Source organism: Sciurus vulgaris (assembly GCF_902686455.1).
Source record: "Sciurus vulgaris genome assembly, chromosome: 6".
Classification (NCBI taxonomy): Eukaryota; Metazoa; Chordata; class Mammalia; order Rodentia; family Sciuridae; genus Sciurus; species Sciurus vulgaris.
This window is the reverse complement of record NC_136466.1, coordinates 28,351,164-28,494,293: the sequence shown is the minus strand read 5'-3', so window position 1 is coordinate 28,494,293 and position 143,130 is coordinate 28,351,164. Positions and strand designations below refer to the sequence as shown.

General features: G+C 43.2%; 4 protein-coding genes and 2 long non-coding RNA genes across 14 annotated transcripts; 4 read left to right on the top strand and 2 right to left on the bottom strand.

Moving 5' to 3' along the window:
- Positions 1–10,137: 10,137 nt before the first annotated feature.
- SPARC (secreted protein acidic and cysteine rich) lies at positions 10,138–22,915 on the bottom strand. Of its 2 annotated transcripts, none has more exons than XM_079145455.1 (9): positions 22,786–22,915; positions 21,328–21,390; positions 19,917–20,004; positions 18,369–18,490; positions 16,540–16,660; positions 14,810–14,943; positions 14,049–14,197; positions 11,760–11,908; positions 10,138–11,315 (listed from the first exon to the last, which is right to left on the bottom strand). In XM_079145455.1, the coding sequence occupies exons 1-9, from the start codon at positions 22,840–22,842 to the stop codon at positions 11,287–11,289; spliced, it is 912 nt and encodes a 303-aa protein (XP_079001581.1). In that variant the 5' UTR covers positions 22,843–22,915; the 3' UTR covers positions 10,138–11,286. The 2 variants fall into 2 exon arrangements, with proteins under 2 accessions (XP_079001581.1, XP_079001582.1); XM_079145456.1 differs by having other exon boundaries at positions 21,328–21,387; positions 22,786–22,875.
- Positions 22,916–37,446: 14,531 nt separating this feature from the next.
- On the top strand, positions 37,447–37,926 carry LOC306664615 (small ribosomal subunit protein uS11-like). Its single transcript, XM_079145592.1, is given in 2 exon segments — positions 37,447–37,862; positions 37,865–37,926. Coding segments are annotated over 2 exon segments (453 nt in total). The 5' UTR covers positions 37,447–37,456; the 3' UTR covers positions 37,912–37,926.
- A 45,390-nt stretch (positions 37,927–83,316) lies between these two features.
- Positions 83,317–97,737, bottom strand: ATOX1 (antioxidant 1 copper chaperone). Of its 2 annotated transcripts, none has more exons than XM_079145002.1 (4): positions 97,540–97,737; positions 90,576–90,651; positions 86,652–86,808; positions 83,317–83,461 (listed from the first exon to the last, which is right to left on the bottom strand). In XM_079145002.1, exons 1-3 carry the CDS (start codon positions 97,543–97,545, stop codon positions 86,684–86,686), a joined length of 207 nt encoding a protein of 68 aa, XP_079001128.1. In that variant the 5' UTR covers positions 97,546–97,737; the 3' UTR covers positions 83,317–83,461; positions 86,652–86,683. The 2 variants fall into 2 exon arrangements, with proteins under 2 accessions (XP_079001128.1, XP_079001127.1); XM_079145001.1 differs by having other exon boundaries at positions 83,317–83,452.
- Positions 97,738–97,869: 132 nt separating this feature from the next.
- LOC306664635 lies at positions 97,870–104,731 on the top strand. Its single transcript, XR_013764766.1, has 3 exons — positions 97,870–97,921; positions 99,845–99,896; positions 102,790–104,731. It is a non-coding gene; the product is annotated as an uncharacterized lncRNA (long non-coding RNA).
- Positions 104,732–110,188: 5,457 nt separating this feature from the next.
- G3BP1 (G3BP stress granule assembly factor 1) lies at positions 110,189–142,456 on the top strand. Of its 7 annotated transcripts, XM_079145615.1 has the most exons (14): positions 110,219–110,343; positions 110,824–110,958; positions 123,058–123,128; positions 128,195–128,307; positions 130,715–130,796; positions 131,262–131,435; positions 134,062–134,152; positions 135,064–135,157; positions 136,638–136,839; positions 137,575–137,676; positions 137,928–138,039; positions 138,236–138,364; positions 139,411–139,520; positions 140,430–142,456. In XM_079145615.1, the coding sequence occupies exons 4-14, from the start codon at positions 128,213–128,215 to the stop codon at positions 140,634–140,636; spliced, it is 1,398 nt and encodes a 465-aa protein (XP_079001741.1). In that variant the 5' UTR covers positions 110,219–110,343; positions 110,824–110,958; positions 123,058–123,128; positions 128,195–128,212; the 3' UTR covers positions 140,637–142,456. The 7 variants fall into 7 exon arrangements, with proteins under 7 accessions (XP_079001740.1, XP_079001741.1, XP_079001742.1 ...); XM_079145616.1 differs by lacking the exon at positions 123,058–123,128; XM_079145618.1 differs by lacking the exon at positions 110,824–110,958 and having other exon boundaries at positions 110,234–110,343.
- Positions 121,405–122,339, top strand: LOC306664633. The gene is made up of 2 exons (XR_013764764.1): positions 121,405–121,522; positions 121,694–122,339. It is a non-coding gene; the product is annotated as an uncharacterized lncRNA (long non-coding RNA).
- Positions 142,457–143,130: the final 674 nt, after the last annotated feature.

Below are 143,130 nucleotides of genomic sequence, written 5' to 3'. Positions count from 1 at the left end.
AGTTGCTGGGGACTGGAAAGGCCTTAGTGAACTTTCCAGAAGAGAGAGGCTTGAAACAGGGAGAGAGGAAGGAAAAATTATATACCCTTTGAAGTCCTCTCAGCCACCCTCAAACGAAGCTCCAGAGGTGGTTCCTGGCTTCATCTCCCTCCCTACAGGGCCAGAGGATGAATGTGACAAAACAGACCTTACTGACAGGGGAGGGTGTCAGCTCTGCTGGGGACGTTCTTTGTTCCACTGAGTTCCTTGTAAGAGCTTTCACTTTTTTTCCTTTTCTTCTTTTTCTTACGGTGCTTGAACCCAGGGCCACATGCAGGCTGGACAAGCACTCCACCACTGAGCTACATCCTCAGCCCTTTTTTTTTTTCTTGAGAAGGGTGGCACTCAGTTGCCAAGGCAGGTCTGGAACTTGCAATCCTCCTGCCTCGGCCTCCCCAGTAGCTGGGATTACAGGCGCGTGTGCTGGCGTTTGTGGTTAGTGACTGCAGGGAGCAGGGTGTGGACAGCTCCGAGGTCTCAGCTGGAATATCAGAGCCAGCTGAACTTGCTGGGGTTCTACCAGTTCCAGGTGTCCAAGCCGTCTAGGCAGCCCCGAGGTCCTCCCCACCCCACCCTGCAGTGGGGCAAGATGAACGGACAGGGGCTCAGATTGGTCCATCCAGGCTCTCAGTCTGCCTCTGACTCGGACGGTGCCTGTGACCAACTGGCCCCTCGCCACAGGGGTGGTGGGCAGGGGAGTATGAGGAGGTGGGGGTTGGTCCTCTCTCCCCTCTGCTTTCTAACTGCCAAAAACCTGAGCACTGCTTTCCGCTACACCCAAACCACCCGCGGGATGGGTTATCCCAGCACACACGGCTCTTTGTTAGCTGCTTGTATTTGTTTATTGGCATTTGAACAGTTCTCTGTAGTTCAGGTTGGAGGCCAGCCTGAGGCACAATGAAATTGGCAGAGGGTGGCGTGGATGCCACAGCTCCCTCCTACTCCTGCCTCAAGCCTAGACCCCCAGCCCTCCACCTTCGGAACAAGCACCACCTTCCCCTCCTGAAATTTCCTCCTTCTACCAGGGTCCCATTCTTTGCTTTTCCAGATTGGTTTACATAATAAGCGAATCTCTTCTAAGGCATAAGATTCTGATAAAGTTCTTCAGCCTTAACAGGAGTCCTCTGGAAACACAAGAATAGTGATTGGAAATAACAGGCAATAGTTGGCACAGCGGGTGCATGCATGCTTGTACTTCCCCCTACTCAGGAGGCTGGGGAAGGAGGATCTCAGACTGGAGGTCAGCCTTAGGAATTCGGTGAGACCCTGCCTCAAAATTTCAAAAACTATTTGAGGGAAAGGAGATATAAGTAGCTCAGTGGTAGAAAGCCCCTGGGTTTAGTTCCTAGTAACTGTAAGAGAGACAGGGAGAGAGAGAACAGAGAATGTCAGGCATTGTGACAGGTTCGTAGGGGCAAATTAGAAGTATGTGACCTGCTCTGTCCTTATCAGAATTATTTAGCTATTCTATAGCATATTGTCCCTTAAAGGCTGATGTCCTGTCTATTCATATTCTGTACAATCCACACTGCAGTTTGCTGGCCTCATAGGAGTGAGACCTGGGTTCTTAGTCTCAGCTCAACTATGCACATGGTCCCTTTGAAGGGGCCTCCACTTCCTGTGTGTATTGATGGCACTGGTTATTACCACCAGCCTCGCCATTTGTAAACCTCTGGAGGCAGGGATGGGGGAACAATGACTGACACGAAAGAAATTCTTGCTACTTTTTAAGAAGGACTCCTGAAACTAGAGACCCAGAGGGTCCCCTGACTCTCACGCTCTGCTTCTCTGCTATTAGGGTCGTCTCTCACAGAGGAAAAGTACTTTACAGTTTGTGAGAGACCCTCACTGCCCTAACTCAATTTGGTACTTGTTCAACAAGTAATTTTGAGCATCTATAAGGTGCAAGGCACTGTGGTTCTATGAATATGCATGAACAAGGATATGTTGGGAAAGAATGTACTAGAAAAAAGGAACAATGTGTTCCAAAGGACACACTAGTTCCTTGTGCGTGGAATTTAGAATGTAAGGTAGGAACCAATAGAAAAAGCCCAGAGGAAGAGGGGAAGATGAGGATTCTTCACTCCCACTTTTCCCAGAAACCTTGGGGACTTGATGGGGTCACAAAACTTGCTAGAAGATTAGGGCTCTAGGGCCTGAGGGAGAGGGAGATGACCATTCCATGGGTTGATTTGAAGTGCTAGGGATCAAACCCAAGGCCTTGCATGTGCAAGACTTCCCCCCCGCCCATTCTAGTCTACAAGGCCTCTTTGACCAGGCAGGTTTAGAACCATCATTCCAAGAAGCAGCCAACCTCAGGAAGGTCTACAGGCAGCTTGCGCAAAGGCCCTGTGGCAGGCGCCAAATAGGCCACTTGGGAGACACGTTTGGAGATCAAGTCCATGTCCTTGGAGTGTATTCAGGGTGATGGTAGGACATGTGATGGGAAAGGAACATAGGGTGAGTCATGAAAAGCTCTGTGGCCTTGGAGTATAACAAAAGCCATTAGAGGTTTTTATTTATTAATTTTAAAACGGTCAGAGCAGGTGCTGTATTTTTGTCACCAGCGCCACTTTGTGCCTCTCCAGGACACCAATCGCTCTGTGGTGGAAGTCAATGGAGCCCCCTGGGGTTATGCAAGGTAGATCAGCCCTGCTTGTCCTGCTAAGCCTCATGAGCCCTCAAACTCTGAGAACGTTGGGGTGGAAAGATCTTCCTCAGGGGCTTCCATAATGCCAATCCTAAGCCGTTTTTGAGACACCTGAGGGGAGCTGGGGCCCCTCCAGATGTCTGCAATAATCCCTGTAGACGCTCCCTTCTCCCAGGCTCTTTCACGGAAGAGGCCACGCCAAGTGCAGGCAGACGCTCCCTGGCTCTCTCCTCCCTCCTGGGTGACACTCCCTGAGCCTTTGAGCAGCTCACAACTCCATCCCCTCAGAGCCCAGGGAAGGGGCTGTGGCAGATGAAGTGATTCTGAATCCAGCACGAGGAATTCAGAGCCTCTCAGGTTTCTTGGCAGGAGCACCGAGTACATGCAGAGACTCTTCTTCAGAACAAGTGAAACTAATTCCTTCCAGCGGCAGCAAAAGGCATGCTTTTGGCAAAAGGCGTTGTAAGATATCATCTCCGGAGACCTGCATGGACCCTGGGAGGGAGGGCAGAAGTCGCCAAACCAGATGGGGGAATGGAGGGGCAGGCTCCCTCGGAGGTCCAAGCGTGGGGCTGGGTCTCCTGCCTCCGCTCTGCTGGGAGGTAGGAAGGAGAAGAAAGGGTGGGCAGGGGAGCAGAGGTCAGCCCCTCCCAGTCCCAAGATGGACGTCTTGAAGGTAAAGTCACCTCTGCAAAGTCAGGGCTGCAGGGAAACTTGAGTCTCGTCCAGTCCAGCCCTATCTTACTTCATGGATGGAAAGACCAAGCCCCCCAAGGATGCATACTTCCCCGTGCTAGCCAGGAGAGGAGCTGGCTCACTCCTCCACCCAAACATGGGGCTGAAATTGATGCATTTTGGAGAACAATTTGGCAGCCTCTGTGGACATGTTAGGCATACATCAATTCTCAGCAGTTCCTTTTACAGGAATTCGTCCCACAGAAAGCCTTATACCTGTGCAGGAAGACATACGCACCAGGTTGATCTCTGCAACTTTCACAGTGCAGGACCCCTGGAGACAGCACCTGGTGTGGATGGACGGCTAGCCGGAGGTGCAACATTACACTAGTGAAATTGTGCTTTGAAATACTGTGCAGGTGCTGGAAGGAAGGGGAATGTGGAAATACGGAAAATACGGCTATGGAAAGATGATGAGCTATATTCAAATTTAAAACTAAGAACACAAAGATAGAGTATGATCTCATCTGTGTAACAAGTATACAGATCAATGTAGATGCTTACATGTTATTTCATTGCTATAGTATAATGTGTAAGGAATACTAACAATTTACTTCATTTGACACCCTTCTGCACAGTTTGAAGTTTTTCATTTGGTAGCTGTTACCATGTGTAACAAAAAGGAGATAGAGGTCACTTGGCTGGCACTGTGTAGTCTTCCAGTTTTTTCCAGCCTTGGGGCCAGGACCCAGCCTCCTGGCTTCTCTTTTCCTCTTTAGCACACTCTCTTCTATTTCAAGGCCAGCAACCAGGCTTGGCGCACACGAAGGCTCTGCCGTCTGTCCTATGGCTGAGAACTGGGGATATGCAAGCGTCTCAGGGCCCCGGAATTCTAGGCAGGTTCCACTTCTGCATGTGGCCCTGTGAGTAGATATTGAGACCAACACAAATCTCCTGAGACTGTTCCTCCTTCTGTGTTCTGGTGCAGTGGCCCTGAAGACTCTCAGGTCCTGAGAGCCCTCAGTCCAGGCTGCTCCTCCAAACTGGAACCATGGTGCTGGGGGTTCCCATTCCTTAGGACAGGCTGCCCCCTGCTGGCCTCCATAGGTAGTGCTCAGTAAATCCCCAATAAAGGGATTCTCAACAGAGGTTCTACTGTCCCCGGAAGTTCCTTTGGAAACTGTGGAGAAATTTGGAGTGCGTGGAGGCACCCTTAGTATTTAGTGGCAGGACCTGGAGAAGCCCGACGTCCTGCACAGTAATTGTTTCACCTCCTGCGTGACTTTTTTTCTTTTGTTCGTTTTTATTGGTTTATTAGAGTTATATGTAATAGTTGAGTTCATTTTGACAAAATCACACATGCATGGAATTTGGTTTGCTCCATTTCTGTCCCCAGAGCCCCCTCCCTTTCCCCCCCTTTCCCTTTCCTCTACTCTACTGGTCTTCCTTTCACTCATTTATTTCTTTATTTTGATTGGTGCTATGTAGATATACATGAGAGCGGAATTGGCTGTGGTATAGTTACACATGCACATAGTGACTTTGTAAAATTCACTCTGCATTTCCTCCCCTTTCCCGTCCCTCCTCCCTCCCTCTTGATCTCCTTCTACTCCCCTGATCTTCCTTCCCTGTATCTTTGTGATATATGATTTCCCCTCCCCCACCACACACACACTTTTTTCCTCTTGTTTTGCTCTAGTTTCCACATAGGAGAGAAACCATCAACCCCTGATATTCCGACTCTGGCTTACTTCACATAATATGATGATCTCCAATTCCATTCCTTTGCCAGTAATGCTATAATTTCATTTTCTTTATGGCTGAGTAAAACTCCATTGTCTACATATATCACATTTTCTCAATCCACTCATCTATTGATGGGCATCTTAGCTGGTTTCATAATTTGACTATTCTGAATTGTGCTGCTCTAAATATTGATGTGACTGTATAACTTGGCGGGTCCATTCCAATTTTGAGGAAGTTTTGAGGAGTTTTTGCTTTCCAGCGTGGTTGCTGTGATTCTGCATGGCTTTTGAATGAACAAATGTTCTGAGCTTTGCATCTGACTCCCCTTCACACACAATAACAAAGTCGTTGAGGATTTTGCTTTGGTTTTCTTTGTTTTGTTAGGGGATTGTTTCTCACTGCCTCAGGATGTACTTGCTTACCATCTCCTAAAATCCCTGTCACAGTGCCACTTGTGTGGGGGGGTCACCTCTTCAACCCACCTGCATCCATCTGCATTTGTAGCTGTGTCCAGGGCAAATATATAACTAAAGAGTTTTAAGACTTCTTTCAACAGATGGAGAACTACATGTTGCCAAATTAGCAGAGATATATAAAATGCAGAAATTTTAATTCTTTCATATATAGAAGCTGGTTAAAATATATAACACTGACATGCTACTTGTTTTTAAAATTTTTGTGCAGGATAATAAGAAAGCTATGTTATGAAGCAATATATATCTCCCCACCATGATTCTCATACTTGGGGAAGACTAACAATTACTGATATGTGCCAGTCAAAATCCATTCCATGCAAGCAGTTTCCCATTCTTTCCTATAGCTAATCCAGCCGTCCCCATCATCACAATCCCCTGAGGAACTTTTTTTAGAACGTCAGATGCCCAGGCCCCTCCCTAATATCGTAAATTAGACTGGGTCAAGGATGTTAGGCAACTCTATTGTTAAAAGCTTGCAGGTGAAGACAGGTGCAGAGGCACATGCCTGTAAACCCAGTGACTGGGGAGGCTGAGGCAGGAGAATTGCAAGTTCGAAGCCCTAAGCAACGTAGTAAGACGCTGTCTGAAAATTAAAAAATAAAAAGAGTTGGGGAAAAAAATAGAGCTGGAAAGTAGCTCAGTGGTGAAGTGTCCCTGGGTTCAAAAAAAAAAAAATCTTGCAGTGGATTTTCCATGGATGAAGAAGTTGGGGTAGAAGAGGAACTCACTTCACTCCTGTCTGAAACAATCTTGATGATCATCAAAGTCAGAATTCAGATGTCCTTCTACCCCCTCTCTCCTAGAATGTTATCAACAAATAGTTCCTTGGCACCCACTAGGTGCCAGGCAGAAGTGCTAGCAAAATACTCTAGGGAGGAGGGATGGAGAAGCCCTGACCCATGTCTGAGTTACAGTCTGAGCTCTTACACTGCCATATCTAGCAAGGAAAAAGACAGGACTCCCAGTTAAATTTGAATTTCAGATATCCAACCAATAATTTTTTAGAAGAAATATGTCTTAAGTATTGTACAGGGCATATTTATACTTTAAAAATGATTATTTGTTTCTTACCTGAAATTCAGATTTAACTGGGAATCTTGTCTTTTATCTGGCAACCCTACCTTCCGCTTCTCTGAACCCGTTTCTCCACGTAGAAAGTAAGGGAAGTGGACTAGGTAGGCCCCTATGGCTTGGTGGTGGAGATGCAGGAGTTCTATATCCCTGGGAGCCTTTCTCTCCATTTCCACCAGGGGGCGCCAAACCCTCCTCAGTCCCTCATGGGCTGGTAACTCCCCTTGGTCCTGCTGGCTCTTCTGGATCATCTGGAAACCAGGTTGGAAGGCCTGGGAGGTTCAGGTCTTCTCATTCCCTAGGACAACCATTCAGAAGGGGAGGAGTGGAGATCTGACAGTTTCTGAAGACTGCACCATCTCATCCAGATTTGTCTACCATTATTTTAAAAAGGAGACTGAATGACCCCTTAGAGGGTGAGGCTCCCACAGCTGTCCTGGAAACTAGATTTCTAATTCCCCATCTGGTACCCTGTTGCTACTCTTATTTTTCCATTTACAGCTGGACACGTTTAACCCTTGCGGTCCTGGAGCCAAAACCAAGACATCAACAAGCTCAGTACAGCCTGGCAGAACTGAGACACTCCTGAGTCCCTCTACAAAGGGAGTGGACCTTGAAGGAGGAAACAGGACTGATGGAGGACCAGGGATCAAGGACCCATCTAGGTAGTGGGGAAGGAGCAGGCCTCTCACACTTGCTGGGAATGCTCAGTGGTGGTGATGACTGACTGGCTTAATAGGTGCAGCCACCTGTGAGGCAGGGACTATTGTAATCAGAATTTTCACAGATGAAGAAATAAGGGCAGAGTGCTGAGTTACCAGACTAAATGAGGTTCAGTCCAGTTCTGCAGCCGGGGAAAAGCAGAGCGGCTTCAATTCTCTGACTCTGTTGACCCGGGTGCCTCCTCTTTCTTTAAGGTCCAGCCTTGTCCTCCTTAACCAACGGTGTCAGGGTCCTGCATGATCTCCAAGGAGACCTTCACCTTCCCTTGAAAAAGAAAGGAGGGATTGGGGAAGTGAGGGGTGGCCACCATATAGGTGCAAATGACTTTAAGACTTATAATTAAATTCTCCTTTGGACTGTTGGATTATCAAGGGAAAGGGCTCTTAAGTTTTCTTCCTTTTGCAAGAATCAGAATGGGGTACCTGCATACCTGCACATTATTTTTTCATTGCATTTGCTACTTTTGTTGTTTTTATCTTTAAGCATATGTCTATTTATAGCAAATGAAACTGATCTTCCATTTAAGGTAATAGTGCAATTTCTTTTGAATGTTTAGGGGTTTCTTGTATTTGTCCTTTAAGTGCTTTGCTTTAAAAGGAGGGAAGGACTGACAGATGGAGGACAGGTCGTTAAGGATCCTAGATCCAAGAGTTTCACCCTCCCACAGGCAGCAGGGTGTGTAGCCCTGCCCTGCCCTCCCAGGTCCCTGGCCTGAGTCATGCTTCAGGTCTCTCCCTGGCTTTCCATGAAATTGCTGAGGAGCTCCCTACGGGGAGACATCCAGACACCGAGGAGAAAGCTCTGAGTTCCCCTTCCCCCATCACCACTGCCTTTTTATCCCCTTCCTCATGGTCAAGTCACCCAACCTCGCTGTTGTTGGCAGAGCTGTTGGGTCGTTGCTGTGCATCCCATGAATGATCAGCCTTGGGCCAACCTAGCAAAGCACAAGACAGCCTCCATCATCCACAGGACCAGTGTCACGCCTCCACCCTGCCTGCAGGAGCACCCGTCCACGCTGTTTTCCAAGAGAGCTCCTGCTTGGTTTCCTTTCCAGTAGGCACGTGCTGGTGATGTTAACTCAAGTATTATCTGCCGAGCGAGGAGGAAAACTCCGGAGAAGCAGGGCTGGTGCCCGCCTTACCCCTGAGACCACAGGATGGTAGCGCCTCACACGACGCACAGGCCTGGTCTGGAAAATGTGAGCGGTTGCACGAGCCAGCACTGAAATTTACTCTCATCCATCTCTCCGCCCAGACCCTAGAGATTATGAGACTCTCCGCGCTGGGTTTGCATTCCTCATGAGAACAGAGCCAAACCAGACAATACCTCCCTTCTCTTCCTCCCATGATGCAGACGAGAACGCCAAAATAGGGTGACTTTATGTTTTTAGGAGCTTTTATTACTTTAATAAACTTTAAATAATTTGAAATAAGGTAGGGGGAACAACTTCTAAGTTGTTCTAAGACCCAACTATGTGGCCCATCGCAGTTGAGCATGTTTTTGGTGCCTGTGTCTCCGTCTCTATGGAGAATCTTGGAACTGAAATATCACACTAGTAAGCAGTGTGATGAACACGCAAACTGTGGAAAGTGTTCTGTGGACTTCTGATGAGCTAGAACAGCGCTGTCCAATGGAACCTTCCTGGATGATGGAAGTGTTCTAGATCTTCCTTTTTGTATCGGGTAGCCACCAGTCAGGCATGGCTGTCAAGCACTGAAAATGTGGCTAGTGGACTAAGAAACTGAATTTTTATGTTTATTTTCAGTACTGGAGATGGATCCTAGAGTCTCGTACATGCTAGACAGGCACTCTACCCCTGAGCCACGTCCCAGGCCCCAGAGAAACTGAATTTTAAATTTAGATCTACTCATACATGACTAGTGCAACACTTGAATAATTGTAGAAAAGTAACAGTAGATACATCTACTATAACTAAGGTAATAACTAGTTCTAATGAATGACATAACAGATAATAGAATAATACCAGAGTAATGCTAGACTACTGCTAGGATGCTGTTCTCCTGTGAGACACGCTCATGCTCAGACTCTTCCTTCACTGTACCCATGACGTCTTGAAATTTGTATTTAGTTGGCGCAATTATTTTGTGTATCCTTCCAGGGACCATAAACTCCAAAAGAACAAAGGCTTTGTCTGCTAGGACACAACTGTATTCCTGCTGTCTGGCATGGAACCTGGTATAGAATGGACACATGGTAAATATTTGTTGAATGAATGAACAAATATATGATTAATGTAAGGAGATAATTGCTCAGCCTGGTGTTGATAATGAATTGCAATAATGAAAAAGAGTCAAACCAGATGTCATTCAACTGAAGAGTTAGTTAAATTAGTGCTCACACAGGCATGGTGGCACACACCTGTAATCCCAGCAGCTCAGGAGGCTGAGGCAGGAGGATCTCAAGTTCAAAGCCAGTCTCAGCAACTTAGTGAGACTCTAAGCAACTTAGCAAGACCCTGTCTCAAAAATAAAAAATAAAACAGACTGGAGATGTGGCTTAGTTGTTAAGCATCCTTGGGTTCAATCCCCAGTACCCCAAAAATACATAAATAAATAAGTGCTCACAGGAACCATACATTTCCTATGTATAAATAAGAGTGTGTGCAAGTGTGCATCCAAAAACATGGTGGTGTGTTTGCTTTCGTGTGGTTTTGTGTAAATACATGTGCCCACCTGTTGGTGTGTCAGGGTAATAAAGTGCATAAGATGAAGACACATTGCAAAATCACCCAGGAAGGCAGTTTCTAAGTCATTACTTTTTATTTCGAAAGATTTGTCAAACTCTTCACATCACAGTGAGAGCTTGCACGATTAATAAGAAGCAGCTTTCTCATGAAATGCTTGGAGGTGAACGAGTTCTCAGCCTGTGAGATCTTACCATCCCATTGACTTTGAAGTTTCTCTTGATTAATAGAAAATGCAAAGGGGAAAGAAAAAGGAAGAACGTGCTAGCAACTTATGACAGTCATCTAACTGTGGAAAAAAAAAAATACAACCAATTCACCCACTCCACTACTTCTGCTTTACAACTTTCTATGTCTCACTCTTGATTTTGTCTTTCCTGCCTGAAATGGCCTCCCATTCCCTGGAGCCCCCTGAAAAACAAAACAAACAAACAAAAAAGCCCAGAATCTCCGAAAGAAGTTAGGAGGGAAGAAGTCCTTTGAGGATGTGCTGATCCATTCCCTCAAAGCAACGATGGCCCAGGGCTCCCAAAAGTTCAAACAAATAGCCTGATTTGCAAAGAGATTAGACCACAGGGCGAAGAAGAAAATGGGCTTCTCTGAGAGTTCACGTATTTTTAGAACGTGGCCCCAGAATCTTTCAGTCACAGCCCCAGGCAAAAAAAGACTTGCTATCTAAGGTTCTGGTTTATGGGTCCACAGGGACCTCTCCCTCCACCCTTCCCAGAATTTCTGGCCTTGCCAACATCATGTGTCTGTTACTTCCCTTCCCCCACTTCCAGGCCACCTGGGGAAGACCCCCTGCAGCCAACTCAATACCCTGAAATAAAATTAACATAAAGTCTGACTCGGTGAGTATTAGTTTCAAGCAGAAAAAAATAGAAAATCTGAAAATGCAATGTGTGTCTAAGGTAGACTTGAGCAGGTCAGTTTCCACCACGGCCAGCAAGACCACGGCCATGGTATAAATGGCAAGAGAAGATGGGGCCACGAATGGGCAAGCCCGTTGAGTGACAAGCAAGAATGTCATGACTTGGGTTACCACTTCCATTTTTAGCACCGTTAATGTATTCATTTAGATCTATGTTAGCACCTTATCCCCAGGCAGAACAACAAACCATCCAAACATTTTAAACATTGGGGGAAACAGGACCGGGAAGATCAAAGAGAGAGAATCCGGTTCTGCAGAAGGAGGCATGGATTTAGATGACAAGATCCTTGTCGATATCCTCTGCAAAGCAAGAAAAGAGAGTTTACAATGAGGCCCTGTGTGGATGAGATGCGCTCCCTGGGGGATGGTTGGATTCCCACCCATCCCAGAAACATGGAGGCCGGGCCAAGGCCAAGGTCCCCAGGATGTTGGTAACGGAAGAACCTTGCCCCTGTCTCTGCCTGTCCCAGTCTCTTACACACTCTGCCAAGTTACACTTCCTGTTTCCTCTCCATAGCCTGCCAGTTCCCAGAATAATGCTTGGCTCACGCTTGAGGTAGGGAAAAGGAAAGAGAAAGAGACCTTCAGATGGACAGAGAAGGATCCAGAAGATGCCTGAGAGAGCAAGGCCCACCCAGGTGGGGACAGCACAGAGGTGAAATAGGCAGAGAGTAGAGGCAGCAGAGAATGGGCACACAGGCAGCCAGCAGAGAGGTGGGGGACGGCAGGTGGGGGGACACTCACGCTCCTTGATGCCGAAGCAGCCGGCCCATTCGTCCAGGGCGATGTACTTGTCATTGTCCAGGTCACAGGTCTCAAAAAAGCGGGTGGTGCAGTGCTCCATGGGGATGAGGGGCGCACGCAGGGGGGCCAGCTCCGTGTGGGACAGGTACCTGCAGGAGAGGGGCGGGGAGGACTGAGCGCTGGCAAGCCCCAGCACAGGAGGTGTCTAGGGAGTGGACCTGCCCTACAGCACAGGGAGAGAGACCTGTTGGGGCTGGATCCCAGGTTTAACCCCCGCTCTGCCATGGTTTTGTTTTGTTTTGTTTTGTTTTGTTTGTGGTGCTGGGGATTGAACCCAGGGCCTTGTGCTTGCAAGACAAGAACTCTACCAACTGAGCTATCTCCCCAGCCCTCTGCCATGGTTTTGTGGTGGTCCTCAGAGCCCAGCACTCCCCACTCCTTGACGGACGGGGAGAAGCGACCATAATTTCTAAGGGCCCTTTCATGTCTGAGGTTTCCTGGGCTCCGTAATAGAGGTGTCTTGACGCACTTAACTAATTGGCCAAGAGTTGGGGTACAGAAACAAACAAAAAAAATCAAAATATCCAGCACTTCTACTACTGATAGATCAGAAACTGGTATGAAACAGCACAGTAGCTTTTCTGTGAACACACATTTATATAGCTGCAAATGCCTAGGAAAGGGTCTAAAAAGAGCCACATCAAACCGGTGACAGTGCTGACTTCTAGGGCTGGGATGGGCAGTGAGGGTCCATGGAAACTCTGACTTGGTAAAGTTTATTTTGCATAGCATACAAAGCCTTCTGGGAAGGCTCTTCTGATTTGTCTCCCACCATCTTCCATCCCTCTTCTTCCTGCTAGCTGTGGACTCCAGAACACGTGTGATTTTTTTTCTTTTTTTAACAGAGCCCTTAATAGTTTGTCCCAAGTCACTCTTCCCCTCAAGGGACTCCAGGCAACTTTGTGTCTCCAAATATATTTTTCCCTCTAACCAGACCTCACAGCCCATGCAGCTCATGGAAGGACTCACAGGATGTTTGAAGAAACACTTTCCGATCTCACCCTGCTTCACTGCACTGGTGGGGAATCTGAAGTTAAGGGAGGGGTAGGGACATAGGCAAATCCACCCACAGCTCGAGGACAAGAAGAGAAGGAGGTGGCTCCCCTAGCTCAGGCTACAGCGCAACTCCAGATGCATGTTTCCTGCAGCCCCATCTCTCCAGTTTTAGTTGCTGTCCTGGGATCCAATGGCTCAGCCTGAGCTCCAGATGGTCCCCTATGACTTTCCCCCTCTTCACCACAGTGAGTGACTCAGTTGGATCCCCGCCATGTCAAGAGCCTGAGAGAGAAGTAGCTGGGAGCTTCCCAGAGCCAGGAGAACCCAGCCACCCAGGATGGACCACAGGGTGAGCATGATCCCCACACACGGGCCAGACAAAGGGCTAGCAGTGAGCCTCCAGAGATGAGTGTCCCAGGGTGCAGCATCCGAACAGAGTGGCCCACCTGTTCCCAGTGTATGACATCTGCTTCTCACAATCAAAGAAAAGGGTGAAAGGACTCCAAGAAGGAGGGGGAGGGTTTTTTCTTTGGGCTGAGCAGGTTGCTTGCTCTCATTTCCAATGAGAAGACTGGAGGATGGTATCAGGAGTGAGAACAGAGACTGATCTCAGCACCTAAATTCCCTGCCTGGGACGGTACTAGGTGCAGAACAGACAATGTATACCTGATAACCGCCCAGCTGCCCGCCTATTCTGCTGCATAAGTCATTTGGACAAGGGGCAGGTGACCTCAAGCCACAGACAAGCAATGTAGTCGGAACGGACTCTGAATTTTATAGGAACTTCCAGGCTCTGCTGAGACTAGGTCTCAGGATGGGGTTGCATCTCTGCTGGACAATAGTTCTGCTCCCAGGTGTTCTGTCAAAGGATGGGAACATGCACTCCTTGGAGTCTGGTACTCCTTCCTAAAGCACTCTCCCTCAGCCGGTAAGTACCCAAGTCCCAACACTCTCAGAGTTAAGGAGGTATTTTCAGTTCCTGCCCACTTGCACCTCTGCCCAAGAGTGTCTGGTAGCTTTCTTCTTCCCAAATCTGAATCCTTTCTCCAAATGGCTCTTCCTTCTGCTCCAACCCCCCAGACAAATGGTGAGGCCTGAGGCTGGGAACAGTGGAGTTTGCTGAGAGGCTTTCTGGCCATGTCTAGTGAACCCACCAGCCTTGACCCATGACTCCATCTTCTCCAGGACCAAGCCAGAGCCAGCCCCTGTGGTCCTGAGGGCCTGGGGTCTTACCCATCAATGGGGTGCTGGTCCAGCTGGCCGAACTGCCAGTGCACAGGGAAGATGTACATGTTGTAGTTCTTCTCGAAGTCCCGGGCCAGCAGCTCCACAGGGTGGTCACCGGCCTCCAGACGCTTCTCGTTCTCATGGATCTTCTTCACCTGCGGGGGCAGAGACACAGGGTGACAAAGGGTCCACCCACCAGGGCTCTTCCTACCTCTGACAGGAGGCCAGAGCAGACAGGGACCAGCCGAGACCAAAGGTTGAAGTAACAAGAAGGAAGTGGCCTTGGCAGGAACCAGCACCTCACTCACAGAAGGTCAGGCTGGGACGCTCTGAAAGTGTCTTCACAGAGCCACCCACAGAAGAGTCACCTGGAGAATGTGCTTACATGCAGCTTCCTGGGCCTTGCTTCATAGAGAAACAGATTCGCTAGGCTAAGGGGAAGCTGAGCAGTTTGCATTTCATCAACATCTTGGGGTGCTCAGTAGGCCCGTTAAAGATCCACAAACTCAGAAGGAAGAAGGACTAGCATGGTCGTCTCTTTTGTTTAATGCTGGGCTAAACAAAAGTGAGTGGATATCTTACTACAGGGCTTCTCTGATGTCTGTGAGCCTCCAAAGGCAGCAAGGAGAACAACATACCCTGGTGCCCAGGGACAATGTGCTCTCCAGGGCAGGATGCAGGCTTGAGAGAGCGCCTAGTTCTAGGGACAGGACTGGATCTCAGCCAACCCAGGGCCCGCAGGGCCAGGCAAGAAAGAGTCTACTTACTCGCAGCTTCTGCTTCTCGGTCAGAAGGTTGTTGTCTTCGTCCCTCTCATACAGGGTGACCAGGACATTCTTGAGCCAGTCACGCATGCGCAGGGGGAATTCAGTCAGCTCAGAGTCCAGGCAGGGGGGGATGTCTAGGATCCAGAACACATGGTGGTCAGCCCAGACCTGGACTCTCCCTGTCTGAAGCCAACATGCTGCCCAGGCCACCCCACACCCTGTGCCTGATTCCAACAGCCACTTCACTCTGTGACTTGACCCTATGCTCAACTCTGAGCAGCTTCTTCCCAGAAGACTGTGTGGGGAGAATGCTCTGAAAATGGGGATGTGCAAAGTCATGTCTGCTGCCTCCTTGACCTTGAACTTCTGGGGTCAATGTCACCCTGGTAGCTGCTGTACCTTCCTGGGTGAGACCTTGGGTGTGAGACTTGCAGAGGCTGAGTCTGCACTATGTCAAATGCCAGGAAGTGATTGAAGACAGGAGGCTGGGGAATAAGCTTGGCAGGAATTGGGGGCAGAGGAATCAGGAATGCTTAGCCACCAGAACTTTCTCAGAGATAATGACTCCATCCTGGCCTTTGGAACTTAGAATCTCAGAGGTCAGACCTGGAGATTTCATCCAAGTCTACCCTCTTGTTGGACTTTTTGGAGGTCAGTGTGGAGGAAGGGACTTACCCAGGCCGCATTTATCAGAGCCTCGCACAGCATCTAGGACAGTGTAGCTGTGTCTGTTTCTCCCTCCCTTTTGGACTAATGGAGAGCTCTTGATGAGTTAGATGGCTATCAGCTGGACAGTGGAGGACATGTGTGACAGAATCACTAAGAGTAGGAGTGAGAACAGCAAGAGCCACAGGGTAAAGGCTCCACACCTCACTGCCCAAGAATTTCCCAACATTTCCTCCCATTTTATACCTTCCCATTTCACACCCTGGCCCTGTAATTAGCAGCACAGAGCTAACCACAAGGAGAAACTTCTTCCCTGCCTGTCCTCTGCCTGTCTGGGTCTGGCACTTCTCCTAATGCCACCTGTACCAGAAGGCACTGGAGTTGCGATGGGGATGTCATCTTGTAGGGAACAAGTACCAAGGTGTCTCAAATGATGGGCCAGATGGACTTGCAGCTGGGAACACTAACAAAGGGCCGAGGACACCCTGGCATCCTGTCCCCCAAATGTCTCACTCCCTAGTTTCCAGAAGAGGGTGGTCATTATGTATCTTAAGAAGGCAGAAAGGAATACAATGGTGAATAGGGCCAAGGATATGACAATATGGAGGACCAGAGTTTAAAAGAAACTGACAGGTATGCTCCTAGATTAAAACACTCCGATTCAAATATTTAAAAAATACTTTGTAGGCCCAGGTCAAACGTCATTTTTGCTTTACGGTATTGAAGCAGGATAGGTTTGACTTAGCCTTCTACAAGAGCTTCCTCATCATTAGAGAAAAGAATCGCAGTTGTCCTGGGTGCTCGTGGGAGGCTCCCAACATCCTCCCTGATCTTGTGTTTTCACAATGTCTTCTTTCTTTCCTGGGATATGTCCTGAATTCAGAGCTGAGAGGACCCAACCCACAGACCATCATCTCATTTTATAAATGGGAACCCTGAGGCTCAGAAGCGAGAAGAGATTTGCTCAAGACCACACACAGCATAGGGGTGGTAGAGCCAGCATCTGCCAGGGCCAGAGTTCTCTCCCTAAGATGGAAGGCCGAAGGCCCCAAGGAAAGACTCACATTTGCAAGGCCCGATGTAGTCCAGGTGGAGCTTGTGGCCCTTCTTGGTGCCCTCCAGGGTGCACTTTGTGGCAAAGAAGTGGCAGGAAGAGTCGAAGGTCTTGTTGTCATTGCTGCACACCTGTTGGCCAAGCACAGAGCCCCTTCCTCATTCCCAAGGCCCTTTGCTAGCCCACAGTGGCTGGTTTCAGAGATGGGACACTGAGGGCCAAGCAGGGAATGTGATTAGCCCAAGATCACGCAGGGAGTTGGTGGTGGGGCTGGTACAAGAGCCTACTCTTTAGGCTCCCAGGCCAAAGTTCAGCCCATGCTGAGAGCCACTGATGGCCTCAGAGCAAAGGCACAGCTGAGCCAGGACTGAGACCTGGGAGGACTCTTGAATGACCATCTAAAGATGGGGACAGGAAAAAGACAAGAACGAACATGAGAGAACTGAGATTGCCGTCCTTAGGAAGAACTGCTTGTGCGGTTGGCCTTTGGCTAATGTCAGAGAACCTGGCTGGTGAACAGGTCCCTGCACAGTTACAAGTCTTTCCCTAACTGATAGGGTGGCTCATTCTACCTAGTCTGCTTGAACACACACTTCGCTTTATTTTGAACATCTGCTCTCCTCTGGGAGTCTGGAATTTTGGTACATGCTAGGCAGAGGATGCCTAGATGATCATCCCCCATTAAAACTTTGGGTGCTGAGTCTCTGGTGGGTTTCTTTGGGCAGAAACATCCCACATGTGTCTGCATTTTTGTAGCTGGGATAAGAGTGAGCTCTGTGTGACCCCTCCAGGGAGGAAGAGAATACACAAGCCTCCGCGTGGATCATTTAATCTGTCTGGGTGTTTTCCCCTTAGGTTCCAGCTATATCCTTAACACGTCACTGTCATAGATCATAGCTGTGGGTACACCTGCGTGTGAATCCCTTGAGTCTCCATGGTGAACCTCTGATCATAGGGGTGGCCAAGCAGAGATGCTGAGGGCTCAGCCAGATGAGAGTCAGAAAGTCACTGTGTCAGAAGGAGGGGCACCTTATGGTACAGAGGGGTATTGCTGGGCATTGGTGATCCGTGGGATGTGGAGATGGAAATTGGGAGGAGAGAAGAATTACCAATGATGCTCAAACATGGAGCCCAAGGTTATGAGGTCTTGAAGAAGAAGCTAGGGAATAATGCTGGCACCACATTTGCTGCCCTGAACTAGGTTACCACTAGCACACTGGTTGACATGAGTGGTTTTCAAAATATGTTGATTTGGATGAATGGATGGATAGATACTGGAGACTGAATGGTCGGTTTGAGAGATCATAAGTAAAAAAAATAATAAATAGCACTTATGGGATATTTATTCTGGGCATTGTCTTTCAAGGCCACACAACAGCCCTAAGAGTCAAGGACTATTCCTATCCCCTCTTTAGACATGAGAAAACTGAGATTTGTGAAAGACTCAGCAACTTGGCTAAGATCTTATAGCTAACAAGTGATGGAGATGAGGCTTGAAGTCAGCCTTTAATCTGGCTCCAGAAGCAACATTTTTAGACATGATGCTCCCCTAAGCTACACAGGACTTATTCTCATATATTGAGTCAGGCATAGCGTTTGGAATTCTGGAGTCCTAAGAGTGTGTGTGCCAGCCCAGCACAGAGCTAGGAACACCATGGTGCTCATGAAATTGTCTCTGGTAGTGGAAGAGCCTCTCCTCTGACTCAGCTCCACTTTTCTGCTGTGAGTGGAACTAACGAAGGGACTCCCGAGACTGGAGTTGCCCCGTAGAACCACCAAGCCCATGGTTTTCCGGGCGGACCCTCCGAGTGCTGAGGGACCTAGTCCCCTGGCCCTTACCTTCTCAAACTCGCCAATAGGGGCGGGGCAGCTGGTGGGGTCCTGGCACACGCACATGGGGGTGTTGTTCTCATCCAGCTCGCACACCTTGCCGTGTTTGCAGTGGTGGTTCTGGCAGGGGTCTGGTAGGCAAAAGGGCACAGAGTTAGCACCACTGGTTATCATGTTCTCCCCAGGTTGATCCTGGCGAAGCTCTGGGTCCCCATTCTGGGCTTTGAGTGTCTCCAAGTTCTCCCTGCTCTTCGACTGGCAATCAGCATTTAGGGGAGCAGATGGCTCAGTTTGAGAATGAGGACCGGTACTTTTAGGGGTCTGGAGGCTCAATTCGGGTCTCAGAAACACTGGATGCCAGATGCCTCCCCTGACACTGAAACAACCAAGAATTGTGGTCTCAATTTTCAGCTGAACCATCACAGAGAGGCATTTCTGGAATGTAGAAGAGATTTTTCCCCGAATGGCTTAGCAAGTCAGCTATAGTCATGGCGCCAGGGAGCTGCGAGTCCCACAAAACAGACTTAAGGGTCTATTAAGGAAAAGGGAGAAGGGGCTGAGACAATAGAGCCAGCTGTGTCTGTAAACACCGGATGAGGTAGGCGTGGAGAGGGAAGGAACATGACTCAGGAGACACCCTTCTGCTCCAACAACAACTCTGTGCCCAGCTCCATTCAAACACCCATTATTTATCCCCTCAGGATAAGAGCTTCATCTAGCCATTTGCTCATGACACTTAATTGTGGATATTATAATCATCCCTTATTGGATATCCACTCTATAGGCACAGGATCAAGTTCTCTAACGCTTTGGCTCATTCCCCTCCCAATGGGCCCAGGATGAGGGTCTAGCGACTTTATCATTCCCATAACAGAGATGAGCAAAGTGAGGTTCAGAGGAGCTGGCAAGCTGTCCTAGAGAAGTCTAGATTCAAACCTTGGATGGATCATTTCCAGAGTCCATGTTCTTGACTCCTGGGGTACAGATACCCCAGCCTGAGCACTGAAGCCTGAGGGCCATTGGTCCTTTCTCTCCCTAAGGCACTAACTCCATGGGTAACATTATGACTTACGTCTGTTTTCATTTCCTCAGGGCCTTATTTTCTTGGGCCGAGTGACAATCAGTTAAGGTAATAAAGTCTGACAGCTCCCAGTCTCTATCTTCAGATATGGCCCTACGCAGGGGTGTAGGCTGAGGCAGAGGCCACAGGCCATCTGGGGAACCAGACGTGACTCGTGACCCCAGTGGGAATGTGAAATCCAACTTTGGAATCAGGGCAAAGAGCTGTAAGGGGAGAAGTCCATTCCCAGCTGGGAACTTCCCTTCCTGCCATTCACAGCACAGATGGTCTGGCTATAAATAGATCTTCCCCAGATTGAAGGGAACTTCGCTCCAGAGAGTATCCCCAACCTCCAAGACCAAGCTGTCTCCACTCGGCCTTCTCCCTGGTCCACTGAGGGCCCCACCCTGCATTTTCTTGAGTAGGCTGTCCTTAGGCCCCAGGCCCAAGCAGCCAAGGGAGGACTGGACGTGCAGAGTCACAGGAGAGGGACCTACTCTCAGCCACCACCTCCTCCGCAGTTTCCTCAGCACCATCCTCAAATTCACCGACTTCCACCTGGACAGGGTTGGATCCCACGGTTACCTGAGATGGAAGAAAGAGAATCAGTCAAAGGGTCCCCACCGGCACCCCAGACCTGGAAGCGAGGGGTGAAGATGGAGGGGGCCTGCCTGAAGCTTCAGATACCCACAAGGGGATAGTGATAGATGAAGGAAGGGTGGGCTGGGCCCAGGCCACCACATATATGCCAGGGTTGGGAATTTAGATTCAATTTTTTTTTTAATGTTTTTATTAGTTGTTGATGGACCTTTATTTTATTTTCCTATTTATATGTGGTGCTGAGAATGGAACTCAGTGCCTTAGACATGGTAGGCAAACACTGTACCACTGAGCCACAACCCCAGTCCTAGATTTAATCTTATGTTTATTATTAGCTTATTAATTTATTAAACACTTCTTATTAATCTTATATTAAATGTTCTGTAGTGCTCTGGAATTCTGTTGCCATTAGGGATGCCAAGCCCTCTTGCCCTGCCAGCCACACCTGTGCAGATCCCCATTCCTCCGTTTTGTGCAAGGGGAGATGGTGGGTGATCATGGCGGAAAAACTAAAAGTTAAAAATTTCCAAATCATGCCTCCCAACTGTAGGATTCTATTGAAAATTGGGGAAGCATTCAGGAGGGCGTCAGGATTTGGGAAAAGCTAGGGTGTGTGATGGGCTGACAGACCTGACTCCATGAGAATGTTATAGGCCAGACTTTAAGGGAAATTACTAAACAGACTCCATTTTGCTCTGAGACTCCATTTTATGTAGGAGATAATCTTCTCCTATGGGAACACCCCAACTCTCTGCCCATCATCAGTTACTTGGTGTGACATGTTTAATAATACACAATGGCAACTCCTATGTAGTAAAGAATTGCTCTCTTTTGATTCCTATTGCTCCTAAACAATGTACCATGTGAACAGTGATTGTGTGGATGTTAGTAACCATTCTTTAGTTTGTTCCTAGGTAAGGGTCATTCTGACCCACTTCCCCCTCTGTCGATGATCTCATGATGTTAATGTGTAATTTTGAATCATAGCAACAGACACTTATGATTAATGTGATTTTTGGTATAAGAACCCCTACAATCCTGTGGTCAGGGTTGTTCTCCCAATAGCCATTTTTTGGGGCATTGTGTGAGATAGTCAACCGGCCGGCTTAATAAAGACTCTCAAATTTGGACTTCTCAGTGGTGATCGGTCTATTCTTAAGTTGCAGCCTATAACAGGTGTACCTCTATGCTGTGTGTGTCCCCAGGAAGGGGACAGATAGATGCTCTGTTCCAGCAAGGAGACCCACAGTACCTGTCTGGGTGGCCCAGGGAAGGCATGGGCAGAGAGGGGCAATGGGTACCACATACCTCGGTCATCTCGGCCACAGTTTCCTCCACCACCTCTGCCTCATCGGGCAGGGCTTCCTGCTGCTGATAGAAAGAGAAAGTGGGGTTCAGAGGGGTCAGGACCCAGGCCAGCTACATCAGCTGGCAGACCTTGAAGAGTAGCGCATGGAACTTTCCAAGGCTGCCTCAGGACTGTCATGGTCGTGAAAAGCACGGGAGAAGCCATGGAACGCCAGGGCAACTCCCTTTTATGTGTTTTATATCCAGGTACCTAAGCCAGCCTACTTTTTAGTTTGCAAAAGTATTTCTGCTGCTTGGAACTCCTATAAACTTCGAAAACCGCTGAATCTGGTCAACTCCCTTCATTTAACAGACGGGAAAAGTGACACCCAAAGGCGGTGAACACCTTGAGTTTTAACAGATATTTAATCTTCTCTAGAGTATGAAACTATTATTATTGGTATTATTAAGCAATTCCTTCTTGCTGTTTCAATTTAGTGTTGGAAGAGGTTTAAGATGAAATAACATTTCAAAGTGGGCCCCCCTCACTGGTTGGGGCCACTTCTAAAATTAATGCCAAATCTTTTGTCAAAATCTACCAGCCTGATCAAGATGATCAGGGTCCTCTATCACTCCCACCATCTAGAGAAGAGAGGAGGGGGGAAATCACAAGTTGAAAAGGCTTCTTTTGACCTGTCCCCACATCCCTTCTCCCTCTCCTGGTGATAGCTTCCAGGTTAGCTTTCATTAGCCACCCTGTCCTTCTACAAGGGGTTCTTGGAGTAACTGTCAATCATGATGTCACATGTTGTCTCACTCTCCCCTGGCCAAGCAGGACCAGGACCCACCTGAGCCAAACTGGGTGTCCTTGATTTTTTTTTTTTTTTTTTAACTTTCTTGGCACATTCTCCTGAGGTATAAAAATTAAAAGGCAGCGATTCATCCAGAGCCTGTCTGTTAGTTCTTACCTCCCATATCCTGGACCTGTTCTTTTCTGCTCCTTCCTAAGGCCTTTGATGTCTTAAACCACATTGTATCTCCCCTCGGCCCCATTTAATAGGATGGGAGTCTGGTTGCAACCAATCTCGCTGATTCAGAAACAGAGCCATCCCTTTCAGAGTGGATTCTCTCCTAACAGCATCCGGGTCACCCCCTCACAACTTGGCTGCTAGATTTCCTCACATGACTAAGAGGCCACTTCCGTGGCAACCTAATCCTCAGCCAGAAGCTCTAACTGCTAAAGAGTTCCATCTTCAAGTTCCATAGAACCCTCTCTTCTCTGGACCCTCCCCCGGCTGGTCCTCATCTCCATTTTTCTTCTGACCTTTTAAAAATGAAATTATTTTTTTACAAATGAGACAACAAACTGGAGATGGGGGAGTCCCTGTCCCCTCTGAATCTCCAGGGCGGGCAGGTTCCGACACCCTCGCGCTGGCCGTGGAAGCGAAGACCAAGGAGATAGGATCCTCAGATACTCACAGGAGCTGCCAAGGCCCTCCCGGCCAGGCAGAGGAGAAAGAAGATCCAGGCCCTCATGGTGCTAGGAACCCTGCAGGGAAGAGAGGGTGAGACCTCCGTGAGGCGAGGGTCCCGATGGAGTCCCTTCGAAGGTCCCGGAAGATGTGGGTTGATTTTAGATTTACGTGTTAAATGGTGGTGAAAGATGGGGGAGGAAGGTGGCTCCCTGCCATATTCTTTCAATTCTGATTTTATGAGGAGAAAGTCTAGGCTTAGGGCTGAGAGGCCCTTGGCATGTCTGACGCTCATCTCCTTCGTGACAGAGAGCAGCTCTCTGGCTCAGCGCCTCCACAGAAGCTCGAGACGGCTGGGATTGAATGCAGTCCTCTTGTTTTCCTTTTGTTCCTTTTTAACAGTTTTCTTCTATTTATGACAAAGGCACACAGTTTTCCTTTTACGGTAACGATAAATACAAATGCATTTATTTAAGTTTTTTTAAAAGCACTTCAACCAAGGTGATGGACTAATTAATTCGTCAAGTTCGGTAATGCTAAAGCAAGGGCCCTTCAATCCCCCATGTTCTAAGATTATTTTCTTTGCAATGCTCCAGTTTCTCCTTGTCCCCCCTCTTCTCTTCCTCCTCCCCCTCCTCCTCCTCTGTCTCCTTCCTACCCCCTGGGCAGTGGGAGAAGTTAATAGACAGCCACCTCTTGCCAATTTGAGACAATGAGATCAACAACAAACAACACTTGAGTGTGACCCAAGGAAACTTGAGGATGACCACGTTTTTCTCTTTCTACCCAAAAAGGACAGCCCTTCTTTGGATTCTCCAAGGAAACCATCCAAATGCTTCTCAAGTGCTGCAGAGTGGGTGTTAGTTAAGATCTAGGGAGTTCCCCTGCCTGCCCAGGTCACTGCTAAGACCTGGGTCTCTAATGCTCTAGACTCTAATACGACTGTGAGGAGATTTGGAGTAGAATCCTCTGATGATTCAATACCAAAATACCATCCCTAACAGAGGGTCTGTGATGGGGACATCTTACTTCTTGTGATAACTAAATGGGCTTTCATTTCCAATGTGCTTTAGAAAGTTCTTCCTTATTCTGATTCAAATATGCATCCCTCAAACATCTTCTGGTCTACCATTTCTCTCTCTCTGCTGTCATCCAGAACAAGCCTGCTCCATTCACCCCCACAAATAGCTTTTCAGTCAAGGGTAGCAATAGCCTGCTTTTCCCTCTCTTGTCCCCACAACTCCCACGGCACACACCATCCCCAGTTCCTTCCTCCAAGATGGCTCAACTGACCAAGCATGTGGAATTTCTTAGCTGGGAATTAAATACCAGGGGTTCTTCTTCTACCTCAATAGTGTCTTACTGTGTTGGTCAAGTCCTTTGTCCTCTCTAGACCTTGGTTTCTCCATCTGTCAACTAAGAGGATTCGATTAGGTGTACTTTGAGGTACAGGACTGGGCTTAAAATGCTCGTGCAATATCACAGGCAAGTCTGGGGGTGTAGCTCAGTGGTAGAGCGCTTACCTTAGCACGAGCAAGACCTGGTTCAATCCCCAACACACACACACACACACACACACACACACACACACACACACACATCACAGGCACAAACTGATCTTAACACATGTTCCCTCCTCTGGCATCTCCCATCCTTCCTTGGATGACAGTATTTGGGTATCAGCAATGCACAGAGGAAGAACGGACTTCATAATGGTCCTTGTCTTGGCTCAAAGAGAAATTCTCGGCCCCTATTTTATGGGGTGTGCATGAAATAAAATTAACAGAAATTCAAAGGAATTGATGTTCGAGCTTGGCATTGATTCACAATGGCCCCAACTCTCTGAGGAGTCCAGTCTTCCTTCTCCAGGACGTTTCTGGAATGTTCCTTCCCTTCACACAGTTGTTCACTTGTCTCCCCAGGCTCAAGTGGAAAAAGTCTCCTGTCTTGCTTTCCCATTTGGAAGACATAGGCTAAACAACTCCTGCATGTGGCTTTGGGCAAATGGAACAGGAGAGGAAGCATCAATGAAGGACTTGTCTGAGATGGAAGTTTTAGGATCAAAGTGAGACTGGCAGTTCAAACAACAAAAATTCACTCTGTCTAGACTACAATGACGGAAAAGTCATGTTATTGGAGCCATAGTCCACATAGGACTGGAAATGTAACAAGCTTCAAGTTAGAGAGCCAGAAAGATGTACAGTCTGAATCCCTCATCTGAGCAGGGACACAGACACAGCTGTGGCCCTCATCCATGACCAGGGAGAAGCTTTGTCGGTCAGTTCTCTGGCCACACATGCACCCTGTCTGCCTTCCTGATCTCTGGCCTAAGTCTCACTGTGCTTTATGGCTTCTCTGCACTCCCACATGCACACTGGTCCCTTGGAGCCTGGTGGCGACACTGGACAGACAGGTGTGGAAGAGTCCTGAGTCCTGCTTTCCCAGGGAACCTGAGGTGAGAGGGAGGGAGCCCCTGCCCAGAGTCACACAGCATCCAGGTGCTTGACAAAGTTGGGGAGCCTACTAGGTGTGATGCTCTTCAACTGCGGTGGGGGGGGGGGGGGAGAAATGCAGGTAGAGGTTGTTGAAAACCAAACACAGTATCTTAGAGGAGGAGTTATTTTCCACATTTCTTCCCAGTGCCCAGTGCTACATTCCCAGTCCTAGAACGCTTTTTCTCCAGATGATGGGATGAGAGGAAAGGGAAGCAGCTGGACTGGTCTGGAAGCACGGCCATTTTTTCTGCATACCCATGAGATACCTGTCTCACTGTCCAAAGAGGCTGGGGTGTACCCTGGAAAGCTAGGGGGGCATAACAGTCACCCCAGGCAGGTCAGAAGCTGGTGTCAAGACCCAGCTTTCAGGATTTACCAGCTGTTACCCTGTGCCAATCAAACCTAGGTCTAGTATGCCCGGTGACAACATAAACACCCTCCACATAAACCATGGTTAAATGAAAGCTCCCTTCTTTGTCTCTACGGTATGACAATCCAGCATTCCATGGAAGGGACTCAGAGCACATCTTCCTGTCTAATAGTTCAGATGAGAAGACTGAGACCCAGAGAGAGGACAAGATACCTGCTGAGCTATTTCCCTCAGTGTCCACTGCCTCCTGAGTGGTCACCTAAATGGGCCCCGCTGGGCTGACCTGGCCTACAGTGCCAGGAGGAGAAGCACCCTGGTCAGAGGAGGTGTATTTCCCTTGGCTTGGTGGCCACCGAGCGCAGAGCTCCTGCCCCCACCCTGCCAGGGCTGCCTCCTGTTCCGTACATCAAGTCCCTTCTTTTGCCTTTATTTGCTCTGGAGTCAGCTGAAAACCCATCCTGGGCTGCCAGCAGGACCCGAAGCTCAGGGTCACTTCTGTCTTTAGAAAGACTCTGGGCATGGAAAAGTACAGCCAGCCCCCCACCTCGCCTCCCCAAAAAACATGAATGGCCTTCTCTGGGGCTCTCCCTGGACACTGGAAAGTCACCAAGCGTCAGAACTGGAGGAAATCTCAGAATCGGAATTTTGGATTGTGTGACTCAGAATCATAGGCTCCTAGAAGAGAATCAGAGAATCTGAGCTGTAATCATCAAATCTACCTTTCCTTCCTTCCTCCCTTCTTCCTCCCTCCCTCCCTCCCTCCCTCCCTCTCTCTTTTCTTCCTTTCTTTCTTTCTTTTTGTGGTACTGGGGATTAAACACAGGGCACTCCACCACTGAATTACATCCCCAGTCCTTTTAATTTTTCATTTTGAGACAGGGTCTCGCTAACTTGCCTTGAACTTGGGATCCTCCTGTGTTGGTCTCCCAAGCATCTGGGATTATAGATGCACCACTGCACCAACCTGTGACCCCTTCAATCTTAATTCGAGTGAAAAGAGTTTACAGAGGATTGTGATCCTGAAGAACTTTCTAAGATGATGAAAATATTCTATATCTGCCTTGCCTAGTGCAGCAGCTCCTGGCCATGTATGGTCATTGAGCACTTAAATGTTGCCAGAGCAAATGAAGAGCAGAACATTCATTATAATTAATTTAAATCTAAATAGCCACCTGTGGCTAGTGACTACCATACTGGAACAGTGGCTTAGTGGCAGTCTGGCATAAAGGTAAGCTCGTGGGCACTGGAGCCAGAATGTATAGGTTCAAGTCCTGGCTTTGCCACCTAGCAACTGTGTGATCTTCAGAAATCAGCGTTGCCTCTCTGAGTCTCAACAAGTTCCTCTGTCTGTGGAATGGACAGAACAACATACCTACCTTGAAAGGCTCATGGATGATCTACACTAGAGGACACAAGGAAAGCAGTAAGCAATGTGATGTGGAAGAGCATCTCAGACCCCAAGCATCCAAACTCCCCATCCCCCTCAACAGTTCTGTGCAAGAATCCCAGCTCTGGGCTGGGGATATAGCTCAGTCGGTAGAGTGCTTGTCTTGCAAGCACAAGGCCTGGGGTTCAATCCCCAGCACCACAAAAAGAATCCCAGCTCTTTGTCTGCTTGCCCAGAGGGGGAAAGGTGTGTTGGGTTGGAGTGGAACAAAAGAGGTATTGCCCAGACTGGCCTGGGAGTCTGGGGAAAACAGCCCAGCTATCAGAGGGTGCAGTGAGGATGGCCAGGCCCCAGGCTGTCCTCTTAGTGGGCTGCTGACACAAGCCAAGCATCTCACTCCCACTGTCTGGCTTGGAAACAAGGGTTCCAAAATCACATGTTGCTTGTAAACAAGCCCAAAGGAAGGAAAACAAGTTTAGAGGCTAATAAAGGAAGCCATGTGCCAGGTGCCAGGACTCAGAGGCAGGGAGGGTCTGCTCGGCAGACCTTGGGCCCAGTCAAGTCAGAGACATGGCACTGTAGCCAAGGTGGTACACTGGCATTCCTGTTTATGCCCTGGGACCAGACACAGTCACTCAGAAGTGGCCTTGTGAAGTGGAAGTCAGGGGTCCTGAGATCCAGTTTTGGGAGCAAATTCATTGCTCCCTGATCACTGAGCAAAATTGGGGAAGACTTCTCTGCTCTCTGGATCTAAGCTACCCTGTCCTGATTGTACAACAAAGAGGTTATTTTATATATTCACCTTTTTTTTTTTTTTTTCCTTTTTTAGGTACTGAAAATTGACCCCAGGGGCACTTTGCCAGTGAGCTACATGCCCAGCCCTTTTTATTTTGTGACAGGATCTTGCTAATTTGCTTAGAGTCTCACTAACTTGCTGAGGCTTGCCTGAAACCTGTGATCCTCCTGCCTCAGCCTCCCAAGTTCCTAGGATTACCAGTGTGCACCACCATGCCTGGCTTCAGAAGGCTGTTTTAGATCAGCGATGTTCAAAATTATGTAAAGTAGAAAATACTCTTTCAACCAAGATTCCTGCAAAAGTTCAATATTTCAAACAGCTGAAAGTTTTTGCACTTGTTAAACATGTCATGTATCTGTTCAATAAATAAGCTTGAAAAACGAGGTACAAATGAAGTGAAATTGGGGGCTGGAAGTTCTACCCACTCACATGTACCCCTGGAAGATCTCTAGGTTCCCCTAGAAACAGCTGGAAACCCTTGGGCAGGGCAGTCTCAGATTTTCTTTCTTTTTGTTTTTTTTGGCACCAGGGATTTGAACCCAGGAGTGCTTTACCATTGAGCCATGTCCCCAGTCCTTTTGTGTGTGTGTGTGTGTGTGTGTGTGTGTGTGTGTGTTATTTTGAGGCAGGGTCTCAGCAAGTTGCTTAGGGACTTGCTAAATTGCTGAGGATGGCCTCAAACTTGTGATCCTCCTGGTTCAGCTTCCTGAGTCACTGAGATTACAGGTCTGTGCCATTATGCCGGGTTCAGCTCAGACTTTATGAGCCAACTCAAACAAAGCTTTTTGGAGTATCACCTCTCCCCACTTGCCCCCTAGACTCCGTGTTTCCATGTCTAATATTTCTTGCTGGAAGGGAAGAGGCTAAGGGAAACCATTAGGGTGTTGTGGATGCTAAAATCTATGGTTGGCTGGGAACAGTGGTGCGCACCTGTAATCCCAGAGACTCAGGAGTCTGAGGCAGAAGGATCACAAGTTAAAGGCCAGCCTCAGCAACATAGCAGGGCCCTGTCTCAAAAAATAGAAATAACTGGGAAGGTAGCTCTGTGGCAAATCGCCCCTGGGTTCAATACCCAGAACCAAGAACAAATAAATAAACAAATAATTTTTTTAAAAATAAACCTATGATTGGAGAGGTTTGGGGACAACTCAGAGGTGGCTCCAGATTCTGAGACTGTAACCAGCATGACTGAAATTCCATAAAATCTCCTAAAATGCCACGTTTCACTGCAGCTGGCAGAGGCTCAGGGTGGAGCCACAGGCATCCTCCTTGGCGCCCTCTAGAGGGACATTGCTACATCAGAGGTGACCACAAATGGAGGGGATAAGAAATAAGATCAAAGTCCAGGCTGTCACATCTAAAAAGGCCTACAAGATCCCAAAGATAGCAAACATGTGGCATATCTGCCTCCCGCAACCCTCCTGTGCACGTGGCAGACATTACTAATCAATCATATGTCCTTCCTCAAAAATCTAGAATGACATCATAATCCTGAGTATGGGTCTTCTGGCAGCCACAATGGATGGATTAGCATTGTCAGGCCACACGAAAGTTCCTCGCCATGTCTCTTGTTTTAGAGGTAGAAAAATTGAGGCTTGAAAAGGAAAATAAATCGCTCAGGGTCGTATAGCAAGCTGGTGTCTGTGCTCAGAAATATCTAGATTTTTTTTTTTTAACCTGATAAATCTGAAATCCTAATGCTATGACTAGCACAAGGGGACTAGAGGGATCCCTGAATGAGAGGGGTTAATATAAGTTTCTGAAAGAACCCAGCTCTGGGGAGAGTTGATGTCACTGCTCATATTTTCTCCATAGACACCAAACTCTATCACTTGATGGACCTGGGCAGGGTCGGTTTGCCATCTAAGACATCTCCTGGCTAAAGAGAGAGCTGTTTTTCTACATGATTCTGTCAGGTAGGTACTTGCTGGCCCTAGCCTTGCACAGCCCCGCTGTCTCTGGGCTAGCCATTGAGGGCAGAAGTGAGGGCAGGAAGGATCCAGGTTGCGTTGTAGGGAAAAGGAGCTTCATTATTCCCAGGCTGGCTGGAAGTTCAGCCCAGACTCCCCTTCTCTCCTTCTAAGTTGGCGGTCAGGGAGGAGCCAGTAGGAAGCAAATGAACAACCACTTATTAGCCACATTTGTTGGTCCTTTGAGCCAAATGACAAAGCCATGTGGGCTGAGACAGGCCATCATGGGCCAGCAAAAGGGAGAAAGAAAATATTGTCAATCACTTATGCCTGCAGGATTTATGGTCTGTGGAGGAAGTACATGAGCCCAACTCCAAACCAACCAGAAGTGGGTGGGAGGCAAGGCGAACATCTGGATGGTTCAAAACACCTGGAAGTTTGGCTCAGATGCCAACCTGCCCTTTGACCTCAAGTGAGATTTTTTCCCATCAATCTCTCTGTCTTTAAAATGTAGGGGTAGTCAGGTGGTGCGTGTGAGTTACAGGTCTGTCCCTTTTCATGATCAGTATTGTGTGTGTGTGTGTGTGTGTGTGTGTGTGTGTGTCAAAGTATTGATCAGGGAGAGGTATGTTGGGGTGTGACGTCATGTTGCTTACATAGGAGACATTTATTTCTAGCTGTGCCAGTGGGTGCCTGTTGGTGAGTTGGAGTTTATACTCTGCCTCCCAGTGGGTTTGTGGCTGTCCCCATTTATCTCTGCATACTTATCAACATACCTAAATAACCTCAAAAGCCAAATGTTCAACTGTTTACTTCACATCCTCAGTTCCACTCATTCCTTTCCACCATCTTTTCCTATTTATAGTTATTTTCAGCAAAGAAACCTGCTGTTCTGAAAAGCAAACCCCAGCTATGCTATTGGCTAAGGAATCTTTGCAGATGGAGAAAGATTTTAGCAAGGCCACGAGGCAGCCCCAACCCCCTGGCTCCTTCTCTCTAGTCTCCTTTGCACTGGGGAGAAGAGAAGGGCTGTAAAAATGTAGGCCAGCTGTTCCTTCGAAGGAAAGTAGTGACTGGAATTCGGTTCTCAGGCCTTCCGATCTGGAAGGGTGGCTGGAGACCATTGAACTTGGATCTCCCATGTAACAGATTGGGAAACTGAGGCCCAGAAAGGGATAGTGTCTTTCCCAACATCACACACTCTTGAGTTGGAACCATGTCTGTTCCCTCCCTGGGTCAAGGTTCTTCCTGTACTGGAGCGTCTGTCAGTACAGACAAGGTCCTCAAATCAAGGTCCTTTTTAAAAAGATGTGCCTGGTCAGTTCTTTTAGTAAAGAGAAGTTCTATACAAAGTCCGAAACGATGGAGCCACCAGAGGAAGAAAGCTGGGAATCATCTTGCCAGCGTTTTGGTTGCCATAAATCTGACACTTCTAAAAACCCAGAGTATGAAGTGCATTGTAAAGTGCATTATCCCATTTCCTTCATGCAATACTCTCTTGAGATGGTTGCTGTTATTGCTCTTTAACCCAGGAGAAAACTGGAGCTCAGAAAGGAGACCCATTAGTTCAAGGTCAGATGGCACCTTCTGGGTACAGCTTAAAAAAAAAAAAATCTTCCAACATCCAGTTCAGGGAGCTTATCACAGTCCTTGGCTTCCTGGGACACTCGGGAGGTCTGGACTGGGCCTAGAGCTTTGCAGTCATCTTGTACTGGGGGAGGAAGGAGGGTGGGGACTTTCAGAGTGAGCCTGACTCCTGAGTGTTCCCAGCGTCCCCTCCCAGCCAGCAGGCAGAGACCCTGAAAAAAAGGTTGCCGTGGTAACTCGCATTCCTCGGAGAGTGAGTCACAGCAGAGAAGAGCCTTTTGGTGGGTGGGACTTGGAGAAAGTTTCCAAAGTTGATTCCTTCTCCAGGCAACCCCTCCCCTCCCCCCGTCTTTGCTCCTGGCTTTGTCGATGTGGCAGCTGATGGCTGCAAGTTAACTCTCTCTTTACCCAACCACTCCCATTTCGGCATTTTTAATCCTCCTGCAAATATAAATTCTTTTCCCTACCCCGTTGCCCCACATTGTGCTCTCTGGCCATTTGAGGGTCAGGCACCCGGGAGAATACCTTCCGTCTGGAAACTGTAAATAATCACTCTTTTCCTCTCTGTGTCTCTGTCTCTGACTCTCTCTCTCCGGCACACACAATTTTAAGGGACTTGCAGAGAGGCCTGAACCCTCCAAAGGCAGTTCGTGGACTTCCTTGGAAGTTTCAAAGAACTCCTAGCTCCCCAAAGATCAACCCTCTTCCTTTACAGATAACAAAGCTAAATACAAAGGAGATGCTTACCTAGGACAGTCCACCAAACGTGTTCCTGAAGGCTGCCATCCTACCTTGGGTTTGTTTCTCACTAAACCGCCAGCACTGGGGTGTATGGGAACTTAGCCCTAGGGAACTACCCGTGAAGATGCTTTTCTCTAATGCCAAATGCTGCCCTCTGGGGAAAGTGCATGCCTCCCTCTGTGCTTTTGAGGAGACTCATCTCAGCACCCTTCCTTGGGTGTCTTTCAGGATAGAGGAAGTCCACTGGACACCTAGAGGAGCCAGTGAGGATGAAGAAAGTTGGGGGGACATATCTGAAGACACACTAACATATAGGCAGGTCGGACCTAGCCTGGTGTGGGGTGGTGGGGTGTGGGGTGTGGGGCCCTAGGTGTCTTGCCTGCCTCCTTCCTCCCTTGCAGTCTACCCTGCTCCCTGTGCCTTGGCGGGTTGATATCTGATGCCCGGGTTCCTCAGATCTAGATATAGTAACGGCTACTGCTGGGGAGTTTACCTGTGTTCGACCATCCCATGGAGCCCAGGAGGGACAATGGCCAGCCCAGGACTGGCAGTGCAGGTGCCAGTTCAGGCTGCCTGGCGTGGGGGTGGTGGCGAAGAATTCAAGGGATGCCAGCCTTCCCCAGAGGTGCTGATTAAAGGCGAAGCCCCCACCCCCTTGCCCTTCAGGGATCAACTTATCATTTGTGCAAAGTCCCTTTTGGAAAAGAGTCCCTAATCCAGAACAAAGTCTAGGAGGATTCTTCTGGCATAGGGAGCAGAACAGACTCTGGTGGCCTGTTGCAAGCTGTGACAGGATCAGATTCCCAGGAAAGGAGGAGGTTGCCCCATTCGCAAAACGGGCAAAGAGGACAGGCAGGGAGCCTCTGAAAGCAAGAGACAGTCGTGGAGAGAAGCACAGAGAAATCGCTACCCTAGAGATACACTGAAGTTGTTTCCTGCAAACCTAAAAGCGAGACCAAGTCACACTGTGAATCCACCTTCAGAAAAAGCAACAGGCAGACGGGCCAGGGATCCTGCCCTCAAGCTCAGCTGTGATGGAGCCCCACAGAGATGCGCATCCCCGACACAGCTTCCTGTGCCTTGCTGGAGATGTGGACTGGAGAGATGCAGGCTGATGGAGCCATAGGAGGGAACGGCCAGGCCGGTGCACGCTACTTACCCTCGGTGGTGGGCAGGCAGCAGGCGAGGCGCGCTCCGGCAGTCTGAAGGGTTTCGGGAATGTGGAGGGGTTTAGAGACAGCAACAGGAAGCCACTCAGAGCTCTGGGCTGGGTCTATCTCCCCTCCACCCGCGGTCCCTCCTCCTTCTCTGTCTCCTCCTCCTTCCCCTGGCCTACCTCCCCTTTCTCCCAGGGCCAAAGCTAGCTCTCTGTCTTTTTCTTTCTTCTTCCTCTCCATGCAGTGGGCTGACCTGACCAGACACCCCAACCCGCCTGCCTCATGTGTTCTGGGGCTGCTGCCTAAACAGACTCAGGGAGTGCCCAGGCTGAAAGGGCCCACAGAAATCACCTAGAACAGTCTCTCCTTGTTCAGAGGGGACCCAGGCTTGGAGAGTGCAAGGGATTACCCAAGGGCCCCCAGGGGCAGAGCCAGGCCTCCCCAGTATTGGGCAACGCCAGGAGGGCAAAGCCATTCCGAGGGGTGTATTTGTGACAAAGGCAAGGCCGGCCCTTTTGTCTGTGCAGACAGAACAAGCTGCTGCTGCTGGCAACATCCTTGATGATTTGGGGTGTGGTCGAAAAAGAAAAACCACTCTAATTCCAGTTGCAGAGGCGGATGGGGAGACTTCCAGCCAGCCGGAGACCTGTGTTATGAGTGCAGAGCAAATAAGGTGACTAATAACCTGGATACAATCCAAGTAGCAGCAATAGCCACAGTGCACTGGGGACTTCGCAATCCTCACAGCAACCTTTGACTTAAGGATTGTATATTCTGTCATTTTGATAATAAGGAATTTAGGAGTTAAGATCGCTTGCCTAAAATCACCTGGCCAAAGGTGGTATAAGCAAGCAAGTTGTACATTTCACTGGTTTTGTTTGTTTGTTGTTTGTTTGTTTTTTCATTTTCAGTACTGGGCATTGGACCCAAGGGCACTTTTACCACTGAGCTACATTCCCAGCCCTTTTAATTTTTTATTTTGAAACAGAGTCTCACTAAATTGCAGAGGCTGGCCTCGAACTTGTGATCCTCCTGCCTTGGTATCCCAAGTAGCTGAGATTACAGGCATGTGTTGCCATGCATGACCAATTTGGTTCACTCTTATGCTACTTGAGCTGCTGAGTAGAATAGATCCTAATTGAATATTTATTGCATACCTAGGCCTGAGGGGTACAAGAATTAATACCTTGTCCTCAAAGAGCTTTGAATATGGCTGAAAGACATGCCCTATACATATACCCACTTACACAAGGACACACTCTGATGCTTATCCCAGGAGCTCAGACTGGTGGAGGCTTCTTGGAAGAGGTGGACCTTGAAGCAGGATTGGGTTTGAATAACATGGAAAGGGAGGAAGGCAGAGAATGTTCCACATGCCATGGCCCTTCCTCCTTTTGTCCTCCTCTCTCCTGCCACTGTCCTCGTTGCCCACTCTGCTCTATCACCAACTTCCTTTCAGTTCCTCTGCAACTCCAAAGTCATTCCTATTCCTACCCCAGGATCTTTGCACTTGCTCTTTCCCTCTGCCAGAGACACATTTCCATCTAATATTCCTGTGCCTGGATCTTTCTCATTCTTTCATGTCACATTCTAATGTCCACCCCCCTCAGAAAGGCCCTCCTTGACCGTTGACTTCCCACCCCACTAAAACTGTCCCTCTTCTCTCAGGCACAGTTTTATTCCTTATATTGTCTTATTTCCTTCCCACACTATCAGAAACCATCTGCCTCTCCCACTAGACAGAAGCCCCACAGAGACAGGAGCTTCCCAGGTCTCGTTCACTGCGCTGTTCTACGCGATGTTGAGTAGTGCCCCGCACAAAGTGGGCTCTTGGTCAACAGTTTTTGGTCAGTAAATGAATGAACTTCCAATCACCTAGCTGAAGAAAGAGGGCGTTGTCTTTTCCTAGGGTTCCAACATGGAGCGGAGTCCTACGTGAGTCTTGAAGAGACCTCAGACCTACTGCAATTATCATAAATATCGGGGAATCTATGAATTTTTCTACAGAGAACTTTCATGGCTTCCCTCAGGTTTCCAAAAGGATCTGTCAGAACTCCAAAAGGAACTTCTTCTCCAGAAGACCTCCCAGGCCTCTCCCTGACAACGGTCCAGAGCTTTGGAAGTAGAATACAGGTGCTGGAGGCCCCCCAGTTTACCTATTTTGCCTTTAGACAGAGGTCTAATTTTAAGATTGGTCCGTTACAGCTCTTAGGCATCATGGGACTAAAATGAACTGAAGCTCTGTGTGTGACTTCAGAAACAAGATGATGGTTGGATGAGGGTGAACTGAAGCTTTGTGTGTGACTTCAGAAACAAGACGATGGTTGGGATGAGGTCAGTCTCAGGACTATTCCTTGTCTTGTGCAGGAGTTTCCAGGTGACCTTAGTTTAGGAATTGGGAACCCAGTTGGGGCTAAGCTGAAGCTTTGGGACAGAGATTCCATTGGGAGCCATTTAGAGGCCCCTGAAGGGACATCTTGAACCAGAATCCCTCAGAGAGGAAAACTTGGTAGGTTTTTGTTTTTGTTTTTTCCCCCTAGAATGAGAGTATGCTGGGGAATCCGGAACCTCGGGAGCAAGGATGGCTCTGACCTAGCCGGGAAACCACCAGGACTAAGGCTGGTCCTCCTGCCACCACCCCAGACTTTATAGAAGGGAGAGACTATATCCCGCGAGGGTTAGAGACCTCGGTGTGAGTGCTTAGGTGTGAGTCTCAAGTGACTTTGAACTTCTCCCTGCCCCTGTCTGAGTTACAGGTTTTCTTATTCATTTCTTTTCTTTTTTAGGAGTTACAGGTGGATTTTTATTTAAAAATCTGATCTGTCTATTTATCCTTTTCACCAACTCAGGAAACAGAAAACCTCACAGGTTCCGTGATCTTTTGCTTAGACTCTGCTTCTGGGGGAGCCTTAGTAGCAGTCATTGCTGCCTTTTTGGGTGCATGCTTAGCCCTTTTGGTTTCCTTGGCAATGCTGATACCTTGCTCTCATTGAGGCTTTTACACTTCTGGTTTCTGATTCTTCTTGGCCATTGTATCAGCAAGAGATGCACCAGCAGTGGACCCCTGGAATTTGACTACATGTTTCAGAGTACTTTTCTTTTGAATTTCTTTTCAGTGAACCTTTTTGTGCTTTCTTCTGTAGTGGAGAGTCCAGTTTCTGTTCTTGGAAAGGAACACCAACTCACATTGCACATTAAGAAATTAGAAATGCTTCCCATCAATCCTGGTGTAGCAACTTCCATGTCTGGGATAGATCCCACTGGGCTAAAACTGAACAGCTTGACCTTCATGGTGGCAACTGCTGGGGAAGAAGAAAGATGGCAAAGAGAACTGTACTACATGTGTTCATTGATAAAATAGATCAGACAGCTAAACAGTAGCAATAAAAGCCATTATTCATTAAATACCTGCATTACTTTGTGCCAAGCTGTTTGTGTAGATTTTCTGATTAATCCCTATGAAACGGGAATTATTATCCTCATTTTATATATGTAGAAAATGAAGTTCAGATTAATAGCTTGTCCACACATGTGGCAAATCAGGGATTCAAACCCAGTGTTAAGGAACACCTGAGCTCAAGTGTTTGACCATGACAGTCTACCTCCTCCTAAATTCTCTTCCAGCTCTGATATTCAAGGATTCCAGACCACACAGCCTTTTTCTCCCCACAACTTACACATACTGTACTTAATCAAGAGATTTGTTATTGTATATGAACTGTTTAAGAAGTTGATCTCAGCTAATTTGTTCTAATTTGAGGGAGTAGTTTTGGATTCCAGGCTCAAGACTGTTTGATTGCTGCTGTTGCTCTCTGATTTCACTCAAGATCAAGGTGAGTGCTTTCACAGAAAAATATCTTTTTTTTTTTTTTTTTTTTTGTTACCAGGGATACCAAACTCAGGGGCACTTAACTACTGAGCCACATCCCTAACCCTTTTTATTTTTTATTTTGAGGCAGAGTCTCACTAAGTTGCTTAGGGCCTCACTAAGTTGCTGAAGCTGGTTTTGAACTAGGGATCCTCCTGCCTCAGCCTCCCGAGTTGCTGAGATTACAGGGGTGCAGCCTCCCACCCAGCTAAAATCTTGGTCATTTTTTCCCAGCCTCTTTGTTTTGCATGAGTTTACCTACCATGGAACCAGCTTCCTAAAATCACCAATGTAAATCCTCCTGCTCAAACATCACATGATCTTCTAGCTCTGCTGGTTAAAAATGACAACAGGACGACGAGCAGAAATGGCACCTCGCAAGGGAAAGGAAAAGAAGGAAGAACAGGTCATCAGCCTTGGACCTCAGGTGGCTGAAGGAGAGAATGTATTTGGTGTCTGCCACATCTTTGTATCCTTCAATGACACCTTTGTCCACGTCACTGATCTTTCTGGCAAGGAAACCATCTGTCGTGTGACTGGTGGAATGAAGGTGAAAGCTGACAGAGATGAATCCTCTCCATATGCTGCCATGTTGGCTGCTCAGGATGCAGCCCAGAGGTGCAAGGAGCTAGGCATCACTGCCCTACATATCAAACTCCGGGCCACAGGAGGAAACAGGACCAAGACCCCTGGACCTGGGGCCCAGTCGGCTCTCAGAGCCCTTGCTCGTTCAGGAATGAAGATTGGGTGGATTGAGGATGTCACCCCCATCCCCCCGACAGCACCCGCAGGAAGGGGGGTCGCCGTGGTCGCCGTCTGTGAACAGGACCCCTCAGATTATTTTCTGTTAATAATGCCTTTGAAAACTAAAAAAAAAAACGACAACAAATCCAAGCCCTATCACAATGGATCCTAATGAACCATCTAATATTGAATCTTGAACACAGGGAGTGTTTTTTGACACCTAAAAACCCCTAGGAGCTTAAAAGGTCTCCCCTCCCTGGGCCCTGGGTCATGGCTGTGGGGATGAGGGCGTCTCAAGGTCCCCCTGCCACCCCGACGCAGCCACTTGGCTATCCTCTCCTTTGTCAAGTATGTTGCTGATCCATCACTAAATGGAACCTGCTTTTCATCTTGCAAAATGGAGTCGGTACCTTGGGGTCCCTGCTGCCTGCCCAGCACCCAGTGCTGCCCACTTTCATCTCCTCATCTGCTTCCCCTGCCCTTCCTTCCTCACTAGCACCCAGGCACAGGGTGCTCCGTGGCCCACTACCTTGGGACTGCCCAAAGCACCTGGCATCCAGCTCCCTGCACCTTCCAGAACATCAGCCACCTCACTCATGCATTCAGTCAATCCTTGCTGTATCTCGCATGGGTCACTGGGGTTGGGGCCATAAGGAGAACAGCAGACTCTACTTTCATACTGGTTACATTGCTGTAGGTAGAGGAAGTTTCAGGTTGGAGAAAATAATAAACTGAGACAGAAATGGGGGAATGACTTTGGTTATATAGGGTCATCAGGGCAGGCCTCTGGGAGGAGAGAAAATGAGAAAACGGTTGAATGATGAGTCCGTGAGAAGGGCTGGGGAAAGGGTACTCCGGGAAGAGGAGCATCAGTTCCAAGTTCCCTCCAGATGGGAGAGATTGGGTTTTTCAGGTAACTGCAAGTGTGGCTGGAATGACCCATTGGAGGAGATTCCCTCACTCCTGTTCTTCACTTGTAGCTGGTCCAAATACTTCCCCATCACTGTGCGAGCGAATGGTAGAGCAGTCCTGGGAAGGAGTTAGGGCAGGGATTGGTATCTGCAGTGCAGATAGGGGAACTGAGACCTCGATCACATGGGGGAGCCGGGGCTCAAAGCCACCTCCCCTGACTCCTGACTCAGAGTTAGATTCTCCAGCCTATCAAGAACCTGCTTGTCTTTCTGCTCAGTGACTCCAAAACCTCTCACCTCGACCACCTGAGGAACCATCTCCAGGAGCTGGAGATAGGTGGGGAAAACCCGTGCTCCCGTGTGGTGGCAGGGAGAGAGAGGTCTGGACTCTGGAAGTAGATCAAGGAGGCTCTGTTGATTAGTTTTCTGGCAAGGAAGAAAGCAACCAAGCAGAAAGCCAAGAAGCACTCCCTAAGGCCATGCGTCAGAAACAGCACCCGGACCTCAGTGGTTCAACTCTCCGGGCCATATCTCTTAAGTGGGTCTTTCAGACAAGAATCTCAATCAAGGTTACAAGTGAGAACTGAGGGCTTGGCCCGGGACGGCGGGGGATGGGGTCCTATTGGAGTAATTATGACTGAACTAAAAGAGAGCCAATTATACGCATCAGCACTGATCAGACACTGAGAAAACACTTCATGTCTATCATTTCAATCTTCACCACAACATTTAGGTAGTTTATTTGTCTCTATCATTGCAATGATAAATAATAACCACAAACGTGGTGATGTTAAAACAAACACATTTATTATCTTACAATCTGAAGGTCAGAAGTGCTAAAATCCAGGTGCGTGTCCCTTCTGGAAGCTTCCTTGCCTTTTCAGCACCCAGAGGCCATCCAAATTCCTTGGCTGGTGCCCTTCCTCCATCTTTTTAAATATTTTGTACTGGGGGTAGAACCATTGACTCAGGGGCACTTAACCAATGGATTACATCCCAGTCCTTTTAATTTTTGAGACAGGGTCTCACTAAGTTGCTGAGGGTCTCACTGAGTTGCTGAGGCTGGCCTTGAACTTGGGATCCTTCTCGCCCGTCTGCGGGCACCACTCTACCCTCTGTTTCTGCCCTTACATCTTTTTCTGGCTTTGACTCTCTGTCTCCATCTTCTAAGGGCTTCTTCTGGTTACACTGGACCCACCTGGATATTCTAGGATAATCTTCCCATTTCAAAACTCTTAATCTGCAAAGTCCCCTTGGCCAGGTGAAGTAGCAGAGTTACAGGTTCTGGGAGATCTTAAAGGGAGACATTATTCTGTTACATAGGTAGGTACAATGACCATTCCCATTTCAAAGGTGAAGAAACAGGCTGGGTGTGGTGGCGCATGCCTGTCATCCCAGCAACTCAATAGACTGAGGCAAGAAGATTACAAGTTCAAAGCCAGCCAGCCTTGGCAATTTAGCAAGGCCCTGAGCAACTTAGTGAGACTCTGTCTCACTATTTTTATTAAATAAAAATAAAAATGTCTGGGATGTAGTTCAGTGGTAAAGTAAAGTACCCATGGGGGTTTAATCCCCAAACAAACAAACAACAAAAAAAAAGATATAAAACAGAAGGTCAGAGAACTAGACTATTGCTCAATGTCCCACAGAGGCAAAGCCAGAAATTCACACAAGTGGCACATTTCGACCCGCGTTCTCCCTCTTCTCTTTTTTTGAGGGAGGAAGGGGTATTGAGGCACTTTACCACTGAACTGTGCCCCCAGTACTCCTTACTTTTTATTTTGAGGTAGGGTCTCCTTAAGTTGCTGAGGCTGACTTCAAACTTGAGATCCTTCTACTTTGGCTCCCCAAATTGTTGAGTTTACAGGTGTACACCACTGTGCCTGGCTCTCCTGTTCTTTTAAAGCTTAGGGTTGATACAGTTCTTAGGCCCTATATCGTCCCACCCTGTCCTTGGATGGCTGGGGAAGGGGAGATTTACAGAGCTCAGTGTTACAGTGTGGACAGCCAGGCCTCTTCTCCCAAGTCCAGGCCTAGGCTGAGGACAGCTGGGGCCTGCTCCAAACCTCTAGAGGCAGGGCAGGGGATTATGTGTCAAAACTCTCAAATGCACCCTTTGTGTGACTGGCTCAGAGTCAAGGCTGCCCAGCTAAGGAGGCTGGGCCTTGGAGATTGGCTCAGCCAGTTGCCTTGTTACTGTATCTTTCCCCATGCAGGCCCTCCCATTGGCTGGAGGGCACAAAGATACCATTGTCCTCCGACCCTTGGTCCCCTGGACAGAATGGCTGCTGACCAGGGCAAGGCCAAACACAAAGGAAAGTGGAATTTGACTTTAGCACCCCTCCCGTTCCTGGCATGCCCCCAAACCCCTGACGATGCTCTCCCTCTGAAGGCCTTTGATCCTCCAATTCTCCAGCAGACCATTTACTTAGTCTATCAGGTAAAGAGTTGGGCTTCGCTAAGCACATTTTGTGCTTGGGCAGGCAGAGGAACTTGCCCAAGGCCACACAGCTGGCCCATGGCTGAGCTAAAATGAAACACCCTAGTCTCAACACACAGCCCAAGACTCCACCACACCAGCTACCTCCACCCAGGGCCCCAGGGAGCGTTTGCTGAGCCACTTGCTTCTCACAGACCAGTGTGGTTGGCTATGGGTCGGCCAGACCTTCTTGCCCTGACACACCACCCAAGAACTGTCCATTTGAGTTCAGATCTGGGTTCTGCTCCTTAGTAGGACCTGTGACCGAAGACCCTAGCTCTAATCTGTACTCAGGCAGCTCACCTTTTGTCTCTCAACCAGCGTTTCCTTACCTGTAAGAAAAGTGTGATTACAACTTCACCTCCTGGGTACGAAGTCAGGGTAAAATTCCAGTGGAGCTGGGTACGGTGGCACATGCCTGCAATCCCAGAAGCTCGGGAGGCTGAAGCAGGAGGATCATGAGTTCAAAGACAGCCAGCCTCGACAATTTAGCAAGGCCCTAAGTAACTCAGCGAGACCCTGTCTCTATATGAAATATTTTAAAGAGGGGCTGAGGATGTGGCTTAGTGGTTAAGCGCCCCTGAGTTCAATCCACGGTACCAAAAAAAAAAAAAGGTTCAAGTGGACATGGGTTTTAGAGACTCAAGCAATACAAAAGAATGGTTAAGAGGTCCAGCTTTGGAGTTAGATTTCTGGGGTTGGGTTCTGGGGCAAGTCATTTAGCTCCGGAAAATTTGAGGCATGTTATTTAAACTCCAGCCTCAGTTTCCTCAAGTATAAAGTACTGGCCCCCCCACATTATGAGGCTCTCGTAATGATTAAATGAAACAATATATATAACATATTTAGTTCACCGTTGCATGCTCCAAACACTCCATAAATATTAGTGATCTTATGATTAGATCATCTAATTCAGCACGTGTGTTCCACAAAATAATAGTCCTGTAACACCCCTGGGTTCAAATGAATTTGGGAAATGAGACATTCACCACCTTCCTCATGGATATTTCTGAGGCATCTTAATATACTAAATTCTTGCCAGGCGTGGTGGTGCACACCTGTAATCCCAGTGATTTGGGAGGCTGAGACAGGAGGATCACAAGTTCAAAGCCAGCCTCAGCAACTTAGTAAGGCCCTGCCTCTAAATAAAATATTTTTAAAAGGGCTGAAGATGTGGCTCAGTAGTTAAGTACCTCTGGGTTCAATCCCTGGTATAATTAATTATATTAAAATAAAACACTAAAGTCGGGGGCTGGGGAGATAGCTCAGTCGGTAGAGTGCTTGCCTTGTAAGCACAAGGTTCGATCCCCAGCACCCAAAAAAAAAAAAAAAACACTAACTCTTTGAAAAGGTGTGCAGAAAAAAGAATCTTTTGCACTCTGTCTAACCTATCCCAGATCCTTCTTTTGAATGAATTTCTGAATTCATCCCACAGAACTTTTTGAGAAATATTTATTTGATCCGATGCCAAGAAAACTGAAGTTCAGGAGGGTGCAGTGGCCTGTCCTGGGTCATCCTGCCCAAAAACCAATAAACAGCAGAGCTGAGGCCCTACTCAAGCTAACTAATCCTTTGGCCTGTTGCACTTTCTATTAAACCACACTAAAAAATGTCCTCCTCCGTGATGTCGATAAGCACTGTCTAAATATTAAGATTTGTATTGTTGGTTTCATAGTCCTTTAGCCTTTCTCCAGGGTTCTGCATCCATGACTGATGGTGCAGGGCTCCCTGGGCAGGGTTGGAGGAACTCGGCAGTGGATTGGTTCTGTCTCCCTATGCCTGGGTCTGTAATGTTGTATGAAGCTGCTGGTCCAGATCCAGGGAACACTCACACGCAGGCACCAATTTTCTTCCGAAACCCCACAGGCCTGGAAACCCTTTCCGAAGGGAGGGTAAAAGCCCAACAGCCCAACCCTGACAGCGTGGCAGCTCTTACACGTTCCCTGACGTGGCCCGCAAACCAAACCTCTCTTGGGTTTCAGCATCTATGAGGCCAGGGACCGGAGGGCCCGCCAGCCAGAGACGTGGCAGCCTGGGCTGTGTGACTCAGCCTACAGGGCAGCCTGGAGGCTGCACCCTTGTCTGTCTTCTCTCTTCTCAGGGTCTCAGGTGCGCATAGGGGTGGGAGATGCAGATTCGGCAGCTCAGTGCCCCGCTTCTCTACCATCCATCTCTTTTCTCTTCCTGGCCTCCTGCCCCATCTTCTCTCCCCACTCCTGGTTCTTATAATTCTCCTCAGATGGGAGCTTCTTGCAAAGCTTCTTGCAAGATTCTCCATGTCAGTGGTTTTTAAGCTTTCTGTGTACCACGAGGAATTCCACTCTGAAAACTTAAGGGGGTAAAAACAAGGTCGAGGGGCAGGTCTCCAGGACTTGGTCCATCTCTGCTTCAATCCAAAGAGAACTACCTCCATCTGTTTGTCTGAAAATTTGCATATCTAAAAATTATTTTACTACTTAAAAAAAAGTTTGACCTCTATGAATTTATTTTGAACCCACTGGCTTTCCAGGTGACTAACAAAAGGCACCCTAGAAAGCAGGAGTGATCTGTCCACAGACATAGGCTATCACAAACTGTACTGGACACTGTGGAGAGGGGGAGGGCTCCGAGAGCCAACCGCAGCCACAGAAGACATCGGACCTACTTCAGGAAAGCCTAGAGTCTGGTCACTCTGGATAGGTCAGCTGGGAGCAGGAAAATGGGGCTTCATCTACTAGCTGGGTATCTCCCCGGAGGAGAACACCAGGGATACAGGAGGCCAATACAGAATCTTTGGGCATGGGCAGGAAACAGGTGAAGAGTCCATCCACTACCACATACCAAGAGAAGGGGAGCCTCTGCCAACTCAGAGTATAAAGGCCCACACGTAGGCTTGTGGATCCTTTTTCTCCCTTTTGAAAGATTTTCTCCAAGCAAAACTCATCTGCTGCCAGCAGCTGTAATCCCTGCAACTCAAGAGGCTGAGACAGGATGATCCCAAATTCAAAGCCAGCTTCTACAACTTAGTGAGACCCTGTCTCAAAATAACAAAATAAAAGGGCCGGAGATGTGGCTCAGTGGTAAAGAGCCCCTGGGTTCAATTCCCAGTACCAAATAACAAACAACAACACTAACAACGACAAAAATTCATCTGCAGGAGAAATCTTCTGTGGGGTCATCATTTCGGTACCAGGGTCCATGGGATCCAGATTCACCATTCTTTAAAGGAACAGAATGTCCTCTCTCCTATTCTTTAGGGAGGGTCAGGGGAACAATATCCCTAGCTACATACCCAGCCCTTTTTATTTTTTTATTTTGAGACAGGGTCTTGCTAAGTCACTTAGGATCTTGCTAAGTTGCTGAGGCTGGCCTGAAACTTGCAATCCTCCTGCCTCAGCCTTTTTTGGGGGAGGTGTACTGGGGATTGAACTCAGGAGTACCTGACCACTGAGCCACATCCCCAACCCTATTTTGTACTCTATCTAGAGACAGGGTATCACTGAATTGCTTAGAGCCTCACTTTTGCTGAGGCTGGCTTCGAACTTGTGATCCTCCTGCCTGCCTCCCTAGCTGCTGGGATTACAGGTGTGCTCCACCACGCCCAATCTCAGCCTTATTTTAATTTTGAGACAGGATCTTACTAAGTTTCCAAGACTGGTCTCACTTGCCAATCTTCCTGCCTCAGCCTCCCAAATTGCTGGGATTACAGATTTGCACCACCATGACTGGCTGAAAAGCCAACACGCCTAACCTCCTATGTTAGAAAATGTTAGATCCCAGCCTCTTGCTTCCTTCTCAGTCTGAATCTATTCCTCTTCTCCCTTATCTCTCTTCTCTTCCTTTTTCTGTCCTTCCAAATCTTTTTTAAAAGCACTGGACAAGAAACTGAGACACAGATCTCTCACCCCATCAGTAAATGATGTGGGCAAATCATCTCCCCTCTCTGGGTCTTGGTAAAATGAGAGTATAGGGTTAGGTCATAGTGTCCAAAGAGTGGGAGGCGAGGATCAAGAGGATGGGCTCAGATGCCCTCTCCCCTTCTACCCGGAGGTTGCTGTCATTTTGCCAACTAAATGGTAAGCAAAGGTTCTAAGGGATAATAAAACACTTGAAAAAGACTAGGCCATTCCCAGAAAGGCCTTTCAACCTTTAGAGTCCGCATTTCCCTCCTCTCTTCTCTACTACTTCTGTCCCCTCAACCCACACCCCTTGGGTTCCTCACTGAGATGCTCTGGTTTTCCAGCAGAGACTTAGGATTCTTCACGTTGCCACCCAGAGTCTATCTCACTATCTTTCTAGATGCCGGACTCTGCTCTTTCACTTGGAATATGGGAGAAGAATTCCTTCCTCCCTGAGATTCCAGAACGAGTCAGACCCAAGGGCTGTAACAAATCCCAGCCAGCCACCCCAACTGGACCAACACCGAGATCCCCGATTTCTTCCCCACCCCCAGTCAGCGGCTCCCTTCCCAGCCCCATCCCAAATTGGATTATTCTCCTGATTCAGACATTTTTGTGGTGTGAAATCATCTCCGCCCTAGCCAGCTGAAGCTGGGAGCTTGCCTCAGCCCACGGCAGCTCCTGGCCCTCCCTTCCCCTGCCACGTCCCCACACCCTCAGCTCCTCTCCTTCACACGCTCAGAATTTCCATTTGATTTCCTTCCAGTTCTGTGAAGAAATGCACACAGAGTGGCCAGCGCGAGTCAGATCCAGCTCCATCCTTTCCCCATAGTTCCTGGTCAGCCCCCAGTAAAAGGTGATTAAGGTGAATGTATTAAACCAGGACAGAGAAAAGAGCTGGAGTCAAAGGAAGAGGGGCAGAAGCTGAAAGAGGGAGGCAGAGACAGACAGGTCTAGATGAGAGGGATAGGAGACAAAGGTGAGGAGATAACAGAAACAATGGGAACAAGACCTGCTGAAACGCAGTGAGACCAAAGGGTGACAATGTGTCCTTTCAATGGTGGCTTGGAGTGTGGGCCCCAGACCCACCCCAGGATCACCTTCTCTAGGGGATTATCTTTGTTTGACTTTAGGATGGATTAAGACTGAGACTCTGAAGTTACATGTTAACTCCTAGATTTCTGTACAGCAACACAAAATAGCTCCACAGGGTACAACACCGTGGCCTCCAGGAACATTAATCAGTGTGGTATGTGACCTTTCCCAGGATTCTTCCAGCACCTATCTGTACATAATCTCTCTCTGGACCAGATTCATCATCCTGCCTATTCATCGACATGGCTTATTCTCTTGTTTGCATAAAAGTCATGCTTTTAACCATCAAAACAGTAAGTTTTGACAAGAGGCCGAATTAGAACGAGACAGAGATGAAGAAAGCAAGAGGCAGAGGCAGAAAGAGAAAGAACAGCAGACATACAGATGCTAAGAGAAAGGCTGAAGTCTTGGCTCAGTGGTAGAGTGCTCGCCTAGCATGTGTGAGACACTGGGTTCGATTCTCAACACCCCGTGTAAATAAATAAATAAAATAAAGGTCCATCAAGAACTACTAAAAAAAATCCTCAAAAAAAAAAAAAAAAAAAAAAAAAAAAAGACATAAAGAAGCTAAGAGAAGAGCCAGGCGCAGTGGCACATGCCTTTAATCCCAGGTGCTCAGAGGCTGAAGTAGTACGATCACAAGTTCAAAGCCAGCCTCAGCAACTTAGGGAGACCCTAAGCTACTTAACAAGACTCTGTTTCAATTAAAAAAGGGTTGGGGAACGTGTCTCAGCGGTTTAGCCCCCTGGGTTCAATCTCCGATACTAATAAACAAACATAAAATAAAATAGGGAATCAGACACAGAGAGAAAGGGAAAGTGAGACTGTGAGAAGAACAGAAGCCACCAGAGAAATAAGACATCAACAATGAAAGCAACAGTCTGGGGATGCCACTCAGTAGTAGAAGGGGTGCTCAGCATGCACAAGCCCTAGGTTCCATCTCCAGCACTGCACAAACAAAACAGAAAAGAAGAGCAAAAGCAGAGAAAGCCAGCTTCTGATGGATCGAATAGAGAGAAGCAAGCTGGAGCTAAACTATAGGAGGTCATTTAAAATTTGTTTTTTTGGTACTGGGAATTGAACCCAGGATGATTTACATCCTGAGCTACATCCCCTTTTTATTTTTATTTATTTATTTATTTTTTTACTTTGAGAAAAGTCTCAGTAAGTTGCTGAGGATCTTGCTAAAATACGAAGGCTGGCCTCCAACTTGCAATCCTCCTTCTTCAGCCTCCCAAGTTGCTGGGATTACAGGCATACACAACAGCTCCAGGCTGTTTTTAATTGTTAGTTCTCCAGTTACACTGGAAAGCTTTTTTTTTTTTTTTTTTTTTTTTTTTTTTTTGGCGGTTGTTGGGGATCAAACCCAGGGCCTTGTGCTTGTAAGGCCTGCACTCTACCGACTGAGCTATCTCCCTAGCCCACAGGAAAGCTCTTGAGAGCAGGAACAAGAATGGTTACATCTGAGACACTTCACCAAAGAAGATCTACAAGCAATCAACAAACATATGAAAAAATGTTCACCATCTTTAGTAATAAGAGAAATGCAAATCAAAACTACACTAAGATTCCATCTCACCCCAATTAGAATGGCGATTATTAAGAATACAAGCAACAATAGGTGTTGGAGATGATGTGGGGAAAAAGGTACACTCCTACATTGCTGGTGGGGCTGCAAATTAGTGCAGCCACTCTGGAAAGCAGTGTGGAGATTCCTTAGAAAACTTGGAATGGACCTACCATTTGACCCAGCTATCCCACACCTTGGCTTATACCCAAAGGACTTAAAAATCAGCATACTATAGAGATATAGCCACATCAATGTTCATAGCTGCTCAATTCACAATAGCCAGACTGTGGAATCAACCTAGATGCCCTTCAATTGATGAATGGATAAAGAAACTGTGGCATATATATACAATGGAATATTACTCAGCTATAAAGAATAATAAAATATGGCATTTGCTGGTAAATGGATGAAATTGGAGAATATCATGCTAAGTGAGATAAGCCAATCTAAAAAATCCAAAAGACAAATGATCTCACTGATAAGCAGATGATGACACATAATTCTTCTGCCTGGAATGCTCTAACCAGGTCTTCACAGCCAAGTTATCCCTCTCCATGGATCTCAGCTTGCTAAATCAGGAGAGAAACCTCACTGGTCAGGAGGATGCATCACCAGCCTGCGACCTCCTGTCACTCTGACACCACCCTGGGGCACTGCCTTCATCCCACCTGTCACAAATAAAGCTATCTCGCATGTTCGTCCTATGGGCTTGCCCCCCATCACCTCTCTCCAGAGTGGAGGCGCCCGAGGGCAGGGACTAGCCTGGCTTGATCACAGCTACAGCCCTGTGCCTCATATAATGCCTGCCAACGGGATGACTGATCCCTGATCAGGAACTCACCACATGGATGTTATATTTCTTTGTTTTTTAAGTATTGATGATTGAACCCAGAGGTGGTCTACCACTGAACTACATCCCCAGCCCCCCCCCCTTTTTTTTTTTTTTTTGGTTACTGGGAATTGGATTCAAGGATGCTCTACCACTGAGTCATATCCTCAGTTCTTTTTTTTTTTTTTTTTGAAGTAGTGTCTTGCTAAATTTCCCAGGCTGACCTCAAACTTACAATCCTCCTGCTTCAGCCTCCTGAGTTGCTGGGATTACTGAATGTTGTATTATATTTGTTTTACCACACAAAAAAAAAAAAAAAAATCACCCTGGGCTGGGTATATAGGCAGATGTAGAACACCTGCTTAGCATGCACAAGGTTCTGAGTTCCATCCCCAGCACTGCAATAAATAATAAATGTTAATAGGTGCCAACATTAAAAAGTTAGAGGCAAGTGCTTGAGCTACATCCCCAACCCCAGAACTTTTTACTTTTTATTTCAAGATAGAATCTTCCTAAGTTGCCCAGCCTAGCCTCAAATTTGTGATCCTCCTTGTTGTAAACCTCCTAAGTAACTGCGATTATAAATGCGAACCAGCACACCTAGCATTAACTGGTTTTTACACTACTGGTAAACTCTATGCTGCTATCTTTCTAAGAACTATATATTGGATTTTTTTTTTTTTTCTGTACTTGGGATTGAACCCAGAGATGCTTCGCCTTTTTTTATTTTTTAATGTTTTAAATTTTGAGACAGGATCTTGCTAAATTGCTGAGTCTGGCCCAGACTTGTATACTCTTCCTCAGTCTCTCTGAGTCACCAAGATTACAGGTGTATGTCATACACCCAATTTATATATTGGATTTTTAAAATTTTGTTTTTTCCCTGGGTCTGGGGGTGTGAACTCAGTGGTTAGAGCACTTGTTTAGGAAGTGTGAGGCCTGGGTTCCAACCCCAACACTGCAAACACAAAACAAAAGCAGAAATTGCTTCTTCTGCTTATTCATATTAAAAATGACTGTTTACATTAGGCCCCCCGGCAGGCCAGACACATGCTGTGACCATAAGGCAAGAATCAGGCATTCGCCGCACACACACACAAAGATAAAACACTATGGGACAGCACCTTGGGCAGCACACGCACACAAAGATAAAAACACTATGGAAAGTGGCCCACCAAACCTCAAAACATTATGCTCGGTGAACAGAGCAGTCAGGGAGGACCTCATATTCTATGATAGCCTGGCTATGGTTTGACTATATCCCACCCCCCAATCCATGTTCAGAAGCCTAATCCCAAATTCAAGTGTTGGCCTTTGGAGGTGGGGCCTTGGGGACGTGTCAGGCAGAGAGCTCTGTGCCCTTGAAATGATTAATTCATCCAGGATCAATGCATTAACAGATGTTAAAGGAGTGGTTTTGTTAGAAAAGCAAGCTCTCTGTGCGTGCTCTGTTCTGCCTCACCTGGGATGCTTCTGGCACATTCTGATGTCCACCAGATGCGAATCAAATCTTGGTACCATTCTCTTCATCTTCCTTCCCACTTCTAGAGTCATGAATCAAATAAACCTCTAATTTTCTTTTCCTTTTTGCAATGCTAGGATCAAAACCTAGTGCCTAGCAATGCTAGACAAGTATGCTCTACTACAGAGCCCAACCTCTGTTCTTTATAAATCACCTGGCTTTAAGTATTTTGTTATAGCAACAGAAAATGGAATAAGATTACCATAGATTTGAAATATTCAGAAGAGGAGGCAAAACTTATGGAGACGTAAAATAGGTTAAGTTTATCTAGGGCTGGGAGGAAGATGCGGGGAAGAAATGGGGAATTACTAATAATGGGGATAGTGTTTCTTTTGGAATGATAAATGTATCTACTCTAAGACAGAATCTCACTATGTTGCCCAGATTGAACTCAAGTTATTCTCCTGCCTCAGTCTCCCTGAGCAGATCGAGATTACAGGCATGCATCACTGCGCCTGGTGGACAAACATCCGAAAACCATCATGATGATAGTGTACCACTCTGAATATACTAAAACCACTGAACTGTATACTTTAATTGCATGGGTATTAGTTTTCTGGGGCTGCCATAACAAATTCCCACTGTCCGGAAGTTTGAATAATAGAAATTTATTTTCTCACCGTTCCAGAGACTTGAAGTCTGAGATTAAGATGTGGCAAGGTTGGTTCCTTCTGAGGCCTTTTCCTGGGCTTATAGGTGACCACCTTCTTCCCATGTCTCCTCATGGTCTCCCTTCTGCACATGTCTGTGTGTAAATTTCCTCTTACAAGCACACTAGTCCTCCCTGGAAATTTCTGGATCCTATGCAGAAATAGGAAATGCCAATGCTTTCATAAAGAGGCATACAAAAAATGTTTACAACTGTAGCTCTTAGGAAGGCAGCTTTCAGAAAATTTATGGTATTATAGTATAAATATCTACTATGTTTAAAAATGTCAATTGTAAAAATGTGAGGGGCCGAGAGGCTGGATGTATATATGTTATGGTTTAACAGTGATTATTATTCTAGGCAGATAAGATCATAGATTTTAAAAGTTTAAAAAAATCAATAAGGACACCAGTCATATTGGATTAGGGCTCACTCTAATAACCTCATTTTACTTAATTACCTCTTTAAAGCCTATCTCCAAAAGATCACATTATAAGGGACTAGAATTTAGGACTTCTATGTGAATTTTTGGAGGACACAATTCAGCCTAAAGCATATGATGTGTAGAGTACAGTCCAATATAGCTGTTGGTTTTTTTTTTTTTTTTTTTTTTTTTTAACAAGAGGCTGGGTGAGGTGGCACGTGCTTTGTAATCCCAGCTACTCAGGAGGCTGAGGATGGAGGATCACAATTGTGTTAGAAGCCAGCATCAGCGACTTTCTCGAGACTCCATCTCAAAACAAAATAGATTAAAAGGGTTAAGGGGTAGGGCAATCCTAGGCTCAATCAACAGTGTGTGGGAGAGAGGGAAAGAGGGGGAGGGAAAGAAGGAGGGAGGGTGATGGGAGGGAGGAAGAGGGACAAGGGAAAGAAAAGGAAGGAAGGCCGGCAGTACCTCCAGACTTGGGGATCCAGGAAGAACTTGCTGTTTTGAGATCCAAGGAATGAGAGGGAGGGAAGAAAATGTGGAAACGTATTTGTAAGCAGACTCTAGGGCAGTATGCCCGCTTATACCCGGTCTGATTGTGTCAGTGTCACTGCCAGAAACTCCTTCTGGCCAGGATTACCGTTCACCCTCTTAAACCAGCTTATCCTGGCCCCCACCTGCCCCTTCTGCCTCACTCCTCAACCCCCCTGGTACTCACCCCAACAGTTCCAATGATGAACCCACTTGCAATGCTCTATTGGCCCGGGGAAGCAGAAGCTGAGGCAGGAGGATTTCAAGTTCAAGTTCAGCTCAGCAACTTAGTGAAGCCCTAGCACTTAGTGAGACCTTCTCAAAATAAAAAATAAAAAGGGCTGGGGATGTGACTCAGTGGGTTAAGCGTCCTGGGTTTCAATCCCCAGACACACCCCTCACCCTGCCACAAAAGGACGCTTGTGTCATTTGAGTGGATGGGTGATATCTAGAGATGAAAATCAAGGGTAACCAGGAGGGATGCCCCCCTTAGGAGTATCGTATTTCTCCCACCCCCAGTCGCATAGCTTCCGTCCCCCTAGTCCTCCTAGTCTAAGCTTCTCTGGGTTGTCTTAGCCCCTTAGGTGACTTATGAGGGCCAGGTGTGACTTGAACTGAATCCAAGCCTAGAAACTTCTGTCCCTTGAGGTCATTCTCCAGTTTCCAGCCCAGAGTCTTGGCCCCAACAGACAGGCATTATCCAGCTTTTCACAGCTGCTGAGAGGCCACGGAGGAAGAAAGTGGGCTCACTGGGAGAACATCCAGGGCAGTGGGTCTGGGGTGGGGGCACAGCTCTGCCGAATACCCAGGACAGAAGGGATGATTTCAGATACTCTCAGACCCCTTCACCTCAGACCTGGCGCAGTGGAACATGTCTGTAATCCCGATGATGTGGGAGACTGAGACAGGAGGATCCCAAGTTTGAGGCCAGCCTCAACAACTTATTGAGGCCCTAAGCAACTTAGGGAGACCCTGTCTTGAAATTAAAAATTTAAAAAGGATTGAGGATTTAGCTCAACAGTAGAGCATCCCTGGGTTCAACACCCAGTACCAAAACATAAACCAGAAGAATGAAACACCCCTTCACCCAGTGACCTCCAAGGCTTTCTCTAGAGATTTATAATTAAAAATAACATTTCCATGGGGGCTGAGAATATAGCTCAGTGGGTAGAGTGCTCGCCTTGCAAGCACAAGGTCCTGGGTTCATATTCCCAGCACCGCAAAGTTTCCCAGAGACTCTGGTGTGTCCTGGGAGAGGAAGCCAGGGAGGACTCGGAGGAAGGGGATCTAAACTATAGACACAGTGGTGCTGGGCAGTGTGGCTGACTGCCACCCCCTAACAGATTGCTTCACCTTTTTTTGCCAGGTCCTCATCACATCTACAGAATTATTTGCTTTAAACTGGGCACTGTGGTGCAGGCCTGCAATCCCAGTTACTGCAGAGGCTGAGGCAGAAAGATGGGAAGTCTGAGGCCAGCCTGGGCAATGTGGGGAAACCTGTCTCAAGATAAAAAGGGCTGGGGGTGGCTCAGTGGTAGAGCACCCCTGGGTTCAATCCCCAGTGCTAGAAAAAAAAAATATTTGCTTTATTTCTACTAATTTTTTAAAACCTATACATTTAACTTCAGGGAAAACTTATGTCTCTCAAAGGTGAAAAAATAAAAAAGTATCCTCTGTCATGTTGGAGGTGTCCAGTGTGTCCCCACATATCCAGTCTCCACCTCTCCTTGCAGACACTGGCCTCATGGCCAGCATCATCAGCAGGCATGCCCTGTTTCCCTTTGGAGATGGCCAGTAGGGAACCTCAGAAGGAAACTGGGTAAAGAGAGAAGAGTGAAGTTAGAGTATTTATTCCCAACTTCTTTCCTGGGGGAGATGACAGCAGGCTGACTCAGTTCCTCCACCCGAGGGCCCAGCTGCTCCCGAGCAGTCCTCTCTGGTCCTAGTAACAACTCCTCTTACCTCAGTCACCTTGCAGAGGATTAGCCCTGGGACAGCCCACCAGGACTGTGGTTTCCCTCTGCAGGGCCCACATCTTTATAAATAGTCCCTTGATTAAATTCTCAGATTCCTCGTTTTGCGGGTACCATGTTTCCTGCTAGAAACCTCATGGGTATGCTTGTCATAAACAGAAGGTAGTTGACACAATAGTAATAAAATCATGCTGCTGAATTCTGATTGGATATAGAAAGGAATGAAGACTGTCTATATAATGCTATAGAATAAAATCTCCAGGACACGTTAAGTAAAAAACAATTTAAAAAAATAAAAAACCAAGATGCAGAACAATGCTTGGAGTGAAAGGAAGGAAAAACTAAAAAATAGGTCAGTATTCCCTCCTGTCCATGAAGCATACATTCCAAGACCCCCAATCAGTGGGTGCTTGACACCACAGATAGTACTGAATCCTACGAATACTGTTTTATCCTATATACATATACTTATGACATTGTTTAATTTATAAATTAGACACAGTAAAAGATTAACAGCAAAAATCAAGGAAGAAACAGCACAACTATAGGAACACACTGCAATAAAATTTCCAGCATTACTATTCTTCCCCAGCTTGTCTTGGTTTCTTCCTCTGTAAAATGGGAGAAATCTGACTAAAAGATTACTAGAAGCCAGATGCAGTGGCACATGCTTGTAATCCCAGTGGCTCGGGAGGCCGAGACAGGAGGACCATGAGTTGAAAGCCAGCCTCAGCAACTTAGTGAGGTCCTAAGCAACTCAGTGAGACCTTGTCTCTAAATAACATACAAAAAATGGACTGGGGATGTTGCTCAGTGATTAAGAGCCCCTGGGTTGAATCCCCAGTACCAAAACAAAAACAAAAACAACTCTAAGTTAATGTTTGTTTAACTAATGCAGGGATTCAACAGTCACAATGAAACATCACTATTTATTACGCTGGGGGCTGGGATGCAGCCAGACATAGTCCTTCAGGTTCATAAAGCTCATAATCTAGCTGTCATTCATCATTTTCAAGCGAAGGCTGAAAAACAAACCCTGGTCTAATGGTACCTTTTGGAAGGAAGATAGAGCTGTTTCTCCCTGGCCTCCTCCCTATTCAAATGTTGGACCCTTCCTCCACAGACCATCTGCATTTTAGAGCACCTAGGGAGCACCTACTGCTTCCCTGGGACCAGGAAATGCAATTCTCTGACTTTGGGGCAGAATCAATGTACCCCCACAAAGACATGGTCCTGCAGAGGAAAGCCCAGGTGCTGTTACTGAAGGATCAGGGGACACCGAGGGACAAAAGTCACCAGCCCCACAACGTTTTTGTTTGTTTGTTTGTTTTTTTTCTTGATACGAGGGATTGAACCCAGGGACCCTTAACCACGGACCACAGCCCTTTTTACATTTTATAATGAAACAGGGTCTCAGGGTCTCACTAATTTGCTTAGGGCCTCGCTAAATTGCTCAGGCTGCTTTGGACTTGAGCTCTTGCTGTGAAGGAACAAATAGATGAGGATGGTGGGAATACGAGATTAAAAGAATAATTCCATAAAAATGAGCCCACTGTACTGACTCCCCACGTGCTTTGTTTGCCAAAAAGCAATCTGCCTGGCCTGAGGGGACAGAATATATCTCAGTCCTCAACAAACTGAGGCGAAAGGTGAAGGCCTGTTAATCAGTGTAGGTAATGAATGATGGGGGTCAAGAAGATTAGGGCTGGGTATCAAAGAGAAGAGGATGGGTCCTAACAGCTAACCTCCCAGGAGCACTTCCCAGCATTCCGAGCTGCTGACAGTTACCCCTGTACTGCTCCTTCCTGCCCTTAGGCACATACATGGAGAGGAAAGAGAAGGTTCGGGGTTCTGGGGCCTACACAAGAGTAAGACACCCCCACTCCCATGGACACCCAGCTCTGGGCCCCCTTCTCTTCAGAGAAGACTTCTGTCCCTGTCTCTTTCTGACATGAAACTTGCCTCAGTGTTTCTCGGGTGTTTAATTTTCAACACCAGAGGAACAAGGACTCATTCCTGGTCTCCAAGACCAGTATCACTGCCTCAGCCTCCAGAGCCACTGGCCAGTCCCACTACCTTTTTAACTTCCCGCAAGTACTAGAATAAACAAAGCAAACTTTCTCATTTCCAGTTATGTTTTTTAAATAATTTAAAAAATCTGATTATAGCTAGGCGTGGTGGTACTGTAAGGCTCCCAAAAAGGAAACCCCAACTCTGTCCCATGGATGGACGGCAACCCCAATCAACCGCAGGAGGCGTCACTTGATGCAAACCGCAAGAGGTGTTTATTCCAGCGCGCTGGGACCCAACTCGAGGAGTCGAGTCCCTAGCAGAAAATCTTGTAGGTTTATAAAGGCAGATACCACACATTGGGAGGGGTCGCACATGAAAGGGGGAAAAGGGGGGAAAAAAGGAAAAATGGGGAACAAAGCTGCCGGGAAATTTCAAAGGGGGTCTGGGTTTGCTGATAACCTACAACATGTTTCACAATGTTTTACAACAGGGTGTAGATTCTGGTCAATAGTTTCTGGTAATCCTACTGTTTGAGTACTATCTAGCTATCTGGCTCAATTTACTCTTTTATTCTCTGTTTGGGGCTGTTTCCTGGAACAGCTTTAAGGGCTTTGTTCCCATTACTGGGAGGAAAATCTTAGGGAGTTGAGATAAAACAGACAGCTTAAAAAAATGTCCATTCTTTCAGTACATGCCTGTAATCTCAGCAGCACGGGAGGCTGAGGCAGGAAGATCTCAAGATCAAAACCAGTCTCAGCAATTTAGTGAGGCCCTAAGCAACTTAGCAGACCCTGTCTTAAAATAAAATATTAAAAAAAAAAAAAAAAAAAGGCCAGGGGACAGTGGCACATGCCTGTAATCCCAGAAGCTTGGGAGGCTGAGGCAGGAGGATGACGAGTTCAAAGCCAGCCTCAGTGAAAGTGAGGCGCTAAGCAACTCAATGAGACCCTGTCTCTAAAGAAAACACAAAATAGGGCTGGGGATGTGGCTCAGTGGTCAAATGCCCCTGAGTTCAATCCCCAGTACCAAAAAAAAATAAAAAATAAAAAATAAAAAGGGGGGAGGGCTGGATGTGGGAATGGGGATGTGGTTTAGTGGCTAAGCGACCCTGGGTTCCATCCCCACTACCAAAACAAAAACAAAAAACCTGATTTTACTTTATAACTCATCCTATTATCAGGTATTAGTCCAAAGAATAAATTGCTTTAACCTCTATTTCAGTTTTCTGCATAAAATGGGGATAGTGGTACCTATCCTTACAGAGGAGTAAAAAAATTCAAGAGAGAGAATGCATGTAAAATATTCAGCACCGTGCCTGACAGAAAAAACAAAAACAAAAAAACAAAAAAACACTCAAACAGCAGTTATCTCATCATTTCTTATCCACTCATTCCAGTTTTCCAGATCCAGAAAGCAACTCCCTGGCTTTCCCAGCTGTCCCTGAGTGGCCCTGCTAATTCCTAGTCTGTAGTTTTTATCTTCCCCACGGTTAGAGTGAAAATCTGGCTCTGGTCATTAGCTAATGGTCCATGGATCATTCTCTGGGTTGACTGACCCTAGTACCTTGGCCAACCAAGTCCTTGTTTCTGAGTTCTTCGGAATACAGATGGATTTAAGACACACATGCCAGATGTGAGGACACCCATTGTTCTCTCCAAGACTTTGCCAAACTCCCTTGACTGACAGCCAGCCTTACTTATATTAATACTAGCCCCAGGCTCCATATGTCTTGTTTAAACCTGCCCTAATTCTCTGAGTCTCCTCTCCAGAACAGATAGTTTCATCCTAGTTGTGGAGAGGCACTCACTAGAACCTCCCTTCGAATTCTAAGCCCTTTACCAGTCAGCATTCAGTGGTTCTCCCTCTCCACTGTGGCCCAGGCCAGAATTCTCAGTTCACCTCTAAGACTTTGCAGCATCTGACCTCAACTTCCAGCATGATCTTCTACACAATCAGCACTTTATTCATACTTTAGTTGTTATTCTTTCTAAGAACAATTATATACACCTTGATTTTCTCCAAGTTAATAAATATATACTCATTGGGGTTTTGTTTGTTTGTTTTGGTTCTGGGGATTGAACCCAGAGACACTTAACCACTGAACCACATTCCCAGCCCTTTTCTTTTCTTTGTTTCTTTCTTTTCTTTTCTTTTTTTTTTTTTTTTTTTTTTTTTTTTTTTTTTTTTTGAGGGATGCGGAAGACAGGGTCTTGCTAAATTGCTTAGGACCTCCCTAAATTGCTGAGGCTGACTTCATACTTGCAATCCTTCTGCCTCACCCTCCCAAGTTGCTGGGATTACAGGCATGCATCACTGCAGCTGACATGATTGATTTTTAGGAAGGTTCTTACCCTCTCTTTAAAGTCCAGTAGACATTACAGGTGCTTCCAGGGATCAGGTAGATATTAAGATTTGATGAAAGAGCCCCATTTAATCCAAGAGGATGCGTTAAAGATCTTGGTGGACTGGGAAGTAATTGTCTTCATCCGAAATTTTTCCTTCAAATGCACAAGACTTAATAACTAAGTGACAACCACGTAGGTCTGGGACCTGCAGAAGGTGATAGCCTTCAAACTCTTCGATAATGCAACCCAATTCCAAATGAAATTAAAACAGAATTTTATTATAAAAATAAATAAAAGGGGGTAAGGGGGTTAGAAGGAGATTGGTTAACAGATATGAAAACACAGTTCTATAGCACAGTAGGGCAACTGTGATTCAAAATAACCTATTATGAAGAAACAATTCAATAATTGACAAAACAAAAAGTTGGTTCTTTGAAAAATAAACAAAATAGACAAACCCTTAGCTACACTAACAAAGAGAAGGAGAGAGAGAACTCAAATTACTAAAATTTGTGATGAAAAAGGAAATATCACGACAGACACCACTGAAATCCATAACCTAATGAGAAACTACTTTGAAAATCTATACTCCAACAAAATAGAAAACACCAAAATAACCTATTATGTATTTTATGAAGAAGTAGAGAGAGGAGCTTGAAGCTTCCAAACATAAGGAAATGATAAGGAGGGAAAAACCTAAATAAACTCTCTAGCTTTGCTTGCTTTCAGTTACTTACTTTTAGTGGACTTTAAAAATCATGAAGTTTAAGGCTGAAGCAGGAGGATCTCAAGTTCAAAGTCAGTCTCAGCAAGAGTGAGGTGCTAAGCAACTCAGTGAGACCCTGTCTCTAAATAAAATACAAAATAGGGCTGGGGATGTGGTCAGTGATAGAGTGTCCTTGAGTTCAATGCCTGGTAGCCCCCCAAAAAAGAAATCATGAAGTGTAGAGGTCACTCAGCTGAAAAATATGTTATTAATCTCCCACGAGCTTTGCTGTAGATGGCACCTGTGGAGTGTGGGTTAGGATGCTAACAGTTGCCTAGGTTACTCTTCAAGGACTTTAAGACTGCTTTTATCAAAAGCACTGACTCTTCACTTGGGCCTGAAGATATCTGATGAGTTATGTTTGGACATCAGGAGGCTGAAAACTCCACCTCAGATCATGCTATTGGAGCCACTTTCTAATGGCCATGAAGTTTGATCACACGTGTCCACACCACAGATGACCTCACCTACAGTCATCCTTCCCCGCAGCTCAAATCACCCTGCCTCTTTATCCTATAAATATCCCCAAGCCCTCTGCTCAGAGAGGTGGATTTAAGATGCAGCTCTCCCTGGTCACGCTTGGCCACCTTGGGAATGAACCCTTTCTCTTCTGCAAAAGTTCCTGTCCATGATTGGCAGTATTACTCTACACAGGGCAAAATGGACCTGGTCCCAGGACAGAAAATAGAGCTGCTAATCACCCTGACTTGATCAGTACGAGCTGTATGCAGGTATTGAAATATCACATTGTACCCTAAAATTAAGTATAACTAAAAAAATCAAAATTAAAAAAGAAAAAAATGAAGCAGTCTTTTATCACATAAATTTAGTTTATAAGTTCTGAGATATTATTTCATCTTAAAATTTTTAATTGTACAAATATGTATTTCTATATGTATAAAATGTATTTTGTGGATTTGGGAGTATAACTCAGTGGAAGAGCACATACTTAGTATGTGCAAGGCCCTGGGTTGGCACTATAAAAAAGTACACACACACAGACACACACACACACACCATTTTCCACAGGTTTTAAACCAAGTTATGGAGCAGAATAAGTATAGATGATCACAAAAACTTGAAACTGAAACTAGGGCTTGGAGGACAATTATAGTCTTGAAGCAGTCTTAGCAGTCAATTCATTGCATGTTACTGAGGAAATACCAACTTACAGGTATTTCAAGAGTTGTAAATAGTCACTATTTATACTCAGCTTACCTCCAAATGCAGAATGTTTTGCAATTGGATAGAATAAAGGAAAAGCTTTATTACAAGGTTGGCACAAAAAAGAGTTAACCTGATAGTACAAAGGCAACAGACTAATTGACCACTCGTATGTTATATTATATTCTCGCTCAGAAATAAAATCCTGCGTTTTAACAGGGTGTGCAACAATTTTAAAAATGCATTTTCCAGTCTCCTTTGCAGTTCAGTGTTGCCTTTTACTCAGGGCTGGACCGAAGAATATAAGCCATAGTGTTGTATGCAATTTCTGGGAAACACCCTGCTGACAGAACACAGTTAAGGTAGCTGGAGTTCCGAGCAGTCATTTTGGACCATGAGGTTTAAACCCTAAGTTGAAGGTGACAGCAACAAAATAGAATGAATCTGTCTCTTATGACAGAACCACAATCCCAGCTTTTGATTACTTGGACTCAAACTTTGTTTACATAGAGCAATACGAATTTCTATATTGTTCAAGACATTGCTACCTTGTCTTCTTTTTCTTTTTCTTTTTTCTTTTTTTTTATTTTTTTGTGGTCGGCAGGGGGTTGCATTGGGGATTGAACTCAGGGACACCCTATCACTGAGCCAGTGCCTTTCTCCCTTTATATTTTCTTGAGACAGGGTCTCATTAAATTGTCCAGGCTGGCCTCTACCTTGCCATCCTCCTACCTCAGCCTCCAGAGTCCACATCCTAGGCTACTTTGTTTTCTATCACTTTCAACTGACTGACTCAGAAAAAGCTCAATGCTGAGCCTGGCAACACATACCTGTAATCCCAGTGACTCAGGAGGCTGAGACAGGAGGGACTTGCAAGTCTGAAGCCAGCCTCAGCAACTTAGGGGGCCCTAAGCAACTTAGTGAGACCCTGTCTCAAAATGAAAAGGGCGCTCACCAGTAAAGCACACCCCTGGTTTTGATCCCCAATACAAAAAAAAAAAAAAAAAAAAGCTAAATTGATGATGGTTTTGACTACGATAAAATTTGGTACCTGACAGTTAATTTTTAACAGGAGAAAAGGTGTGTGAATTTATTAATTGCATGCACCTGGGAACCACGTACACCATGGCACTGAAATAAGTGTCAGATGGTTGGAATTTAAATGTCATTGAGCTACTGGAAAAATGGGGGCATGGCATTCTGGAGGGAAGTGGTCCCAGCTGTGGGAGGTTGAGGGGAGGAAAAGCATGGTGGGCAAAGGCTGTCATGTTACGCAGGTAAAGTCCAGTAGCAGCCCTCAGACGCGTGAGTGGCAGACTGTGCCAGAGTATCTCTAGGGGGGTTGCTGAATTTCCTTTCCTTCAATATGAGTTAATTTTCTCCAGATGATGAGATTCAGGGAAGGAGTTCAGGACAATCACATTTCTTCTCTTCTATCATCTAAGGGAACTTCAGAGAAATTCTTAAAGGGAAAGAGGAGCAAAAGACAAGGGAAGATCTAGGTTCTCCTTAGTTTGAAGCACTCAGCCTGCCAAAGTGCCATATTTTGGGGTATCATTTTCTGAGCTCCAGCACATTATAAGAAAATACTTCTAGCAATGTGCGTGGAAGTTTTGGGAGTTTTTTGTTTGTTTTTGTTTTTTGTTTTGTTTTGTTTTTGGTAATGGGGATTGAGCCCAAGTTTGTTTTACCACTGAGCTACCGCCCAAGCCCTTTTTATTTTTAATTTTGACACGGGAGTTTGTTAAGTAGCCGAGGCTATCCTCCAACTTGCAATTCTCCTGTCTTGACCTCCTGAGTTGTGACTATAGACATGCACCACCATGCCCAACCATAGAAGTCTTCTTGAGTCTTATCATTATACATCAAGAGAAATTTAACAAAGCTGAGCAAAGAATGACAAGAAGCAGATGATCCCCAGGGCACACACATGATCTAGAGATGTTTTAAGAAGGGCTTCATTTCTAGGGGGAATCTTATTATACCAAGACTTACAAAAAGGATATATGAAAAGAATATTTGTATCCTTGAGCTATCTAGTAAATGAGCAGATATTAGGCAAGCAAATTTATACAGTGGTATACTCCCACATCCCTGGCTTTTTCAGGGTTTCAAATGTTGCCCTGACTTCTCAAAAGGTCTAGCTTTTTATCAAGAAGACACCTGTTCATCTGCCACTTCTGAGTCCCAGGATGTGCTGTTGTTGCTGTTTTATAGCTGACGTTAATTAGCATTGGTGACTAGATGAAAAAAAAATCACAGAATATTTTCCTTGTTGCTAGGCATGGTGGCACACACCTGTAATCCTAGTAGCTTGAGAGGCTGAGGCAGGAGGATTGTGAGTTCAAAGCCAACCTCAGCAACTTAGTGAGGCCCTAGGCAACTCAGCAAGACCCTGTCTCTAATAAAATATTAACAAAGGGTTGGGGATATGGCTTACTGGATAAGTGTCCCAGGGTTCAATCCCCAGTGCCAAAAAAATAGATAGTTTAATCTGAGCAAATATGAGTATCCATGGCCCCAGAATACAGATTTAACTCACCCTGAATGATGTGCCCTGAAGTAGAAGACATTATGTGAATTTTTTTATAGCCAAACAACAAAGACAGTCACAAATCAATACAGTCAACAAATACATTGGTGGGGGCACTGGGTAGGTGGGCTACATAGAAGTAGGCAAATCTTTTCTGTAGGTTTCAGATATCTTGTGGCTTTCTTCTTTTTTTTTTTTTTCCTTCGGTACTAGGGATTGAACCCAGAGGCACTCAACCACTGAGCCTCATCCACAGCCATTTTTAAATATTTTATTCAGAGACAAGGTCTTGCTAAGTTGCTGAGTCTGGCTTTGAACTCACGATCCTACTGCCTTAACCTCCCAAGCCACTGGGATTACAGGCATGTGCCACAGCATCTGGTTCTTGTGGCATTCTTAGCTTTAGGTTTGGTGGAGGCTAATGCTCTGCTAAGCTTAAAAATAAATTCTGAAGGATTTACCTAACAATCAGGAGAATATTAGGTAAGATACAAAAGTTAAAAGTAAATCACTATTATTCTAAAGGGCCTAGATAGCCCAAAATAATTTCAAATCTAGATGTCCAATATTCCCTCTTTCTACAATCACTATCTTATACTCAGCCAAGAACAAAGAGTCTGCAGAATCTTGAATATAGATAGACGTGGCTTCTCTGGAGACCTTCAGTTTCACATTTACATCTTAGAAATCTTCCTGGTCAGTGGGGAAAACAATGGCTCAGAGGTTTTTGTCCATGAGTCCATAGATCTGGGCCCAAAGGAGTCAGCATACCATGGCAGAAGGGCCACTGCTCAAGAGGTGGAAACCGAGCAAGGGGTGGTGTGTAGCAGTTGTAAGTGTATCTGAAGGGTTGTGGAAAATAATATTCCTGCAACATAACCCCGGAAGAAAAATGGAGAGAGGTGTGTCTTGGGAGGAGGGAGGAGAAACTAGCCAAGGAACAATGGGGAAAGGGGCAGATACTGAATACTGGGCCCTAAACAATGACCTTCAGCCATGGCCAATTAGTCCTGAACGGAAGCACAGCAAATACCAATGGGCAAGATTTGAGGACTCATCCCTTGGGATCTGGACTCTTATCTCCCCAGACAAAAATGAGTTTCAACCTTTTTACAACTTCCCTCCTAAATTAAAGTTTTAACCTGTTCAACTAGACTCTGCCAGTCAAAACTGCATGTCCATGGCTTCTAATGATTACATCATTGTACCCTATAAAACCAAAATCCCCTCTGTCACTGACGGCCATTGTTCCATCCGGAAAGTGGAGCCGATGGTGCCCGAGTCTGCGAAAGAATAAAGGCTTCTCTGAATACACTGAGGTCTGCTTCCCATCCTTTTGTGCTTACAGTATCTATTGCTCCTACTTAAGATTTTCCAGTAAACCTAATATTTAAAATAGCAGTTCTCAAACTTTTGGTCCAAGGATGCTTTTATTTTCTTAAAAATTATGAACTTCAGTGAATGTTTTACAATATTAGAAATTAAAACTAAGACCTTTTAAAAAACTAAGGAAGATACAAGTATACATCCCACTAATTTGTCAGAGCAATGATATCATTATGTGTCATACAAACAAACATCAAGAAATCTCTGGAAAACTTCCCTTCACATTTAGGAGAGAATGAGCATGAAAAAGGCAGATAACATCTTAGAATGTTTATGAAAATAGGTCAAAACTTGTAGACTCTGCTAAATAACATTTTTGGAAGGCAACTGATTTGGACTGAGCCCCTGTACTAGGTCCAGCAGACCAGATGGGACCGAACCAGAATGGAGACACTCATGCTAGGTGCCACATGACCAAACTGAACTTGGAAACAAGCCAGTTTGCCGAACACAGGAAATTCACAGTAACCAATAAGAAGGCCCATTTACCTGAGCTAGCCTAAAAAGGAAGGCCCCTCTGTTTTGACCTAATAAGGAAAGAAACCTTGAAAAGACCAATCTGCTTTTGGTGTCTTGTTTCTTCTTTATTCAGTCTTTTTCTGCCTACAAAGCCAACCTGCTCTGCTCAGCTCCTGGAACACCTTTTCTAAGTCTTTAGATGAGACATTCCCCATTTGTGAATCACTAATAAAAACCAACTCGATATTTAAACCAAATTTGTTGTGATTTTGTCTTTGAATGATTCTTAAGCACCCCTAGTGCCTCCAGACTATGCTTGGGAACACTTACCTAAAACATGAAATTTTAATCAAATATTTAGGGAAGGCCTGACATACCTTCAGTGATGTAAAATTCTCTGAACATGATGATCCCTACGATCCCTGCAGTAGTTATTTATGATTCAGTTGGTTTGGTGTGGGGGACACCAGCATCCATTTATGATCTGGAGACACCAACATCCATTTCCAGTCTTTGAGAGCCAGGCCTTAATTTTGCTCTTAGAGGACAAAACCCCTCTCCTCCATACTTAGTCCAGCTTAGAAAGAGCATGTGCCTAAGCTAAGTCATCCCTCCTCTGCACAGTCACCCTTTTAGGGCTGACATGAGACATAATATCAGGTTGCAATAGGGCATCTGGCTCTTTCCTCCTATGCCTGACTAGGAGAGGGTGCAAGATCCAGAGTACCAGGAACCTTCCTAACAAACATCACAAGGGAAGGCCATGTGAACATGGAGCCAACAGAGGAATAGAAACAGAGAGATAGTGAAAGGCAGAGACAGAAACTGAGATTGATCATCCTGGGTCACTAGTCTGAGCCCTTATACCAGCCTGGGGCAGGCACTGCTAGTTGTATGCTCAATATTCTTTCTCGCCAGGCAGGATGGCACATGCCTGTCATCCCATTGACAAAGGAGGCTGAGGCAGGAGGATTGAAAGTTCAAAGCCAACCTCAACAACTTAGCAAGGCCCTAAGCAACCTATGGAGACCCTGTGTCAAAATAAAAAATAAAGTGACTGCATCATGTTCAGTCAGAGGAAGGAGAAGTGGTGCTCCATTTGTGTACAATGCGTCAAAATGTATTCTACTGTCACGTATAACTAGATAGACCTTTTTTTTTTTTTTAATTTAAAAAAGTGAAAAATAAAAAGGGCTGGGGATGTAGCTTAGTAGTAAAGCACCCCTGGGTTCAATCCCTGGTACCAAAAAAAAAAAAATCCTTTCTCCTCTTCTGCCTAACTGACAAATCTCACTTCTGCTCAGAGAACTCTATGTCCAGGCCCAATTACTCAGCCTCCTGGACTCTACTGTAAAGCATAGAGGCCAAGTGAGGCGGTTCTCACCCATGACTTGTAAGCCGCAATCAGGCATGCAGCTCTGGAGAAGCTGGTGAAAGCAGGGATACTGCCCTGCATCCCTCTTTCCTCCTGGGATGGCAGGCACGAGAGGTGGAGCTGCAGGAGATTGAAAGCCACAAGGAAAGGAACTGCAGCAGCCCCAGCACCAGCCACAGGCAGCTAGATTGCCTGCAAAGTGAGGTAAAAGCTACCAGAATCAGGTTTCTGCAACACACACACAAACACACGCGCGCGCACACACACACACACACACACACACACACACACACACACACACTCAGAGCAATCCCTGCATGGTGTGCTGCTACCCTTCTGGACTTTTCCTTTCCATGAGCCAATAAATCCCTTTGGCTGATGCCAGTTGGGGCTGAGTTTTCCATCACTTTCAATAGAATAAATCTGGTCTCTGACTGTCTGAGACAAGGTGAACCTCAACTGTCCTTTAAGAAAAAGGTGATATTCCTCAAGAACATCAAAGCAGGAGGTAGGATGAGGAAGAAAATCATGGGACGCAGGGCAAAGGGGAGCCTCGGGGGTGGCAGAAAGTTTGCTCTGGCTTCAGAAAGGAGCTGAAGCAGTGTCTGGGCTGCTGTCTGGGTCACAAAAATAATTTCGATGACTGTACAACGAAGCTATGTCGGGGAGGCTGCTCCAGCGTTCAGCAAAGCGTAGTTGGCCCTTGCTCTTCAGAGGCATGTGAAGCACTGCATTCTTTGGGGGCCTGGGCCTCCTTAGGAGTTTGGCTCCTTCCTGGAGAGGCCGGAGGCAGGGAGGGTGGGGGAATAGGAATTAGTGTGAGCATCAGCCAACTTGGAGTCAGTAAGACATAGAGATATATCTCAATTCTGCACCAAGTTGCTGGGGACTTTGAGCAATGTATCGCTCAAACTTAATTTCTTCAAACATGAAGTGATGATGATCATAGTATTTTTCTCTCTTTTTCTTTTTTTGATACCAAAGATTTAGCCAGGGGCGTTTTACCACTGAGCCACAACCCCAACCCTTTGGTTTTTTTTTTTTTGTTTTTTTTTTTTTGTTTGTTTGTTTTTTGTGGGGAGGGGAGGGTACAGCGTCTCTCTAAGTTGCTTAGGGACTTGCTAAGTTGCAGAGACTGGCCTTGAACTTGTGATGCTCCGGTCTCAGCCTCCTGAGTTGCTGGGATTATAGGCGTGGGCCACTGCACTGGGCTGATAATAGTGAAAATAGTGTTCTTGTGGGGTTGTTGCAAGGATTAGATGAGCTCTTAAAATTTACTAGAGTGACACACACTTGTAATCCCAGCTACCTGGGAGCTCGAGACAGGCAGATGGCAAGTTCAAGGCCAGCCTGGGTAACACAGTGAGACCTTATATTTTAAAAAAGGTATAAAATAGGCTGGGAATGTAGCTCAGTGGTAGAAGGTCCCTGGGTTCAATCCCCAGTACTGCAAAAATCAGTCAATCAATAAATAAAATTATTAGGAAAGAATTATATAAGATGTCACCATTGGAGCAAACTGGGTAAGGACCTTTGGGTTCTACTATCTTTTCAACTTCTTGTGAATCTATAGTTATGTTGAGATTAAAGTTTCAAAAACTTAATAAGAAAGAAAGGAGAGAAAAAAATCCACGAGTCCTGCGGGTGAGGTTTTATAGATTTTCCTAGCAGTTGAGTAATAGGAATGAGAAGATGAGAATTTGACGGCAAAGGAAATGGAATTTTCTATGAATTATTAACTAGATCCCTTTTAATGCTCTTAGAGATGCAAAAGTATAAAGTATAGAGGTTTTAAATCATTTGTGATTCTGAGACTGTGTTCTTTGAGTGGCTCTGCTGTGGGATTTTCTAGGGTTATGCTCTTCATACAGGCAGGAGGTCACCTATATCCCTTCCATTGTTCCAAACTCCCTACCCTCTGGACAGACTGCCTCCCAGATTCCTCTCAAAGCACTTGTCACAATAAGGACAAAATCAACACCCTCTGTCACTAGTTCTTCTCAGATGTCACGCGCCTGGCATAGTGGCACATGTCTAATCTCAGCAGCTCAGAGTGCTGAGGCAGGAGGATTATAAATTCAAAGCCAGTCTTAGGGAGGCCCTAAGCAACTCAGTGAGACCCTGTCTCTAAATAAAATATAAAAAGGGCTGGGGATGTGGCTCAGTGGTTATGTGTCCCTGAGTTCAATTCCAGGTACCAAAAAAAAAAAAGATGTAACTCTCTGCTCAGACCCATTACCTCATCCTCGCTGCTCTCCACCTCTGAGCGTTTTAAAAGCCAGAGAACGAGGCGAAACCTGGAGAGTGGGGTGTAATCAAGCACTAGTGTCACCACGATGGCTCTCAGTGCTGCTCACTCTGAGACCTTCTTGCTCTCTCTTAGGTCAAATGAGTGGTTTCCCCAGCTCCTTTGCCATGGAAAAAAAGACGAAGGTCCTGCTTTTGCAACACTACCCTAGATACAATATACAAAGCAGCCAGAAAGGGAGACCCACAGCTAGGTGCTTCAGGGTCTGCACCTTTGAAGTTTTGAGGCTGTGCTTGATCAGTTTACAGTGTCGAAAGATTGCTGCACACAGGTGGGGTGAGACAGATGTTCCTGGCAAATACCACTCTTCCCATCTACCTTGCCTGGGGAATGGGCTTTGGCACTAGTGGAAAGTTTTGTATCGACACCCTGGGGCACCTTCCATGTGCCAAGGTGCTGAATTAGATACCAAAAGGTTAATAGAGGAACACGGGACTGTTGCCAAGGGTGGTCTAAAGGGATGTGACATCCAAGCAGTGTGATGTAGTGCTTCTGCTCTAAGTCTGTCCTCCCCACATAGTGGGTGGCAGAAGTCCCTAACACAGGCTAGAGGACAGGACATGCAGCACATTGGCTGCTTACAAATTCTATCCGCTTTGAGTAACTGTGTGGCCTTGGGCAAATTACCTCTCTGGAAACTTGCTGGGTTGCAAACTAGGGGGGGGGGGGGAAGCACCTATCTCTCAAGATTGTCGTGAGTATTAAATTAAATAATTTAGTGATGTGCTTAGCCCAGAGCCTGGCACGTATTCAATGTATGTTAAATTAAAGCTGTGGTAATTCGTGTAATGGAAAACATCAGAACAAGTCAGTACCAGGCCCAGCCCTGCCTTAAGTTGCTGGTCACTTCAAGAACATTTCTCAGCCTCTCTGGATCCAGGCTTTCTCCTCTGAAAACTGAGTGGTGAACCAAGGGTAACCAAGGGTGGACACTTCAACACTCTCTGAAACTCTTGAGGGAAAGCCTGAGCCTCCCCCTGTGAAGAAGCAGTCACGGCTTTGGAACACTGAGTGTTCACTGCCGCTGCAAGACTCCTCCTCTGGGGAACTCCCAGCCCAAGGGGGAAGACTGAGGAAGGGCAGGGAGCCTTTCAACAGAGTTGGCTGGAGCTGCGCTGACTCAAACAATGAGCGCGGTCCTGAGTCCTGAAGGTAACAAGCAGGCCCTGCCAGTCTCCTGAGAGAAAGCCCTCTATAAGCTCATGGATGGGAACGGACTTCCACAGAATTCTAGAATGTTCTGGAAATGTTCTTCGGGAGTTTCTAGTTCAGAATTTTAAGCCCAGTTCTGGGTGTACTTATGCAGTTTCACAAACGATTAATATTCCTCTCCTTTTCTATACTTGAGGCTATATTTAAAATTATAACTGAAAAACAATAAACACTCCTAAATTGGTCACCCATCGACTTTTTTGTTGGGGTGGGGGCTGCTGGGGATTGAACCCAGGAGCTCATGCATATTAGCCAAGTGCTCTACCATTAAAGTACATACCCAGCCCTTTTAATATTCTTTATTGAGACATGATCTTGCTAAATTGCCTTGACTAGACTTGAACTAGCAATTCTCCTGCCTCAGCCTTCCAAATAGCTAGGGTTATGTGTGTACCACTGTACCCAGCTCACTCAACAAATTTTAAGACATCAGAGAACAAAATGAATTAATATGTTGTTATTGTGGCAGATTCTGCTGGATGTTCCCCAAAGGTCACTCTCCCTTTTTCTTTGGTTGTAGAAACTACTCTTGGGGATCCCATGACCACCTAGATTAAGGACTATTTTCCCAGCTTTCCTTACAGCTAGGTAAGGGCATATAATTAGGTTTTGATTCATGGGATGTAATAGTTGCTAGTGTGACTTCTGGGGGTTTCCTTAATGTGAGGGGGTATAACCTCTTATCCCAACATGGATGTGATGGTGGAACCCAACCAGCCATGATGGACTTGGACTTGGAGGTCTCATATTGAGGGTGGTGGACAAAGAGAGAATGAATGAAATTTGGGTTTTTGATCATGGAGGTGCCTTACTTTCTTACACCGAGTGCCCTGGATTACTCATCTCCAGACTTCATTTACACAAAAAAGACAAATTTCTCTCATTTCTGCTGCTTCTATTTCCGGTTTTCTGCTTTTCTAAACCAAATCTGTGTGGCTGCGAAATTTGTGTTTTCAGTGATTGATTTTACGATGCAGCAAGTATGTAATATTTTATAGCATGCTGAATAACCAAGGAAAATACCACTTGTAACCACCACTCAGGTCAAGAAATAGAATTTTGCAGACACCCCAGAAACCTCCTGTTTCCTCAATCAAACCACCTCCTTCCTCCTGAAGCAATCTCTGTCCTGACTTGGAGAATAAACACTTCCATGTTATCAGGGCATAACATTCCCTTAAAACATTTAGGTCAAAGACTATTTTTATCTGCTTTATATGAGATGTTGCTTAAGCCTTTGTTTCACAGAAGGTTTCCTGTGATCAAAAAGGCTTCCTCTGATCAAAATTTAAATAGTCTGACCCCTTCACTTTACAGAGGAAGAAGAGGGAGCTAGGAGAAGGGAAAGGACTATCTTTCTTTCTTCCTCCCTTTCCTTTTCCTTTTCTTTGCTTTCATCTGAACTTTCTTATTTTAGTTGACAAAAGTTGTGTACATTTATGCAATGCAACACAATGTTTCAATATATGTATACATGGGAAAGGATTTTCTAAGATCAATTAACAAAACAGTGGCAAAGTAGACTAGAACTGAGGTTCTCTCTGACTCCTTAGGCTTCATGTATCCTTCATTTCAGGGGAAGGGACCAAGATACAAATCACCTACACAGTCCAGTGACTCTAGGATGGGACAAAACTTGCAAATGCAGTCTCTAGGAAGGGGCATTCCATCTCCAACCAACATCAAACCTGGCTCTTCGCACAGGGGAGAAAGGCTGCCAAGGCCCCTGGCAATAGTTCTTCCCAGATGACTTTGCACTTTAACCCAATGGATCAGCAAAGGTGGAGTCGTCACAGGGCCTTGCTATGGGAATGCCAATCAGATGAAGCGATCTTCCCGGCCTCTTCAGAAACCAACACTGACACAGCTCCTCCATGTTGCCATGGGCACCAACTTGACACTCGGCAACCCTCAGAGATCCCTGTGGTTAAGGATGATGCTGAGTCTCTGGAGACAGAAATGTGTCTCACAGATGGGCCTAGAGCAAGCCTGAGCTCTCTTGCCACGTTTGCTCCATTGTCCTGATCACATACACCTCTTTCTAACTCGCATGAACGACGATTATTTTATATCATCAAGGATGCCCACCATGCTTTCCTGTAGGGCCTGGCAGTGTCTAAGAACTCTCAATGGCCACATTCCATCGTCCCTTCTGTCCTAGACTCTTGGATATTTCAGGACAGGTCTGTTGGCTCCTGCCCTATTCTATGCATTAGAATTAGCAAAGATGTTATTCTGTGTTTTGTGGGGGACGCAAGCATTCTGAGGACTAATAGTTTGGGCAACGGAGCACAGTTTTGTTTTGTTGTTCTGTTTTATTTTAATTCCCAAGTACAGTATTAGCATATTGAAGTCTCTGAGAATTCCCTTAGTGAACAATTTTACTTGGTTTGGATGAACCAAGCTTTTCTGACTTTGGAACTTTTGGAACTTTGTCTTTTACTAACAGCATTCTGCACAGGACAGTTTGGCCTGTGATACTGCAGTCTCTTTGAAGGATAAAGGCTGCATTAATACACATAGGATACCCAGCATGGCTGGAAAATCACCTTTCTGGCCCAGGTAGCCGGCCTCTCTGGAAAAGTACTGATTTAGCCCAAACTTTATAAAAATCCTTTCTTCATAAACCCAGAGAGCAACCATGGAGCTGACCTAAACCTGCCCAGTCTGGGGTGGGTTCCCCCGGGGAGAGAGCTGGCGGCCCCACAGCCTGGCACCAGACCTATTGTACCAAGAGCCCGGCCAGCCGGCAGCCACCCAGTGTGTGTCTGGACTTGTTTTTCTGTTCCTTTCCTGCTTCTTTCACAGCACGACTGAATGGCCCCAGTCTCTCAGTCCAGCTCCTAGCCAGCACTGGACCCCTCCAAGTCTGGCCAACTCTTCTCCCACCCGCCTTGATAAACAACCCCCTCCAAGGTGGGAACCACAGCACCGGGCTGTTTTTCTCCCTCGTGCACCCCAGGAAGCCTCTCCCCTTTGCCTGGGCTTCCTTTCCAGGGTTCTGACTGCCAATCCACTTTAAACCCATCCTCACCTGAAGGCAAAGGGACTCACAGGAGACCCAAGATGAAAGAGTCTTTAATCCTGTGGCTTTCTGAGTTTTGTTTTTAGCAGGAAAACCTTATTTTCCAAACAACTTATTACGCAGAACCCGTCAGTTTATAGAACAGATAAATAAGGACATTTATGGCAGTTCTGTTTATCAGAGGAAAACACTGGAAAGAAACTAAATGTCCGTCAATAGGGACCAGGTTAAATAAATTTATGGTGAAATCATACAATGGAATACTATTTGGCCATCTAAAAGCATAAGGCATATCCCAACAATAACAGCAAAAGTTCTAAGAAAAATCCTTATTTTGTATGGAAGTACTTGGTCCATAGTTCCATTTTAGGGCCAAGACCAGAATCACTACTGTTTTGTTAAAATTTACCACCTCTTCTTCAAATTTGTCTAATGTTTACTTGGTATTTAAACGTGGTGACCAAACATTCTGACTTGCCCAGAACTGAAGGGTTTCCTGGGATAAAGAACTTTAAATGCTAAAATGGAGGAAATCCCAGGTCAAGGGATGAGTTGGTTGCCCTAACGTAACAGAAATCAATACATTATGTTTTCGAAGAATAGGTAGAGGATTATTAAGTTTAGCCCATGTTAATAAACCAGTATGTTCACAAATGAAATGGAGACAGTATTTGTACTATAAATAAAAAATAAAAGCATATGAGCTATTAGGAAACAAGAAACGATCTCAAGGGATAGTGAAAAGCAGGGGGAAGGGCAAGTACAGAACAGTGGGCTTAGTATGTGCTTCTCTCTCCATCTCCCCACCCCCACTTTCCCTAAAGGTCAGAGCACATAATATCCATGTAATAAAATGAAGTTTGCACCTTCTTTTTTAAAAATTATTTTATTTTACTTTTTCTAATTAGTTGTACATGACAGTAGAATGCATTTGTACATTTCGATAGATCATACATAAATAGAGTGTTATCTCTCATTTTTCTGATTACACATATTGCAGGATCGCATGGGTCATGCAGTCACACATGTACATGAGGTGATAATGTCTGTTTCACTCTACTGTCATTTCTACCCCCATGCCTCTTCCCCTCCCTTCACTTCCCTCTACCTACTATAAAATAACTCTCTTCTTCCCTACCCAACCTCCACTTATTGTGAATTAGCTTCCGCATATCAGAGAAAACAATTGGCCTTTGGTTTTTTGGGTTTGGCTTATTTTGCTTAGCATGATATTCTCTAACTCCATCCATTTACCAGCAAATGCCAGAATTTCATTCCTCTTTAAAGCTGAGTAACTGTGCCTTCTTATCTATTTGTGCATGCCATCATAAGAAAATGGCTAGGCTGATTTTCATCAAATTTTAAGGCTGTGTTTGGGGTTTTTTTTTTTTTTTTTTTTTTTTTTTAACAATTTTGCATGTATAACTTTTTTTTTTTTTTTCAGTACTAGGATTTGAACCCAAGGATGCGTTACCATTGAGCATTGAGCATTGAGCATTGAGCACTGAGCTTTACCACTGAGCATTGAGTTTTACCATTGAGCACTGAGCTTTACCACTGAGCATTTTGAGACAGGGTCTCTCTAAGCTGCCTAGGCTGGCCCTGAGCTTGTGATCCTCCTCGCCTGGCCTCCTGAATTGCTGGGATTGATTATAGGCATGCGCCACTGCACCCAGTTTGCATTTATAACTTTTTCAATTTAAAAATAATGGACACCTGATAAAACAGGATGAGTTTGGCCCTGTTTTACTTTTTCCATCTCATGTGCCACTGCCACGTTCTTGGACTCACCAGCCTCCAAAACCATAAGCCAAATAAACCTTATTGTTTATAAAATGAAAATAATAAAAATAATGGGTGAAGCAGTAATCAGTAATGCTGCTAAAGCCATTTTCTATTTTGCCTTAAAATTTATTTGTCTCAGTAAAAAAGGGCTAGGGATGTAGCACAGTGATAGAGCACCCCTGGGGTTCAATGCCCAATACCTGCCCCCCCAAAAAAGACCCCACAATAAATAGGACCTTGAGATGACAACTGGCTTTAGGCCTTTGGTACTGATACCACCGTTTACCGGTGACGAGTTCTGCTCCTTCTAATGTTGAAGATTGAACACTAGAGAAGCACGCCAAGGCAAGCATATTAAGCAGGTTTTATTTAAAGGTAATAATACAGACTTCTCCCGGCAGGGAGAAGGGGGCCATGGCTGATGTTCTAAAGTCCCAAGAAGTGAGCGCACCCTACATCTTTTATAGGCTAAATTCTCTTTTGTTCTCCAGTTCTCTCCCCCTTATCTCTCCTTCCTGCCTGGTGACTAGGCCTGGTTTTGCATTAAGTGAAAAGCCAGGGCAGGAGGAGGGCCAGGGTGATTCAGGCAGGCAAGGGCCCAGGGGACATTAATTAGCAGCCCCTTGTTTGCAGTCCTTGATAAAGGCAGGTAAATTTGGTAATCAATGGGCTCCGGAGATCCTTGACATTCCATCCTTCCAGGGGCAGTCTCCAACTTCCAGAGGCAGATGACTTTATGGCTTCCATTTCCTGATTTGACCCGATCCCCTATTTCTACACTAACTACCTGTTCCCAATTCTGGCTTCAGTACCTTGAGTGTTCTGGGCAAACGAAGGCAAGAGTATGGTAGGTGCGTGAAAAACACCAGGGAAACAAAGGCTTGTGTATCAGTTAGCATTAGGTTCAGTTGTATGTGCACACCAGCAAGCCCAAAGTAACTAGATGTAACAACAACAACAAAGGTCATTCCGTTCTCACATAGAAATGAAGTCTGGAGGTACACAGTCTAGGTGCAAAGATAGGAGCCATCGTCTTCAGAGACCCAGACCCTCTCCCCAACCCATGGCTTCCGTCTTCAAGGTCACATCATGGCTGCTGAAGTTCCACCATTGTATCTTTACTTCAGGCAGCAGGGAGAAGATAAGGTGGAAAGATATTTCTAACTGCATGAGCTCACTTCAGAGAGCCATTCCAGAATTTCCTCACATCTCATTATTCAGAATTTATTCATAAGCCACACTTAGGAGCAAAGGAACCTGGGAAATGTAGTCTTTGTTTTAGGTTGTAAGTTGTTCAGCTCTAAACTGGATTCTATTACTAAAGGAAAAAGCATGAAAGACTTTTGAGGTGGCGGCAGTGGCCATGGTTTCTCAGTGCAGCGAGGGTGGCAGTGATATTCTATTTTGTACATATGCTATTTTGTATATACTGTATGTGACGACTTCAGTGAGCAATGGCGATTGCCAAGGTGCTCAGGAAATACACGGATTTCAGCGACACAGGCAATATGACCACAGAAACGAAGTACAGTGCTTCATCTTGAGCCCAGAGCCTTGCACGTGTGAGGCAAGAGGACCACCACCCAGCTATGCCCCTCACCCCTACCCTGACTTTTGGAATTCCTAGCATTTCATTATCCATATATATCTCCAGATGTTCTCATTTACTCTTTGCTCATTAAAATAAATAAAAGATAGCTGGACATCATGGCACATGCCTGTAATCCCAGCAGCTTGAGAGGCTGAGGCAGAAGGATTGTGAGTTCAAAGCCAGCCTCAGCAACTTTAGAAAGGCCCTAAGCAACTCAGAGAGACCCTGTCTCTAAATAAAATATAAAAAGGACTGGGGATGTGCCTCAGTGGTTAAGTGTTCCTGGGTTCAATCCCTGGTACAATGAATAAATAAATAACTTTTGAATAGGCAATTAGCAGTCTTTGTCAATAATTATTTGGATTAATGTGAATTGATCCTTTATACCTGAGAATCTCCAGCCTGCAGGTCTTTAGTGAGCATGAGAGACCAGCATGGATTCATGGAAAGAGCACCACCTGCTGCCCCCACTTCCTGTGTGAACTCAGCTAAGTACCTTCATGTCTCTGTTGCTTTGTTACATAAGCACAGTGAGGGTCCTCCGATGGTCCCACTGGTAGAACACTGACACCACAGTGTGTTTTAATACATTCTAGAAACAATCTAAATATTTCCTATCCATCCGACCTCAGCTGCAGGTCGTGGGTGTCACTGGAACTCAGCAACTTCATCGAGTGCCGACAGGTCGGAAGGACTGGAGGAAGACACAGGCTGGATGCCCCAGAGTGGCCCTCAGAGTCACAGGGGGGAACTAGCCCCAGAGGAAGCAGCCACCTTGCTACTATCAGGACTAAATGCAGCCTGGTATCTGGACTGGAAAGAGGACAGCAAGGGAAATCTGGTGCTGTCAGTTTAGTCCTGCCAGTTCTAACAGTCTAGAATTCCCAAGGCACTTGACATCTCTGGAGCGGGAGGCAGAGGCCTAAGGTGTGTTGGAGAGGACCAGGCCTGGAGGGGAATGTAAGACTCCAGGTTGCTCTTCTGACCTCAGCCTCCAATATCTCCGCTGGCCCTCCTTGCCATCTCACTGGCCTTTCTGGCCTCTCTAATTACTAGGAACATACGGGGAACCACAGCTTCTGTTTTGGTAAAAATGAGCCATGTACCCACAAACAGCTGCCTTGATGAAGGCTGTTTCCAAATTGGGCCCTGATTGAGGAGAGAGCAGGAGCCAGGCCTGTCGTGGGGTGTAACCCCGCTCAGCAGACTGAGTCCTTCTCCAGCATGGTGGGATTCAGGGATATGTTTTCAACAGTGTGAACTTGGAAGCCAGCCTCGACTGAGACCCTCCCACATGGGGTGCTGTACGCCATTACCTGGATGATAGATGCCCCCAGGAGCCACATTCCTGGGATGGGGACAGAAGGAGTAACCCACCCACGACCCCTCTTCTTGACAAACATGGCCTCTCACAGTTTGGTACAGCTCTCTCCCTGCTGCTCCAGAGCATGTGAGCTGGTTTAGGATCAGTGGGGGCCAGGACCACTAGGCCTCTTCCGTGTTTTCTCTGCTTCCTCCATCAAAAAGATGTCAGAAAAGGGGCTAGCGACCAGGCGCTCGTGTTCATCAAGCTCTCTGCTGCGGGATATTCCTTGTTGGGTAGGGCAGAGATGGGTAGCAGGAGGGGTAAGAGACTCCTTCCTGGAAGGACCACCATGAGGAAGGGTAGACTGACGTCAGGACCAACCGGCACCATGCACGAGAAAGGCCAGGGAGACAAGGGTAGGCTCAACACGAGTACTTCCTCGGGCAGAGCTGTCCAGGGCAGGGCAAGCGGCTCACAGTGCTGCTTCTCAGGTCAGTGTGTAGGCCAGGGCTTGGGGATCACCCTTCACAGGTACAGGCGAGGCGGCCATTAGATCTTCCCGTCCCTAAGATCCTGCAGTGATAATAACCATAGCCACGTTGGGTGCCTTCGATGTGCCGATGTCATCTGAGACGGTGGTGTTGGGGCTGGGGCGTGGCTCAGCGGAAGAACACACGCTTAGCATCACCAGGCCTTGGTAACCAAAACAGGTATTGTTTTTATTCCCATTCGACAGATGAGAAAATTGAGACTCTGGACAGTTAAGCAATGTGCCTGAATTCACAGTTGATAAACAGATGGCCACTTCTTATCTAAGACATACCCTGCTTCTAGGCACCTGGAAATCTATGGTTTTAAAAGGATTAAGGTCGGAGGAGCCAGGATAAGGAGGCCAGAGTCAGGGGTCTCTTGTCCCCAGAGGCTCTGATAGTTAATTCCAGGGCTCCGGTCAGTGGTCATGAGATGCGCCCAGGAACAGGAAGAATCGTTCTCTCTCAGGAAGCAGATTAGGAAACTTGTTTTTGTCCACTTAAACTCTGTGGCCACAACTCCAAAGACATGGAAATCTAAAAGCAGCTCTGATGGACACTCCCAAGAAATTACAGACTTGGGCTTTTTAAGAGACTGGCAATAATTAAAGGAGAATGCCACAGAGACCCAAACAAACTCTGCCGCTCACCTCCCACACGGCACAGTCCTCCAGGTTCTGTTTGTACTTTTTATAGTCTCCCAGCACTGAAAGAATCTAGATCTGAAGTTTTGCAACCTTGAGTTTTCAAACTCCAAATGGTATAATTGTGAGCTTTCTGTTGATACAAAAGCTTTATTTGTGGAATTGCTGTTATGAAGAATTAGGCGAATAGTGATTTTTCCCCTAGGGTTTGAACCAAAGGCTTTGCACATGCTAGGCAAGCACCCCACCACTAAGTCACACCTTCAGTCCTTTTTTCAAAATTTTATTTTGAGACAGAGCATTGGTAAATTGCTGAGGCTGGCCTCAAATTTGTGATCCTTCTGCCTCAGCCTCCCAAGTCTCTGAGATTACAGGCAGGTACCATCATGTACAGCTATGATGGTTTTATGTTTCTCAGGATCGTCACAGTAGGTACTAGTGTGATCCCCTTTGTACAAATGAGGAAACTGAGATTCACAAAAGAAACAGTAACTTTCCTAAGGTCACAGCAATCAAGAGGCAGGGGAGGAATCTGAATTCCAGAATGTGGCTGCAGGGAAGCCCAGTGCATAAAACTGAGTTGGGCTGCCTTGGTCTGGGTTTGGATATGTTGGGTTAGAAGAATCCAGCTCTCAAGATTCTCCCTTGTGCATTGTGGGACCCATGGGGAAATTTGCTAGCGAGACAGAGCGGTTTACAAAACTGGAAGCAACTCAAAGGTCCATCCACAGGGATTAGTAACACCTTGTGGTATATTCAGACAATGGAATACTTACCACTCAGTGATGAAGAGAAATGAACTACCGATATTCATAACAATGTGGATGAATCTCAAATTTTAATTATGCTAACCTGGGTACAGTGTTGCACACCTGTAATCCTACCTAGTCAGGAGGCTGAGGCAGGAGGATCACAAGTTTAAGGCCAGCCTCAGTAACTCAGTAAGGCCCCAAGCAACTTAGTGAGACTCGGTTGCAAAATTTTTAAAAATAAAAAAAAGGGGGGCTGGGAATGTAGCTCAGTGGTAGAATGCCCCTGGATTCAATTCCCAGTACCAAAACAATAACAATAAAGAAAATTTAATTATGCTGAATGAAAATTAACTGGACAAACATGAGGACACAGTGTGAAGAGGTCGGAATGTGATGACTGCATTTACAGAAAACTTTTGAAAATACGAGCTAATCAGCAGTGACAGAAAGCAGATCCATAGGAGGGAAGGAAAAGATTACATAAAAACTAATCAACTTAGCACCCCAAACAAGTGAACCAGTCCATAAATGGGCAAAGGAACTGAACAGACACTTCACAGAAGAAATATAAATGGTCAACAAAGATGAAAAAATGTTCAACATCTCTAGCAGTTAGAGAAAATGCGAATTAAAAGTATAAGAAAAGAAAAGAAAGCAGGTTGGTGGTTACTTAGGACTGGGGAGAAGTGGGGGAAGGATTTCCAGGACACATGGGGAAAACTTTTGAGGTGTAAATAGGTCATTACTCTATTTTGGGGGAGTGGGTACTGAAGACTGAACCCAGGGGCCCTTAATCACTGAGCCACATTCCTAACCCTGATTATTTTTGAGACAGGGTCTTGCTTAGCATATTGTTAAGTTGCTGAGGCTGTCCTTGAACTTGCAATCCTGCCTTAGCCTCCCTCCCATGGGATTACAGGCGTGCGCCACCACACTCAGCTTCGTTACTCTGTCTTGATTGTGGCAATGGTTTGGTGAGTGTGCATGTGTAAGATATACATTATATCTTAAAAAATAGATATTCTAAATACTTCCAGTTGTTTGAATGAATTTATACCTCAAAAAAGCTGTTTAAAAACAAACAAAAACCAAAAAAATCAAAAGTCTCAAGATATGTTTGGTGGCACATGCCTATAATTCCAGCTACTTAAGAGGTTGAGGTAGGTAGATTACAAATTAGAGGCCAGACTCAGAAATTTAGGGAGACCTTGTCTCAAAATAAAAAGGATTGGGGATGCAGCTCAGCAGCAAAGCACCACTTGGCTCAGTTCTCAGTACAAACAACAACAAAAACCTCCCAAAGCCCAGGGAAGTGGCGCAGGCCTGTAATCCCACCAACTCGGGAGGCTGAGGATTGCAAATTGAAAGCCAGCCTCAGCAATTTAGCAAGGCACTTAGCAACTCAGCAAGACCCTGTCTCTAAATAAAATATTAAGAAGGGGATGTAACTAAGTGGTTAAGTACCCCTGGTTTCAATTCCTGGTACCAGGAAAAAACAAAACAAAGCAAAACAAAACCCTCCCAAATCAGACTTGCTTGTGTCACTCAGCACACCAAGGGGGAGCTAAGCCATTCAGAACTCCCTCTGGGGATCATGCTGCCACATGCCTCCTGAGTCCAGCCCCTGGGCTCTAATCCAGCACCCTGAAGGACAAAGTAGCTTCTCTTCAGTTGAATGATTCTGGTATTGGACAAGGCTTTGGCCACAGGGTAAATGGGTAGGTCAACAAAGATACTCCATCAGACACAGAAGCAATGGAAGGTAGGGAATGGCCTCCAGCTGCTATTCTTACCATTAAGTCAACAGATATCCACTGAGCACCTATCAGGTATCAGGGACTGTCCTATTCCACTATCTTATGGTGACCAGCTAAGGTTGGAATGAGAGAGATCCAAGGCATGACACACTAAATAATGGCCCCAACAGAGCCATTACACATCTATCAAATCAATACCCTAAGTGCCTCCTCTGTGTGTAGAGGGAGTAGATGCTCAGCTGGATCCTTGAGGACAAAAAGACACACGGACACAAAATTTTGCCACAACACCGAAGCCGAGGGCCAAGAGGATACATAAATGACTTGCAGTTGTGGAGAGGGTTCCTGGAGGCTGTGCAGTGTAGGAGAGGGGAAGGAATTTGCGGAAGGAGGTGGGGGGGGGGGTGGCAGGTGGCAGGAAAGCTGGGGGAGATCATTCCATTTAGAGAGGGCAGCAGTACATAATACAAGGCACCTGGGGAGTCTGGCTGCAGGGAAGAATGGGGAAGCCTGGAGGGTGGACCAGGCCAGGGCTAGAGGACATGAGTAATCCGCAGACACATCTGCTCCTGCCCCCTCCCCTGCAGAATCCTGGGCTCTGTTGTGATCTCATTGGTTCCATGGACAGCTGCTGAGTTGCTGGCAGATGCAGGCTCTTCTCCAACCCCTCTGAAGCCTTGAAGAACAGAACTCAACTGGACACTTGGATTCTAGTTGGGGTGGCTGCAAAGAGGCAAAAAAAGTGATCCCCTCTGAGGACCAGTCCCTGAGGCACCAACAGTGTTTCAAGATTTGGGTGTCCCCAGGGGGCCAGCCAGCCTGAACATGAAAATGTCCTCAAGTTTGTCCTCCCAGAGCCCACAGAAACTTCTCGGTGGACATCAAATTCAAAGGACACTGCCATCTGGTGGCCAAGAAACCACGAGAGCTGTGAGGTCCCTGTGCCCCCAAGGGACCACACAGGCAGAAATGGGTCTGAGACTGGTTTGGTACCTTCATAACAAGCCCAAAATTGTATATCAACTCAGAGTGAAACTAAGGTCTTATTTCTGGCTACTAAGTTGCCTGAGGTACAGGTGTTAGGTATTGTGTGATGAAAAAACTGCCTCTGGGAGAGATTGGGGGACTAGTTCATGGTCACTGCTGGCCAAGTGTAAATAAAGTTGAGTCTTGTCCCAGGTCCAGAAGTGCTGGGTCCCCAGTAAGTGACCACTAAAGAGTTAAAGCAATGACTTTCAACGTGTGGTCCCCAAGACCCTTTCAGAAAGTACACCAAGTAAAAATTTGATAGGTAAAAACCTATTTTTGTGAGATGCTTTTATCTTTTAAAACTTAAGTTTTCCAGTGTCTGACTTGCAATCACCTAGACCTCATCTCGTTCTGGTAGCTACCAGGATGTGTGCTTGGGTATTCATGTGTTTTAAAAATTCCTGTTTCAATTTCCAATATGACATTATTCATATAACCAAAAGCTCTCAATAACTTTTTACATATAAGATTAAAAAGCCTGGAATCTACTGGCTCAAATACTGTTTTAAAAAAAAAAAAAAAAAAAAAAAAAAACCAGCTAAAGCTGCACAAACTAAAACATTCCCTTTGTGGTGGTAATTGAACCCTGGGCCTTGCACATGCTAAGCAAGTACTCTTACCACTGAGCTACACCTGCAAGCATAGGGTATAGCTTTGTTTTGTTTTTTTAAATGGCACATGCCTGTAATCCCAGCAACTTGAGAGGCTAAGGCAGGAGGATCACAAGTACAAGGTTGGCCTCAGCAACTTAGTGAGAACCTGTCTGAAAATAAAAAAGTGCTGGGGATATAGCTCAGTGGTAAAACGTTCCTGGGTTCGATCCCTAGGGCCAAAAAAAGAAGAAAGAATAAAAAGAAACAAGAATTCTGTAAGGCACTAATTCTTAGGCTGAGTGGAATTCTAATAGTTGTTTCTACCAATCTTGGATTAATAAAATATACAAAACTAATGAATAGAGAATTTTTTGGAGTGATTTCTAACTGGCTAGCATTACTCCAAGTGATTCACATATATCACCACATTTAGTCCCCACAACCATCATTTGCTAGAGATGCTATTATCACATTTTATACCTGTGGATACTGACGTTAAGTGGTCCAGTTGAAAGGTATTGGGGCTTGGGCTCTGCCCCAGACAACCTGTTTCCACAGTCTCTTCCTATTATCCTGACTCCTTAATATTTGATATCTCTTAATTGCAACTTACTTGGTACACTAGTTTTTCAAAATATGGAATCTAAGAAAGCAGTTAAAAAAAAAAGCAAGATAAGGAAATCACTGGTCTGGCCCAACATCATTTTTTAATATATATTTTTTAGTTGTAGATGGACACGATACTTTGATTTTATTTATTTATTTTTAATGTGGTGCTGAGGATTAGATTGAACCCAGGGCCACACACATGCTAGGCAAGCACTCTACCACTGAGCCACAATCCCAGCCCCTGGTCCAACATCTTTCCTCTATAAATGAGGAACAAATGAGGTCCAGAGAGAGGAAGTGACTTGCTAAAGATCACATGGCAAAGAATCAGAATCTATAGGGTCCCACACTCCTAGTAGGAAGCTCTGGACACTTGACCTAAGTAAGCCTACCAACCAACTGCACGGGAGCAAGAACATCAAGACAATGCAAGAGACGACTTTCCAACAAAAGCAGCGTGATTTTATTGCAGGGGAGTCAGGAAGAAGCAGGGCAAATGAGGATCTCTGCAGGAACTCCATCGCTGAACAGGACTGCCAAATCCCAGGTCCACGTGGAAGCCAGATCAGCGTCCTAGGAGAGCTGAAAATTAGGTGGAACAAAGGTGCCATCTACTGTGGAAACAGCAACATTGCAAAAGAAGTAAAGGTTGCACCAACAGGTAGCAACCAGGCTGCAGAGCAGAACTAGAATTCCCACGTCCAGACCTGCACATTGCACTCACCAAGTCTGTTACACCCACTAAGCTTGCTGACTCTTCTGGGGAACTATCAGGGCTGCTGGGATTCCCCAGCTGACAGTACCTCCTGTCTTGTTTCAGTTTATGATGGAAAGGCAATAAAACAGAAGGACAAGCAAATAATCTACCAAGAGTCACACAACCTAGGTGACTTTGTAAACAATGAACAGTCTATCTCTGTGGTTACCAAATCTGGCCTCAAATCAATCACTGGGGAGCCTCTTAAAACTGATGTCAAAGATAAATGCCACCTGTGCATGGGGTGAAACCTGCCTGTTCGGTGATTCTCAGTGAATATTGTGCACCTGAATCTTTAGAAGCCTTTCCATGCTACACATGGTTACTGAACTATGTGGAGTTGAAATTATGTGATGACTAGAACTCACTTCAAAATAACTGGGGTGGGGGCATAGATGAAACAGCAATGACAGAGATCTGATAACTGTTGGACCTGGGTGATGGACACTCGGGATTCACTTTTTTACACTGCTTATAAATGTTGGAAGCCTCCTATATCAAAAAAGCTAAAATAAATAAAAACCACAATGAGAATTATTCAACATGAAAATAATGAAGTACTGATACAACTTGGATGAATCTTGAAAGCATTATGCTACGTGAGAGACACCAGATTCCAAAAAGGTCACATATTGTGCAATTTCTTTTATATGAAATGTTCAGAGAGGCAGAAAGCAGATTAGCGGTTGCCAGGGGATAGAGAGAGGGACAGTGGGGAGTGACTGCTTACTGAACATAGTGCGTTTCTCTAGGATGATGAAAATTTTAAAACTAGACAGAGGAAATAGCTGTAGATTGTGAATTTTTAAAAAATGCACTGAATGGCACACTTTAAAGTGGTTAATTATATATCATGTCAATTTCACTTCAATAAAAAAAGGCTACTATGAGAAAAACACACATTAAGCTACACATGGTTTACGAACAGCAGGTGTTACTTTTTTAGTCAAAAATGTTTGCTTGTGGGGCTGCAGTTGTGGCTCAGTGGTGGAGCGCTTGCCTAGCATGTGTGAGGCACTGGGTTCAAGCCTCAGTGCCACATAAAGAAAAATAAATAAAATAAAAGTATTGTGTCCACATAAAGATAACTACAACTGAAAAAAAAAAAAAAATTAAAAAACAAAAAATGCTTGCATGCCCGAGTCAATCCAAGGTGTCTGCATTGGGCTTCCCCATGTATACAGCCAGCTCAGAAAGTGAGAGGTTTGGTTTATTTCCCCTCTTTCCTTCATTCCTTCATGTCATAGAGTATATTTACCAAATGCAATCTTACATGGTGGCCCAATATGAAACAGGGCTGTTTGAGAGAGATAGAAGGGTCCTGAACACCCCCACTCACTGTCCCCATAAGCCACTAGGGGTGGAAGAAGAGTGTTTCTCAGTATGGGGAACTGCTAGTGTTTTACTCCCATAGAGAATAATCCTTCACAGAGGAATTATACAGTACCTGCAAGACAGGAAAGCAGGGTGGGGGCTTTAGCCCCATTTTACAGATAGTAATACCAAATCTCAGACATATAAAAAGTTCAAAAAGCCAGCCAGGCGTGGTGGGGCATGCTTGCAATCCCAGCTATGTAAAAAGCTGAGGCAGCAGGAGGATTGCAAGCTCAAAGCCAGCCTCAGCAACTTAGCAAGACCCTTTCTCAAAATAAAAAAATAAAAAGGACTGAGTATATAGTGCCCTTGGGTTCAACCTCTGGTACTAAAAAGAAGTTCCCAAAGTTAGTGTTAAATAAGGGCAGAGCTAGAATTCATTCTGCGCTCATTCCTGAACATGGGTTGTATGGACATGGACAGAAACAACAGGATGAAAATGGATGTATCTGAAATCTTTTGACTTGTGAGTGGTGTCACCATATACATGGAACATGGCTTAGGTTCCAAATGCTCACCTTTAGGAAGGAAGCAGACTACACTCACAGAGGGCTCTCACGACCTGCCAGTTGATAATAGCTGGTCTCTGCCTGGGAAGCTCTCCATGGACCCATTCAGAGGGTTAATGCTACCGCAACAGTCACAAAGAACTTTGATTCGGGATACCTGACTTTTCTGCCTCTGTCACTCATCTGTGAGGCTCTGGTCAAGTCACTTCCTTCTCCAGGCTTCATTTTTCTCAGTTACAGTGAGGGCACTGAACCACATCAGGGAGTCACTGCTATTCTTGAAACAAATGCACTACATGGTCAGTGACAGCCAGGAGTACCTGCTAAGACTGGCTGTGTACAATGGGAAGGAATGTTGGATTGATGAGCAGTCTGCCCTGGCTGTAAGGTGAAGAGAGCTAGCACAGTGCCACTGGTTTATGTAAAACCAAAGGGAAGATTCAGCTTAGATGAGTCACTCTTTTGCACCAGTCTGGGAAAAGGTCATGCTCAGGAAGCTGACAACAGAAAAAGGCATAGTCTGAATTAATTTAGTTGGTCAGTGCACTCAGGAGCACAATGCCCAGGTTAGCACAGGCGTCAACTCTGATGGGACAGTCATTTTATAAAAGTCAGAGACTCAGGGTCATGCATTCTAAACTTAAACCCTGCCAACCACAAAATGCACCCCTCAAGTCCTAAAGGGGTGCTAACAAAGTGCTCTGTCTATTCACAAGGGGCTGTAAGATTCCCCAAACTTGTGACTTGTATTAGACATAAGGAAATATATGTAACCACTCCAAACAAAGTAGACAGTGGGTTAAAAATAAACCAGGGTGCTCTCCTGTCCCACACAAACTCTAAGGCCAAGGTATAGGCTGACCATTTCTCATCTGAAAATCTGAATTCCAAAATGTTCCAAAATAGGAAACTTTATGAGAGCCAACGTGACCCTCATAAAAATTTCAGATCTTAATTTTTTCCAATTGGGGATGCTAAAATAAAGCCTATGCAAATATTCTAAAACTTGAAAATTTTGATTTCTGAAAGAATTCTGATCCCAATCATTTTGGATAAGGGCTGTTCAACCTGGATTACCCCTGATGAGTGTGTGAGGAGCAGGTTGTTCAGCAAGTGATGGAGCCTCACCCACCTGCCCTCTTCAGTCCATACTGTCAGCCCATGCTACTTGGGGCCGAGGTAGGAAACAGTCTTTCCCGTTTTATTCAGTGTTGCCAGCAGAGTGTCCATGCTGTGCTCAGATTCGATGCAAACCTTCTTGTTCGGCAGATCAATGTTAAAGTCAACTCCTGCAGGAAGAGAAAATGGGATGTGGAGAAAGGAAGACACTCCCAGTTATAGCAAGAAAGAGTTTGGGTTCCTAAAAGATTACTCATAATCACCTTCCGCTTTCCTTAAGACCAGGAACAGGAAAACTTTTTCTGTACTGGGGCAGAGAGTAAATGTTTTAGGTATTGTGGGCCACGTGTAGACTCTGTTACATATTCTTCTCTGTATCTGACTATATTCTAAAAAAATTTAATTATCGTTCTCCACTGCACAAACAGGAAGGGGGATGGATTTGGACAACAGTCTGTACTTTTTCAATCCCTAGTCAAGGCCTTAAGGCTTTTTTTTTTTTTTTTTTTTTTTTTTTTTTTTTTTTGTTAATACACTTGCTTTTTTCTTTTTCTTTTTTTTTTTTTGGTATGGGGGATTAAACTCGGGGGCACTCGACCACTGAGTCATATTCCCAGTCCTATTTTTCATTTTATTTAGAGACCGTGTTTCACTGAGTTGCTTAGGGCCTAAGTTGCTAAGGCTGGCTTTGAACTTGCAATCCTCCTGCCTCCCAAGCCACTGGAATTACAGGAGTGTGCCACTGCGCCCTGATGAAAATGTAAATACAGATATACCATTTATTTATTTATTCCCTCTCCCTCTCCACACCTCCCCCACCCTCTCTGTTTCTCTCCTTTTTGCCTTTTTTGGGAGTATCAGGGGCACTTTACCCCTGAGCTACATCCCTTGCTTTTTTATTTTATTTTGACACAGGGTATCACTAAGTTGCTGGGCTGGCTTTAAACCTGTGATCCTCTTGCCTCAGCCTCCTTTGTAGCTGGAATTACACACACATACCACTGCACCTGGCTTTATTCTATTTTTTTTTTATTATTAATTTTTAAAAATGTGGTGCTGGGGATTCAAACTGAAGGCATTGATCATGCTAAGTATATACTCTACCACTGAGCTATACCCCCAGTTCCTCATTCTTTTTTTCTTTTTAAAACAGCTACACAGTCTTCCATAGTGTGGACGTTCTAAACATCTATTTCATGCTTAGTCCCCTGTTGGACACTGAGGTTGCTTCTAATTTTTTCACTGCTATCACAACATTGTTATAGCAAACCAATTCGAACATAGCAAACTTGAGAATAATTCCATGCCATGAATTCACAGACTAGAAATTGTGCGGCAATAGATTGGCAATGCTGAATGCTAATAATACTGCAAAATTGTCTTCCTTGTTCAATTCCAGCACTGCCAAAAAAAGGAAAACACACACACACACACACACACACACACACACACACACACACACACACACACACAAAAGCACCCTTCTAAAAGGTGTCAATTTAAAGCCCCAACAGTACATAGGAGGACCAAGAAGGTCTTATTTTGACAACAGAAATGCACAGGGAATGCCCTTGATAGATTCCAGGTCTGGCCTCACTACTCACTTGCTAGGTAACCACGTCAGGTTCCACCCATTACAGGCCTTGGCTTCCCCATCTATAAATGAAGGGGTTAGAGTTGGCCAGCCATGATGGTCTTTTAGACTCAAGTATGCCTTTAGTCTGTGATTTGTCAGGTCCAAGACTGTTCTTCTAGGGTCCTAATCAATTCAGAAAAACTTTTGAGTCTTTTCAAGATGCCATCCTGTAAGAATTGTAATATGAGATGGAAAAAAAAAAAAACCTGCCATGGCTGATACTCAGGCACCAGTCAAAAGGTCTGAAGTGCAGGGTACAGAGTTTAGCCATAATCTAGGTCTGTATGTAATGGATGCCCAGGAAGGAAAAAACACTATGCATACTTGCCACACTCTGGATGTTTGTTTTTTTGGCTCAGGATGGTCTCCCCCTTATCTTTGGAATAAATACTATGGTGGTATCACAGAGATGAAGGAAAGCCTGGGATTAACAAACACAGCAGATTTCAAATAGTGTTCCTTGAAGCCAAGGCTCTGGGGCAGGTGTTTCTGAGCTGTCAAATAAGAAAGGCCCCTCCCTCCAATGACTTGCTCCATAGCATGCTACTGTATACAGGAGGGAATTGACATGCAGTTTCTTTTCTTTTTCTTTTTAGAACTAGGGATTAAACCCAGTACTCTACCACTGAGTTACAGCCCAGTCTTTTTTAAAATTTTAAGACAGGGTCTCACTAAGTTGCACAGACTGGATTTGAACTTTCAATCCTCCTGCCTCAGCCTCCCAAGTTGATGGATTACAGGTGTGTGCTACCATGCCAGCTGGTGTGAACCCAGGGGTGCTCAGCCGCTGAGCTAAGTCACCACCCTTTTTAATTTTTATTTTGAGACAGGGTCTTGCTAAGTTGCTTAGAGTCTTGCTAAATTGCTGAGGCTGGCTTTGAACTTGTGATCCTTCTGCCTCAGTCTGGAGCTTCTGGGATGACAGGTGTGCACCACTGCACCCAGCTTGCAGTTTCATTTTTAAAGTACCCAGAGCAAAAGCAGATGTAGACTAATGGTCCCAAAATATAGCAAGGACACCCAGACCAGAGGAAGAGGAGCTCATAGCCACGCAGTAAGTCCCCAGCCAGGTTCTTTCCACTGTTTTGGATTTTTTCAGATGAAGATCCCAGTTTACAGGGCTTGAATTCAGGCACTGACTTGCTGTGGGGACTTCGGGCAAGTCACTTCCCCTCTTGGCACTGGTGTCAACAATTCCATTCCACTGAGGGAAAGTACAACTCAGAGGACTGCTAATGAGAACATATCCATGCGAAAGCAACCAGAAAACTGAATATTATTATTATTTAGGGTTTTAAAAAAGAAAATTCTAGCCTGGCACTGTGACACACACTTTTTTTTTTTTGCGGTGCTGGGGATTGAACCCAGGGCCTTGACTGCTTGCAAGGCAAGCACTCTACCCACTGAGCTATATCCCCAGCCCTGTGACACACACTTTTAATCTCAGCTACTGGGAGCCTGAGGTAGGAGAATGCAAGTTCAAGGCCGACCTTGGAAACACAACCTTGGAAACTATCTCACAAAAAAAATAAATAAATAAAGGGTTGGGTGGGTGGGCTGGAAATACAGCTCAGTGGTCGAGCATCCCTGGGGCATCCCTGGGTTCAATTCCCAGTACTGCACAATGAATAGATTAATTAATTAATTAAAATGAAAAAAGAAAATCTTAGAAGACTGGCTGAGCCTGGGATTACCAGAACTCTGATCTCAACTTGGTCACCGCCTCATTGAACCTTAGGACCAGATCTCAGATTTCTTTGGACCTCAGTCTCCCAGCTGTGAAGAGAGGTGCTAAGTGAGAATAATGATTTTCTACACATGTCCAAAGGAGATGTAGTAAGAGTTCTACACATGACTGGTTCAAAATTAATTTCTAAAATTGCTACCATTTTAAAAGTTTTAATGGAAAATGGCACTGAAATGTGTCATACAGCAAAACTTGTCACAATGCAGATCATCAACATATTAACCAGTAATGTCAGGGCTCCAGAGCTGGACTGTGGGGCAAAATCCCAGCTCTGACACTGGCTCTGTGATCCCAGTCAAGTCACTGAACTTCTCTGAACTTCAGTTCCCTCCTACTTCAAAATGATATAATTGAAAAAAAAGTTACAGGAAATGGTTGTAGAGAGATGAGATCCACAGAAGCCATTAAGCGGAGTACTCAATGCATGAGAAGTACTCAATAGTATTTTGTTTTACTGTTATCAGCTTAAACTAAAGCCTCTCCTGCTCCATTGGTGTGCACTGGAACATGTCAGCTGTGTCTCCCCATCCCACCCTCAACTCAGGGTGACTCACCTCCCAGCTTGTTGAGGACGCGGGAGACAGCTTCCGCACAGCCTTCACAGGTCATGTCCACAGAGAACTCGTGCTTCTGAAACAAAGGGGGACAAGGAGTCAAGCCCTGCAGGGACCCACACTCTGTAACAGCAGGCAGGCCTACGCAGGTCCAACAGAGTGCAGAGGCCCCACAAGGCCCGGGCGGCACAGGGCTCTGTGGGAGCCTGTTTCTGAGCCCCAGTCTCTCCAACTGTAAAGTGGATAAGGGTTTGCGATAAATGGGATAACTCTCCATAAATCCTCTAGCAGGGTCTGGTACATAATGAATAGGATCACCTGGAAAGCTAGTTTAAAAAAAACAACTTTTTTTTTTCACATTTCTACCTTCAAGTGATTAGTTGTGGACTTTGTCTCAGAATCAAGAACTCTGGCACAGATGTGCCCCTGGACTTAGTAATGCTGATCTAGGGGGCCCATTTATGCCACAGAAAATTGTTTTCTGCATTACAGTCAACTGAAAATTTATAAGAACTACAGGTTCTAATCAGAAGACCTGGGCTGTGACATCTGTTATGTGTAGTGAGCATTCCAGGTGATGCTGATAGGTGGTGATCAAGGTGGGAAGGCAGGTTCCCAGGAGACAGGGGTTTTGTTCATACTGTTGCAACCCCAATACTTGGAACAGTACTTGGCACAGAGGAGATGCTCATACATTTTGTTGAGTAAATGAATGAGTGACATGGCTGGGAAACAACTTCTAAGTCTTTTGCTTTCAGATAAGGATTATTTATACCAACACTTATTTAAACTTTCTAGAAATGAGAACATCTGGAATCAGACAGTTTTGGCTTCAGATACAAGCTCTGACACTTACTAGTTTTATGGTCATAAGTAAATTACTTAACTCCTCTGTGGCTTGGTTTTCAAACACAGATGGATAACAGTTCTTCTCCAGGTTGATGCATGGGATGAACACAGGATTTTAATCATGGGAGCTAACATCCAAAATGGCCTCAATCTTCTCTGTCTCCTGGGATTTGTGCCATTGAGCAGTCCCATTTAACAACATCCTATGGTTGGACTGCGTGTCCAATAGAATATGGCTGAAGCAATATTATATGACTTCTATCCCAATGTCATAAAAGATACCGTAGCTTCTGCCCTGCTGTTTCTGGGATCACTCATTCTAGAAAAAACTAGCTGCCACATTATAAGGGCACTCAAACAAACAGACAGAGGTCCACAAGGTGAGAATCTGAATCCTCCAGCTAAGTGAGTACACCTTCCTGGAAGTGAATTCTTCAGCACTGGTAGAGAGTTCAGATGGCTGCTGCCTCAGCCAACATCTTCAATGCACTTTCACGACTCCACTTGAATTGCTCAGCTAAGCTGCTCCAAGATTCCTGACTCTCAGAATCCATGTGACTACTACAGGGCAATAGGTAACTTATACATTAAGTTACTTATGTGATAAGTAACTTAATGTATGTAAAAAGCTAGTTATTAGATTATTATGAATAGTTCCTTCCATTTCTCTCTTCTCTTTCCATTCAAAAAAATGTCTAGGCTGGGTGTGGAGGTGTGTGTCTGTAATCTCAGTGGCTTCGGAGGCTAAGGCAGGAAGATCGCAAGTTTAAAGCTAGCCTCAGCAATTTAGTGAGGTCCTAAGCAACTTATCAAGTCCCTGTCTCAAAATAAAAAATAAAAAAACAGGCTGGGAATGTGTCTCAGTGGTTAAGTGCCCCTGGGTTCAATCTCTGGCACCAAAACAAAACAAATATCTAGGGTTGGGGATGCAGCTCATGCTCAAGGCTCTGGGTTTGATCTATAGCAGAGCAAACAAACAAAACCAACAACGTCTACCTTTTCCATGACACACATAAAAATATTTCAAATCTACTATGGGTCGAATAGCCCTTATCTGAAATGCTTGGGACCAGAAGTGTTTCACATTTCAAATTCTGGAATATTTGCTACATATAATGAGATATCTTGGGGATGAAAGCCAAGTCCAAACACAAAATCTTTTTATATGTCATTACACCTTATGCACATTAGACTGAATATAATCTTATGCAATATTTTTACACTTAGTTTTGACTGTGATCTATCACATAAGTTCAGGTGTGGAATATTCCACTTGTGGCATTGTGTCATCACTCAAAAGTTTAAGGTTTTGGAGCATTTCAGGTTTTCTGACAAGGTATGCTCAACTTGTTTTTTTTTTTTTGTTGTTGTTGTTTTGTTTTGTTTTGGTATTGGGGACTCAACCTAGGAATGCTTTACCATTGGGCTACTTCCCCATCTCTTAATTATTTATTTTGAGACAGGGTCTCATTAATTTGCTTAAGACCACATTAAGTAGCTGAAGCTGGCCTCGAACTTGCAATCCTTCTGTCTCAGCCTTCCAAGTCACTGGGATTACATGCGTGGGCCACCATACCTGTGGGGATGCTCAACTTGTAATTCAACTGGAATTCTGAATATAGCAATATATCCAGCAATCCCTGCCCCACATGGCCCCAGTTCCCTTTTCTATACCAAAAGGGTATTAGCCAACTTAATTTTCTCAACTTCCCAGTAAGAATCACCTGGGGAACTTATGGAAAGTGCAACTCTCCAGGCACCTGCCTCAATGGCTAGGTGGATCTGGAGTGCGCCCTGGGACTCTCCATTTTCAACCTTCTGAAGATAAACATGGAGGCAAAACTCCACACCTGAGAAAAATGGGAAAGTCTCTAAACACATTTGCATCTAGATTATCTTCATGCTCTACAGAGGAAACTGAGACCAAGAGTTAAGCAGCTTGGTTTCCCAGGGCTGTACTGTTTTACCTTCATGACCAATACATCACTACTTTTATTGAGGTCAAATCTATAAAACCTGCCTCAAAGAAAATGGTCAGTTTTTCTTTTTTTCTAGTTAAACATCTCTGATTCCTTCGGCTTGTTTCACAACTATTCAAAAACAACAAGTTCTGGAAAGATTCACAGTAAGTATTCCAAAATCTTATGTTTAAAGTATAGTCCTCAGACCAACAGGATCAGCATCATCTGAGAGCTCGTCAGAAATGCAGACTCTTAGGTACCATACCAGATCTCCTCAATCAAAGTCCTCATTTTAATAAGACACCCTGGTCATTGTCCACTTTATAGTCTGAATGATGTTCAAGAAAATGGATTGGCAACCTACAGTATGCTTGTGATTTGGTTTTACAAATAAAGTTTTGGTGGAATATAGCCAAACTTGTTTGTTTACTTTTGCACTAGAACAGCAGAGTTCAGTATTCGTAACAGAGATCATATTGTTTGTAAAGCTAAAAGTACATACTATCTGGCCCTTTAAGAAAAGGTTTGCTGAGTCTTGCTCTAGAGTAACCAAGAGACAATCAAAAGTCATCAGTGGTTTGTAGCTGTATACTGAGCCCAAGTTTTGAAGGGTTTCCAAGATTAGCATAAGAGTTAAACCTTTTGAACGCCTGCTATATGTCAAATTCTCTTTATACAGCATCTTTCTAGCCTGAAAAGGGAGCTATTCAAATAATCTTACTCAGAAGGAAAGTGAAGTTTCTAAGGGTTCACTGAGGTGCCCACAGTCATGGGTAAGTAAACATTGAGGTCAGGATGTGAACCAAGGGAAATTTTGCTGGTTCTAGAAATGCAAAGTACATTGCCACCCCCCAAAACCCTAATTCTTGATGGAATCTATAAAATGGGAACACATTATTAAAAAGCACAATTTTCTGTTGCCCTATGACCTAAAGTCACCAGATATATGAAACTTTCTGCTGCTGACCACAGGGAGCAGGTTTCCTTTCATCCAGTAGTAACAGAGGTCAGAAGTCAGGAGGTGGCTTCTGGGTAGCAAACATTACAAATCAGTGCTCTACTGCTCTACCTCTGCATTGCAAAACTGAATTTGAGGGTAAAGTATGCTCAATGGACAGAGTAATCCCTTCTTTATAGGAAATCTCAAAACCGACTCCACCAGCAGATGCTTGAATCTAGGCAGTCCCAGTTTTTCAGGACCTCTGCTCTGTCACTTAAAAAACAGGTCCTTTAAAAGTAAGTAAATCCACCAGGTGTGGAGGCATACACCTATAATCACAGCAGCTTGGGAAGCTGAGGCAGGAGGATTGCCAAGTTCAAAGCCAGCCTTAGCAACTTAGCAAGGCCCTAAGCTACTTAGCAAGCCCTTGTCTCAAAAAAAAAAAAAAAAAAAAAGGCTGGGGATGTGCCTCAGTGGTTATGCATCCCTGGGTTCAATCCTTGATACCAAAAATAAAAATAAAAAGTAAATTCAGCCAGGCATTATGGCACATGCCTCTAATCCCAGTGACTCAGGAGGCTGATGCAGAGGATCACAAGTTCAAAGCCATTTTAGTAAGACCCTGTCTCAAAACTAAAATAAAAAAAGAACTTTAGAAAAGGTTGGGGATGCAGTTCAGAGGCTGGGTTCAACCCCCAGTACCAAACAAACAAAAAAATCTGACCTTACTGGACTATTGTTGGTATTAACTGGAAAACACAAATAAAATATATAACATAGCCATTGACATCTAGTTCTCAAAAAACAGTAAGTTTTTTTTTTGTGTGTGTGTGGGGGGTGGGTACTTGGAATTAAACCCAGGAGTATTCCACCACTAAGCTACAGCACCAGCCTTTTTTTTTTTTTTTTTTTTTTTTTTGAGATAGGGCCTACCTAAATTGCCTAAATTGACCTTGAACTTGCCATCCTCCTTCCTCAGCCCCCCAAGTTGTTAAGATTAAATGCATGTGCCACCAAGCCTGGCAGATAACTCTTATGTAGGTCTAGGACAGTTAGGTAGAACTGTAGGTAGGCAGATTTCAACCCCATTTTAATAAGTCTCAGCAGTTAAGAGCTGAAGTTTTTGGGGACTGACCAGTCCAGGCCTAACCTCAACCTCAGTTTCACATCAGCTGTCAAGAAGAGACAGTAATGGTACCTTCCTTAAGGGACTGTTGTGATGATTAAACAAGGTCATGCATGTAAAGTGTTCAGAACAATGCTTGGCTTATAGTGGGCACTCAGATATTAGTATACTCCCAACCATCAGAATGTACAAGGATAGAATGTCCTGGATATCTGAAAAAGAATTCCTTTTCTAGGAGGGGACTAGACAAAGGAGGTCCCTCTAGCCTAACCTTTCCAGTTCTGAGATTCCATTATAGAATTGTATGACTTACTTTTATATACATATACACACATACACACACACACACACACACACACACACACACACACACACACCCCAAGGATTAAACCCAAAGCATAAGCTACATCCCCCAGTTCTTTTTTAATTTTTATTTTGAGACAGGATCTTGATAAATTGCTGAGGGTCTTGCCAAATTGTCAAATCTGGCCTTGAACTTGCAACCCTTCTGCCTCCGTCTCCCAAGTCACTGGGGTTACAGGGGTGCACCACCAGGCCTGGTTGTGAAGTCAGTTTTAATCCCTATTTTACAAATGAAAAAATCAAGGCACAGAAAGGGGAAGGAACTTATTGAAGTGACTCAGTTGGCAAGCTAGAGCACAGATTTTCCGAGGTTTCTGGGATTCCAGGCCCCGTGCTATAAGCCTTTGCTAAGAACCCTCTCAGGTACCACACTATCCTTGGCTAATCCCCTCCCTCCTTCAGTTGTTCATCTTAGAATATGGCACCAAGTACCCCCTTCTCATTCCAACCATCTGCTCAAAATCCCCAGACACGGAAACAAAATACAGTTTTCCTCAACCTGCCTTTCCCTCACTGCTAGGCCCACAAAAAAGCTGGTGGCCACTCTTCCAGTCCCAGGGGTGATTAAGGCTCTCCTCTAACACTGACACAGGAGGACTTGCTAAACTGTAAGGCTCATTCCATCAGGTTCTTTGTCCACACTTTGTGTATACTTTGTGAGGATTTGTCTCAAGGTACCTGGGAACACCAAATGATACCTGATATGTTTAAGACCTTGCTCAGCCTCAGGCTCACCTATCAACTCCCAAAAGACAGGTTGCTAAGACACAGGACATCTGTGGGATACCTCTGGGTATCCACGTGTCACAGACTTATGAACTAAGCACCCTGGAGGAAATTGCTAAACGCTTCATTAGGCCAACCAGAATCTCAGGAATGCAACTACGATCAGAGTTTCTTCCCAAGCAGGTAAGACTGCTTTTGCGCAGCACTTCCCAGGTGGTGTGGTGTGGCCAGGAGAGCAGGGGAACCTGAGATAAGGGGCTTAAAGCATGGCTGGATCCAACTCCTGGCAGGAGCTTAAACAAGTTACTGGGCTTTTTTTTGTTTGTTTGTTTTTAATCTAAGGTCTTAGTATAAGTAACCATGTGTTTGAGTGAGTTGTAAAGGCAAGATAAGCCCACTCATTCTTTTCCAAACTCTGCTCTGAGTACTGGCGACTTTGGGTGGGTCCCTGAACCTCTCTGAGGTTCATGGCTTCAGGTTGAGAAAGTACCCGTAGGAAGGGTGAAAAACATCCTCTCCCTTTACTGTTACCCAGCGCTGACCTGGAAGTAGGCCAGAGTGGGCAGCGGAAGAGAAGAAAAACATGAACCTCTGAAAAACAGCGCTGTCCGTGAGGCAACAGCCGCGGTCACCCCCTAGCCTAGCGCCACCCCATGCTCCTTTGGGTCAGCTCCAATGGCAGGGGATCCACGCGGAGGCGCAGGGACTGGGTGTCCTCATTCTGCCCACTCTACGGGTCTGTTTCCCCATATATGCAGGGAAGGTTTGGGCTTGTTATCCTGGAGGCTTTGCGGTTCGAATTCTGAAGCCTGGTTTCTAAACTTCTTTCGGATCCTATTTTCTGGAGGGTCGCAAAAGCTGGAGGGTGCGTGGGGAGGGGTAAGCGGAGGGACAAGAGTAGCTCGGGTCTCGGCTTGAGTCCTTTAAGAGCAACATCTGGTCAAGCGGCGGTGCTCCGAGGCGCAAGCCGAGGACCGCGGGAGGTGCGCGGCCACTTACCGGCATGACTGAAGCAGTGGCGACCGCGTCGGAGGTGGCGGTGGTGGCAGCAGGGGTGGTGGCAGCAGCAGTGGCGGCGACAAAAGCAACGCCTCTCCGCGACAGGAGGGCGGGCTGGGCTGCACTTCCGGGAGTGCGCGCCAGGAGGCCCCACCCCTCTGGGCCCGACCGGCGGCGAGGCCCCGCCCCTCTGGGCTGGCCTCGGGCTAGACCACTCCCTTTCCTGGCCCCACAGCGAGTTAGGCCCCACCCTCTGGGCTGGGCTCCGGTTAGACCACGCCCCCGTGCCCGGAGGGCGGGGAGAGGCCCGCAGGCGGCCAGCCCCGCCCCCTTCTTCCGGCGAGCGAGGATCTTGGGCAATCTGCCACGTCTGGAAAAAGGGGTGAGACCGACGCTGTGCTAGCCTCCATCTACTGGTGGCCATTTTTAGGTCACCCACTTTATATATGCTTGTGTTAGGGAATACAAGGCAAGGACACTGCGGTGAACAAGACAAATACGTACTGAGTGCCGACCATCATCCAAGATCCAGTGATGGTAAAGACCTAGCCTGGCAGGCCGCGAAGGAAGCAAGCGATGATAATGCAGCGTTAAAGGATCTGTGTCCTAGCAGAAGAGAAAGGGTCCCTAACTCAGGGGTGGGGGACGTTCTTAAAGAAGGAGACTCTGGAAAAAGGTAATACTATGACTTACCAGGAAAGAGTTCACCTACTGAGCGAAGATGGGCTCATTGAGAGGGAGAGAGGCAGAGGCAGAACAGTGTTTTAGGCACAAGGAACAGCATGTACAAAAGCAGGAAGACAAGAATGGGCAGGCAGAGATAAAAAGATTAAGGCAGGTATACTCAGAAAGATGGAGAAATGAAGTAACAGACATGATGAGGTGGACTGCCATGAGGTAGAGGCAGATGGAGGTAGGATTGCTTTAGGGCACTTATAGAGAAACTAGCAGGCCTGAAACTTCAAACACACATACATACAAACACACAATAGGGCACAGTAATAGAGTCACTGTCCTTTGATATTCCCTGCTGGAGGCTCAGTCTAAGTAGTTTCAAAGATCTCTCATCTACAGAACTGCTTAGATAGTTTATTAAAAACTCAAACACCTGTGCTGGCGATATAGTCCATCAAGTAGAGTGCCTGCCTCACATGCTCGAGGCCCGGGTTCGAGTCCCCAGTGCTGTTAGATTGCGGAAATAAAAAACAAACAAAAACTCAAACACCTGCAGGGCATGGTGGTGCTTGCCTGCAATCCCAGAGACTTGGGAAGCTGAGGCAGGAGGAGGGCAAGTTAGAGGCCAGCCTCAGCAACTTAATGAGGCCCTAAGCAACATAGTGAGACCCTGTCTCAAAATAAAAAATAAAAAGGTCTGAGGATGTGACTCAGTGGTTAAGTGTCTCTGGGTTTAATTCCTGGTACCCAAAGCAAAAAAAACTCAGACATCTCACCCTCATCCTAGATCTACTGCCCTCTAATTTCAAGATGTACTTTTCTTTTCAGTGCCTTTCCTTGCTCTGGTTTGGGAAATCTGGCAGAGGAAAATTGTGGTCTTAATTTACTTATTTTTTTTTTTTGCCATGCTGGAGATTGAACCCAGGGCCTAATTCATGCTAGGCAAGCACTCTATCACTGAGCTACATCCTCAGTTGCTATTGTTCTAATACTTTTTGAGAAAATGTACTGGTTATTGATTTATTATCTCTCAGCTCACATTCATTCTTTTTGCTTACTCTCTGAAAATGGATCTAGACTCTTTTTAAAAATATTTTAATCCCTTTTTCTTGCTGGGAGGATATTAAACTGTTTCAGTAAGACTCTGGAGAGACACTGAAAAAAGATTTTCCTCTCTGGTTTCCCCATACACAATCTCTGAGGACATCCTCCCCTGTACAGGGACCAATAACACCTGGCAGCCAGCAGTTTCCCCCAGAACCCCCTGTAGGTGGTTTTATGGCACAGTGCTCCAAGAGAGACCCTCTCTGCGAACAGCTTTTTCCAGGATAGTTTTCCAGCCTAGAAGGTGAATTTCTAGCAAGTTCCACCAGCACAGTACCACAGTCATTTCCTTACCTTTGTGTGGGCCACAGCTATGCCCTCTCCACCAAGGTCTCATTTCAGTCTGAGGACCAGAGTGCAGAGAGTGTAGGGGGCACTCTTTCTGGGGTGCTCTTAGACTCTGGGCCTTGACAACTCCTTACAACTGCTATTTTTATATTCTTCAGCGTTTTCCCTCCTTTTATTAGCTAACCTATTATTACTATAGTCCCATTATAATCTTAATCTTTAAACTTCCCTTTTTCAGATTACAGAGTGATTTCTGATTACAGAGAAAGACAACAAATTGCCTCCTATAGGTAAGAGGTTAATGGATCTACTCTTGGCCTAAGTCCAAGGAACACAAATGAAAGAGGTGTGTCGAGGCCCACCTTGTCACTAGCTTGCACTGACCCTGGGTGAAAAAGCTCACCTTTAGCATGCTGAGTGAAAGAGGTATGGATGTTGGAGTCTGTCTTCATCTGCTAGGGCTTCCAGAACAAAATACCACAGATTCGGTGGTAGTTACTATTAGAAATTTCTTTTCTCATAGGTCTAAAGACTAAGACGTCCAAGGTAAAGGTGCCGGCCCATTTGGTTGCTGATGATGACTCTGATCCTGACTTTAGTCACCTTCTGCATACAGCAGAGAGAGCTCTGGTGTCTCTTCCTTTCCCATAGGATATCAGCTCTGTCCGTTTAGGACCCTCATATTATGGCCTCACTATTATCACCTCCTCACAGGCCCTGTCTCCACATACAGTCCCATTGAGGATTAGGGCCTCAGTGTACGAATTTTGGAAAGCACACAGGGCAGAATCCTACAGACCAGAGTTTGAATCTCAGCCCTACATTTAACAGTTGTATGACCTTAGGCAGAGTAATTTACTTATCTAAGCCTAAATTATCCTCATTCATAAAATGAGGATAGTAAAGGTAACTATACAATTTTTTTACCCAATCCTTTTGAGACATAAAATTTTGCCAGGATAAGAGGCATACACCGTGACCCATTCAGGCAAAGCAGGGCACATTGTTCTGTCAAAGAAACCTCTTTGCATTATTATTGGAATAAATGTATGCAAACTACTTAGCACATTGCTTGCACATGGTAGGCACCTAGAAAATGTAAGAATTCTCCTAATTGCTAGGCCCACCTTGCTGGCACTGGGTTTTCTTCTACTAACAAAATGCCCCTTGACCCTCTACCCTCTTCCTGCCTGCCAGAAATTCCTAGGAAGGAAAGAAGAGAGAAGATAGGGAAGGAAGAAGGGGGTGGGGGGACAACGATGCTGGTAACCTTAAGTCCAGCAAAGGCAAGCATATGGTCTTAGCCCTGGGAACAACCACATTGGGGATAGCAAGATTGCAGGGGACCAGAGAAAGGAAATCCATCTCAAAGGCTGTAGTGCACCAGGAAAGCCACCTAAGTCATAACAAGAGTACATGGCTTCGAGACCTGAGATGGGGGGTAAGTTAAGCAGAGAGAGGGAAAGAGCAATTAATGAGAACACAGCATTATGGAGATGACAGATGAAGATCTATTAAAGAAGAGGATGTAAAGGATTATAGTTCCTATGTGAATATATACATAAACCCCATGTATTTACCAAAAAATTTAAAGTTATTATCTTGAATTGAGTGCAGGATTACAGGCAGGATTCCAACGTACACACTGTTTAAAATTTTTCAAATAGTACAAGATAGTATAAGGGTAAAAGTAGGTCTTCCTTCCACTCTAATCTCACCCGCACCACTGAGCCACAGCTCAGTCCTCCCCATATGAATCAGAGAGCCTACTATATACATACACTGCACTTTCACCTTTTCTCACTTTACAAGAACCTTAGAAATTGTCCTTAATAATACATATAGATCCCCCTTATTCTTTTTAATGCTATAAATGTCCCATTTCTCAGTTGTACCATAATTTGTTTCATCAGTCCCTATGGTAGAAATCACTGATTGACTAATCCAACACCCATTTCCAATTTCTTTACTCTTGCTGTTTTAGAGGCTGGGATCCCTTAATACTTGTTTTCCCACCCTCCCTGGCAGCCACAGATGTACCCACATAATATGGCTCTGCACAATGATACAAAAGGGAAGTTCGCTAAGAGGATTCTGGGAAAGCTTTTCTTAATTGATACCAGGGATTGAACCCAAGGATACTTAACCACTGAGCAACATCCCTAGCCTGTTTTATTTTATTTTGAAACAGGGTCTGGCTAAGTTGCTGAGGCTGGTTTTGAACTTGTAATCCTCCTGCCTCAGTTTTCAGAGTCACTGGGATTACAGGTGTACACCACCGCACCCATCCTGGGAAAGCTCCTGCATTCCTCATAAAGGAAACAAATGCCACTCCTTTCCCTTCCCTGCCTAGGACACTGATGTGCCTGACATGCAGAATACAAGGACACCATTTTGCCACCATGAGTGAAATGCCAAGAGAATCACAGAGATGCTGGTTCTGACATTGTAGTCATTAACCCAATGCCAGACACAGCTGTCCTCCAGACTTATGTGAGAAATGTAAGCCCAGTCTATACTAATACTTTGTTACTTGCCCCTGACACAATCCTTACTAACAAACATATACATTGTTTCCAATCATCTAAGGCTGTTAATGATGTAACAATAAATCACACACATATGCCTTTGCTTAAAATTTTGTGTAGAATACACTGGGCATGGTGACACCTGCCTGTAATCCCAGCAACTGAGGAGGCTGAGGCAGGAGGATCACAAGTTCAAGGCCAACCTCAGCAACTTAGCGAGGCCCTTACGCATACAATAAATTTCTGAAAACCTAGTTTGTGGTATTATGTTTCAGTACTAGATATGGATGAAGACCCTGGACATGGTTGGGGTAGGGGAAGACCTCAACAAATCAGTCACCAGTTCCTGAAGATTTCTGCTTAGAAGAGACATGTCTGTTTTCTACTCACATTTTTCTGACCAAAGCAGGGCATGTAGTCATGCCACATTTGTGTGTATATGTTTGCATGTGTGTGGAATGGTGCTGGGGATTGAATCCAGGGCCTCACACATGCCAGGCAAGCACTGTACCACTGAGCCACATTCCTGCCCAGTCATACCACTTGTTTTCAGGTGTTTTTTATTTTATTTCTTTTGGTAGTGTGGATTAAATCTAGGGGTGCTTTATCTCTGAGCTATATCCCCAGTCCTTTTTATCTTCTTGTTTCGAGACAGTGTCTCTCAAGTCTGAGGCTGACTTAGAACTTGCAATCCTCTGGTGTTAGCCTCCCAAGTTGTTGGGATCACAGGTGTGCAACCACCATGCCCAACCTATCATGTCTATCTTTAAGGGGGCAAGAAAGTACAATAATCCTGCCAGGTGTCCAGAAGGAAGAGAAACAGCAGCAAAGTCGGGAGACAGCACCACCGATTTCCACAGGCTCTTTAGACAAGACATGCGCTTTCTGGGCATCACAGTCTGCAACATTGTTTATTGGACTCAAAACTGCAGCCAAGAGTCAGAGAAAGTTTGTTAGTTTTTAAATTCTCTTTCAGAGTCCTCTAGGCTTCAGGTTTTAAAGGTGTGTTTAATGAGACAAGCCCACATTCAATTCCCTGTGTTTCAGGCAGTTAACCTCCCTGAACCTCCTTCTTCCCCTGTAAAATAAAAGTAATTATTAGATCTATCTTGGTGCTGTGGTGAGAAATAAAAACACTCATAAAATATTCAACACTGTGACTATTGCACAATAAATACCCAGGAACTACTCTTTGGGTTATGAAAAGTTAATTTTTTTTTAATTGTATAGTATATAAAGTTTTTTTTTTAATGTAAAAAAAAAAGTATACAACAATACACATAAAGTGAAAGAGCCTTTTTAAAACCCTTACAAGCACTCTCTTACAGATGTGGCAATTGCTATCAGATTGTTGTATGTACATTCAGATGTTTTTGTCAAGCAATAATTTAGTTTAATGATATTTTCGACTCTAGAATCAGCCCACACTTTGTTCCATAAAATACAATTTGTTCCCATAAGCAGAGAACAGAAGAGTTTGATTTTATAGACAGAAAAGAGCTGTAGAAAGCAGAAACAAAAAACAAAAAGCAGATGAGTCATTTCAAAGTTACCTTCCAAGTAAGATGGAGACAGGGAGACAGCAATGAAAAAGAACAGATCAGTTAACACTCAGGTTACCTTTTTTGGTGTGTGTAAGGATTAAGGCAGAGGGAACCTCATTATCATGCCAATTGAAACAGGCCTGTAGGAGAAATTTGACTGTTATCGCTATAATCCTGATTTCTCTGCAAGGTCAGAATACTTGGTGACTAAAACTTTAGCATGAGTGGGTCCATTTTATTAACCTGGTCAGTTGGGACCCAGGGCAGTAGTTTAGTTCAATACAACAGCTTCCTATAATATTTTTTTCTTAAAAAAAAAAAAAATCTCTGAACCCAGGGCCTTTGTTGTTGTTATTCTGGGTTTTTTATTTGGTTGTTTTTAAATTTTAAGACAATGTTTTACTAAGTTGCACAGACTGGCCTCAAACTTGTGTTTTTCCTTCCACAGCCTCCAGAGTGGCTGGGATTATACGTGTGAGCCGCCCTGCCTGGTGAGATTCATCTTTATATATAATATAGTTGGATATATTTTCTAGGCATATGAACATACATAAACATACATATATATACGTATATATTTAAACTAGGCCAATCTTTTAAATTGCTGCATAAACAGTAAATTTAGCTATTCCCTGTTGACATTTAGATTACTTTTATATATTACAAACAATGCTATAAGAATATCTTTGCTCTCTCTCTATATGTGGGAGAGTTTCTTCAGAATGAACACCAAAACGTAGTGTTTCTATATCCTACAGTATGTGGATTTTAAATTTTCAGAGAACTGGAGGGTATAGTTTAGTGGTAGAGCACATGATTAGCATGCTCAAAGCCCTGGCTTCCATCCCCAATACCACACACATACAAAAACTTAATAGATGCTATTAAATTGCTCTCAGAAAGCCCATGTCAATTTACATTGTGTATTATGAGAATAACTATTCTCTCGCACTTGCGCTAACATTTGATATTAGTAATCCTTTTTTCACAATTTGATGAAATGAGCATATATTTTTTGTTTTTAATTCTTCTTATTGGGCTTTGGGTTTATTTTTAATTTTTTTTTTTTTTTTTTTTTTTTTTTTTTTTTGGTACTGGGGATTGAATCCAGGAGCACTCTACCATTGAGCCACATCCTCAACCCTTTTTATTTTGTATTTCGAGACAGGGTCTAACTAAGTTGCTGAAGCTGGTCTCAAATTTGTGATCCTCCTACCTCAGCCTCCCAAGTTGTTGGGATTACAGGTGTGAGCCACTGTGCTTGGCAGACTTCAGGTTTATAATGACAAAAACCTGATGCTGAATACCAGCTCCATCACTTTCAATCTATGTAATCTTGAGCTAGTCAACAAAACTTTCTGAACCAGAGTTTGAGAATTTTTGTGAGGATGAATGGGAAAATAGTCTAGCACTCTGCCTGATATTTAGTAGTGTTTGATACCTTCTATGTTATTTAGCCTTGAAGTTTTGTCCCTAAGTCACAGGAAATGAGGACTCCTTGAGGTGTGTGTGTGTATGTTTATATATATTACACTCCCACATACAGTTCCAAGGTGCTGCAAAGGACTTTGTCTTAGACTCCACAACTTTCAAACCACTTGGAAATCTGTCTCTGCAGGATTACCTGGTGCTACACCTAAGGGGAAAAAAATAATCCCAGCCTTTCAGGGGTTTCTGAGGAGATGATGTCTTGATGTCTTTTTTTCTGTACTCGGGCTATATCCTCTTTCTGGACAGTATTAACAAGTGAGTAAAAGAACATGGACTTGGAAGGCAGAGTTCTAGTTTCTAGGCCTTGTGTGATCTTGGACAAGTTACTTAACATCTTTGAGCTTGTTTCTGTACTTGGGAAATGGAAAAGAGAATCCTTATGAACATTAAATGAGATTTTCCTTAAGAATACTAGCAAGAAGCCTGGTTCATGGTCAGTGCCCCACAGTTTGAGTTGTGTTTGCAGATAGTCAAAGCCAGACAGGGGAATTCAATTCAATTAGGTGTGAATTTCTAAGCCAGTAAAGTTCTCTTTGAGAGCATTTTTTTTTTTTTTTTTTTTTTTAATTTAAATTAAGAGATGGGTTCTCACTATGTTGCCTAGGTTGGCTGCAACACTGGCCTCAACCTTCCCAGCAGCTGGGAGTACAGGTGTGGTTTAAAGTTCTCCTTGGCTCTTTGGTAAGAAACAAAAGGGAAAAAGAGATTAGCAATCCAGAGGCGGCAGATTACAAATTTGAGGCCTCATTTTCAAGACCCATCATATACCCACCCACAAGTGATAATATTCTATCCTGTTTAAGGATTAAAAATTTCTATATTGTAGTTTTTCATATTATTCATAATCTGTAATTAATTTTTTATGAAAAATAATAGCACATTAAAAATAAATTATACAGTACCAAAGGGTACAGAATGAAAACATCCTTTTTCCTATCCTGGAAAAAGTTCATCTCCCTGTTAGTAATCATTAACAGTCTGTGCATATACAGCAAAAACATACAGGAATGTGTACATATAACTATGGCAACCCAGCATGTCTTGATGGAAATAGTCGCCCCATGGCATCCCTCTGCCCCTTTTTACACAAATGCTATTAGCCATCCTCTCCCTAATATTCTGCACTTTGCTTTCTTATCTTCTGGAATTCATTCTATAACTGAATGTAGATCTGCTCATTTTCTTTATGATCACATGACAGTTTATTTCAAGTATACTGCATTATAGTATCGTATCTAACTTGCCTGTGTAGTCAGACATTTGGGCTACTTCCAGTTTCTAATACAAAGAATACTGCAGTGAATATTTAAAATATTTTTAAATTTTCAATGGACCTTTATTTTTACTTATGTATATGTGGAGCTGAGAATCGAACCCAGTGCCTCATACATGCTAGGCAAGCACTCTACCACTGAGCTACAATCCCAGCCCTGCATGGAATACTTCTTATGCTTTTTCACAAAGAGTTTAAGATATATATATATATATATCTATATATATATCTTCCTTAAAAAAAAGTTTTAATCATCCTTCGTGAATGATTAGCTGTGTTGTGTTAAACTGATCAGATGATTTCTTACCTAATATTTCCCATCCATCACCTTCTACTGCCTGTTACATTTTATCTTCTGATATCTTGCCCATGCCCCGACCCCACCAGATTCTCTAAGATTTGGGAAGAACTGGCAGAAAGAGCAGAATGAAGTAGCGTTCTGCAGGGGTTTGCAGATTTTGCTTTGTGGTGGAGATAAAAGACCAGAAAGAGGCCAGGGACTTTCCCTTAGAAGGCTAAGATAACTTGACCAGGGTTTCTCAGTCACAGCACTGTTGACTTTTTGGGTGAATAGTTCTGTTATGGCTGGAGGGGGGTGATGGTGGGGGAACTCTCCTCTGCATACCTGGCCTCTATCTGGTAAATGCCAATAGCCCCCTTACCCATTTGTGGCCATGACCCCTCACCCCTACCCAACCACTGCTTTAGACAATTCATTAGTGGTAAGTTACTCATGGGACATTTACCAAGTATTAAGTATCCTGCATCTGGGGCCCAAGGGTTTCTAATCTGGGTGAGGAAACTACCACAGGAAGATACCAGCTTGCTTTCCTCTCTGGGAGATAGTGATAGACATCTGAGATGTTCTGCCAACATTCTCCCCCATTATCCATTCCCTCTTCCTTCACATTAGCCTCATTGCTCCCAATCTAGTGGATTTCCTAGAGGTTAATGACTTATTTTAAATGTAGAACTTTCTCTATGCACTTATATACCTATTTTAACCTACAGAAATCTCAATTAACAATTGTTAATCCAACTAAAAATTGAAGACAGACCCCTAACTGTATAGTTTTACCTTTTTTAAACTGCTGCATTATATTTAAAATTATGTGCATATCACCTGAAAAGTTTGCCAATTGATGAACATTTCTTTTCAAGCATTCTGATAATTCTGCGGAACACCTTGGTACCTGCCTTCGTCAACTTATGTAGCTATCTGTAAGTTTTATTTCTTTGGAGGAATGTATATAACTTTGATACTGCTTAAATTGCCTTTCAAAATGAGCAGCTATCACTTAAAACTGCCTCCACGTGTGATTAAGAGAAGCTCTGGGTTCCATTACAGGCCACCTGGGTTATATTACCAATCTGCCCTCTATCAACGTTACAGTTCTGAGAGTCATCTAGGAAACTGGAGTCGTCTTCACTGTGCATGCGCCATGCTACCGCTTTCTGCGCACTCAGCGCCATGCCAGGAAAGGTAGTACCCCTGCTACCTTCATTCTTTCTAGCCAACTGAGACTCAGTCGTGTGAAATATGAAAAAGCAAGATCAAGATCCAAATCTATAGGTAGAGAAGATGGTCAAGAGTCTTCTCATCCGGTTAAGCTTATGGTTTCCCAGTTCAGTGATGAACAACCTCAACAAGAGGATCCACCCCACCTCAAAGTCAGGGTGTCGCACCTGGTCAAGAGAGTGAAGGCGAGGGAGCACCTGAGCTTCAAGGGCCTGACCTGGAAGCTGATTTCCAGGAACTGGGTGAGGCCAAAGTGCAAGGTGGAGATGATCCTTTTGCCAAGGGTGAAATTCTGTCAACTCTAGAACCCCTTAAAATGTCAGAAGCAATCGAAGTGCAGTCATGGGTTTAAAAGAAGACAATCTAGAACCACGCCTGCAGTCTTGATAGTACAACTTTGAATACTAAAATGATCAGTAAAGTTTTACAGTTTTCTGAAAAAAAAAATTAGAAAAAAAAAAAAAACAAACCCAAAATCCTGTGATCTCTTAGTCCATCCTTTAATAAACTTTTCAGGTGCTCTCCACTGCCCTCAGATAAAAGCCCAAGCATGGCTAGCACGATCTTGGCGGTTCCTTAACTCTAGAAAACTTTCGGCGGCGTCTCTCTGTGCGCAGTTTCCTCTCTGTTTGCAGAACTGTTTTCTGGGTCAGTGCAGCGTCTCTGACTGTTGAATGGGTGACACCGACAGCATCTCGGACCAACTCCGAACCCAGCACTTGGAGCTTTCAATGGTGAAAGAGCCGGGATGATGCGGAAGTGCGGCCTTACCAGCCAAAGGGGCTTTTCATATCTTTCCTGGGCCATCCCCGCGTGCGTTTCAGTCTCCGGTCGGGCCACGGGAAGACGCGAGTGGGCATCGCCCGGGTCGCGCCAGGTGGCTGGCGGCTTGGAGCGCCTCCTCTACCTTGTCCCAACAGTAATGCTCCATGTTACTTCATTTCCAAAAACCGCAGCAAAGCTTAACCGGAGACGGTCCCGCATTGTCACATGTTTGGAAAGACAACGGGCCGGGGCGTGTCCATGCCTAGCATGTGGGAACCAAAGCTATTTCCATATAAAATACTCATGGTGACCAACAGAGGGCTCAGCAAAACACCGAGACCGAACCGTAGCAGGTTGAGGCTCCTTAACCTGTGAAGTGTTTCGGGAAAATCTTTAGGATGTCCGCATAGGACTTGGCAAGTTTACCTTTTAAAAGCACAACGTCGCGAAGTAATAATCTCCCGCACCCACAGCAATAAGAAAAAAGAGTGACAGTGGTGGTGACGCACAGGATGTTGGAGGCCAAAACTTGATCGGAGAATGTACAAACTGCTATTTCTCAGTAACAACCAAAAGCGAAAACTTCACTAAAAGATCCACCAGCCGACCATCGGGCCAACCTGAAGCAGCACCTGCCAAGAAGCAACCGGATGGAAATGCAAATTCTCAAACTCAACAATAGCTTTCGCGTGTGATCTTTTTACAGGATCTTGCATACACTCAGCTACTTTTTTCTTTGGCTTTCCTTTAACAGTTGCCCCAAAATAGTGCTGACTAATGGTAAGAGCCAGCAAGTGCTCTTAGCTCACGGAAATGAAAAAAGTTGTAATAAAAAGGATGAAGAATAAAAAAACCAGAAACTTTGCCATTTGGTTCCTCGTGTACCAAACTGTGCGGAAGGGCGGGAGAAGGAGCCTCAGGGGCCGGACACAAGAAACGAGGTTAAGAAAGGAAAGGGGACAGAAGTCGCTGCTTGGACAGCCTCATAACCGCCCACAGGGGTACTAGCGGCTCTGGGTCTCTGTCTCGTTAGAACAGTCCAGCCCCCGTGTCAATCAGCTTCTTCCGGCATTGCGATTGGTTTGGGCCTTTCTTGGCTTACCCAGTGCCCACCTCCTAGTTGCTTGGGGTTTACTTCCCCAAAGTACACGGGTCCCACCTTGTGGAGCAACCGCTCCTGCACGGAAAACGGATCTCCGCCCAGGGGAAGACATTTTAACCAATGAGAGAAGTCCCATGTAGTTATTGGCTACTCTGGATATCGGTCAAGGAAATTCCCACCCTCCTTCCATGTGTGCCTTCCAGTTATTGGTCTGTCTTAGTGCCAATCCGTTATAGGGAAGCAGGATCCTCACAGTCTTATAGGCAGGAGTCAAAGCCAATCAAGAGCCACGCCTTCATCCTGAATCAGTACCCAATTGCTATTCGAAGAGCTCAGAGGACGCAGTCGGGATTGGTCCTTCGCTCCCTCGACCTGGCCGTAACAAGTTAGGCTGAGCCGCGGTTATATAGACCGGCGGCGGAGCACGCGTGTGTGCGGACGCACTTGCGTGAGGGATTCCTGCCACCTTCTGTGCTGTGGGGCAAAGCTTGTTCCTCTCCCGCTCAGCCGCGCAGGTACGCAGGGGTGTGGGCGGGGCAGTGCGTCCTAAGAACCTGGACTAGTTGAAGCGGTCGTGAAAGAGAAGTCGGAGAAGCACCGCGAGCCGTGTCCCCCCGCCCCCACCCCAACGGCCGCCGGCGCGCGCGGCGGCCGACGAGCGCGCGGTGACTCCCCAACCCGCGCCGCCTGGAGCGCGTGACCGTGTCCACCGCGTGCGCGTGCCGCATCCAACGGCCACGCGGGGCGGGAGCGAGCCGCGGCCGCCGCCCGGGCCCCGCGGCGATCTCCGGGCCTAGGGGCCCCGCGCGGCCCGCTGACCAGCTTTTCCCGCCTGCCCAGTCCGCCACGCGCCAGGGAGCCTTTCCTGGTCTGGTCACCGGGCTACACAGCCCGGCGGGGATCAGGAGGGTTTTTATCTGGGAGCGGGGACAGCGCCGAAGCGCGGTAACTCTTCTAGGCCCGCAAAGCCGAAGTGCGGTTCCCTGGCTTTACAGGAGTAAGCAGCGAGTGAGCAGCGCGTGCACGGAGAGTTGGTGACAACACCACGTAGTGTTCCCAGCCCTCGCGGCGCCAGGCACTGTGCTGAGCCAGTTGTCTGCCTCGTGTAATTCTCACAACGACTTAGCGGGGTAGGTGCGATTTTTCTCATTCACTGCGACTAAGGCGCAGAGGTATAGTGACCTGGTCAAAGGCACACAGACGGTAAAGGATCCGTATTCTTCGGATTCTGCGCCCACAAACCCAGTTTATTCTTTGCTTCTGCTCTGTTCGTCCTCAAGGCACCTTTGCCCCCGAGCACTTGTCCCTGAGGTCAGCCTCAGCTTCGAGAGGCCAACTGCAGAGAAAACTGCAGCAGCATATTTGTACCGGCAGCCTTAAGACCTCCTAGGGAGACAGGGTGGGAAGTGGGATTATGACAAAGGAAAGGCTACTTGCTTACATGTATTTGTACGTCGATAGATGCGGTGACCGATCAGCTTCTGGAAAAAAGAGAAGAAAATGAGTAAATGCAAATGAGCGTGGACAGTGTTCCTGCTCAGATTTGAAAGTCATAGCACGGTGATGGGAAATTCCCGCCAGCAGAAGTTAGGCTCTGATAGTAGACCTTGAATCTTTTTCCGGTTTTTTTTTTTTTTTTTTTTTTTTAAAGTCGGAGCCAACTTGTGGAGGAAGATCTTGGAGGTTGAAGCGAATGAGGTTTAGCATGATGAATTTCAGATCTCAACAGAGTCTAGGCTAAAATTTGAAATTGGAATGGAAAGGGTGTTGTCCACTTAGTGTATAAACTTGATCACTGTAGATGAATAACCAGCGATTGTGATTTATTGAAAAGCATGCTTAGGGCGGTTCTGGGTCTTTCCTGGATAAGTCTGTTTACATTCAATATATACAGTTTTTGTATTTATCTTATTAGGCTCCTAGTAAAACCCCTTTCTTACTTTCAAGGACTTGAGTTTGTTTTCCTTGTATATTTATCATTTTAGATTATTTTGAAAACAGTGTACTCCTTGGTTTCATGAAATAAGTGTTCCTATATTTTTAAAGATTGACATGATTAACTTTACAGCACAAATGTTTCCACTTGAGACAAAACCCCAACAAAAGTTTGGGGACTAGTTCCGAGTTAATTGGCTTTCATGTAAAGAAGTTTAAAAGTCAGGTAGTTTAATACTTGTATTTGCCAAGGAGTTACCCGTTGTTTCTTACCAGAAAGTAGCAATAGATAAAGGATCAAAATATTGTACGGGCAACTTCATACCTTTGCTAGTGTTGCCATAAATAACAGATTGCTTTAGAATGTAACAGTGTTTTACTTGAAACTTGCACTGTATGCTGTTCAGGTTAGCTAGCCTTTTATGGGTAGGTTAACTGTCCAATTAGCATTTTATCTTTGCACTGAAAAAGAGTAATTTATCAGATGTTAAAACAAAAATGACCTACATTTAAACTTGTAAGTTTGTCCATCTAACTTTAATATTGCTCCAAGCAAAATATATCAGAATGAAAGCACATTATGCCTTAATTAAGGGAATTTTTCATTAATTTCACCTAAAGATACTAAAAAAAAAAAAAAAAAAAAAAAAAAAAAACCCTGTATTTTTATTGGCCCTCAGGCAAATGGTTATCAGTTGGGCAGGAATATGAACATTATATTTCACAAATTGCTTCTGTTACTGCCTGTGCATTGATTTTTCAAGAACAAGTGAATTGAAGCATAGCTTGGTGGTACAAGATTGTAATCCCAGTCACTAGGGAGACTGAGGCAGGAGGATCACAAGTTTGGCAACTTTTTTTTTGACACTCTCTCAAACTAAGATGAGGTATAGATGTAGTTCAGGTTATAGGGCCCCTGGGTTCAATCCCCAATTACCTTTCCTATACCCACAAACTGAATTGAAGTAAATTGGGATAATAGAGTAGTATAAGACTTTGTCCTCCCTACTTCCCAAATAAGCTGTGGGTTACTGTGTGTGGTTCTGGGGAATCAAACCCAGGACCTCAAGTATGCCAGGCAAACACTACTACCCAGCTACATCCCCAACCCTAGGCCACTTTTTTTTGGAGTTCAGTTCAGTCAAAGTTTCTAACAGAAAAGAAGGCAGTTCTTTAACCCACAGTTTGCTTTTCAGCTGAAGTCCACTGCAGAAATATTAGGAGGCTTGGGTGATTTTTGTTCTTGATCTATGTTAAAACATTTTTTGTTGTTACTTATATTATGGATTTTTTTATAACTTGTTTTAGTATTTTACATGGAAAGGAAGGGACACAAAATTTTACATTTTTATAGCTTTATAATTGTATATAGTTCTTAGGATGAATATGACCAGTGTTAAAAGTGAAATTTAATATAAAGCCTGAATTTGTGACTAAAACCATTTTTTTCCTCTGTCAATTTAATAAAATTTCTTGGTCTTTTAACATTTTGAAAATTGGGTATTTTAAAATTACAGACCTCAAATAGGCATTGTGTACTTTTCATCTAATTGTGCATTTTGATGGTCTTGGATAAAACTATTAATCTACAAAGGAGATAACAGCAAAGCTCCCTCCCCCCACTGGTCTTTTGGCAACAGTGGGAAAAACCTGTAACTGTCCTTCCAAGCTCTGGAGTTAAATTTAGATTCAGCAACTGTAACCCCACTTATAGTTCTTGATCATACTGGCAGCTAACCACATTTATATTTTTATATCTTTAAACAGCTTTCTGTTTTCCTTAAGGTGTTTGTGGACATCTTGTCTGGCCTTAGTAGAGAAGGCTGAATTGCAAGCCAGGTGATGGGGTTGAGTGGGAATAATCCACACATGAAGAATAAAGTTAGGTTAAAAAGCAGAAAGCAATATAAAAATTTTTTCCTCATAGGTTGTGACCTAGTAAACCAAGTCTTCAGGTTTTTTACATTGCTTTTTTAGTATATGTGCTGCATTTTTGGTATTCAGTAAAAACAGGAGAAAATCCGGCTTCTTGGATGAGACACACATGTACTTTGTAGGGATATAGTTTTTGGTGGGTATTAAGTGACTGTGTAACAGTATTTTTGTGTATTTTGCATATTTTAATTGCTAGGGATTGAACCCAGGGTCTAAGCATGAACCCTGATGTTGAGCTACAACCACAACAGATTTGCATGATTTTTTTTTTTTTTTGGGTATGAGGGATTGAACCCAGCGCTACTTAACCACTGAACCACATCCCCAGCCCTTTTAATTTTTATTTTGCGGCAGGTTCTCACTAAGTCGATGAGGCTGGCTTAATCCTTCTGCCTTAGCTTCCCAAGTGGCTGGGATTACAGGTGTGTGCCACTGCCTGGTTGATTTGCATGTTTTTAAAAGTGCCTTTATACTGTAGGTATGCTGATATTTTTTGGTGAAAAGAAAATCGAAGCTGTGAAACCCAAATAGCTAATCTATTTTGTAAAACATGTAATACTTAATAGGGTGCTATAACCAGCTATTACCTCATTCAGAAATTTTTGAAGAATATAGAATCTGAAAACTGTGAATGTGGTACCTACCTACTTTTCCAACTTTCTCCCATCCTCTATTTATGCAGGCCTATTGACTGTGCCTTAAGTACATCTAGGTTTGTGGACTTTCTCAGCTTGTCTTTAGGATTTCCTAGAGTGTGTGCACCTGTCTATGAGATCTAAAAGATGGGAGGCTAATGTTTTTGAGATTTCATAAATAAGCATTCGTCTTAACTGTAATTTGTCTTTTCATCTTGATGAAAAATGTTTTCCTAAATTATGAACCTAAGTGACTAGTTTCTAACTTTGGAGTAGAGAAGGGATACTTGAAGAAAAGATAGCAAATTATGAAGCTTGTGAACTCTTTTTTTTTTTTTTTTTTTTTTTTTAATTTTTAGCTGTAAATGGACACAGTACCTTCAGTTTATTTATTTTTATATGGTGCTGGGGATTGAACCCAGTGCCTCACATATGCTAGGCAAGCCCTTTACCACTGAGCTACAACCCTAACCTCTTGGAAGTGTTCCCTTCCCCCAGAAGAATTCAGTAATTCTGAGATAATTTTAGACTTAGAGGAGAATTGCAAAATAGAGAGGTCTTGTGTACTGGTTATCAATCTTTTCTAATGTTATTATCTAACACAATCTTGGTACATTTATCAAAATAGAAATTAACATTGATAAAAGTCCTGTTAACTCAGCAAGGCCTGGTGGTGCACACTTATGATCCCAGCTATTTAGGAATAGTGATCACAAGTTTGAGGCCAACCTGGGCAATTTAGTAAGACCCTGTCTGAAAAAGGACTGAGGATGTAGCTTATGGTAAACCTTCCCTGGGTTCAATCCCCATTCTTCCCCATCCCCCCCAAAGCAAACAAACAAACAAAAGACTGGGAATGTAGCTCAGTGCCAGAGTGCTCCTAGGTTAAATTCTCAATACTGCAAAAACCAAATAAAATCCTGTTAACTCAATGATAGACTTTATTTGGGTTTCCTTAGGTTTTTCTTTTTTCTTTGGTATTGGGGATTGAATTTGGGCACTTTACCATGGAACTACACCCAGATCTTTTACATTTTGAGACAGGTTCTCACTAAGTTGCAGAACTTGTGATCCTCCTGCCTTAACCTCTGTACTAGGATTATAGGTCTGAACCACTGTGCCTGGTATCCTTAGGCTTTTTTATGAATGTCTTAGGTTTTTCTTTTTTTTTTTTTTTTCCTGTTTCATGATCTGTATGGAGATGCCACATTGTATTTAGTTCTCTTGTCTCCTTGGTTTCCTCTGATGTTTGTTTTCTTTGTTTCATGACCTTGATTCTTAAGATCTTATTTCAGTTTGTCTGATGTTATGATTTGACTGAATTTGTGGCTCTGGGGAAAGTGCCACAGAGGTGTAACACATACCCTTCATCACATTGTATCATGGGTATATAATAATCATTAGTCGAATTTAGCCTTGATCATTCGATTGAGGTAATCTGTCAGGTTAGTATTTTACCCTTTTCTTTGCTATTCATTAGAGGGAAATTACTAAGAGCTCACATTCAAAGGAAGGGAGGAATTACATTCTTATAAAGGGAAGAAAATCAGAATTTATGGGCACATATGGCTTCTAATGATACTATTGGGAGGGGGGAATACTTTATGCAAGTGACCTGCAACTCCCCAGTTTTCCCCTTAGTTCTAGCATTTATTAGTAGATCTTGCCAATAATGGTAGCCTTTTTCCTTCTCTTTTTGCAGTACTGGAGATTGAATCCGGAGGTACTCTATCATTAGCTAAATCCCTTTTTTTAATTTTTTGAGACTGGGCTCGCTAAGTTGCCAAGTGTGTCCTGGAATTTGGGATCCTCCTGTCTCAGCCTCTGAGTTGATGGTATTACAGGTGGGTCCCACTGTGCCTGGCTTTTTTTTTTTTTTAAGAGTTTTCTTTGTTGCAGTCATTATCAGGTACTTGAGACTCACAAGTATTTTGCCTGTACCAGGTCTAGGATCAAGAGTTCTGAGGAGCAGCAGACTACTGAAGGGAAGGTGATAGGTGATCAATGTGAAGAGTTTGGGAAATAGACTGACAGTGGGCCCAGTGTTGGTGCTATTCCTCTTTTGAACACTGAGGTTGGCCTTGTATTAAAATTGCTCTGGTTCTGGGAAAATGTCAATGGAATTTCAAATATTTGAATATACAGCATAACCTTGAAACAAAATTTGTGCCTTTTTTTTTTTTTTTTTTTTGAGATGGGTACTTGAATATTGAACTCAGGGGCAGTGTATAATTAAGCTACTAAAGAAATTTCCCTAGTCTCTTTTTGAGACAGTCTCCCTAAGTTGCCCAGGCTGACATTGAACTTTTGAGCCTCCTTCCTCAGCCTCCCAAGTTTTTGGAATTACAGATGAGTCCTTGTGATTAGGCTTGTGCCACTGCACTTGTGCTTGAGAATTCTTCATGTTCTGGATACAAGTGTTTTGTTTTTTCTTTAAATCTGATATATACTTTGCAAATATTTACTCCCAGTTGTGGCTTGTCTTTTTATGCTGTTATAGTGTCTTTTGCAGAACAGGTTTTAATTTTGATAGAGTTCACATTATTAGTTTGTTCTCTTGTATGGTATGCTTTTGGTATATCTAAAATCTTTGCTTACCTCAGTCTCATACAAATTTGCTGTAGTATTTTACATTCTGGTTTGAACCATTTTGAGTTAAGTTTTATATATGGTGTAAGGCATGAATTGTGATTCTGGTTGATTTTTTTTTTCTTCATATGAATATTGAATTGTTCCGGCACTCTCTTGAAGAGTGTCCTTCTACCACTGAATTGTCTTTGTACTTTTTTTGAAATTAGTTGTCCAGTGATGTGTTTGGGTATATTTCTGAACTTCGTTCTGAAATGGATCCATTTTTTTATCATGTTCAACCTATTAAGAATGTATTTACATTTGTATACATAAATAATATGTGGTATTACTTTGTATATGCCAAAAACACAATTAGCTATATATCAGGCTATTATACAGTACATATTTGGCAACTTAATTTTCATTTTGACATTGCTTTTAAGATCTATTCCATCCTTTCTGACAGCTATAAATAGGGTGACTATATCTAGATAGTTCCTGTATAGTTACTTATATCCATAACCCTAATTCACTCCAGTTAACCTGCCATAATTAATAGTGTCAGTTTTTAATCTTGTAAGTGTGCATATGGTTGACCTTAAATATAGAAGTTTCTGTGGTGTGAATGAACCAGAATTCAACTCTTTATCTATTGGACATGTAGATTGTTACAGTCTTATATTTTAGAAACAGGGCAGCAGTTACTTCTGTATTCTTTTTATGCAAATGGACGAGTGTCTCTTTTTACCTACAGACTTTAAAATCAGTGTTTTTAGGTAACTGCAAAAGTGTTTTCCACTGTGCTTGTACCAGCTAAGGCTCAATCTTTAGCAATCTTGTAGGTACTTGTCTTCCTACTTGCTTTCCTATGTCTAGTATTAACTGAGATTTTATATACTAATACTTCGGGGGATCTCAACTGAGGAGTGATGGGTTTTAATTTGCATTTTATTGGTAACTTGGTGTGTATTTTGTTGTTCATTTAGTACTTTCCTGAGAATTGCCAGATCCATATCTGTTTTTCTTTAGAGTTATTTTTTAGTGATTTGTATGCAGGGTTGGTTGGTTACGCTGGGGAATAAACCCAGGTCCTTGTGCATACCAAGTGAGCTCTCTAGCCCTGAGTCTACTCTCCCGTCTCTATATGCAGTTTTGTGTATATAATGAATATATTGATCTTTTATATGATGTATTTTTAAAATTTTAAATTAGCCATTATAGTGAGCTACTAAGACATTTGCTATTTTTTATTTTGTTAGAGTAAACTCTGTTGTTAAAATTCAGGTGGAGTACAGTTGGCCTTCATTATGCTTCCCTGCTTATCAGTTAAAAATTGGAACCAATGCTTATAGTTCATTAGACTTTAAAGGAAGCACCCTTTAACATTTTGCTCTTTAGTAGAATTACTAGTGGAAAGTTTTAATGTTGCTGTGTTACCTGGGCGTGATTGTAATCCCAGCGACTCAGGAGACTGAATCAGGAGGATCATAAGTTCAAGACCAGCCTAAGCAACTTAGCGAGACCCTGTCTCCAAATTTAAAATTTTTAAAAAGTACTTGGGAATGTAGTTCAGTGGTAAAGCACCCCGGGTTCAATCCTCAGTACCAAAAAGAAGGGGAAAAAGTTGCTATGCAATCTAGAAACTTGGAAGCAAGTTAAAAATTTGAAAGTATTGAAGTCAGGGTCAATCTAGTAAAATTAAATTTGGTAGTCAGAACTTTTGGTGTTATTGATATTTCCATGATTTGTGTATATGTTACATATAGTTTTTGCAGTGCTGGGGATGGAGCTTGGGGCTTGAGAATGGATATAAGCACTTTGCTGCTGAGCTATACCACCAGCCCTGTTTATACTTACAATAGTGCCTTAAGTACTTTTCAGAGTACTTAAGTATGAAGTATGACATTCATTTTTTGCTACTTGTAGGTAGTGAATATTTGTCTCACTTTTTTCCTACTCTATAAAATACCTTACTGGTAATCATGCTTTCATTATTTTTTAGATCCTAAAGTCATGAAGTTATACTGTGAGTTAAATTACAAACACAAAATGAATTCCTCCTTTCGTAAAACTTCAGAAAATATATGGTACTTGAGAAAAGCAGAGTAAATTAATGTCTTATTTTAATATAAATTTAAAGGTAAACAGAGATGCTTCCTTCCGTCCCTTCCCCAACTTAAATAAGTTTTTGGGTGGGATGCCTGGCTCTGAAAATTCAGAGAAAATGCCAGGCATAGGAAAGTTCCTGCACTGCAAAAAAAACTGAAATTGAACCAACTACACCTGCTGCTAATAAATAGTAGGGTTGTTCTGTAGTCTTCATATTTATCTTAAATATGCCACTTAAGTGTACTAATTAAATGACATACACAGCAGAATTTATGAAGTTACATATCTAGTAGGGATTCTAAAGATCATTTCAAGAGAGCCAAAATTGTAAGAAAACATACCTCTAGTAATTGGATGTTGGTAGCCTGCTGTTTATTTTATTATGAATATAATGCATGTTCATCCCACGACAGTTCAGTAATACGTAGGTCTGTGAAGTAGCCCTAGAGGATTAGAAATTTAGTAACAGGTTTTTCTGGATTTTTTTCCAGGAATACTTAATCAGAGTTTAATGTTATTACTTTTTTTCCTTATGAAAACTGAGTTCTAAATATTTATTGTTGGGCAACTTTTTCCTCACTTAGTAATTTTTGACATTTAAATTTTTTTAATTTTTGGTGCTAGGGATCAAACAGTTCTTTTTCTTTTTTCTTTTTTCTTTTTTTAGTTCGTTTATTTGTTCCAATTAATAAATGAGCTAAGGAACTGAATGGATGCTTCACAGAAGAACATATGCAATCAATCAACAAATGTATGAAAAAATGTTCAACATCTCTAGCAATTAGAGAAATGCAAATCAAAACTAAGATTTCGTGCGACTCCAATCAGAATGTCAGTTATCAAGAATACAAGCAACAATAAATGTTGGCGAGGAGGTAGGGAAAAAGGTACACTATTACATTGCTGATGGGTCTGCAAATTGGTGCAACCACTATGGAAAGCAGTGTGGAGATTCCTCAGAAAACCTGGAATGGAACCACCATTTGACCCAGCTATCCCACTCCTCAGTTTATACTTAGGGGTCTTAAAATCAGCATTCTAGTGACGCAACCGCATCAATGTTTACAGCAGCTCAACTCACAATAGCTAAACTATGGAACCAACCTAGGTGTCCATCAGACAGTTCTTTCTCTGCCTCTTTAGTAGCTGGAACAACAGCCCCACCCTGCCTGAAACTTTTTAATAACTACATAGTATTCAATTACATAATGTTCTATATACATTATATGGAAGGTAATACAGTGTTCCCTAATATAAGTAGTGCAACAATGTATCCTTTCTGTACTTATGTTTTTATAAAATATTTTAGACCTTATGTTGATCATGTACGTATACCCTGAATTTTTTTTTATTTATTTATTTTTATTTTTTTGGGTACCAGGGATTAAAGCAAGGGTCACCTAACTGCTGAACCACATACCCAGTCCTTTTTATTTTTATTTATTTATTTTTGTGGTGGGGGATTGAACCCAGGGCCTTGTACATGTGAGACAGGCACTCTTAACAACTGAGCTATACCCCCAGCCCCATTATTTTTATTTTGAGTCAGTATCTTGTCAAGTTGCTTAGGACTTCACTCAGTTCCTGAGGCTGGCTTCGAACTTGTAATCTTCCTGCCTTAGCCACCTGAGCACCTGGAATTACAGGCATGAGACACCATGCCTGGCTACCCCGAGTTCAATCCCCAGCACTGCAAAAACATACATAAGTCTCACATACACATAAATCATGGAAATATCAATGACACCAACAGTTTACACAATCACCAGTTTTACTGTTTTTGAGCTTGGCGATCATCCTGTTGTAGCCTCCAAAGTTGCTGGGATTACAGGCATGCACCAGTGCGCTCAACCTTCCAGCATTTTTTATTTTTTGAGATAGGGTGTCACTAAGTTGCTTAGGACCTCAGCCCCCTGAATCACTGGGCTTACAACAAACTTACTTTGCTTGGAAAAACTGCTCTGGTCTTATAGGAAGATCCCACATCAGCATGGGGAAGAGTTGTTTTTGTTGGTTGAAATAATAAAACTGGATTATTTCTTATTTATTTTGATACATGATTTTTATTACCAATACTGTTTCCATTCATATATGCTTATTTTATTGGGAACAGCCAGAATCTGTTTGTAGGCATTACTTAAAAGCTCTTTTTAGAAAGGACACAGTGTATCCAAGAGTGTTTGAATGGGAGAATCTTGGAACTTTTTAGTATATATTTTCATTGGCACTTTCCCCTTGGGTTTTCTGTTGGTAGTTTCATAGTTCTGGGTGTGTATACTTTCCTTCATATGTAATAGTTTTTATAAAACATTTGTCACAGTGAATCAGTAACTGGCAAAATGTTGTTCTTTCCATGAAAAATCCATTTCAGTTGGCTTTTTTTCATTATTTTAAAAAATTTGTTCTGATTAGTTGTATATGACAGTAGAATATATCTTGACACATTATCCATAAATGGAGTATAACATCTCATTTGCCTGGTTGTGCATGATGTAGAGTTACACAGGTTGTGTGATCTGGGTATTTATTTGACAAAAGTCTTTCTATATGGAAAAAAATCAATTTGATCATGTTGTAAAAATGATTAATTCTTTAATGTGCTACTGGATTATGTCTACTAACTTTTAATTTTAAGTATCACACTCGTGAGAATACTCTCATTCATATTATCTTTACCAAGATCTGATCATATATACACATAGGGTGGTAGTGTCTGATTCATTCTGTCATTCCTCCCTCCATGCCCCCTTCCCTTCCTTCACACAGCTCTGTCTATTCCGAATTACCTTTATTCCCTTATTGTGAATTAGCATTTGCATATCAAAGAAACCATTTGGCTGTTCTTTGGGATTGGCTTATTTTGCTTAGCATATTATTCTCCAGTTCCATCCATTTACCAGTAAATGCCATAATTTCATTCTTCTTTCAGGCTGAGTGATACCCCATTGTGTGTGTGTATACACACACACACACCACAATTTCCATTCATCTGTCGAAGGGCACCTAGGTTGATTCCATGGTTTAGCTATTGTGAATTGAGCTGCTGTAGACATTGATGTGGCTACATCACTGTAGTAGTAAGACTTTTGGGTATAAACCTAGGAGTAGAATGACTGGATCAAATGGTGGTGCCATTCCAAGTTTTCTGAGGAGTTCCATACTGCTTTCCATAGTGGTTGCACCAGTTTTGCAGTCCCACCAGCAATGTATGAGTGTACCTTTTCCCCCACATCCTTGCCAATTCTTATTGTTGCTTGTATTGATGATTGCCATTCTGACTGGAGTGAGATGTACTCTCAGTGTAGTTTCGATTTACATTTCTCTTTTTTAAATTTTTTTTTAATTGTAGAAGAACACAATATCTTTATTTATTTACTTTTTATATGGTGCTGAGAATCCAACCCAGTGCCTCACACTTGCTAGGTAAGTGCTTGACCACTGAGCCACAACCCCACCCCTGCATTTCTCTTTTTTTTTTATTTGATTTGATAGAGTTGAGAGTTGATGAATAAGAGAAATTAAAGACTATTCTCAGGAGTTATTATGTTAGTCATATGTTTCTTATAACTTGTGTTTTATGTTAGGGCCAGAAAAAAAATTAAGATTTCAGAAATCATTTATAAAACAAAATTTCTCTAATAAGGGAAATAAAGACTTTAATAGACTCAAGTCTTTTGGGCTTAATTTTTTTTTAAACTAAGAATGATCAAACAGACTTTAAATTGAATGAACAAGTTATCCACAAAACTATGAAACTATGTATACAACTGAAGAAATTGCTTGACCTTTCTGTAGTAACTGGTAGTGCAGGTGCATGTTGGTTTAATATTCTTAATTATTCTGCTGGAATCTTAGTGTAGAACGTTGTGTGCACAGAGGCCCTGGGTTCAGTTCCTACTGCCAAACAAATCCCCTGATTATTCTAATGTATTGTTATGATATATTCAGGATTCTCCCCACCCGCAAGCACAGGCGATTGAACCCAGAGACTGTTTTACCACTGAACTACATCCCTAACCCTTTTTCCTTTTTATTTTGGGACAGGGTCTCACCAGCCTGCCAAAACTGACCTTGAAATCCTCTTTCCTCCGCCTCCTGAGTTGCTGGATTTACAGGCATGTGCCACTTTACCCAGAAGTTTTTGTTTTTGTTTTCCCTTTAATGTCAGAGCATTTTTAGAGTAATTTCTTTTTAGAAGGCTTAATGCATATACAGTAAAATATGCAAAGTTTCAAGAGTTCAATTTGAAAAATTTTTAAGTGTACATATTCATATAATGATCCAACTGCGTAAGTTTCTTAACTACCTGGTTCCCTTTTCATCCTTTTTATAAAGTTTCCTTTCAGGCAACTGTTTTGGGTTTGTGACATCTTCGGTTAGTTTTCTCTTTGGTTTTATTAGGGAAACTGTTGTATCCTCTGTCATAATTTAAATACTGAAAAATCTTTTGACAGTTCAGTTTTTATAGATGATAAGAAATCCACTTTCCTTTCTGGGGATGTAGTTCAGTGGTAGAGAACTTACCTAAAGTAAGCTGGGTTCAATCCCCAGCACTGAAAAAAATCTATTTTGTTTGTATTGAATTCTAACCTTCTTTTGGGTAAGAATGTTGAATAAAACTTCTTTAGAGTCTTTTATGTATCAGACATTAAATTTTAGGGGGTAGCCAGATTGTAGTGCATGCCTACTTGGGAGACTGAGAGGGGGCAATCACAAGTTGCAGACCAGACTCAGCATAATAAAATAAGATAATGAAAGATTTAAAAAAAGGGACGGGGGCTGGTGGCACAGTAGGAGAGTGCTTTCTACTTTTCTAGCATGTACAAGGCCCTGAGTAGAATCCCCAGTACCATGAAAAGAAATATTTTAGGGTCTAAAAAGTTAAACAAGATGTGGTGTGTCCCTACTCTTTAAGAAATTTACTATTTAGGGCAAGCTTTCATTCTTTCAATATGTTAGGGTTTTTTTTTTTTTTTTTTCCTGAGGATTTTTTTAAAGCTAGGACCTAGATATCCAGCTCTCTACTACTGAACTACATCCCACCCCATGTGGAATATTTTAAATAACTGCTACCATTTTTCCTTTAGTTCTTTGGAGCAGCATTTACTTATGTCTTATTTATTTAGGTACCAGGAATTAAACCCAGAGGCACTTAATCACTGAGCCACATCCATAGCTCTTTTTATTTTTTATTTTGAGACAAGGTCTCACTAAGTTGCTAAGGTGGGCCTTGAACTTTTGATCCTCCTGCATCAGCCTCCCTAGCCTTGAATTACAGGTGTGTGCCACCATGTCCCGATGGAACAATATTTATTAAGGAGCTTAAAGGAGAGACTTTAGGAGTTAGCTGCCATTTACATAGAACTAATATTGTTTGTACTATAAATGGGAGTTTACAAGGGTATTTGAGGCAAGCCTGATGTTAAAACTTCTACACCTTCAGTATTACAGTATTAAAATTTGTTTTGGCTAATGGTTTTTCCATGTTTCTGTAGTTAACAGTTTCAACTCCAAATAAAGCAGATCATATGTATGTATATATTTTTTTTTAACATTTTCTTGCCTTTGATGTAGAGCCTAAAGAATTTTTATCATTTTGCACAGGAAGATTGTGTAAGAGTAGTAGTGATTGATATAATGTTGTTTAGAAATTTATATAATAAAAAGACTTTTGATAGTAATAAAAGATGCGGTTAGATTGACATAATTGGTATAATAATGGTGTTTTGTAACATGAACTGGGGAGGAAGACCAGATAGTGGTGAAGAGAAATGAGTGTACTTAGAGTAACAGAAAAAAAATGGTATACATTAAGTAAATTACTGTTTTATTTCTTTTTTGATTTTTAAAATATTTTTTGCAATTCTGTGGATTGAACCCAGGGGCACTCCACCACTGAGCCACATCCTTGGCCCTTTTTGTTTATTTATTTATTTTTATTCTAATTAGTTGTACATGGCAATAGAATGCACTTTGACACATTGTACATAAATGGAATCTAACTTCTCATTCTTCTGGTTGTATATATGTAGAGTCACACCCATTGAGCAGCCATATATACACATAGGGTAGTAATGTCCAATTCATTCTACTATCCTTCTCTCTCTTCTCCTTTCATTCCCTTCTGCCTAATCCAAAGTGAATTATTATTGTGAATCAGCATCTGTATATCAGAGAAAACATTTGGCCTTTGTTTTTTTTTTGGAATTGGCTTATTTTGCTTAGCATGATATTCTCCAGCTTCATCTGTTTGCTATCAAATGGACTAGAGGTGTCAAATGGTGGTTCCATACCAAGTTTTCTGAGGAATGTGGGTTTCACTCAGTTGCTGAGGCTGGCCTGCAACATGCAGTCCTTCTGCATCTCACTTATCCTCCCTAGTCACTGGAATTATAGGTGTGCATCACCATGACCAACTCCTGATTTCTTTATCCTGTGAAGGTGCCTTTTGAATTACTTTTCATATTGTGGGTATAGTAGAATAAGACAAGAAAACAATCTGTTCAGTCTTTTCATATAAATATATAAGTGCAGTTTAATGGAATGAAAATATTTTTACCTTTTTCTGAGATAGGGAGATCTACTTCATTTCTGAAAGTTGTGAGGTCTGAGAGTCACATAATCAATGGTTTTTTTCCCTTTCATCTGTTTGGGAAAGATGCTAATGATTTTGAATGAGAGTAGCTAATCTCCCCTGTCCTTTTGTGGTGCTGGGATTGACCCCAGGTCCTTGAATATGCTAATAAACACGTGCTGTACCACTGAGCTACATCCATGGACCTATATTAGAATTATTTTAATTTTAGGATTTTTTGTCTCCTGGATTGTTTTGTTTGTGGTGTTGCATATCGAACCCAGGACATCAAGTGTACTAAGGCAAGTGCTCTATCATTGAGCTATTGTTCCATTAACCCCTCTGAACCACTTTTAAGAAAGGAAGCCTTACAGAGGAAATTTTAATATATAAAAAAAGTGGAATTGCTCTGGTTTAAATGAGGCAAAGAGAAATCTACATCTTGGAAACCATAGGCTATAGATGACTAAGAATCTCTAATGTACAGTTATCTTTAAAATCTGAGGAATCTGGGATCTATAAGAAAATCTGAAATTATTTTTTAGATTTTTTTTTTTTTTTTTTTTTTTTTTTTTTTGGTTCTGGGAATTGAACCCAGGGCCTTGTGCTTGCAAGGCAAACACTCTACCAACTGACCTATATCCCCAGCCCTTTTTTAGATTTTTGTTTATTTTTTGGTACTGGGGATTGAACCCAGAGGTACTCAACCACTGAGCTGCATCCCCAGCCCCCTTTTTTCAAATTTTTAAATTTTGAGATCTCTAGGTTGCTGAGGCTGGCTTTGAACTTTGATCCTTCTGCCTCTTAGTCTCCCAAGCTACGGAGATTACATGCGTGTACCACTGAGCCGAGCAGAAATTATATTTTAGACCAAGGGACAGGGAAAGAGGTATAGCTCTCATTTTGCTTTGGGTTGGTCTACTTTATTAGTTTAAGACTTGAATTCCAGATTTTTGTTCCTGGTATCTAGAGAACCATGTCTGAAGGTAATCTATTTTCCTAGTATCACTGGGAAGCTGTTCCATATTGAGGGGCTATAATTTGGGGAAAATGAAGAACAGTCGTAGGACTGATACAGATTTTAGTGAAACAGGTAGTATATGGGACAGCTCTTCAAGAATAATGTATGATGGTGCTCCTTTCATCCTAGCAGTTTAGGAGGTTGGGGTAGGAGGATTAATTTGAGTCAGAGTTTGAGCTTGTTCTGAGTGTTTGAGGCCAGCCTGAAAAAAAAAGCAAGGTTATCTATTAAATAAACAAACTAGATTAGGGCAAACGTATCTCTCTTTAAATTGTTTATTCAGAATTTGATTAAAATCCATTTTGCTGTGTATGGTAGTGCACACCTGTAATCTCAGCTACTTGGGAGCTGAGGTAGGAGGATCACAAGTTTTATGTTGCCTCTGCAACTTAATAAGACCCAGACTAAAAAGTATGAAGGAAAGGGGCTGGGATGTAGATCAGTGGTTGAGGACTCCATTTTGCCCATCCTGTTAAAACAACAAACTAAAAATTTCTCTCTTTGCCATAATTAGGTTAGTGTGTATGTATGTGTCTTATGTGTTTGCTTGTATGTGTAAGTTGAGAATGGTTTTCCTTCCCTTAAATAAAAAGTCAGAATATCATCAGATTATTTTCTAAAAAGTTCTTTTTGATAATACTTGGCAATAATTGAGAACTTGATAAGTACTCATAGGTATTATCTGCAAACCTTCTGATAATTTTAAGGTAGTAGGAATTATTTTGCTGATTAAAAACATCTTGTTAACTTTATCCCATTTGATTTTTTTTTTTTTTTTTTTTTGCGGTGCTGGGAATTGAACTCAGGGCCTTGTGCTTGAGAGGCAAGCACCCTACCGACTGAGCTATCTCCCCAGCCCTCCCATTTGATTTTTATAGTCTTTTTGGTTTCATTATAAGATGAACTAATAAGTACATTTAGAAATCTTGATTTTGTAGTTTTTATTTTTTTAATTTTTAATATTATTTTTTGTAGACAGACCACATGCTTTATGTATTTTTATGTGGTGTCTGATTTAGGTGGAGTGGAAGGTGTGATAGGTTGTACCTGGATGTCAGTGCCATATTGTTGAAGGGTATTGTCCTTGAATCTTATGCTGTTGCTACAAAGCTTATGTTGATTTTACAACTGGAATGCTCTTTTTTTTTTTTTTTTCTTCACTTTATTTTTTTAGTTGTAGATGGAAACAATACCTTTATTATCTTTTTTGTGGTGCTGAGGATCAAACTCAGGGTCTCACACATGCTAGGCAAGCGCTCTAGCACTGGGCTACAGCCCTAGCCCCTTCCTCACATTTTTCATTGGTGCATTATAGTTGTACATAATGATGGGATTTGTTACATATTTGTACATGTGCACAGTACAGGGTAGTTTTTTATGTACTTACGAAAATTATGGTAGGATGTATATTGAGTTTTTTTAATCCAGTCAAGAAAATTGAATTTGGGGGATGATAATGAATTCTTCATAGTGATTTTCCCTCACATATATTCATATGATTCAGTAAATTTGAATGTGTAAAATGTCACTGGTATGTGTGGGTTTTATTTGGGTTTATAATGTTTATTTCCAATCCCCACCCCCAGGTTGAATTGACCAAAGCAATGGTTATGGAGAAGCCTAGTCCCCTGCTGGTCGGGCGGGAATTTGTGAGACAGTATTACACACTGCTGAACCAGGCCCCAGATATGCTGCATAGGTAAAAAGTTATTCATCTGATTTCTTTCTTTTGTAGTGTGTGGTGCTTATACTTGGAGATTCTTCTATTCAGAATCATATGTCTTGTGAGGTTGTTGTGTAACAGTGCTTTTACATGAGTAGCTATAAGTATTGGATATTAACGTTATAAAATTTAAAAGAATATACAAGTGTTATTTAAAAGGAACCATTACCTAAACTTTACAAATGCTATAATCTCATTTATTAAGAATGTATTGAAGAAGACCCAAGATTGTTCCTATAGTAACATTCAGCATTAATGTACTTTAAAAAACTGAAATGTCTTTTTAGTCGAAATGTATGCTTGTTGTAAGTTAAAAAACAGATGTGAAAAAACATTGTGAAATGCTGGGGATGTTGCTCAGTGGTGGAGCACTTGCCTTGGCATGTAAGAGGCCATCAGTTTGATTCCTAGCACTGCAAAAACTAGAAAAACAAACAAATTGTTAAAGTATCTGGTAATAGTATGCTAACTTTTTTTTTGATATGCAAATATGTTTTAACAAACCATTAGCAAACTCTCTTTTAGTTTATTTTGCTTGGTAATCTGAGGTCATCTTTAATGGTAGTATACATCACTTAATTTTAGTGATGACAGTATTTTATAGAGATGTAGCATATTTTAATTCCCTAATGAGTAGGTTTCTTCTAGTATTTTCTCTTACAAACAGTGTTGTGTTATACAAAACTATTTATGTGGACTTGTATGTTTGCTGGACCAGAACTATTTTTTTACTCTAATACTGTGGCCAACTTACATATTCAGTGTTACATAGTTATGTGGAATAAAAGAAAATTTTACAAATTTTTTTTTGCGGGGGGTGGGGAGCAATGGGGTTTGAATCCAGGAGCACTTTACCACTGGGTCACATTCCCAGCCCTTTTTATTTTTTGACACAGGACTTGTTAAGTTGCTGAGGTTGGCTTTGTGAACTCTTGATCCTCCTGCGCCTCTGGGATTACAGGCGTGTGCCAATGTGCCTGGCTTATAAATTCATTTTTTTTAAAATTCATTTTCATTGTAAACAAATGGGATACATCTTGTTTCTCTGTACATGAAGTAGAGGCATACCATTTGCGTAATCATACATTTATCTAGGGTAATAGTTTTTGATTCATTCTGTTATTTTTTTCTCCCCCCCCACCCCTCCCACTCCTCTTATCCCTCTATATAAATTCATTTTTAATATATGATTTGGCTTTACATTGAAAAGGAAACACTGTTTTTTTTGTTTTTAAGGTTTTATCATTTCTAAGCACTTATCTCCAAAAACTTTTTAGTAAGGCATTAGGTATTAACTTCACTCGTAGGTGTAGAAGCTCAGAGGAGTAAGTGGTAGAACAAGTCCCCAAACTTTTTTTTTTTCCTATTCATTGTGTTTTATGCAAGTTTTATTGTCTGTCCTCCAAGTTAGTTAAACTTGAAGTTTAAAAAGAAGCAAGAATTTAAAAAAACTAATCAAATGCATTAATGTATGTTAATATTGTCATTCTAAGTCTACTTTTTTCACCACATTATTATTATTTTTATCTCTGAAGTACATAGGTACATCTTAGAATGAACAGTGGCTTAGCCAGTAGTGAATGGATTCTATGACATGTGTACATCCTCTTAGTAACTTTTTAAAAGTAGAAAGGCAGACATGGGTTCTAGTGATTCCAGGCCTATTCCTTTTTTGGGGGTTGGGTGAGATGAAGTCAGGATACAAAGTAATGTTACTGGCTCATTTATTTAAAAAACATAACATATCTGGAAGACATAACAAAATATATTTAATGGTGATTATGCCTAGACTTGGCCTTTTGTGTGTTTTTCTGATAGAACATTGTAGTGAAAACAGCATTTGAAGATAGAGATGAATGAAAGCTACAGGGAATTAAAAGTTCTCACTGCATCAGCAGAAATAGTTAAAAACTTCTAAAACTGCTACATGAATTTACAAGTGTTTAATGGGAACTGCTCATGTGCATTCTCAAATCTGAAAGGACTCACTAAGCCTAGGGAGAATATGGCTGTCCCCAGTCTGACTCTGGTTTTCTTCCTCCCTGTGAAAACAGAAACTTCAGTTTTAAGCGACTGATCTTGCTGACATGAACTGTAAGATTTTTCCAACATGAGAATCCTGAAATGTGGAACTTATCACTTGGAAAATAAGTGTTCTGCCTCACTAACCAAATCCATTCCTATTCAGAAAATGTTGACTGAGTGGCTTGTAGGGGATGGATGGATGATTACATATGGAGATTAAAAAAAAGAAAACATAATTCCTGTCTTCAACAGTATCTCAGTGAAGTAGATGTGTAATGAGAAAAATAAATACTTATTGTTAGGATTCTTGAAGATAAAAGATAAATTATAAAAGATAAATTATCTTCCTGTGGTACAGATTTTATGGAAAGAACTCTTCCTATGTCCATGGGGGATTGGATTCAAATGGAAAGCCAGCAGATGCAGTCTATGGACAGAAAGTAAGTATACCAAGTTTTATTTGGGTCTGGAAGCATCCAGAAAACAACCTATAAAGTTGAGGTAGATACATGCTTAGAAGATTTGATGATGATGAAAGATTGAATTTTTCAACTTCTTAGTAGAAGTTTAGGCAGTTACTGTTTTATAAATATGATAGTTTGTTGAGTCACAGCTTATGTGATTTTCATTTGTTCACATTGTATGATATATTCTGAATGTTTTGTATGTTAGAAGATACTGGTTTAGCCTGGAGATCATGTTTTCTAAGCTTTTAAAAGTGTTAATTCAGGACATTTATTTTAAAGGACTCAAGTGAGGTTACTGGGAATAGAGTAACAAAGAAAATATTCTTCCGTTTTTGTAACTTAAACATGTACTTACTCTTACTGTTGTGTTAGATGATTTGGGGATATTTTGTAGGTTTGTAAATGTGAAGGCATTAACTATTGGTTTCGATTCCTTAGGAAATTCACAGGAAAGTAATGTCACAAAACTTCACCAACTGCCACACCAAGATTCGCCATGTTGATGCTCATGCTACTCTTAATGATGGTGTGGTGGTCCAGGTGATGGGGCTGTTATCAAACAACAACCAGGCTTTGAGAAGATTCATGCAAACATTTGTCCTTGCCCCTGAGGTATGTGTAGTAATGATAGTTGTTGCTGTAGTAATGAAATATATGGAAAAAAAAAAAAGTGGAAGGTTGTGCATATCTTTATAATTTTTTTGAACTTTCATATTGAAGTTGCAAGAATAGTACAGCAACTCTTATGTAAACCTTACCTAGAGCTATAGAGCTACTGTCAACACTTACCCACTTATATATAATTTTTAAAGATTTTTTTCATGATGCTGGAAATTGAACCCAGGGCTATTGCACATCCAGCCTATAATTTTTCGTTTATTTAGGTATCACTTATCCCCTTATAAATCATTTGAAAAGGAATTGGAGATATTATTTCTAGTTATGCTCAGATGTGTAGATGTGTATGTGGGCATTGACTTCCTTTTTTTTTTAAATTTTTTTTATTTAAATACTTGCATGCTGATTTTGTTCTTCCTTTTGTTCTGCTGGGGATCGAACCCAGGTCCTTGAGAGGACTCTACCACTGAGAAACTTCCCCCAGTTTAAGTGGGCAATTTCTAAGAATAAATAATTCTGTCCTGTAATCAGAGAGCAGTAATCAAATTCAGGAAATACTGATACATAAGTATCTTTTAGTACCTCGATTAAAGAGGTGTATGATGTCTTTTTTTTTTTTTTTTTTTTAAGATAGGCCAGGGAAGGGGGTCTTTATTTTTTTATTGGATTTTTATTTTTTAGTTGTTGATGGACCTTTGTTTTATTTATATGAAATTCTGAGAATTGAACCCAGTGCCTCACACATGCCAGGCAAGTGCTCCACCCCTGAGCCACAACCCCAGCACTGTCATTTAGTTTTATTAGTGATGTTAACCTTAGGTAAGGTGATGTTCACCAGGGTTTGCTCCTGTAAAGTTAAGTATTTTACCTTTTCTGATTTGTGCACTGTGTAGATTGAGGTTATACAAAACATCCTGTTACCCATCAAATTTTTGTATGTTAACTTCAGCAATCATTGATTTTTGGTTGAAATCAGTTGCTATTCTGATGGTGACAAATAGAGTTTTTCTAATCCCATATTAGTTGGCATCCTGCTATAAAGGACTTTCCCTTTCCTATCAATCATTTGTGGATTTTTGGTTTATTTAACGAGTTGTAATCCAGTACTAACTTTCATGTCTAAAATGTTCCAGATAAGGCAGAGTGAGCCCCTTCAAACTGCTTTTGTGTCTTTTTGTTTGCTTTTTTTTTTTTTTTTTTTTTTTTTTTTTTGAGGGGGTGTCACTTTGTAACATTGTGGAGCAAAATGTTCCAGGCTCAGTTTTCACTGTCCCTGCTCTAGCCCAATTGTAGAATTGGCTGTTTCTTCAAGGAACCCTGATTCTTTGTAGTTAGGCTTATCATGAAAGTCCTCCAAACTGAACTAGGTCAAGAAGCCTGTCTGCTTAAATATGTAGAAGTGACTTATTGAAGACGTGATGAAAAATGATTTTTTTCTAACATTAATCTTTAAAGTAATTTTTAATATTTGAAATAATGAACCTAATACCCCTATTTTTTTTAACTGTTTGAGAAGAAGATATTTTTGTCTATTTGAAAAAGTTACATGAAGTCATTTTAGTCAATTTTTAAATGGAGTGTTATTTTAAAATGAAAGATTTGAAGGCTTCTATTCTAGTCAGTCACAGTGGCATACACCTGTAAACGCAGCAGCTCAGGAGGCTGAGGCAGAAGGATCGAAAGGTCAAAGCCAGCCTCAGCAATTTAGTGAGGCCCTAAGCAACTCATAAGATTGATATAAAAAGGGGCTGAGAATGTAGCTCAGTCATTAAGCACTCCTGGGGTTCAGTTCCCACTACCTAAAAGAAAAAAGATTTGAAGGACTTTTAAATATGCAAAGAATTGCATTGGGCTGTTAGGTTTTTTTTTTTTTTTTTTCTTTAAAGGGAACACTTAATATTTTTTTAAAAGTTTTATTTTTATATATCAGACTTAAAGGGATGACTCTTAACATTAATATAATGCATTGTTGTATAAACTTTGAAAACATGCACTGAGGTATATGTTGATCTTTGTTATGGATGAGGGAACAGCTTTTGAAATTGAATAAATAGTAAATGTCATAGTCGGTTTTGGAGTTGGGTATGTCTTAGACCTAATGTGAGCAAGTTATTTTTTCTTAACTAAACTACCCTTGAGTGCTTGAATGAATATTTTTGGATGCAAACACAGGGAATTTTAAATATCTATTGACGATTGGAATCTGATTGCCTCTTAATGATTTGAGATATTAGCTTTTGCATTTTACATACTAAATAGTTTTTATCTATTTTTTTGGTATTCATCTTGTGGTGAGGATAAATATTTTGAACAAATAAAATGTGTTTGAATGTACACTTTTTTTTTTTTAATAGCTTTAGTATAAAGAAAGACTTTTTAATCTTGGTATTTCCAGCATTTTGGGTTAACTAATTCTTTGTTTTGGGGGACTATCATGTACATCCCTGCTCTCTGCTTGATAGTTGTTAGTGTCTGTAACTGTCATGGAAACTAAAATGTCTCTAGACATTGCCACTGATTGTCCTGATAGCATAATCTCACAGTTGAGAATCACTGGTGTAGCAATTTGGCTTTTTAAAAAGTCTGTTGTATAAATGAATACTTTTTGTTGGCATTGCAGGGCTCTGTTGCAAATAAATTCTATGTTCATAATGATATCTTCAGATACCAAGATGAGGTCTTTGGTGGCTTTGTCACTGAGCCTCAGGAGGGTAAGTAGTGAAGCACTGTAAGTTACTTATCTAAACATTTTAGACAGCATCAGATGGACTTTAAGAGAATATGGGTTTCTTGAATAATTTTATTTGTTCTTCATTATGAATAACTAATGTTTGTTAAGACATATGAAGAATCTTAGGTTTTACCCATATTGAATTCTAATTGGTTATCCTTTTTCATGGAGTTTGGGAGAAGATCTAAGACTCCAAGTTCAGGAGTATTTAGACTTCTCAGCAGCAATAGTAGCATTTTTTCCTTAGTTTCCACAGGACACCATGAAGAAGACCTGATGATGCTCGCATTGCAGTGAGTTGTTAAAGGTGTGAAACCCTTACAGGGAACCCAAATATTTTCTGATAGACAGTAAACATACCTCCCCTTTGCTCTGGAGGAACACTTTTTTCTAAGGCTCTTTGCTATACTAATGTATTTGAAAGATAGTCTGAAAGGAAGGGTAGATATGGAATATGTGCAGACCAATGGAGAATAGTCTCCAAATCGATAGTGTTTGAATTTTATTGTATGGTTCAGACTGTTCTAAGTGCTTCATATTTATTGTGTAATATATAACCTTATAGACATTTACTTTAGGTAGTATTTTTCCAATAAGGTAGATTAGGGTACTATTTTGTGTTAACCAAAATACTAATTCTGAGCTTAAAATCTGTGCCATAATTTTATCAAATTGCCCTGATTTCTTTACTTTTGTGTGGCATATGTTTTCTTTTATGGCCGCATTTTCTTTCTTTTTCTTTTTTGGTAGTAGACATTGTTTTTTCCTGCTCTCATCTTTATTGGTAAATCATTTTAAGAGACATGAATCTCTCACCTGTAGTAGACATTGTAAAATAATGAACTGTGAATTTGGTAAGCACAAATTATTTTTTAAATATCTTTTTCTCAGAATCTGAGGAAGAAGTAGAGGAGCCTGAAGAAAGACAACAGACACCTGAGGTGGTACCTGATGATTCTGGAACGTTCTATGATCAGACTGTCAGGTAAGGACAATTTTGTTTACATGTCCAGGGCTACATAAGAAATTGCATTATCTGGTCTTTCTCTTTTTTAGAGAGCAGTCATATCTTTCCAGAATTAATCTTAGAAAATTAAAATTTTCTAGAGGAATAATTTGACTTTGTTATCTCTGACTAAATTTAAAAAATGATATTTACTAATAGCAGACTGTTCTATGAGGACTGTTTAAATAGTACCTGTCAGTTGCTTTTTGGTTTAGTTTTTTTTCTTGGTGGTAAGTGCAAATTTTTGAACATTTATTTTACCAATAGTTTACTAAATCAAGGTATTTCATTAAATGCTTCTGAGGAATATAAAGTGTTAATTGCTTATTAAATGAGTGACCAGACATAAAATGGTAGAAATTCAAAAATTGTGAGCTAAGTAGCAATAGAGTTTCATCACCTCAGATGGCAAGTGTTTCATTGTATCTTAGGGTTTTTTATTTTTGTGCTTAGGGCAGAAATGTGTTTGATAGGGATTGAAATGTTTACTTGTTGCCTTGAGACATCCTGAATGTTACATTCAGTGCTTAATAAGTATTTTCAGTTTATGAAAATGTGATTATGCTCTAACCACATTATTCACTTGGGATGCTGTTGAAAATGAAGATCTGTGGTCATGCCACAAAACTGCTGAATTTAGAATATCAGGAAGAAAAACAACTGCAGTTTTAACGCCTTCCTCATGATTTATATGGAAATTTAATAACTGTTCAGAATTGTGACTCCCCCCCCCCCAAATTTCTTATGTTTTTATGGGTGTTTAAGTACAGTTAAGTAGGTGTACACTGATGTATAACAGATCTCTATAACTTTTCATCCATTGGGCAAAACAAACTATAGATTTTGAGAACAGTGGCTTCCTCTTTCCCTCTTCCCCCAGCCCATTAGGTGTGAGAGTTTTCGTGATGTGTGATAATTAAATTGTAATCATTTAAGAATTTCTATAGAATGAGAAAATTTTTCTTTCATTTTGATGTATTTTGGCTTGAATTTGAGCAAATAACTTTTTAAAACTTGGTTCTTTTAAGCTTAGATACACACACACGCGTGCAATTTTTGGATCTTTTTTGAAAAGAGAAATATTTTTCCTTTTGGGTGCTGGAGATACAATCCAGGGCCTTGCTCATGCTAGTCATGTGCTCTACCATCAACCTGAGAAAAATAGCCCTGAAAAATATTTTTCCATAGTTAATACATGACTAAGAATTTCTGTTTGGTGCGGTGACACCGGCCTGTAATCTCAGTGGCTCGGAAGGTTGAGGCAGGAGGGTCGAGAGTTCAAAATCAGCCTTGGCAACTTAGCAAAACTGTCTCTAAATACAGTATAAGAAAGGACTGAGGATGTGGCTTAGTGTAAAGTGCCTCTGGTTTCAATCTCTGGTACCAAAAAAAAAAAAAAAAAAAAGAATTTCTAAGTCAGTGGAGGCAGAATGATGTTTCTCAAATTTTCCTGTGAAAGCAATGACTTGGAAGAACATTTAGAGGAGCCTGTTGCTGAACCGGAGCCTGATCCTGAACCAGAACCAGAGCAAGAACCCGTATCTGAAATCCAAGAGGAAAAGTCTGAGCCGGTATTGGAAGAACCTGCTCCTGAGGATGCTCAGAAGAGTTCTTCTCCAGCACCTACAGACATACCTCAGACAGTACAGGAAGACCTGAGGGTATGGAACATGTCTTCATTTTTATTCTATTTTTAGTTTTTTTGTTTTTTTTTTAAACTTTCTCTCCTTGCTAGTTGCTTGGTTAACCTCGTTGATGCATTTCCTATTGGTTTAGGGAAATTTCTTACGCACTAGGCCATGTCTCAGATAAGAGGGGTATGTTGCTTGTCACTTTGTGACATCAAAAGAAATGGTCCGTAGTTACCTCCTCCTCCAAGTTCCCTCCCCCTGAAAGGTAGCCTCTTAGGTATTCAAATGGTAAGTTTTATTTTTATCAATCATTATCAACAATTTCCAGTCTTTTGATACTTCATCTTTTTTTTTTAAATTTTAATGGCAGTATTGGGGATTGAACCCATGGATGTGCATTTGCAGCCCTTTTTATTTATTCCTTTCTTGAATTTAGTGATCCTTCTTAAATTATAAATTATTACTTCAGTATTATAGCATAATATGAATGCATAAATAATAGTGGAATCTAATTGAGGATATCTGTATTCTTCAAAGCTGCTTCTTTATTTCTAATTTTTAATCTTTGACTGGTACTTGATCATTAGTTGAAGAAATTTTAGTACTAAATTCGTGAGTAGGTGAAGGAAAGAAATTGTAAGATGCTTATAAACTCCATTTTGCCTGTGAAAATGTGATACATACATTATGCACAGGAAATCAAGAGTTAATAGATTTTATATAGTTTTTGATAAATAGTGTAATCATGTAATATTGGTCTCTTAGACATTTTCTTGGGCATCTGTGACCAGTAAGAACCTTCCTCCCAGTGGAGCTGTTCCTGTTACTGGGATACCACCTCATGTTGTTAAAGTACCAGCTTCACAGGTAAGGCTCTGAGAGAACTAGACAAATTTACTTATTTTTTTTTTTTTGTAATATGACTCAACAGAAGTTTAGAGAACAGGAACTGGCTGGCATATAGGGCAGAGGGGAAGGGTCCTAGGTATTTTTCAATGATCTTTTGTGAGGGGAATGTCATATTTTAGTTTAAACCTTACTGTTAGTTTAAAAACTTCTCAAGAAAAATTATAATCCTACTTGTTTTTAGACAAAAGTTTAACTTGTAAATATTTTAGCCTCGTCCAGAGTCTAAGCCTGAATCTCAGATTCCACCCCAGAGGCCTCAGAGGGATCAAAGAGTACGAGAACAACGAATAAATATTCCTCCTCAGAGGGGACCCAGACCAAGTAAGAGCTCAAGTGGGTGATTTCTCTAGTGTGGGTGATTTTGAGATGAGAACTTGGGGAGGCATTGATATTTGAGTATTTTTATTGTAGAGTAAATGGAATTACTTGTTTTTTAGGGCAGAGGGAAAACTGTTGCATATGAATAGTCCTTGAAAGGTCTTTCTCTAATCTTTCATTGCTGTTTTTGTATCTTAAGTTCGTGAGGCTGGTGAGCAAGGTGATGTTGAGCCCCGAAGAATTGTAAGACACCCTGATAGTCACCAACTCTTCATTGGCAACCTGCCTCATGAAGTGGACAAATCAGAACTTAAAGATTTCTTTCAGAGTAAGTTATTTAGTTTTGACCACTAAATTGATTTAGTGTAGTACTGTCCAGTAGAACTAGATGAACTGCATATATAATTTTTAAGTTTTCTAGTAGTCATGTTTAAGTAAAAAGAAACTAGATAATTTAATTTTAATAAGATTTTATTTAACCCAGTGTATCTAAACAGTATCATTTCAATATATAAAAATACATGGGTATGGTGGCACACGTCTGTAATCCCAGCAACTTGGGAGACTGAGGCAGGAGGATCACAAGTTCAAAGCCAGCCTCAGCAACTTAGTCAGGAAGCAACTTGGAAAGACCCTGTCTGTAAGAAAAATATATAAAAGGTCTGGTTATGTGGCTCAGTGGTAAAGAACCCCTGGGTTCAATCTCCAGTACTTAAAAAAAAAAAAAAAAAAAAAAAAGGAGAGAGAGGTGCAGATTGAGCTTCCTTAAATCTGAAAATTCAAAATGCTCTAAAATATACTTGGCATGGTAGAGTATACCTATAATCCCAGTGATTTGTGAGGCTGAGGTGACAGGATCACAAGTTAAAGGCCAGTCTTAGCAACTTAGCAAGACCCTGTCTCAAAATAAAAAGGGCTGGGGGTGTGACTAACTGGTAGAAGACCCCTGGATTCAATCCCCAGTACTACCAAAAAAAATTTTTTAAAAAGCATCTGGAATCGTCTAAAATTTGAAACTCTTTGAGTGTCAACATTTTGCCACAGGTAGAAAATTCCACACCTCATCTCATATGTTTAGACTTGGATTGCATTCCTAAAATATGTTTTGTACAAATGTTCCATAGTAAAAGAATATCTGAAATCTACACTTCTGTTCTCAGCATTTTTGAGAGGGATATTCAACGTGTGTTTTGTTTTGTTTTTTAATACTAAGTCTGAAATCCAGTGTGTTATTTTACACTCAAAGTGCATCTCCATTTGGACTAGTTATGTTTGAGGTGCTTAGTGTCTAGTGGTTACTGAACAGTGTACATCTACCATTTAAGAAGGAACATTTCGCTTAAAAATTATCTGAGAATTCTGTTTCACTTGCAGATTATGGGAATGTGGTGGAGCTGCGCATAAACAGTGGTGGAAAATTACCCAATTTTGGCTTTGTTGTGTTTGATGATTCTGAGCCTGTTCAGAAGGTCCTTAGCAACAGGGTAAGCAGTTTTTCATCTTCGTATCTTCCTTTTTTAAATTTTTGAAACATGGATATGTCTTCATTCTTTAGAGTATATTTATCCTTAAGCTATGTCTTTTTATTTATAAAAAATATAGTTTATTCCACCATGTTTAACTCATTGTTATTAAAAGACCTGTCTGGGAGTTGTACTTTCAGATTACTCCTTCTTTGGGGTTAACCTTAGATGTATCTTGCCTTTTCTTCATTTTACTGCACAGGTAGAAGCCTTCTGTGCTCTTGTCAATAATTTTTTGTGAGCACAGAAATAGTTTTACACAACACTGACCACTGTGGTTTATGACATGTTGTAATATAGTATAGTGGTTCAAAGCTTGTATTTCCTAGTGAGGAGGCCTTGGATTACATTCCTCTTCCCTCATTTACTAGTGCAGTGACCCATAGTAGTGACTTACTCTTGTCACTTGCAGGGACAAGTGTCTTAACTTACCTGGCCTTTAATTTGATAGCATCTAGATTTTGTTCGGCTCAGTATAATGGCATTTTTAGAGATGCGAATGTACTTAGAATAAATATGTATAGTACCATTGCTGCATATTCTGTGATGAAGTTTTTAGTCTAATTAAGCTTCTCAATTCATGGAGAAAGTGGCAATTCTTATTTGTATTATCCTGTTTAGGATCTGTTTTAGTAAGCATAATGAGTTACTTATGTTGTAGTGCTGTTTAAGTTGACTTTTTTAACTAGCATGCCTACCTGACCACATTTTCTTGCCTTTGTTAACAGGAAAATATGTTGTCTGAGTTCAAAACAAATTGATTTTAAGAACTTAACTGATTTGTAAGCTGCTGGTTCTTTATAGTGGCTTCATTTTACTTTTGGGTGTAGTTCATAAGCACTGAGTCCGTTTACCTTGATTTTTTTCTAGCCCATCATGTTCAGAGGTGAAGTCCGACTGAATGTGGAAGAGAAGAAGACTCGAGCTGCTCGGGAAGGGGACCGTCGAGATAACCGCCTGCGAGGACCTGGAGGCCCTCGAGGTGGGCTGGGTGGTGGAATGAGAGGCCCTCCCCGTGGAGGCATGGTGCAGAAACCAGGATTTGGAGTGGGAAGGGGGATTGCTCCAAGGCAGTGAATTGCTCTTCACTGATCTTCATGAAGCATAAAAACCCCAGCTTCTGCAGAATGGTGAATTTCTTCAACCAGCCTTTGTTATCTTGGAGTATGATGATCCTAGTCTTATAAACTGCTTAAGTTTGTACAATTTTACTTCTTTTTGTGTTAATGGTGTGTGCTCCCTCCCTTCTCCCTTCTCCTGGCCTTTTAGTCCTTCACTTCCAGTTTTGTGGAACGCTATTTTAGGAGTAACGGATTTTTAAAGAAGAAAAAATGAAAAGACTGAATTTCCTTGCTTACTTTGCATATACAGACTGGAATTTTTTTTTTTTTTTTTTTAAACCAGCCATTTCCCCAAAGGAATGTATCTTGCTTATTACTGACATTTGGTATGTTTCATTCATTGGAATATTTCTTACTTATTTTCTACGTGTTTCAAAGCCTGTGAGAAAGGCAGGATTTGATAAGCATTTTGGAGGCAGGAAATATCCAAATTGTTTATTCTTTAAGAGTTGACTACCTTCTGATGTGGAAAAATTGCCATTTGGAAAATTTGATATTCGATTCTCCCTAATGTGGTTAAAAACTGAATAAAAGGTGTTAATAGAACTTTTTTCTTTTGATATGTGATCACAAAATAATTCTAAAACCTACTGTTTTTACCATTGAAATTTAAATTGTGAGATAGGTTTTAAATGTCTAGAATGCTTTTCTTGAACTGTTAGATTCTTTTAGAGGTTTTCGTGTTTCATTTGTATTTGTAAAAAAACAAAACAAAACAAAACAAAAAAAAAAAACAAAAGGAAAAAAAAAAACCAGAAAACAAACAAAAAAATCCCCCAAATCCAAATAACAACCAGAGCAAAACTGTTGTGCCTTCTATTTATCTTTGATTCCAATCTTGGCAGTTGTTTAAAGAAAAATAATTAAAAAAATTTAGATTTGTTTTATTAGGTTCAGAGTATGTGGGGAATTGTAAAGTTCCTCTTTTCATCACCTTGTATGTCTTTTGTTAATATTTGTTATGCCTTATTCTAAAACTGAGTCTCAAACTGGAATGCCTTGGAGGACAGATACTTCTGTAGAGGTCCTTTGACCTAAATAGTTAAGCATTTGTATTAAGTTTTATTTTGGTATCTAATCAGATTTTTAATCATAGCCCATAAGAAGGAATGCAACTTTAATATTGGACTTTGCTGATGTGCTTTAGTGTCTGCAATTTTTTTTTCTTTAAATCATAGCCATATGGTAAATTTTCTATTTTGTTATGGTTCCCTTTTATTGATGGGCATGCAGTGGGTGTTTCTTGGAAATGGCCAATTTTTATTAAAATATTTCTGGAAGAAAATTTAATCTGGCAATATAGACTAATAATACTCATTTTATATAGTATGTTATTTGTTGAATGCTGTGTGTGAAGTGGGTGAAGGTTTACACGTGTGAGACAAGCCTTTATATGGTAAACTTGCTTATAAGGGCAACCAGGTTAGTCAAATTTAACTTATTTACTCTTAACAATGTTTATGCTTAATTTGAGGATAGTATAGAAATAGCAGTTTTGTTTTACTGTTGCTGAGAAATTGTAGGTTTTTTTGTGAATAGGTTAGTTAAGACTAAAATGAAATGAAGTTATCAATTTGGTCCCCATACCTCAGATATTTGAAAATTGACATCATCTCCTTCACATAAAGAAATTTGTGTAACTGAAATTTGTGTACCTGTTTTGTGGATCAGTTTTAAGTAACTCATTGGTATCCACTTTATTTGGCCCAGACTAGTGATTATTGGAAAGAAATCAACTTGTACATTTGTAGCTTATATTAAGCTTTTGGTGGGGGGGGGGGGGGGGAAAGCCTGAATTACTTTTTTAAAAAAGGTTAAGTTGGCAGTAACTTCAAGGTCATAAATTATAGATAGCTTAGAAATTATTTTTTATAATTGAATACAAACTTGTGCATTTAAAAACAAGTTCTGGCTAATCAGAAGTTTAAGGGCACTAATTTGATACAGTGATTTCTTGAGTTGGTTGTGTTAGCACATCCTGGAGGGCATTTGGAAATGTGAGATTTGGAAGGGTTATGGGGGGCAATACATTTATTGGATGGGAACCAAGAATACCAAATGTTTTACAAAACTGAAGCAACCCCATTGAGAACACTAATGGTTCCTACTCCTGTGGGTAAGTGGAACAGTGGGATTAGGGAAACTAGTGAAGGAAGTGAAATTCAGCCTCAGATAAATAATTAGGAAATGTAAAACTCTTTGAGGAATTAGAGTAGCATGTATTCTAAGTAATCAATTCCTGTTTTTTTGTACTGCCATGCATGTGTGTGTGTGTGTGTGTGTGTGAGAGAGAGAGAGTGAACATTTAAATGGGGAGAGGTATAGCAATATATGCCACATGCTGCTTGTAATGTTGTAGGGAATTGCTGCATGATCTCAGAAAATAAAAGTTGTTTCCTAAATAATTTCAAGTCATCAGAATTGGGATGGATGTGGGACTTTGAATAGCA

What these genes read in the sequence shown, in the direction of transcription:
- SPARC (XM_079145455.1), bottom strand. Translation starts at nt 22,842, where the DNA reads ATGAGGGCCTGGATCTTCTTTCTCCTCTGCCTGGCCGGGAGGGCCTTG. An exon ending in GGAGGAGGTGGTGGCTGAGA is followed by an intron (nt 18,491 to 19,916) that starts GTAGGTCCCTCT and finishes TTTGCCTACCAG; the next exon opens with ACCCCTGCCAGAACCACCAC. An exon ending in CCGAGAAGCAGAAGCTGCGA is followed by an intron (nt 14,198 to 14,809) that starts GTAAGTAGACTC and finishes CTGCCCCCGCAG; the next exon opens with GTGAAGAAGATCCATGAGAA.
- G3BP1 (XM_079145612.1), top strand. Translation starts at nt 122,397, where the DNA reads ATGGTGCTGAGAATCCAACCCAGTGCCTCACACTTGCTAG. An exon ending in TGTCACTGAGCCTCAGGAGG is followed by an intron (nt 134,153 to 135,063) that starts GTAAGTAGTGAA and finishes TCTTTTTCTCAG; the next exon opens with AATCTGAGGAAGAAGTAGAG. An exon ending in ACTTAAAGATTTCTTTCAGA is followed by an intron (nt 138,365 to 139,410) that starts GTAAGTTATTTA and finishes TTTCACTTGCAG; the next exon opens with ATTATGGGAATGTGGTGGAG.
- ATOX1 (XM_079145002.1), bottom strand. An exon ending in CGTCCTCAACAAGCTGGGAG is followed by an intron (nt 86,809 to 90,575) that starts GTGAGTCACCCT and finishes CTCTTCCTGCAG; the next exon opens with GAGTTGACTTTAACATTGAT.